The 121,896-nt window shown below is 38.2% G+C and overlaps 4 protein-coding genes across 14 annotated transcripts in view; 1 reads left to right on the top strand and 3 right to left on the bottom strand.

The window, feature by feature from the left end:
* Positions 1 to 274: 274 nt before the first annotated feature.
* On the bottom strand, positions 275 to 20,004 carry LOC139981144 (15-hydroxyprostaglandin dehydrogenase [NAD(+)]-like). 2 transcript variants are annotated; one of them, XM_071993336.1, is made up of 8 exons: positions 19,724 to 20,004; positions 10,328 to 10,432; positions 9,348 to 9,474; positions 7,928 to 8,028; positions 5,505 to 5,601; positions 4,195 to 4,268; positions 3,269 to 3,378; positions 275 to 2,653 (listed from the first exon to the last, which is right to left on the bottom strand). In XM_071993336.1, exons 2-8 carry the CDS (start codon positions 10,418 to 10,420, stop codon positions 2,500 to 2,502), a joined length of 756 nt encoding a protein of 251 aa, XP_071849437.1. In that variant the 5' UTR covers positions 10,421 to 10,432; positions 19,724 to 20,004; the 3' UTR covers positions 275 to 2,499. The 2 variants fall into 2 exon arrangements, with proteins under 2 accessions (XP_071849437.1, XP_071849436.1); XM_071993335.1 differs by having other exon boundaries at positions 10,328 to 10,437; positions 19,724 to 20,002.
* A 2,957-nt stretch (positions 20,005 to 22,961) lies between these two features.
* Positions 22,962 to 38,274, bottom strand: LOC139980479 (peroxisomal sarcosine oxidase-like). 2 transcript variants are annotated; one of them, XM_071992108.1, is made up of 9 exons: positions 37,890 to 38,274; positions 36,279 to 36,439; positions 35,736 to 35,884; positions 32,158 to 32,374; positions 31,200 to 31,382; positions 29,855 to 30,013; positions 28,941 to 29,093; positions 28,235 to 28,310; positions 22,962 to 25,519 (listed from the first exon to the last, which is right to left on the bottom strand). In XM_071992108.1, the coding sequence occupies exons 2-9, from the start codon at positions 36,372 to 36,374 to the stop codon at positions 25,383 to 25,385; spliced, it is 1,170 nt and encodes a 389-aa protein (XP_071848209.1). In that variant the 5' UTR covers positions 36,375 to 36,439; positions 37,890 to 38,274; the 3' UTR covers positions 22,962 to 25,382. The 2 variants fall into 2 exon arrangements, with proteins under 2 accessions (XP_071848209.1, XP_071848210.1); XM_071992109.1 differs by lacking the exon at positions 37,890 to 38,274 and having other exon boundaries at positions 36,279 to 36,459.
* Positions 38,275 to 44,281: 6,007 nt separating this feature from the next.
* LOC139980477 (uncharacterized) lies at positions 44,282 to 79,978 on the top strand. 4 transcript variants are annotated; one of them, XM_071992106.1, is made up of 31 exons: positions 44,282 to 44,526; positions 45,162 to 45,223; positions 45,896 to 46,080; positions 46,709 to 46,877; positions 47,565 to 47,577; positions 49,185 to 49,310; positions 50,800 to 50,965; positions 51,527 to 51,652; positions 52,786 to 52,878; positions 53,919 to 54,106; positions 55,258 to 55,372; positions 56,955 to 57,076; positions 57,622 to 57,847; positions 58,460 to 58,622; positions 59,722 to 59,911; positions 60,545 to 60,693; positions 61,727 to 61,833; positions 62,766 to 63,000; positions 63,499 to 63,570; positions 64,186 to 64,299; positions 64,845 to 64,916; positions 65,631 to 65,759; positions 66,507 to 66,575; positions 67,422 to 67,499; positions 68,188 to 68,300; positions 69,125 to 69,626; positions 70,172 to 70,234; positions 72,640 to 72,702; positions 73,762 to 74,519; positions 75,659 to 76,401; positions 77,062 to 79,978. In XM_071992106.1, the coding sequence occupies exons 2-31, from the start codon at positions 45,196 to 45,198 to the stop codon at positions 77,207 to 77,209; spliced, it is 5,325 nt and encodes a 1,774-aa protein (XP_071848207.1). In that variant the 5' UTR covers positions 44,282 to 44,526; positions 45,162 to 45,195; the 3' UTR covers positions 77,210 to 79,978. The 4 variants fall into 4 exon arrangements, with proteins under 4 accessions (XP_071848207.1, XP_071848205.1, XP_071848206.1 ...); XM_071992104.1 differs by lacking the exon at positions 47,565 to 47,577 and having other exon boundaries at positions 44,293 to 44,526; positions 46,709 to 46,890; XM_071992105.1 differs by lacking the exons at positions 44,282 to 44,526; positions 47,565 to 47,577 and adding an exon at positions 44,531 to 44,611 and having other exon boundaries at positions 46,709 to 46,890.
* A 4,418-nt stretch (positions 79,979 to 84,396) lies between these two features.
* The window catches only part of LOC139980476 (nitric oxide synthase-like protein), a 269,723-nt gene continuing 232,223 nt past the window's right edge, over positions 84,397 to 121,896 (bottom strand). For 2 of the 6 annotated variants that reach the window (XM_071992098.1, XM_071992099.1), the window contains 23 exons: positions 120,251 to 120,342; positions 117,368 to 117,509; positions 113,300 to 113,439; positions 112,724 to 112,898; positions 112,146 to 112,247; positions 110,561 to 110,755; positions 110,032 to 110,123; positions 109,002 to 109,146; positions 108,116 to 108,220; positions 107,298 to 107,353; positions 103,902 to 103,973; positions 100,571 to 100,684; positions 99,750 to 99,924; positions 98,690 to 98,913; positions 97,193 to 97,386; positions 96,414 to 96,583; positions 95,190 to 95,400; positions 94,422 to 94,509; positions 93,511 to 93,802; positions 92,341 to 92,532; positions 89,266 to 89,499; positions 87,316 to 87,464; positions 84,397 to 84,852 (listed from right to left, as the gene is read on the bottom strand). In XM_071992098.1, the coding sequence (XP_071848199.1) occupies positions 84,765 to 84,852; positions 87,316 to 87,464; positions 89,266 to 89,499; positions 92,341 to 92,532; positions 93,511 to 93,802; positions 94,422 to 94,509; positions 95,190 to 95,400; positions 96,414 to 96,583; positions 97,193 to 97,386; positions 98,690 to 98,913; positions 99,750 to 99,924; positions 100,571 to 100,684; positions 103,902 to 103,973; positions 107,298 to 107,353; positions 108,116 to 108,220; positions 109,002 to 109,146; positions 110,032 to 110,123; positions 110,561 to 110,755; positions 112,146 to 112,247; positions 112,724 to 112,898; positions 113,300 to 113,439; positions 117,368 to 117,509; positions 120,251 to 120,342 (3,447 nt within the window). In that variant the 3' untranslated portion in view covers positions 84,397 to 84,764. Of the gene's footprint in view, positions 84,853 to 87,315; positions 87,465 to 89,265; positions 89,500 to 92,340; positions 92,533 to 93,510; positions 93,803 to 94,421; positions 94,510 to 95,189; positions 95,401 to 96,413; positions 96,584 to 97,192; positions 97,387 to 98,689; positions 98,914 to 99,749; positions 99,925 to 100,570; positions 100,685 to 102,504; positions 102,541 to 103,901; positions 103,974 to 107,297; positions 107,354 to 108,115; positions 108,221 to 109,001; positions 109,147 to 110,031; positions 110,124 to 110,560; positions 110,756 to 112,145; positions 112,248 to 112,723; positions 112,899 to 113,299; positions 113,440 to 117,367; positions 117,510 to 120,250; positions 120,343 to 121,896 lie in introns of all 6 variants that reach the window. The other 4 variants (XM_071992100.1, XM_071992102.1, XM_071992101.1 and 1 more) reach the window with 4 other exon arrangements.

Here is a 121,896-nt window from a genome sequence, read left to right as displayed (position 1 = left end):
TCGCTGGGTTTATTTGGCGACGTTAGCGATTTCAGCATTACGTAGGCGGTCGGGCCTACCACAGTAAGAAATACACTCACTGCACGGTCCGTCCCTATACCATATACAAATTCGTCGATTTCACCAATGACTGTGGCCATCCTGTCACAGAATGTTCCTTATACTTTCGTGGAACTGTTTTTTTTTTCTAGATTAAAAGGAATTTAATCCGATCCTCGTCGCATAAAGATGTGACATCTTGGAGTCGAAATAAATAACAAGACAAGACGGTATCGAATATGCAAATGTTCCCACGTGTATATTTCCGGTGTCAGGTTACAGTGTACAAAGGTACATTTATTAAATTATACAAAACCATCACACAACGTTTAAGAAAAAGATAGTAATTACCGTATTAAATAAACTGTCCGTGGGAAAATAACTGGACAGTATATGTACGGTAAGTATACCGTACCACGTGAATTGCATTACTTGGGCAAAATGGGTTTTTTTCTGTTTGGTGAATAATAATAATTAGTTAACATAAATGGAGACAGAAACCCTATCATTATTATTGGTATATGTGATAGAGATTACTGCAATGAACAACTCCTCTAGATGATATATGTATCCTATATGTATGAGTATTTTAATAATCCGAACTGCCGATGCATGGTCTAAAGTAGCAATAACATGATTTGGTATAATATGTTTAACTTCACATTGCTGCTTAAATATTTCATGTTTTCCCGTTTATCACACGTACATATATGGAACAAAGTATATATTAATTAACATGTGATGCCACTCCCTGTATCAGTGGCGTAGGAAGGTACTTTTGAGTGGGGGGGCTGAAGACTGATGGCCGGCCTGGGGGAGGGGTCTAAGGGGAGGGGTCTAAGGGGAGGGGGTGTCCCCCTCCCCCTTTGGAATTTTTTGCATTTCCAGGTGGCCTCAGATGCAATTTGGTGCAATATAGCACACTTCAACACCCACTCCATTTTGTAAACTTAATTTTGTATTTTCACCTGGCCTTAGATGCAATTTGGTGCTCCAAATGAGATTTTTTTCTCATTTGGAAATGAAAAAGGGGTTTTCTGACTTGCGGAGCGGGGGGGGGGGGCGGAATGATACTTCCGCCCCTCCACATTTTTCACTGGGGGGGCTGGCGCCCCCCCAGCCCCCCCGGTTCCTACGCCCTTGCCCTATATGACACCGTTACATTAGTACATATGGACGAAAAATGCATGTACTATGCAAAGGAGAAGGCCTATAATGACACATGTGAAATACAAAGACTACATTTTCCGAGGTGTGCATACCCTCAGTAATCGAACGATGAAGAAGTTACTATATTATCACTGAGACCGTATGCAAGTCTTTATAGAACTGTCAATGGGGATCTCCCGCCACGTCAAAGTTCACTGGGTGCTGTAATACGGTATATGTCCTATCTAGTTCCACGAAACTTAACAAACTGCAGTCTTTGACTGCATATCATATCGTTAAACAGTGAGCATGATATATACTTTCGAATTTTCATGTCATCCCTCTTTTCGTTCGTCAAACTGGACATGTGGAACATTTATAACCATAGTCAAATGACCCAGCGCGTCTGTATGCAAGTTCATCGTGCGCGTTTTCGCATGTTTATGAGCGCTTTCACGCGATCATGTCACTATGTTTCAGAGATCTGTAAACAGTGCACGTGTAATATAATGAATGGTTATGAGTGCAATAGTGCAAATATTTCATGAGTTGAAAGATGGAATGTTCCATTCAACTCGGCTGCGCCTCGTTGAATGGAACAAATTACATCTTTCAACGAATGAAATATTTGCACTATTGCACGAATGGAAACCATTCATTATTTGTTTTATACAACACCTTCAAATTTGGATATAATTGGATGTAAAATGTACTCATGCAACAGATTGTTTTGACACAGACAGGTTTCTCTGCTCTCTTACCATTGAACAAAGTGCTATCAAAAAAGTATAACACATGGTTCTATTTCATAGAGTGCAATAGAGCGGATTTTGCACGCAATCGACGAGCAATTGACCAATCAAATGGCCGGAATATAATAAGGTGTTGTATAAAACCTATATGTCTATGATCACTACACGCATGAGCAATACTAACGCATGCTTAATACGTCTGCAAAACAAAAGAGCTTGACAGGTAGTACAAAGTTTAGTATTTCAAAACCATCAGTACAATAATAACTTGGATATTAAACAGTCAAATTGCAAAAAGAAAAGTAAAACACAAGTGCAATTATATATGTAATACAGTGTCAGTAATCTGAATATATTTTGTTACACATAAAAACAGCAACAACTACCAACACACATACACAAACAACGACTTGAGAAAGCGTTATTTACATGGAAGATTCTGGTCATGTTTAATATTCAATATATTTGTTCCTTTCCAAATGATGAGTAATCAACTCAATGTATAAAGTATATATGTCACTTCGACAACCATCTCTATGAAGTATATCCATGCATGGTTTTACTCTCCATATAATTTGAATTCTTGGATGAATTCGTCACGTTTCATAGCGGGATGGAGGTCGATACCTTTAGCAGGAGTGATGCGAACACAGCAGCTGTGTTTAGTCTCATCCTCTACCAGGAGGACAAATGCATCCACTACTTGGCTCATCCTTTATGAGAATATGAGAGAAGATGAGAGAAGAGAGAGAGACATTTGAGAAAGATGTATATAATTGAAAACGTAATGAGTTGGAAAATCCAGAACAGTGAAAAAAACTTCCAGCCTCCACCGGGATTCGAACCCGGGCCTCCCGCTTTATATGTGGAGACCCTAACCACTATGGCTATATGGACGCTGATTGTATGTCCAGAGGTTCGAAACCGGTAAGGAAGGTCGTAATTCCACTGTAGGCGTTTGTCACCTGTATCGAACAATACTAGTTCTGTTTTGGTGACATATTTGCCTGAATCTATAGATCAAACATGATTCTAACTAACTCGAAGATTCCTAAACCGGATCTCGAAAGAGATACTTTGAACAGACTTTTGTTGATAAAATGGAGGTAAACGATGAAGGCAAATGAATATATATAATTGAAATTATAAATATATATATATATATATATACATATATATATATACATATATATATATATATATATGTAATCCTACTTTACGCCACTAAGGGCATGCGGAAAAATATATGCCAATGACCAAAAAGGTGGAGGACACCACCTTTTCTAACGTGACAAGACTAAGAAACGTAGTACAATAAATACACTTACTGAATAAAGATTCGGTTTGCTTTCCCCTCTCTAGATAATTCAGTGGATAGAAAAGATGGACAGATAACACCTACCCTAATGTCATCTGTGGTAAACGAACGATCTTCAACCTGCAGAAAAATGAAACTCAGCTTATAAAAACACACATCCAAACTCCTATTCATATAAGCGATGAAAGTACAAATAGATTTCTTTCCTGTATACCGTGAAATCGTATACATTTTTATGCGATCTTTGACGCACTTATATGAGCAAGATAACCAGAGATTACTCTGTTACTCCTAATAATTACAACCGAGACGTCCTCACAAGAAAATCAAAGCAGGTTCTCTTTTCTAACCTATTCCATCTCCCTCATAACAAAAACTTGTTTCCGCAAAATTTTGTAAGATAAAGGAAAGTTAAAATAGTATCCATGCCCTTTCAAATAAACCAGCGCAGGTTATGTCCCGACCCTCTCCCCTTTTCCAAAGAAAAGATTGGGGTAGAACTGGTTTTTTATACAATCCACAAATATTTTATTTACAAGGAATCCAACATGTTAAACTGTCACCATGTGCGTAGCGAGGAATTTGCCAAGGGATGTGCGAGTTTGTAGGCAAATTATCAGAACCGTGGATTCGGCATTGGAAACTATCTAAGCGTAGCGCCACCATGAGTGGGCGCGAAGCGTTCAAGAAAATTTTGGCCGACAATGCACCCCGGTTCGCTGGAAATGGCACTTCCCAGGCCTTGCAAGTTGCATCTAAGCATTTTCTATTTGAAATTACCAGCGATATCATAAAAACGTACAAAAAAAAAGCTCAATGGGGGGGGGGGGGCGGTCGCCCCCTTCGCCCCCATCCCCCTTGGCTATGCGCCTGACTGTCACTCAACAATCTTCTTTGGTTATTACTTTCGTTAAAGTCAATGTCTAAGTAACTTACAGTTATTGACAATGAGAATCCAACCACACCAAACTTTGTAGCAGCATATCGAGCTTTTTCATAAGACAGAAGTCCTGCGAAAGAAGAAATGATTATATTAAAAGAGAATTATCAAACCAGGTGGAGGGTGGGTGGGGGGGGGGAGATAGGGCGTCGGTCTGAAGGGTGTCACACATCAGTGACAATCAAAGTAGATGCCACATCGGTCCAGAAATTTGAACCGATATTCAGTGAATGTAATAAAGAGTAATAAACTTTGCAAAGATGTAAAAAAAGAAAACAAAATCGTTCTCTTTGTTTCTCGCCTTAGGTCTACAATTCCCAGAGTTGGATTAAAATCTGAAAAATATCTGCAAACACTGCTGCTGGGGTCCCAGGATCCCCATAAGGTCTTCGAATGCATTCCAGAGCACTGGAATTCCTATTTCTGACAAGAGTTTTTTGTGCTTTAAAGTCGCTACAAGAGAACAAGAAACATCACCAAATGATAAAGATTCCGAGGGCTTTGGCCCCTGTACCCGCAAAAAAGGCTGGATATACATTCCTTCTAGAGAAATAGAATTGGTCTCTCTCTGTCTCTCTATCATATGTATATTTGTGCTTTGAACTCGCTACCAGAGAGCAAGAAATATCTTAAAACGCTTTTGCTACAGGAGGACCCCCAGTTTAGGACACTCCAAACGATTTTAGAGAAAGTACCATTTTCTGACTTATTTTTCTGTCTAAAATTGATGCATTTTTTGTGTTCCCCCCTCTCCCTCCCCCTGTACCCCTGCCAATAAAACTGTGAAATTGTGTAATTACTTAAACAACAAGCTACTTTTTTTTGTTGCACTGAATTTGGTCCCAATACAGCTTGTCGGTCACAGAATCGCTATTCACTCCCATCTAAAACGGTGAATGGAACACCCCTGTACCACTAAACTGGCCAAAAACTACTCGTTTTCTGATAATAACATTTAAGCTCAATAATAGGATGACTGGATTGGCCATAACGCTGTTGCTGGTTTCAGTTTCTAATCTGCTAAGTATAGAATTAACTAAGCTATTCAATTATAATATTTTGGTGGGTATGTCGATCGCACGAGGAAAAGCATACATGCTCATGCAAACCGTAACGCATCAGAGAATTTGTTAGAGTTATGAAAAATAAGATATTCTGTTCTCTTTTCGTCTGAGCTAACCATGGATACAAAAACTACCCCAAGATTTCAATGACATCTAAAGAAAACTTGTAAAAGACTACGTAACCATGTTAAAACGTTGTTGATCCCCATGTCGCTTCGAACGGTGTATGTGGCTTAGCTTACCTGCAATTGATCCAGTGTTTATGAGCACGCCACCATGGCCACCATTTTGTTTACTCATATATTGTTTGGCAAGATACGATCCAGTGATAACTGCACCCTGTAGGGTAGTAAAAAAAGCAGCAACAACAAAATAAGTTATTCTGATTTGGTAATTAAAACATGGGTGGATCAGTTATTTTATAAAGGAGAGTGAGTGACCCTGCATGGGATGGTTGACGATTAATCCCATGACAACGGTAGGGGGGGGGGGGGAGGGTGTTCGTCTATAGACGTCAAATGGCATATTTAGAATAAATTTTATAGATATCATATAATCAGATCTGAGCGCATGATTTTGCTGGTGGTAACAATACTTATGGATTTTGTATTTGGCTGAAAATGCGAGGTGTTGATCTGCGCGTGTAAAAGTATATAGAAGTTGGCTATTGTGCATGATATAGGATACGCTCAGTACACTATATAGTATAGGCTCACTACTTCCTCACCATTTTGGATCTTCAATAAAGGTCAGACAGATTGGATCATGTTATGTAGTTATATTTGTAGAGGAAAATGCAATACATGTGTACCTGGGAGTCATGAAATATTGTTTGCAAGGATTTCCGAGCATTGATTACTCAGCAAACATGGTTTTTTTTTGCTGACTTATTTTAGTCCGCGACTAATATGTCACAATTCTGAGTATAGCGTGTCGAAATGGATTGCTATACAGTAAGGTACAGTTAAATTGCGGTCAGTGTTTGGGTATGTTAACGAAAATGGAATTGTAAGTCCCACTTAAAAGTGTGCTTATCCATTGTATGATGAAATGACGCGCGCAAACGGTTCAGGCCGCATGCCATTTGCTGGCAAATGCAACATGTCAGTTTGCTTTATGAAACGTCATGATGAACAGACGTATAGTGAAAACTACTTATATCTATATAACAAGTATAAGCTACTTTATAAGAACTATATGGGAGTTCCAAGCCAGAGTCTGCTAATGGCTTTAGACGAAACCGTTATGTATACGTATGATAAGATGTACTTTGATTTTATCGTCATTATAGATTTGTTTACACCTTTAGATATTGCTTTGTCTACCGCTGTAGATTAATAATGCTGATAAGATAAGTAATCTAATGATGCTGGTACAACCGATTAGTACCGTTTATGAACGACGCTTGTTTTACGGTATTTAATCGAATCTGTATACAACACAACGTTGATATACAGTAGGCCTACGCGTATTAACACATACAAACCCTCCCACGTACAACACCCACTATAGGATGTTATATCAACTGTGAATCGAACAGCCGGTAGTGGCGTAGCAAGCGCAAACAGGGCACCGATGTTGTAAGAGACGGTCCCCCAAAGGAGAGTCCACATCCATCCAAGTCCAATCATGGTTTGGGGCTTGCAAGGGTGAGCCATTTTTGGTATTTGGCATGCCAGATATGGCACTCTCAGTGTTCTTCTGTTGAGGACAGTTTTTGGTTCCAATTCCCCTTTTTGGTGGAATTATGGAGAGGAATTTAAGAACTAGCTATACTGTACTTCACAGTATTTTAGATATACGAATAAAAACCATCTGAGTTTTACCCCCCCCCCCCCAATATCAAGGCGTTTGTCACTGTAATATGCAGTAAGGTTAGAACAATGAAACAATATAATGTGCGTGTACTTTGTGACCCGAAATATTTCAGGACCTGTAGAATCACGGTTTGTTATCCAGTGAAACAAATGAAATGGACTTTAAGTTAAATATATTTTATTTATTATATGTAACTAACGCTATGCATACTTAGCCAGATGGTGTGACAGGTAACATTCCTGCTAGATATGTAAATTATCAAATAATAACTTATTTTCAGTGGGTCCGACTACCGATTGAATGCCAAATTTGTTGGTTCCAATTTAGGGCCTTGAACAATACATGGGTCCATGTGAAGTACCGATAGGTTACTGGATTGGCCACCTTGATTAGATTTTTGAGAGCCCAAAGGCAGATTAAGAATGGCACCCATTTGGATATCTAGATGAATAAGCCATAGGTCCTAATGCCATATGCCACATATAAGAATTACTTTTTTAGTGTAAGAGCCTGTGCATGCACGAACGATACAACATGACCCCGCACCATTGCCGAAATTACCCATTTCCAGCCCCATGCAGTTTCCTTACCTCAAAACTGTGAGACAGTAATCACTTGGTAAATTGTATTATGTTTTTGTTTAAATATACACGAAATCGTTCATTGTGACGTAATTGTGACATTATGCGAACGGCGAATACTTTGTACTCTGCAAACAAAAACAACATTGCGATAACATTTCACCAAAGAAAAAAGAAAATAAAAACACTTAATTTTCTTTCTCTTGTATGGTTCAAATTTTCACTTGCTATAAGGCTATATTGGCAACAAAATGAAGGTGACTTACTAAATTAATTTGCAGAACATTTGGATGTTCGTCATCAACACCTGCGTTATTAATGACAACATCTAACCGATGATTGACATTAAAGGCTTCCTTAAAAGCATCTTGAAAAGAAATAGACAAAAAGAATATGCATTTTACTTAATGGTGCAGGCGACATCTTGTAATTGTAAGAAAATTATTATTATTATTATTATTATTATTTTTTTTTAATTGATAAAAGCTTGAATGATGTTATAAACACAACAAATTCGAGAATAAAACAGACGTTTCAGCCCCGGAGTTAGGGTGTGTGTTTAAACAACAGTACCGTAGTTTTTAGCACAACCTATCCTACAAACCATATTATACACCTAAATTTATATCCTAAAAAAATGTCTCATAATGCACCATTTAACGTCTAATTTTCTTCTGGGGGTACCCCCACACCCCAATACACAGGAGTCTGCCTCAACGATCCCAGGATCACACCTCCTCCTTTTAAAAATCCTGGATCCGGCCCCTTCGTAGTTAAACAAATATCCTTCCTCTTTTGGGTGATCTTAAAGGGTGTGAAGACTCGCGCACAAAGAAATGTCTCATGGCGGTAATCTGATCTACTTTCGAATGAGGTGTAACAAAAGTGTTAGACACCACCATCGATCCCAGAAAATACACACATAGCTTGCTACCGTCGGTTATGAGACAGTTGTTTACAGTCAATACATACAGCTACAGTCATTACCCACAACACAGTGTACATAGCAGCGATGGACATTATTTTCAGGTCTAGATAAAGATAACAAGGTACCACGTTTCATTACCGTAACTGTCTGCATTTTGTATAGCGACAAGAAGAAAACTTCACTTGCAAGCAACGGAAAGTTAACTTTTTTTCAGAGGGCGGCACGCGGTTTGGGGCGAGTCTTCAATGCCTTTAAAGATTTTTGACCAAGTCTTAATAATGTTGTTGTACAAGACTATCCCATATTGTGCAGTACCGTAATAAAAGGCTGTATGAATGTTTACATTTATAAGTATGATCGGATCTGGGTTTCCTCTTTGTTATGAGAAAAGACTCCCTGTTGAAATGCATTATTTACAACATTACTATAATGTAACATCTCAAATGTACACATTGATCAATACAGAGTGATTATGGTTCAATATCAATTGATTATGATGGGCATCAGAGGACCATAGATTGTTATATCTAAAGAGAGGAAAAACTAAATGTAATCAAATATGGCGAAACCACGACTAAATCCTTGTATAATAGAGTAACTAGAACTTGCGCAGTATGTTAACTTTCCTTATTTAGCATGGTAAATAGAATAAAATTATTTCGATAGCTGAGTGCAACGCAACCCAAAGACTGTTGACAAGTTAATCCTTTTTTTCTTTTTATTTACACATTGTGCATGGAACCCATTTGACATCTTACCACCAAGTTCATCATCTTTAGCCACATCACAGAGGAAAAATCTGACCCGATCTTTTCCAAACTGGTTGGCAAATTCTTGAACAGTTTCTTCTCCTTTAGCCTTGTTGTAATCAAGAATTGCGACAAACTGTAAACAAAAATAGTGTAAACTCAAGAAAGCACCGTGACAATACAGACGTTATTTATGATATACGGTACCTATTTTCCCAAACACGGATGTGCGAATTTTTGTAACCCGCAAAACTGCATTACGACGCTACTTAGCATACCAAGGACTGCGTTGAATTACACTTCACGTCAGGGGTACAAGGTTATATCGAAGAGTACCAATACTTGAGGGCTCTTCTGGAAAGCAGTGCTTCTGCACTGAGTAGGACTACCCTTATTAAAGGGTGTGAAGACACGTGCAAAAAGAAACGTCTAATGCCGGTAATCTGACCTAGTTTCGAATGAGGTGTAACAGAAGTGTTAGACACCACCATCGATCCCAGAAAAAGACGCACACAGCTTGCTACCTTCGGTAATTAGACACTTGTGTACAGTCAGTACATACAGCTGCGGTCAATACCCACAGCACAGTGTGCAAACGATACAGCGATGGACATCTCAGGTGCAGCTAAAGATAACAAGGTATCACGTTTCATTACTAAGATAACTAAGTTAAAATAACTTTTTCACGGGCGGCACGCGGTTTGGGGCGAGTCTTGCAAAGCCTTTAATAATAAAAAATAACTCATTTGGGGTTTGTTTTACTATTCCTGATTTCTCTTGGATGAAAATGCCCACTCTACGGTAGCCGGCCAGGGCCTGAACTCACGACCCCAGAGATGCTAGGCACATGCTGACACATATTTGACAAATGCATGTACTATGCAGAATACAGTTGTGGCTATAGCCTGACATGTTTCGACTACTTTTCAGTATCACATATTGCCTGTTGTGCATATAAAAGGACATAGAGATCTATGTGTGAATATTACCTTTGCGCCCCTCTCCAGAAATCGTTTGGTAACGGCTTTTCCTATCCCGTCAGCTGCTCCAGTAATAAGGGCGCAAATTCCTTCCAGCTTCATATCTGCCTTTACCTATACTACAGGAGACGACAGAAACAAAAAGAAATTAATCCTTCAAACATATAAATTTTACAATATTACCAACCACCTTCGATAAGAAAGGGAAAGAAAAATCGGTCCCCAAATTTGTATAAAGAGCAATCTAAATATCACAACTTTTCGATAAATGTTTTTTTGTGGTTGGTCCATCCGGAATCAGTTAAACCAATTTGCTGTTTCTCCACAGAAGATAAATAATCATAATTGAAAGCAAGTTTAGGATTGATATGCCTGGCAGGTTGTTATGTATCAACGAGAGTAATAAGGCACATTCAGTATGACGGGTGGATTGGCCTATTGGGTGACCGTCTCGCAACCGATGCGCCGTCGGGTGTAAGGACCCGACAGGTTGAAAACTTGTAGTCGCAAAGGAGCTAGTTTCGGCCCAGGTGCCAAAGCGCCGCTTGCCTCAAGTCATAGTAAGGCCGGCTTCGTTTCACTTGTAACATATTGTACTGCAACCTGTAGTTTAGACCAACCACTGCCAGTCATACCTGGAGGTTACATACTTACCCTGACCCCAGCCACCATCCTAGCCTATCTATGCCCATATATGGATTTAAGAGTAAATGAGCTTATATAACAGATTGTTCTACTATAGTACTATATACTCATTATGACTATTGAATACAGAGCCTCAACAACTGGAATAACCTGTCTTGTGTTATTATTACATTATAGTTATTTATTAATTATCTAACAAGTTAACATGGTGTCAGAAGTGAACACCATTGTGGACATTTCAAAATGGATCAGTTAAAGCAACCAAGTTCATTAAATCTGCAAGGAAATCTGGCTGAAAACTGGAGAAAATGGAAACAGATGTTGCTCCTATATCTGGAAGCTAGTGGACTAAGCGCTAAAACAGATAAAGTAAAAACTTCAGCACTACTTCATATTGCTGGGGAGGACGCTGTAGAAATCTATAACTCCTTCAAATGGGAGGAGGAAGGAGATTGCTGGAAACTTAACAAAGTTATGGATCAGTTTGAGGCATTTTGTAAGCCAAGAAAAAAACATTACCTGGGAGCGTCATATTTTTAATACACGCAACCAAAAGTCGAGTGAGCCTATCGACCAATACGTTACGGATTTGAGAAACAAATCTAAAGGATGCGAATTCGGGGAACTCACTGACGGTTTGATTCGCGATCGAATTGTATGCGGCATACACGATGACCAAGTACGCAGACGTCTTCTTAGGGAGGAGTCTTTAACACTTGGCAAAGCGATCGACATTTGCCGCGCCAGTGAAGCGACTTCGGCGCAAATGAAATCATTGGCAGGGGAGACAAACTTACCAATACACCAGGTAAGATCGTATAACTCTAACACACGAGGAAAGTCACAAAAATCGCAAACCAGTAGTGGTAATAGAAACTGTTACAAATGTGGACGATCTTGGGATAGGGAACATGACTGTCCGGCGATAGGTGCCAAATGCAATTCGTGTGGGAAACTAAATCATTTTGCCGTGGTATGCCGAAACAATAAAAAATTGGCGTACACGCAAAGCAACAGCAAGAAGCAGAGATCTCAAAGCCAAAAAGACATTCGAGTGATAAACCAAGCGACTGGATCGGACACTTACAGTGAAACTGAATTTTTTATCGGTATGACAAAAGTGGAAAAAGCAAAAGGCCCGAAAACAGACAAAAACTGGGAGGTTCAGCTGTCTCTAAATGAATGTTTAGTCAACTTCACAATTGACACGGGCGCAGAGTGTAATGTGATTAGTAAAAGTATCTACGAGCAGATAACGAATGAACCACCGAAGAAATCAAAAGCTAAACTAGTCGCGTACGGAGGACAAAAGCTCAAAACGATTGGCTGTGTTGACATAGCCTGTGAATATAAAGACCGGTTTTATGTGATAAATTTTCAGGTCGTAGATGGAGTAGTTCCTTGTCTATTATGACTACCGTCGTGTGAGCAGCTGTCATTGATCAAGAGAGTATTTAAGACTCAGGAGTTAGACAGTGAAGAATCAACAGCAGAGCTAGATCTGCTTGAGAAATACAAAGATGTATTTACTGGACTGGGATCAGTTACAGATGTAACACACCATATAACCGTCGACCCCACCATTGCCCCGGTCGTACATCCACCGCGTAAGGTCCCAGTAGCCCTCCGAGAGAGGATACGCAAAGAACTAAATCGGATGGAACGTATGAATGTTATTTCACGCGTTCGCGAGCCTACTGCATGGGTGAACAGTATGGTCACCGTAATCAAGCCTAATAAAATTAGGATTTGTATAGATCCGCGGGATTTGAACAAAGCCATCAAAAGGGAACACTTCCCAATGCGCACGATAGAAGAAGTGATTTCGCGGATGCCTGACGCCCAAGTATTTTCTGTGCTGGACGCCAGCTCTGGGTTCTGGCAGGTCAACCTTGATGAGGAAGGTACCAACCTGTGCACATTCAACACACCTTTTGGGAGATACAAGTTCCACCGCCTACCATTTGGAATCTGCTCTGCTCCAGAAGTCTTCCAAGATGTGATGAGTCAGGTGTTTGAAGATCTGGAAGGCATTGAAATCGTAGCCGACGATATTCTTGTGTGGGGAAAAGACGACATTGAGCATGACCAACGATTGGAACAATTGTTGCAACGGGCAAGAGACAGAAACGTTAAGTTAAACAAGGACAAATGTCAATTAAGAAAGCCTCAAATTTCATATTTGGGACATGTGTTAACTTCTAATGGTCTGAAGCCAGACCCAGAAAAGGTAAGGGCGATAAGTGAAATGGAGCCTCCACATGACAAGGAGAGCCTCCGGAGGTTCATGGGGATGGTTACCTATGTGGCAAAATTCATTCCAAATTTGTCGGTAGAAAGTGCGCCCCTTCGGGCACTACTAGGAAAAGGTGTCCAATGGGAATGGGATGAAACGAAACAAAAGAGTTTCCAAAAACTAAAAGAGAAAATCACAAAAACACCTGTGCTGAAATTGTTTGACGTAAACAAAGAGGTTACTATATCTGTAGACGCAAGTAGTCAGGGGCTTGGAGCTGTGCTACTTCAAGAGGGCGCCCCAATAGCCTATGCATCAAAATCAATGACCAAAAGCCAACAAAATTACGCACAAATCGAAAAAGAAATGTTAGGGATTGTATTCGGTTGTGAAAGGTTCCACGAATATTTGTATGGTCAAAAGTCAATCAATGTCGAAACCGATCACAAGCCCTTAGAGGCAATATTTACAAAACCGTTGTACCAAACTCCCCACAGGCTCCAACAGATGCTTTTGAAAGTTCAAAAGTACCCTCTGTCAGTTAATTACAAACCGGGTAAAGAATTGTACATAGCTGACACTTTGTCTAGGTGTAGCTTGGCTGAAATGGCTGATAATCTAGGAGAGAAAGCATTTGAAATAGCTCAGATTCAGATGCTTCCTATGTCAAATGAAAAGTTAATTAAACTAAGACAACTCACAGTAGAGGACATTAGTTTGCAAACTCTTGTGAAATATATCGGAGAGGGTTGGCCTGAGACACGGTCAGAACTTCCAGTCTGCGCAAGGCCTTATTGGAGCTACAAGCATGAAATTACTGTCAATGACGAGATACTATTCAGGGGTGATAAAGTTATCGTTCCACTAAAAATGAGGCCTGACATTCTGGCGCAAATTCATAGTGCTCATTTTGGCATTGAAAAATGCAAACGAAGGGCCAGGGATGTTCTGTTCTGGCCTCAGATGAATGCTGAGATTGAAGATCTTATATCTAAATGTGAGATTTGTAACAAATACAGAAATCAAAACACCAAAGAACCCCTGATGCCGCATGATGTTCCAACAAGGCCATGGGCAAAAATTGGTGCAGATTTGTTTGAATGGAATGGTAAAGATTATTTAATTTTGATTGATTACTATTCGGGATATTTTGAAATGGCACATCTCCCAAACACGAAAAGCGAAACTGTAATAACAAATTTGAAATCTCAATTTGCACGACATGGGATACCAGACACACTTGTAAGTGACAACGGGCCACAACTTAGCAGTAATTGTTTTTCTGAATTTTCACATTTGTTTCAATTTCACCATACAACTTCTAGTCCGTACCACCCTCAGTCGAATGGTATGGCCGAAAAGGCTGTACAGATAGCAAAGGGCTTGCTTACAAAGACAAAAGAGGATGGTCAAGACCCATATTTAGCATTGCTTGAGTATCGCAATACCCCCAGAGATGACATCCTCGGGTCACCCGCCCAACGACTATTTGGACGCAGAACTAAAACAAGACTACCCACTAGTGAACGGCTCCTGCAACCCCGTATATTGAAACCGGACACTGTAACCAAACGACTTGCTGAAAAACGACAAATGCAGAAAACCTACTTTGACAGGCAAGCAAGACCCCTAGCCCAACTTTATCCCGGTGAAAACATAAGAATGCAAACAGAAAAGGGGTGGGTCCCAGCAACAGTGACTTCTCGAACGGGTCAACCCCGCTCATACATTGTCGAAACACTTGATGGTACAAATTATCGTCGAAACCGTAAACACCTTCGTAAAACTAAGGAAAACTATGACTCATATCATTGAAAGAGCTTGACATGCAGCTTGTTGACCCAGAAAGTGAGGAGAGAGACATGCGAGAGAATACTGAGACTAATGAAGAGATACGTAGAAGCTCTAGACTAAAAACAAAACCTGTCTGGGCAAAGGACTACGTCATGTAAATAAGATATTCTTAATCTATGTATTTAACCACTATAATGTTTGTATTTAACCACTATGTTAAAATTTCATGTAGTCATTATATTTTATACACTAGTTGTTGTGACATCATCTAACTTACAAAGAAAGGGGACAAACTAAAACGAATGACAGCGAATGACCGAATGACAATTGACTTTGTACAGGGTAAATTATCATTTGCGAATGACAGCGAATGACAGCGAATGACAGCGAATGACAGCGAATGACAGCGAATGACAGCGAATGACAGCGAATGACAGCGAATGACAAACGAATGACAACGGTGGTGAGAAGAGATAGAATGAATAACGGAATGGAGTAAATGGGTTTATTGGTTTTCTGCGCAAAAATGATTTGAGGAAAATCGCATGTTACGTGGTTGTAGGGTTTTGGTGTAATTTACGGATAGAAACCACAGGAAAGATTTGTGTGAGAATGCGCTTGAGTGCTGTGCTTTTTACCTCTGTAGATTTATATAGAAAGATAGCTGAAGCCGTTTCAAGATTATAGTATTGTTAGTTTCTAACAATTAATATCGGGAAAATGACGTTAAATTTACTTTTTGGTTCCTTGCTTTAGCAAAAGGAACCTATGCAGTCAGGTTGGCGTATGTGTGTGTGTATGTATGTATGTGTGTATGTATGTATGTATGTATGTGTGTGTGTGCGTCTGTGACACTTGCTTGGGTACGCTCTATCTCAATAAGGGAATGTTGGATTGAGGCCAAACTTGGACTATAGATCCGCCATATGGAGAAGGTGTGCCCTATTGTTTTTGGTGCCCACAAAGGTCACCAAAGGTCAGTTATGGTCCAAAAACCGAAAATATTAAAACTGCAATAACTCCCAGTGCCAATGTGCGACAAGATCGATATTTTGGGACAAGTTGTGAACTGGTCAGGGGAGCATTTTCAAACTTAACCGTCATGTGATCCGAGGTCACCAAAGGTCAATTAATGATAAAAAATTAGTATTTTTGCAATAACTTGAGAACGAAATGTCCGTTAGGGTTGGGAGTTGCCTCAATGTAATCCAATTGTCGACCCACATCTGGGTGACCCTTGACCTCAATTTGACCTCTGGTGACCTTTTCGTGTTTTGGGGATTTTTACAGTTTCGATGCTATTTTCAGATGTCAAAGGTACCTTCTGATCATAAATGTCAATAGGTTGACCCCGTGTGACCTTTATGTGCGAAGTTATATGGGGTCAAAGTTTTTCGGTCGGAGTTAGGATGGTTGTACAGACTTTTTGTTTTGTTTTTTGGAATCCGGAGATTAAACTACATCTGAAAACAAGGTCAAAAGGTCAAAGGTCACATTAGAAAAAATGCGCTTATTTTGGGAGGAAACGAGCAAAAAAGAAAATGTTTGGTTTTGATGCTAGATTTGGATATCAAAGGTACCTTCCGATCAAAAATGTCAGTTGCTTGACACCCGTGTGACCTTCGTGTGCGAAGTTATACAAGGTCAAAGTTAATTTTCAGACATTTAATGCAACAACTCCCAGTTCCAAGATGTGACATGGTTGATATTTTTGGACAAGTTGCAAATGGTATAGGGGAATATTTTCAAACTTAACGGTCATGTGATCCGAGGTCACCAAAGGTCAATTAATGTCAAAAAAACTAGTATTTTGGGGTTAGAAAATGGGCAAAGAAAAAAATGTTTGAATTTTTATAGTTTGATGCTCTAATTTAGGTCTCATCAATCAAAAATGTCAATAAGTTGACCCAAGGTGACCTTTGTATGTTAAGTTATATGAGGTCAAAGTTAATTTTCAGACATTTAATGTAATAACTCCCAGTGCCAAGATGTGACATGGTTGATATTTTTGGACAAGTTGCAAATGGTATAGGGGAATATTTTCAAACTTAACGGTCATGTGATCCGAGGTCACCAAAGGTCAATTAATGTCAAAAAAACTAGTATTTTGGGGTTAGAAAATGGGCAAAGAAAAAAATGTTTGAATTTTTATAGTTTGATGCTCTAATTTAGGTCTCATCAATCAAAAATGTCAATAAGTTGACCCAAGGTGACCTTTGTATGTTAAGTTATATGAGGTCAAAGTTAATTTTCAGACATTTAGTGTAATAACTCCCAGTGCCGAGGTGTTACACAGTTGATATTTTGAGACAAGTTGCAAATGGTATAGGGGAATATGTTCAAACTTAACGGTCATGTGATCCGAGGTCACCAAAGGTCAATTAATGATAAAAAACTAGTATTTTTGCGATAACTTGAGAACAAATTGTCCGTTAGGGTTGGGAGTTGCTTCAATGTAATCCAATTGGCGACCCGCATCTGGGTGACCCTTGACCTCAATTTGACCTCTGGTGACCTTTTTAGTGTTTTGTGGATTTTTACAGTTTCAATGCTATTTTCAGATGTTAAAGGTAACTTCTGATCATAAATGTCAGTTGCTTGACCCCCGTGTGACCTTCGTGTGCGAAGTTATATGAGGTCAAAGTTAATTTTCGGACATTTAATGCAATAACTCCCAGTTCCAAGGTGTGACAAGGTTGATATTTTTGGAGTAGTTGCAAATGGTATAGGGGAATATTTTCAAACTTAACGGTTATGTGATACAAGGTCACCAAAGGTCAATTAATGATAAAAAACTAGTATTTTTGCGATAACTTGAGAACAAATTGTCCGTTAGAGTTGGGAGTTGCTTCAATGAAATCCAATTGTCGACCCGCATCTGGGTGACCCTTGACCTCAATTTGACCTCTGGTGACCTTTTCGTGTTTTGTGGATATTTTACAGTTTCGATGCTATTTTCAGATGTTAAAGGTACCTTCTGATCATAAATGTCAATGGGTTGACCCCCATTTGACCTTCGTGTGGGAAGTTATTTGAGGTCAAAGTTAATTTTCAGACATTTAGTGTAATAACTCCCAGTGCCAAGATGTGACATGGTTGATATTTTTGGACAAGTTGCAAATGGTATAGGGGAATATTTTCAAACTTAACGGTCATGTGATCCGAGGTCACCAAAGGTCAATTAATGTCAAAAAAACTAGTATTTTGGGGTTAGAAAATGGGCAAAGAAAAAAATGTTTGAATTTTTATAGTTTGATGCTCTAATTTAGGTCTCATCAATCAAAAATGTCAATAAGTTGACCCAAGGTGACCTTTGTATGTTAAGTTATATGAGGTCAAAGTTAATTTTCAGACATTTAGTGTAATAACTCCCAGTGCCAAGGTGTTACACAGTTGATATTTTGAGACAAGTTGCAAATGGTATAGGGGAATATTTTCAAGCTTAACGGTCATGCGATCCAAGGTCACCAAAGGTCAGCTAATGTTAAAAAAGTAGTATTATGGGGGGAGAAATTGGGCAAAGAAAAAATGTTTGAATTTTTACAGTCATGCTCTATTTAGGTCTCACCGATCAAAAATGTCAATTGGTTGACCTCTGGGTGACCTTTGTGTGTGAAGTTACATACAAATTCAAAGTTAAATTTTTGACATTTAATGCAATTAAATCTCAATGCCAAGGTGTGACATGGTTGATATTTTGGGACAAGTTGTGAATGGGGTGGTGGAACATTTTGAAACTTAAAGGTCATGTCATCTGAGGTCACCATTGTTATCATATCTGTTGACACGCTTGTAGGTCTCATATATTTCTTACATTTTCGACGCCATATTTAGATGTCAAAAGTGTCTTTTGATAAAAAATTCGATCACATTTTGTGATCACAAAAGTGTTGGCTATAGTGTTGGTTGCTTTATGGGAACATGTACAGTAGGACCACAATTACTTGGACTATTTCAGCCCAATCTTGCTTGATAATATTATGTGTATTGTCATATACCCCAAGCAAGGAACCACAGTGCCCTTGGGCTCTTGTTAAAATCACACTTACAATTTCGCTTGCTGTAAGGTGCGTTTTTATCTTGTCCGTACTATACTAGATCTAGATACCCACGGAGTCTGAACTGGGATATCCAGTTGAAGCAAATGTCTGTGCTGTCATTACTGTCATTCGTTTTAGTTAACGCAATTTTTTAGTGTGTACAACATATTGTCATTCGTTACGTGTAACGCAATTGTCATTCGTTTTAGTAACACCCAAAGAAAGGGAGATGTAACATATTGTACTGCAACCTGTAGTTTAGACCAACCACTGCCAGTCATACCTGGAGGTTACATACTTACCCTGACCCCAGCCACCATCCTAGCCTATCTATGCCCATATATGGATTTAAGAGTAAATGAGCTTATATAACAGATTGTTCTACTATAGTACTATATACTCATTATGACTATTGAATACAGAGCCTCAACAACTGGAATAACCTGTCTTGTGTTATTATTACATTATAGTTATTTATTAATTATCTAACAAGTTTACAACTGAAGCAGCCTAAACCTCAGTCCGCCCTTGCAAACCATAAAAATGCAAACTTGAGGCATAGTGACGTAGTATTTGATATACCACGCAATCTACTTATTGACATATTCAGCCGAATGTAGTTATTCTTGCAGTCCTGATATTATTCTATGATCATATATAGCCTAACTCGTATGGCCTATCACGAATTACCTGCTTAATGGAAATCTCTCCTTGAACAATCACGAGCAACGCTACCTCAAATTATCACCACTGACGGTAGAATGTCCGTTGCGATAGTGTTTTTCAGCAACTTGCATTCCGAAAGTTCACAGGTCTGTAGACTGAAATTTTTGTTTCTCAAGTGCATGGCAGAATAATCGACGTGTCAAGATTTATTATGTTGACTATTGGTTGATTTTATAGCTCCTGTCAAAGCAGGAGCGTTTCGAAACCTCTACGTTCTATGAAATCTGCGGTATAAACACCACGGTGGATTATGCATGTGTATTGCCAAACGGTAGAAAAGCAGGAACCTTTGACCGGCAAACGTGGACAGATATTATGATCTTTCCAATAAATCACAGATTGTGCGCTTATCATTTATGTTTATACCTTACTGATATGACAGATATGACGAACTTATCAGCCCCCCAAGTTAAATAAGTTAAATTTAGTAGCCACGATATGGCTTGACACTAGTTATCGTTATCTAACGGTTTTCATATTTACATAAAGTGTATCTATTACGGCCTGTAAATTGCTCTATGATATATCAATCGTCGCAATGTACTGATCCATACAATGTGAAGATTATTATGCAGCTATACATTTATGCATAAATATTATGGGTGATGATTGGAAACAATGATTTACCTTTATTTTTCGCAAAATAGAGTAGGGGTGGGTCAGGGTGTGGACATGTGGATTGGTGAATGGCTCAAATTGACTCTCTTTTCAATAGGGGATTTGTCATTTTTTACCTCTGCAATTTACAGTGAATGAACAAGTTAAAGATGGTACAACTTGTATGTTAGGTGCAATCTTGCCGTATATCTGTGTCACGTCACACACTGACACAGAGAAATGACTAAGAGAGTGACTAATAACCAGGTTGTTTTTGGATACGTATTTATTCACAGGTGGGAAATTCGGAATATGGAGAAATTTCCTAAACGAAAGGTACAAAATAATAGGCCTAATAATAATTTTAGAAACAATCAACTTCGGACGACAAACAATTGCAATAATGAAGCATAACTATCGTAAATAGCAATATCAGTAATGGTATATATCACTTAAAACAAAGATGAATGTATCACTTTAACTTCCAGTGTAAGATTCTAGCATGCACGTACAGACAGCAATAAGTAATACTGTAGGAAACCAATCAGAGCATTAAAGGAATACCATCTTGCCGTATATCTGCATGATCGACCGTGAGAGACACGACACCTCGCCAATTTGTCTCAAAACAGAAATGTTGAACGTTAACGAACACAACCTTCATGGATAACTTGGAAGCAAATTAATTTACCATTTTCCAGCTAGCATTTGGCAGTTGTTCAGTACAGGAAGGCGGTATATATGCATTGTTCACAACATATAATGCCTGTCTTTGTTGCCATTCGGACAACTGGATTCCCAAATAGAACTAATCCAACTAAAGTTCCTCCGTCAAGAAAATTATGTCGTTGCTCGAATTGTTTCTTATGGGGGTTTTTCGATGACAATTGTTACCTATTCAGTCATGCAGGCGGACGCGTGTATGTGTAAACACGATATCTCAAGAAGGGATTGGGCTTGTACCAATCTCATATTTGGTGAGTAGCAGTATACCACATAACTCTAAAAAGCCTTTTACATGATATCTAACGATGGAAATCGTGGATACTTCTCATACTTGGTGTGTGGATGCATCACATTGAGTACAAGACCCCTATTGTGTTTGGTGGAGGTGTGTATTCCCACGTACAGTAGACTGACCTGTGTTTACCATGACAGATATTTCTGGTTAACAAGCAGAAATCTAGTACAATGAAGTCATCGAAACGTCAATGCATTTTGCATTCTAGTTATAGTATAGATGCCCAACATGTGCAAGACTTTCGAAAGGTACAAAAACATAATAATTACGTCATTGATCTTCTCAGTGAACAATTATTTCACCGACCTCTACACACCTATGTTCATATAACCCATATTTTCAGCACTGCGTCGTTGGTAAATTCTTCTTCTCTTGGTCCTGTTTTTCAAAAGAAATACCCCCAAGGTCTCTCTATTTTTCATCGCAAAGCTGCAGTTGGTACCCTTTTTTGTTGTTGCAGGGTATACTGAATGCCAGAATCTACTGCGAATTCATTGTCTCGAATAGTACCTTAGTATCTTTTTCTACCAAATGATGCATTTGGGCATGTGTCTCACTACTCGCCCTGCATGCCAATAAGTGAGTTCCACGCTGCTATATGCCGATTTCTAATTTACAATGTACGGCTTGCTCTATGAGGCAGGAACTTAGGAAGTTGTTTATTTTTGGTCAGTTGGTTTTGTCAGCAAAGACTCCTATTCTTGAGGCTGAATCGAGGTTGTCTTCGGGTGCTGCAAATCCACTGTACATCAGGCCTAGGATCTCTATCCTTGTCTTTCGTTTTCACATGATAATTGCCAGTTGAAAGACCTCAGGACAATTCCTTCCGATTTCCCTCTTGTAGCTGTGGAAACCCTCTTCAAATGGTTTACCTTGCATGCAGGGCGAGTACTGCAGTTTCCACAGACCTAAATCCAAACTAACCAATGCTGTTTTCATCCCCTTACTATACTCAAGACTTTGTCTTTCCCTAAACTTTTCTGGGGGACTCCATGAATGGTAACTATGGCATTCACCATTGTTACTACTTCAAATGAAATACGTCTCTTGGACTCTCGTGATCCTTTGGGCTCTAGTATGGGGTTCGTTTGGTGAATTGCTTTCTCTTAAGTCTAATCAGGGAGTTGTTTCCATAGCAACTCCCTGGTCTAATTAACCTTTGAGAGAAATGAATTTTAAGGGGTCTTCATTAATCTATCGGTCCACCTTTTGCAAGTTTCCTCTCTTGCAATATTGTGTCCAAATCAGACCAACAGCGTTCATATTCTTAATATGGCGCATCGTCCTAAATATTAGATTCAATAAAAATCCCATTCTTGAGATATGGTGTTTTCAAGGTTATCACATTTCACCCCTGCTGACCTCAAATGACCGTTGACCTCTACCATAAACATGATACTTCTTTATCCTAATACAGGGCATCCACACACAAAGTTTAAGATCCATCCAAGCTGCCGATCTGGAGATATCCTGTTTACAAAGAAGCGTCTAACACACACGGACTCACGCATACAAATGCACACACACTATTATGATTGCAAAGTTACAGATTTATATCGAAAAACAACCATAGTCGTTATACTTATATATTCACGAAAGATTGATTGTATTTGGCACCTTGATCAGGGATGTTGTACTCAAGTTTTGAATAAACTTTATATTGCAAAAGAAAAAACATATAACAGAAAATATACCCCGAGAAAGTATTCTTAAATTCGGTTGTGTATCGAAATAAAATACCTTACATGATATATCCATTAGCTACGTTGTAACGAAATCCCAGCATGCAACAAAGCAACTGTAATTCACAGAGAGATTGTGAATTCTTGCCAACAGTGTACACAGGGGCGTATCCAGGGGGGGGCGCAACAGGCGCGCGCCCCCCCCTATTGGCCGTCACCAAAAAAAAAAAAAGTTTAGCAAAAAAAAAAAAAAATTGATGACGACCTTTATGTGAGATGTCGGTGATCGCTCAACCCCCCCCCCCCCCTCCCGTATGCTTTATTTTTTGTTTGCCAAAAAAAGGTTCTGGCGAAGTTCGGCGGCATAATAGTTTCAGAAACATAGATGGTAATTGTGTTTGTATTATCACTATAAACACTAAATGACATGCCAGCCATACTAAATTGTGCATTTTGTGTCCATATTTACTGGAAATGTTGCTTATTATTAAGGTCGAAGAATGGATCACATATGGCCATGGGCGGCGATCCTGGGTGGAGGGGGGATATATCCCCCCATGAAAATGGGTGGAGGGGATGTAATGCACCATATCCCCCCCCCCCCCACCAAATGCCAGGTATAAGAATATTTTCATGCCTACATTTATGCATCTTCGTTAATGTACGGCTCTTTTTTAGCTTCATTTCTCGCCTACCATAAACGCAGTGCGATCTTTTCAAATAAAGCGTCTTTATAAAGCAAAAATAGTTGACTGTAGGCTTCATTGGCCCTATAACAACAAAATGTATTATTGCGCCCACGGTATTGATACAGTACATATATGCACCCTCATAGTATTCATATAGGCCCTATAGTAGGCCTACACACGTACATGTTCCCTCGAACAGCTGAGAATCTCATGTAACCAGGGTAATGCTTAATACACGTTTCACCTGGATGCCCTAGCAATCGGTACCTAGGAATGTAACTATGTGTAATTGTGTATTGCATGTGTATAGGCCTATAATAGCCTGCATGAGGCCATTTTCTTCATCGAATAATATAACAGAGCTCTCGAACATTCTAACGTTGCGCCTGAAACAAGATTGACAGGGGCAATTTTCCCAAAATAACACTCGAAATTAAAAAAAAAGGTATTTTGGATCCTGTTTATGAGATATTTCGGACATGACATCCCTATTTTAAAGTTGGGTATATGCCGCTTGGAAACCTCGGGAAGTGCCGTTTCCGGCCATCTAGAGGGTTTGTTAATCCCAAAATTTTCTTGTACGCTTCGCGCCAACTCATAGTGGCGCTACGCTTAGATAGTCAACAAGGTCATATCCCCGCCCCCCAACTCGGAAGTACGGATCGCCGCCCATGCATATGACACCATTTTGCATTTCAGCCCTTCTTTGAAAGCAAAAATTGTACACCCCTCCCCTTAGACCCATCCCCCAGGACGGCGATCATTCATGCCTGGCGCCCCCCCTATTGGAAAATCCTGGATACGCCCCTGGTACAGGTCAGACCTCGTTCCTCCTGTTTGTTTTCTAGCCTACCGTGCAGTTATTTCACGTGCTTACTTTGCCTAACCATAAAAACTGTGTAACCACAATATAACCATGATAATATTCATATATTTCCAAGATGAGTTTAACATCTCTTAAAGATAATCGCCAATACAAATCGTGTCTCTTAATGCATTTAGAAAAATGCTAGCCTTCCTAAATTCTTCTTCGACAGAGGGTAGAGTCCAGAATGAAATTGCAACCATATCGCATTGCTTTTAGGGCAACTCGAGAGCAGTGACTTGCACAGGTTTTGAAAGGTTAGGCGAGGGGGGGGGGGTGTGTACAGGTTCCAAGTTTCCCCCAACTGATCTTGGTAGTGGTTTGAACCTTTATGGAAGGACTGGGTGTGGGTCAACAATTTTACGAAAAAAAGAGGGGTGTGGCTGTGGGGTCGGTGAATGCGACGACAAATGGTTCATTAAGATGCATTAGACAAATTATGTCTATCATTAGGTCTAAATGCAAGGTACTGCTAATAAATACTTTCAAATTTTGAAAAAAATATATCAAAACATTAAACAGACCATTTCTGTTTTCCGTGATAGCAGTATTTTCTGCAGATATGTTGCTTCCTCATCAGATATGAGTTATAGCTATATGGATTAACTATTCCATATACGTTAGCTCCTGATATGCTGTACATGCACATGCATTAAGACACCATACGAATTACCCTATTAACTGTCCAAGCTAATTTGATGCTATCCACCACATCTGTGTTTGACTAAATCACAAAATATCCCCGTCACTATCATTGATATCTATGATTTTAATATTTCGCTGAAGTTGAAGTAGTCCCAGGAAATCTTGACAGACGAAAGGAAGTAATGTCATAGGACAGGGTTTCATTAAAAACTAATTCTGTCAAAAGTCTTCCAGCCATCATACTAGCTCTGTAACCGGAACCTGTTCAAAGAAAAGATAGAGATAGAGAGATAGCGAAGCAGACACTCCATGATAACTTACCACAATATGTACAGTAAAGAAAACGAGTCATGTTGAAAAAATCGGATTATTTTTTTCTCAAAGAGATATAGTACCACCCTGTATGTACAAACTTTTCAGGAGGGCACTTTGCCTTTTGTTGAAATGAAAAATCCTTAAAGTTTGGGATTTTACACAAAATTTTGTGTGATGTTTTGTTTGATGTTCCGCATGTATTTGAGCCTGGGTATTGTACTTCAAGGTTATTCAATTCAATACTGTGCATATTTCATTGTTATATAAACAAATAATATTTGCAAAGTACTGTCTGCGTCTGGTTTTATTCACTTAATTAAAAGACTTTACTATAAATGAATCTCAATCAGTACATATCTGTACAGTGTGTACATGTGTACAGACTGTGTGCACATGTAAGTACAATGTGTATTAGGTATAAACATAGTCTTGTGGCACTAATTCAATAATTGTTCTTATCCAAATGGATCCCAACCGAACATGAAAGTAGCCCAGCCATTTTCACAATGTTACAGATAAAAACACATAAATTTACTGGTAGTATTTATGTATCCTCTAAGGGTAAAAGTGCATCCATCAAAGAGACAGCTAAAGATGATACTAGCGCTTGAGTTGTATGCAAGGCTAACAGTTTCTTTTCTAAGATGTATCTGGAGAGTTTTTGTTTTGCTGGTCCTTCCTGTTTTCCACCTACCTCAATTTATGAATGGGTTAAGAACAATTGCAAGGTTTAAACTGACTGACCTGTGTATATGGTGCTTTCATTAAAGTTTAACAATTTGAAATGTTGGTTAAAGTGAATACCTTTACATTTACATCTACTGTATTGGTTACTGTACCCATTAAATCCTTCCCAGCAAGCATAGCCAGTCTCTTTAAGAAAACATGGAGAATATTATTCACATTATATATCTTTTTTCAATGTTTGGTTGTACATTGTGTAGTTTATACACAACTTTGTGAAAATGTTTTTTTTTTGTGTTTACTGTACTTTGAAGTGTTTCACACATGTTCTGCACATTTGAATTAATAATGAACTTTGTACATGTATGTATTGATTGACATTAATTTTATAGTCAACTCTTTTAATTAAGTGAATTAAATCAGAAGCAGACGATACATATGACATCAAAATCTGCACAAATTGGATTGAATGACCTTGAAGTACAATTCCTATGTATAGACTATGTTCGGATTATGTTTACATCTAGCACTAATACACACTGTACATGTACACATGTTCTGCGCACATGTACACACTGTAAATGTATGTATTGAGTGACATTCATTTTATAGTAAAGTCTTTTTTATTTTTTTTATTATTGTCATCTTTAATGAGGGTTGTCCTGCTGGAAGCTGGTCACTTCGCCCAACAACCATTTCGCCCAACTGCCATTTCGCCCAAACTTACCATTTCGCCCAACCTTGTTGGTCAGTTCGCCCAACCAGCATGGTCATTTCGCACAACCTTGCTGGTCATTTCGACCAACATTGATTAAAAAATTATACTTCAATATTGGTCAATTTAATAAGGAAACGTTCGGGAATTGTTAACATTACGGGATACGAACCGAATATTAAGGAAACTTGAAGTCGTGGTTACAGTCGGTAGGATGGATCAGTGTTTTAGAGGTCAGGTTTGATAGGTTTTGTTTGTATAATAATATAACTTCCATTGTATGCGTAACCGCCTAAAGTAGTGTAATCCTCCCATTATACCCGAAATAACTCAGACTCCGATCGATATCGAACGGACATCACTTTATTTACCTACCACGAAGTAATATAACCCAAAATAAATCAAATTGAAATAGTGAAATAGAAAAGTGATATTATTCTGACTGAATATGAGTAAAAAAATGGTTGGGCGAAATGACCAACAAGGTTGGGCGAAATGACCATGCTGGTTGGGCGAAATGACCATGCTAGTTGGGCGAAATGGCAGTTGGGCGAAATGGTTGTTGGGCGAAGTGACCAGAAAGCGTCCTGCTCAGTGAAGAAGCACTGCTTTCCAGAGGAGCCCTCAATTAAGTGAATTAAACCAGAAGCATACAGTACATGGCAAATATTATGAATTTGTGAATTCCTTTGGGATATAATCTATAGTAATCTGTAATATAAAGGTAATAGAATGTTTGATTGCTGAGAAATGAGACCTCAAAAATCAAGAAAATGCCAAAATGTCACGTTGGTGACAAATTTAGGAATTTGAAAGTGTGAAAAATCGGCCAATTTTGGAGCAATTCAATTGAAACTTTCAGGATATTCTTAATTCATGGTGTTCCAAGCATACAATAACTTTGGTCATTTTTTTAAAAGAGGTCGAACCACAACATACTCCAAAATTTGGTGATTTGATATGGAATGACCCTATTACATCATCGGAACACATGAGCTTCATTTCATTTTATGTTCTCCTTATTTATGCCATTGTAATTGTATAATTGTATGGTGTACGGACAGAGGTATCAAGAGTGGAGTGAGTAAAGTATGATATAAAGAAGGTTTCTTTCCTTTGTCTGTCTTTCATTCAGAAGATGTTATCCAGTCTTCATTGGACACAACCTGCATTGTTAACATCTATAACAGTACTGTATAATTTGCATAATATTTTACCGAACAAAAACAGTTTTAATTGAATAGGTTAATCAGCTGACTAACCTGACAAACCACAACAGAACGCGATGTTAGATTGATGCGGTATGGTGTCGAGTATAATCCCATCATCTGGAGTATCCTGCAAGAAGTATATTAAAACAGTTGCAAGTTTCGGAATTACACAAAACTGTATGCATATACAAAGTACTTGACGTGAACACATTCGCCAAATTTAGTTTAAGAAGATATGCCAGGATTCAGTTCTCCTACATCACTTTTCAACTTGCACAAAAGTCATTATTAGCACAACCTTGTATATAGAACAATATATATAGAACTTTATATTTAGTTATATAGAACTATTTAGAACTAAAATATAGAACTAAAACGATAGAACTATATAGAACTACAACGACAGAACTATATAGAACTACAACGATAGAACTATATAGAAGTATAACGATAGAACTATAACGATATAGAACTATATAGAACCATAACGATAGAACTATAACTATAACGATATAGAACTATATAGAACTATAACGATAGACCTAACGTATAGTCTAAACATGCTTCAGAATACACCATATGATTTCTACAGTTTTTTAATTTTATTGTGGAGGACCCCCAGACTCCCTTCATCGGCCGCGGTTTCAATGACCCCGTGGCCACACCATACGCTTCTCCTTTAATCTTTCTAATCTCAATCATTCTCGATTATTGCGAACCCAGTTACATTACATTGTTGCACAGTGAAACTTCTTACTGAATAAATACAAGACTCCATGATGCTTGGTCTTTCTCCTGAGCCAGGAAATCTGGACTTAACATAGTCAGCGAGAATTTCTAGAAATTCTTTGTCGTCTGGACAAGCATCTCGCACATCAGGATTGGTTAGTGTCCCATAATGCACTCCGATCTGTCAACGACAATCATAACACATAGATCTACATTATTGATAAATGGTACAAAAATATTCAAGAGGGGGCACTTTGCCTTAAAGGTTTGTTTCCTTTCAAACACTGTCAGAACTTGACCATTACTTACATAATTTCATTGCAGTTCCGTAGGATGACAGCAAAGAATGTCTGGTACATAAAACAGTATTCTATTACGGGCTACTCTGATAAAGTAACAGGCTATGAAAACGTGAATAAAGACATTTACCCAACCATTACTTAGTCTTGATGTAATATCCAGATTTTAAATGTAAATGTAAAAAAGACTGACAAACTTCAAAATGGTTAGGTAGTATGACGAACCACAGGGAAGTACACATCACCTACACATCACCAGTCTCGGAATTCAGTTATAGAATATCCTTTAGGTTTATATTTAGCTTAGACACCATATCCCATCGGTTGTGGTAATGGACAGTGATTAGTCTCAATCTAAATCTATGTTCATCTATAAACATCTATATGTACATCTACGTACATCTATGTTTATCTATGTACAGCTATGTACATCTACGTATACCTACGTACATCTACATACATCTATGTACATCTACGTACATCGTACATCTACGTACATATCTACGTACATATACGTACATCTATGTACATCAATATATGTACATCTACGTACACTGCAACATATCCCTTTGGGATCAGTCAGGTCCAAGTTATTAAACCTTTTATTTTCTTGAAGTTGTGAAACAAAAGCAAAATCAATCACTTTTCTCAATCCCGGATATTCATCGCTTGGGAAAGCATAACCGAAGAAAACTTCCTTCAGTCCTTTCGGCCGATCTACTCCCCTGTCTAGTATAACCGGGTCGTCTTTAGTTAAGCCAGGAGTGGGTTCCTTCCAGTAGCAAACAGTAGCTCTGCTTATCTGTGTCAAAAAATAATTTACAGTTGCTTTAATTAAATACCTGGAATTTGTTTTTTTCCATTGACATTTCTCATAACGCTTACATGCAGAGTATATCTTTATTTTTATTTATATGTATGTGTATATTATCTTCAATATTACAAATATATATGTAGTCTAACATATGGTATAGACAACATGGTTTTCAAGTTTCTATTCCGATTTAAAAATCAAATAAGCTGAGACATGCCCTGTATCGGGATATACAAACTCCACCTAAGCTTCACTGTATTTGTTATCATTATAAACCTATCCAACTTTCCAATATTTAGAAGAAACAACAGATTTTGGTTTCTAAGCTGACAGTAATAGTTAGTGGAATAGGCAGTCTAAAAATGGCTCAAGTGAGACCAAACCCAAGATGATGGAAAGGAACAACGGCGGTTTATACACTGGCATGGTTTGCAAGTATCGCACCACACAGGAGCATGAACGCGGCTTTTGATAACTTTCTCAGTCCAATCATGATGAGGACAATTATATCATTCCTAAATATAGATCGCAACCTTATGTTGTATGGCTTTCTTGTAAACCACTGAAAAACGGATAGAGAGAGAGGAAAGGGCTTTACATTATATATCTTATATACAATGTCTTTAGTGTAATTTTCCAGCACGCACGTAGCGTGTGTCTAATGACCCAGCGTGCATTCAACCTATGTAAATTGGACATTTACTTTCAGCAAAGTATTACCAACTTAAAGATCTGCTATATATACCCCAACTATAGCACGCTAGCAAGGAAAAGTTTCTTGAGATTATGTAATCGACCTGCCTTGGTCGTAAAATGATCTCTTTTTACCAATTAGTCTGCAACGTCTGCCACATATTTTTTCTTGTGTGAGGGTCATTGTGTGAACGCTGTATGATTAACTACACTGTGGACATGAACATAATTCCACACAGTGTTAACACAAAGAGCCTGATGGCGTTAAGAAGCTATGCAGGCTAATTGTGGAGCCTGAGGTGGATTTACGACCGTGGCAGGTCGATTACGTAATCCAAAAACTTTCCTAGCTATAGCGTGCTATAATTGGAGCCAATAAAGCAGATCTTTAAGGTTTCACATCCACATCTTCCATGCTATTCTATATGAAAGCTACAGTTTTTTTTATGGCTGGCACAGAATATGTAAAATACAAACTCACACGAATGGGCGGATTCACGCCAAGGGGCTGCAGAAGTTGAGATGCCCAACTCCCTGGGGCTAATATTAGAGATCGACTGGTGTATGTCCCTTTGTTTGTTCGGATGGTTACAGTACTTCCTGGTATAACCGCTTCTACTTTCTCCTCATCGTGGAATGTACCCCCGTGTACCTTTATTTGTTCCTGTACAAAGGAAAAGTGAAAAATAGAGATGACACTAAATGAAAAGAAGGGGCTTGTCCAGTTTATTGGGTCATTGGGTGGCCTATGGGCGTACATGGACATATGAGTTTATATTTATTACGCTAGTCACTCCCCGCCCCATCCCCACCCCCATCCTTTGTAACTAATCGAACTAGGGCGACATGACAACATCAAGCCGAAATTCAATACTGTGAAAGCACACTAAGGGTGTAGTCTGAGGGTGAATCTCAAAATAGCGGGCATTCATCCTTTTTGGAAAAAAAGTTGATGTTTGTTTAAGGCCTTTATAGACTGGTAAAATAAACTTGGCAATTGTCCTTCCCTTAATTATCTACGGAAGATTAATTTGACACAACCCAAGTGATCGTTTAACTAAACCATTATCAACTACATGTGTTTCTAGCCTGAGTTTTCTTCTAAACTTAAGCAGCGATGACGATTTTGCTTCGTGCAGCAAACTGAAAAGAACATGTCTTCCAGCTGCCCTGGGAGCTGCATATCGGTAAAGCTTCCTCTATAGTTACTTTGAGTTAGATCAAGATCGCTCCATGAAGTTGGTTTCTGTTTTAAAGTTACTGCACTCCAGATGTAAAAATACTAAATCCACTTGATTTTTATAGTTACCCACTTTAGGGGACAAAAGTTGAGCGTGGAGACAAAAAGTGGTATATAAAGACAACAACTTTAATGTGGTCAGATGAGCGCTTATGATTCATTAGAGCATATTTGATAGCGATCTTAAACTTTTACTTACATGCAGGCAAGCCATAGCTTTATCTGCTTTCAGCGTTTGTGTATCCTTTTCATAGTATCCCCTTTGACCTTCTGGGATTTCAATTAATCCTGGGAAGATCTGTCTGACTTGAGAACTACTCAACATAGCATAATTCAATCCATTTCTAATAGCAGATTGTTCACGTGCTTCGATATCGCTGAATGGATACTTATCTATGTAAATAGTACCGGTTTTCCTAAAAAGATAGAAAACAATTCAAAAAAGATAGAAAACAATAATCAATGAGGTTCTTAAGAAAGACCGTAAGAAATCATCGTACCCATCTGTTTTCAAAGACGGCGATCACGAAACCAGCGACGATCAAGACATTGCAAACGGTTTTAACGATTTCTTCATTAACCTTGGACCCTCACTTGCCAGCAAAATCAGTCATACTGCAAAATCAAACAACCATATGTATAGCAATAATAGTACGAGAAACTCTATTTTCACCTACCCTGTCAGGGAGGAGGAACTCTTACGTGTTGCGAATCATTGCTTAAAGCCAAAGAAGGCAGCTGGGTATGATGATTTCAAGCCAGATATTGTTAAGCAGGTATTACCTTTCATTGTCACCCCTCTTACTCATATCTGTAACATATCGTTCACCACTGGGGTATTCCCAGACAAGCTGAAGATTGCTAAGGTCTTACCCATTTTTAAGAAAGGAGAATCCAATATCTACGAGAACTACCGACCAATCTCTATTCTATCATGCTTTTCCAAAATTCTCGAACGTCTCATGTCCAACAGAATAATAAATTTTCTAGATGCTAATGACATACTTTGCAAGGAACAATATGGATTCCGCCCTGGTCACTCAACTGAGCTTGCCCTGGCAGATGCCATTGATAAATTATACGATAGCCTTGATGAGAAGAAAACATGTATTGGAATATTCTTAGATCTATCAAAAGCATTTGATACCATTGACCATCGTATTCTGCTAAACAAGTTATCATTCTACGGTATTAGAGGACCAACCCTTAACTGTATGGACAGCTACTTATCAAAACGTTTACAGTATACTTCGTATAAGAAGACCATGTCTGACTATGCTGAAATCCGCTGTGGTGTTCCTCAAGGTTCAATATTAGGACCACTTCTTTTCATTATATATATCAATGACATCTGTCATATCTCTAATATTGCAAAAACTATTTTATTTGCAGATGACACTAGTATATTTTTCGAATCCAATAACTTGAATACTTTACATGACATAGTATCCATGGAGTTGAATCAATTTAACGACTGGTTTGCAACTAATAAGCTTTCACTTAATCTTGATAAAACCAGCTACATTGTGTTCAATAAAAGCAAATCTTTTTCTTGGAAAAAAGACATTTTAATGGATGGTAAGCCTATCAAGCATGTACATAGCATAAAGTTTCTCGGAGTTTATATTGATAGTAAACTTACTTGGTGTGAACATATATCAAATATTGCAAACACTGTGGCGAAAACTGTTGGTATCATTTCTAAGTTGAAACACTATTTTCCTCAGAATATTCTTAGAATGCTTTACCAAACATTAGTGTTCCCCCATTTTTCATATTGCTCTATAATCTGGTCTGGCACCCATAATGTTTATCTTCACCCTCTTGAAATCCTACAAAAGAAAGTCATTCGTCACATAACTCATTCTGAATATCGTGAACACACCAGCTCACTTTTCAAATTGCTCAACTTATTAAAATTTAACGATATTGTTAGGCTGAATGTAGCCACATTCTTTTACAAGGCTTGGAATGGCTTACTTCCTGCAGCCTTTTATGACTTATTTACTATTAACAGCGCCATACATAGTCACCGCACTAGAAGTGCCGGTCAAGCACACCACAACTTATGTAATACAACATTTGGTACGTTAAGTTTAAAGAATCGTGCTATGAGGACATGGAATGATCTAACTGCTAGTATAAAATCTAAACCATCTAAAGAAACATTTAGAAAAGCACTAAAAAAAGAAGTAATTTCTCAGTATTGATACATCGTTTATATTGTATGTTATTAATTATTCTTTATTAAGACACTAGTTACATTTTCATTTATGTATATATGTTTTTTTTTCTTTTTTTCCCCCCTTTCTTTCTTTCTTTCTTTCTGGGAGTCCTTTACCTTGTTAAGCCTGAATTGGCTTTTTAGAGGACTTCCCTCCACATGTATATATCCAGTGGAAAATCAAATAAATCAAATCAAAATCAAATCAAATCAATTCAACATAAAAGAAAACATTCACGATCAGTGTAATTCTAACGTGGTCCAATAATTGTAATATTTCACACGCCACTGAAGCCCTCATTTCCCCCATATATGTATAGCAACGGTCCATGACCCAGGATCTTCCATGAGGAATGAGCCACGACCCACCTGATTCCCACCTGATTCCCACCTGATACCCACCTGATACCCACCTGATTCCCACCTGATCCCCACCTGATCCCCACATCTCAGAAGCGATACTCAGAATGCATGAATTTTAGATTGGACTATGTAAAAATAACTTGAAACCTACCTCCGCCTGTAAGCTCCGAAAAATAGACTTACATATTTTTCGACGTATGGCAATAACTCGCGACCCACCGATAACTTCCCACAACCCCCTTTCGAGTCGCGCCCCACCGTTTTCGGACCGTCGCCCCATAGCTGCATACATCTTCCTCATGTATAGCTTAAATTCAAACAATAGGGTGTAGGGTAAGGTTTCAACGCGGCATGGTTTAGTTATAGTCTATATCATAACTAAGGGCCGAATTTATATACACAGTAAAGACACCGTCGGTTCACCATGTATGTCGAACCTCTTGCTACATCATCACTGCACTGCTTGTAAACACGTTCCATAATATACTTAAGAAGTGTTACAAAGTATACTGATTACAGATAGCTAATTAGGGTTATGAAGATGATGCCCTTTTTTCAAATTCAGATGTCAAATTTAGTTAGAAAGAAATGCTTAATTGTAACGGAGGTATAACGGAGGTTTAAAGGCGGAGTGTATAGCCTGGTTAACGCCGGCGTCTCCCAGTCATGAGATCCCCGGTTCGATTCCCCGCCGACAGCAATGTGTGTCGTCTGGCAAGGGTGTTGTTCAATAACAACTTCCTGACATGGACGTTAAATGGATGTGTGCCGAGAGATTGGCTTCGGTCAGCTTGCGAGTCTACAAGCCTCCATGGCTTCTTTCTCGAGTTCCTGCTTGCGGGAAGATCACATATACATACATACATACATAACCCTCTAAAGTAGGCCATCCTTCTGACCTGAATGGATAACCTTTCTTATACTTAATCATGTAGTATTTACACAATCAAAGGTTAGGATTAGATTGAGAGCTAGAGTATGAACACTCTGTTTGCACACGCGAAACAATTACAGTAGAAGAATAGATGTAAACAAACCAAACATCAAGGTGAGTTCAAAACACAATTGAAGTGGGCATATTTTGCGTCACTTACTTACAACAATCTTTAGCATTAGGTGTAAATCTAGTTTTGTGAACGACTATATAACGCATGGGTGCAGCAGATTCATGAAACCGCCTTTTCTGTTACCTTAGTAATTTCGTGTTTGATTCTTCTTCTAAATGCTTCCACATTGAGAAGGAGTCAAGCCCCATCCTTTCAAACGTTGGATTTCTGTGGGTAAGCGACAGTGTCCTGATAGGGCCATGTGAGCTACCACGAGAATGTGGAAGAGGAAACTTACACACACAAAAACAGAAGAAAAAAGTAAAAGATGAAAGAAATGAAATACATATATAGCGAAAGAAGTAAGCATGTGATTAATAATATTGGTAAACGTTTCTCTCATCAAGTAGGCCTATTAAATAAAGTGGGGTAAGGTGGGTGAGGGTGGGTGAGGGTGGGGTGAAAGTGGGGTGGGGCTTAGATAAAACTTCCATTGCATCTGCGCAGAAGGAAACATTGTTGGAAGATGGACAGGATAACCACCCCACCCCCCTCCAAGGTTGTTTTTTCTTGACCGCGGTATTTTTGGCCTAGGAAAGTTACTCATTTTAACTATATGATCCTTTCGAAAGTCTTTCCTTTTAACTCGAATCCTTGTAATATTCTTCGATTTGTTACGGAACTTACCTGATCGATCACAAGTATCTTTTTCCCTTTCTTGACCAGGTCATAAGCTGCGCATGCGCCTATGATACCAGCTCCTACAACAATACAGTCATACATAATGGAGTCTTCAAGTGTTGCAAGTGAATAGGCTAAAGCTTCTCGAATATAGAATATTTAATCAGCTGAAACGGAAAATAGAAGTCTTCGAGTAATTTAGTTAGGTATTCATTAGGCCTATTTACGAACGAACCTGTATCATCGCTATCTCATATTATAGTTTCATATAGGCCTAAGCCTAACTGATAAGTTAAAACGCCTGAGTCAGAGATAAATTACATTATCTCCCTAAAGTCTCTTTTCTATAACTTGTAGGTATATTGCAGGCGTAACCATTTCCTATTTTCTGACGTCTCACCCCTTGTATCCCTCTGTCCTTACCCCACCCAACACTGACCACCCCAGATTCCGACAGGAATATGTGGAACTGTGACTAATTTCGACTGAATTTCCTATTCGTAATAGTCCTACGGATTAGGCTACAGTTCCCAACTTAGTTCCCATGAGCACTATAGTCTCAGTATGTGACAGGACCAACAATATGATTTCATACTAAAATCATAATAATTGCTGGTTGGACCAGTTTGTGGATTCCAGGTGGATAACTTCCAAACGCAGATGTGTGCATATAAACGTGTAAAGGAAAACCGGCGGTGTTAACGCAGGCTATAGGAAATACATTGATACCAATACTAGGAAGCTACCACTGGCTTATGGTAGGACAAACCATGGAGGTAAAAACAGTTTTTTTTACCTCCATGGACAAACTAAAACGAATGACAGCGAATGACCGAATGACAATTGACTTTGTACAGGGTTAATTATCATTCGCGAATGACACCAAATGACAGCGAATGACAGCGAATGACAACGAAGGACGGTGGTGAGAAGAGATATAATGATTAACGGAGTGGAGTAAATGCGGTTATTGGTTTTCTGCGCAAAATGTCAACTCGGATTTTTGAGATTTTGACCCCAATTTTCCGATTTTTTGGGGAAAATTTCCGCCAGGGGCGCGCCCCCCTTGCCCCCTTCCCTACGCCACTGTTACAGAGTAGCTCCATAACTGACGCAAATTTTCTCCTTTTCCCAGTCCCTTTTGTACCCCCCCCCCACCTAAAAAAAAAATCACTTTTTTATAGAAATATAAGGACTCTTCCTGAAAATTTTAGCAGTTTCAAGATTATAGGATTGTTAGTGTCTAAATGACGTTAAATTTACTTTTTAAAATCAGACTTACAATTTCGCTTACTATAAGGTGTGTTTGTATCTTGTCCGTACTTAACTAGATCTGTAATCATCGCACTTCGCGTCCACTCGGTTTGCGTGGCTTTTATATACCCACGAAGTCTGAACTGTGATATCCGGTTGAAGCAAATGTCTGTGCTGTCATTCAATGTCATTCGTTTTAGTCAACGCAATTTTTTAGTGTGTACAACATATTGTCATTCGTTATGTGTAACGCAATTGTCATTCGTTTCTGTTTATAGCTCCATGGTTTTAGTAACACCCCTTATGGTTATACAATTAGGGAGTTGTAAACCGGTATAACAGTTCCCTCTCGATTATACTAACCTTAGTGTACCTTTCCGCCTTCAGCTACTGTAAAACACAATCAACGACAATCACACACGCAATTCTTCCAACAATGTAATTGCCACTGATGAGCACTTGTCCAATGGAACTATAACATAGAACAAAAACACTCTATACGGCCAATGTAGTCTCCCAACAGTGAATGAGTTTTAGTTAGACTCGTTGAACTGGATGACTTATATAAATGTATACACAGTGCTCACAGTGAATGTGATATCGAGGGAGCATCTATCTGTTAAAACAATCGTCCACGTTCACCTAATACCTAAACGTTGTGTGTGCAGGTAGGAGTCTACTCGTTGTTATCACTTGCAGGCCAGTAAATGTATAACACAATCACGGTGCAGCCTGGCAAACAAGCTAACTCAGAACCATTTGTTTATCAATCCAAGCAATTAAATACATATTTTATTGTCCCATTGACTTCGCGTAACATATATATCAGCAAATTTAATGCCTTTGACATTCCAATAAGCGACATACATACTCCATGTATAGTCTACATCAATCCACCTGAAAAGTGAAGATAAGCATCAGGGAACATCTGTTTTCATCTGATATCAGCCAGTGGCGGAGCTAGGGGTATTGGTCGGGGTAGGGGGGGGGCGAGAATTGTATGTAGGGGTGCTTTCGACACTATTTAAGCGGAGCGCCACTAAAGGTTGACCCTTTCCTGGCCTAATTGCTAATTTGCAGATAAACGAAGAATATATAGGTGTCATCGCGAACAAAATGTGACAAATGTCAATAGGCCGGTATAGATGAGAGCGCATTAAAAAAGTCAATAATCGCGAATAAGTAAAAAGTGGTAAAAAGCTGACTGTATGGACGCTCCGGCACCACTGATGTCAGTCAAACAAGATGTTTTGTTTTTGTGGCTTGGATGTCAGAGCATGGAGGTTTTTACCTCCATGGTCAGAGTATACACATGTACATTGATTTAATTTTAGACCACTTTAGGCCTCCCAGGAACAGCGTACGAAAATTGTTTACAATACTGTGAAGAGGTTTGTTTACCAGTGACGAAAACACCATAGCGAACAACATATTCATGGTCATGATATACGGAAAACTGATGGTGCTGCACGGATCGCCAATTTGTCACCTGTGCAATCATAGGTAGGGTTTAGCTAGTGAGAACATTCTACAAGGAGTTCGAGAACGCATTAGCCTACTTTGACGATTTAGTGTGTAAATCAATGGGGTAATAACATGGAGTATGCCTGTGTTAAATACCTTTACGCACAAAACTAAACTTGATATGTTGGAAATATAATTAAAGGATACACTGCTCTCAGTCCCGTGTTACGTTTCTATACCACTCTTAGTTTTGGAGAAATAAACCTTCAGGCATACACATCTCAAGTTCATCAATTAAAACTAGGTGGATAACTATAAGTCCCAATAAATAGTTCCGTTACATCAGTTCATCAGATGCAACACAATACTCAATAGGAAAAAATATAGGGGGGTCTAATACTTTTACGGCCTCCGATTACATGTTTACAAAACAATACAATTTGGTCAAGGACAAATGGTGTTTAATGGCACATAATGGTGCTCTGTTGCCTTCAGCTAAACGTTTCTGATGAGCTATTATTATTATTGATAAAACAATGGATTAACTATACAATATAAATCTGCTCTGTGGAGCTGACGTCAGCATCAATATATAGCTTTAAAGAACCGAGCTGAGTTGTAGGAATTAAATGTTATAGGTGGATATCTTTCAAATGTATTGAACTGTGATATACATAGGCGTAGGAGCCCAATATGATGGGGGGGGGGGGGGGGCTGTAACGACTTGCCCGAAAAATACAACCCAAATTTTTGGCGCACTCCGCGCGCGTTCAACATGTTAATGTTCATATCATAAAGGCATGCATCGGTTATTACATCGCATGCGAATAACATACAGCACTTTGCCGTGTTATTACCCTTCCATATTGGTTAGAATTTTTGGGAGGTCGTTACAATAATAATGATATTAATAATATAAGTTTAACCATTGGAAAACACATTGCAATTTATTTTTCTTCCAGTAGATGCCCGAAAAATTCTCAGCATATTGCCCGAATTTTCACAAAAATATTTGGTTGGGGGCTGTATAACCCCCCCCACCCGCACCCCCCGCCCCACCGCCTCCTACGGTGATATATCAAACCTAAAATTATACCTCAAATCGTCTTTTAATGACTGAGGACTTACTGCCGACTGACTCAAAGGTTGTAAGCAACGCCGCTGGATCGCCGGGTTCGCCTGTTTTCTATGTATTGAATATTGAATTAATTTGTACACACACACAAATTTATAGCCTATAGATCAGGGTTGTCCAACCTTTTGCAGAGGAGGGCCACATGGAATGATTATGATGAAGGAGGGGGCCGCATGAACCCTACGCTCGATTTTTTTGCCCGAAGCCCAAGGCAACAAAATGTGAGCACTGCGCGCGGAGCGCACTGATTTATTTTCCTTCCTGATAGAACAGATGAATAAAGTTCAACCGCCCCCCCCCCCCCTCCGCTAAGAGAGTGTCACACAAACTGACCTGTAAGCAGTTTTTTGGACCCAGAATTAGGTTCGAATGATTGATTAAATAGCTTCAAATTGTTATCAATAAATCTGCTCACTAAAATTTCGCACCGTAGAGCATCTCTGGCGGGCCGGACGCAACCCTGCGGCGGGCCGGACTGTGGCCCGCGGGCCGTGGGTTGGACAACCCTGCTATAGATCGTCATTTGGGATCAACGGCAGGTCCGAAGATGAACTTCTTTACAAAAGCTAATTCTTCTTCCATGGTTTTAATCCGATCTGGATGAAAGTTTGTGTCAGGGGTTGGTCGGTGAGGGGCAAAAAGTTGTACGGCACCTCGCCTATACTGCTTGCTCACATTGTCGGCAAGCTGTTTTTTTTTTAATTCCTTTTTTTCAAAGGACACAATAAAAAGTAAAAGTAAATAAGTCATATATGTAATCTTAATGAATGGACAATGTGAAAACATAAAGATATGGTAGTAGTACTATATGCCTATCGCTACTGTAGTTCTTTGTTCAATTAGTCGTTGTGCCCTATAATGGTTAAGCACTTAAGCAGATGACAAACATGTTTGATAAATGTGTTCCCTCAGAAGGGAATGTCTGAGTATTTTTATTCTACTTTTGCTTTTGTATTTCAGGGCCTCGGGGGAGATTAGCTTTACGCAAGCTGAGTTAACCCTTTATTGTTAAATAAATAAATAAATAATAAATCAGTATAGTTGCTTTCTTGTCGTTTATTTCAAAACAATGTTCAGAGTGTGATTTTTTGTCCAAGCAGAGCGCTAGAAAACAACATGTGACACTGGTCGTCCAATGAGAGCACGAGAAACCGACATATGTCAATTTAATTCGGTATATGTCGTTTTCAGGACTTCTGGCACACTAGGCGTCGATTTCTCCAACTAGAACACGGGAAATTTACATATGGCAATTTAATTCGCGATATGTCGATTTCAGGATTTACGGCACACTATAGACCTATATAGGCGCACCATAGAGTTGGAGTTTACCAGGGACGTAGCCAGGGGGGGAGCAGGGGGAGCGACCGCTCCCCCCCTTTCAGTGTCAATTTTTTTTTTTAAACTGTCGTTTTTTTAGCATGGTATTTTGTCAGTGCTCTTTTGATCTTGAATACTCGTCAGCTCCGTTAACTGGATTGTAATCGTAGTAATATTCACGCCTACTGATTCAACTACTTACTTAGTTTGGCACATGCAATTAGCTAAATTTAGCTTATATAGCCAATTACAAGCCTACAGTTGGCCACTGCGTAATAAAATACATATTGCCTACCTAATTCCGCACTCTATGGAATGTCACGAACTGTATGCACAACAACGTCGACAACGTTCGTTCAATGAGTCGTCCTAAGTTGTTGCACGAACAGCATGTTATGAAACTAAGCTAGCAATCGTACGTGATACGCACTTCCTATAAATAATTATTACACTGCTAATACACTGCGATAACGATATTTGTTTTTAGGCCACTGCATATCTGGCTGTATTACAAAATATGAAAGTTTATATTGTCCATCAGTTAAGTTCGTCAAATGTATCAAAGTCCAGACATTGGACAATAAACAAGAATCATCCTACTGGAAAACTTGTAAAAGAGCACTATGTTTGTCTTTCTGATATATTATGTAAAAGAATTTGTAAAAGAATTTAAACAGGAAACAAAATCTGCTGATAATGATATCATATGATCAGGGCGTAACCAGTATGTAGCACGACAGTTTCATTCAACACTCTACCCGCCGAAAAAGACTATAGGATCCGATCTTGTCAGTTTTTTAACATGTAGTTAAGAACCCGTTTACGCACATAATATTTTCAGTTGAGAACACACTTGAGAAATTTGCATCAGATGGCAATCGTCGGATAGCTCTCGCCTTCTCTTATTAGGCTAACTTAAACATTTACTAGCTATACAGTTGTATCAAAGACATTTCTGGACTATCTTTGTATCTACAAGTATCAGAAGTTGAAAAGTAAGACTACTCTGTACATGTACCTTCAAGGGCGGCGGAACCGGGGGGCACAGGGGGCAAGTGCCCCCACTTTTCCTCAGGTTAAAAATGTGCCCTTTTTCTACATAAAACTTGTACTCTTGATCACCTTATTAGGTCAGCGATATTTCAGTAAGAGATCTAATCCTAATTTAGAACTATCAGGGCGTAGCCAGTATGTAGCACTGTAGGCCCGGGCCTACACTTTTTTTGGCCAAGTTATCTTTTTTATTAAAACACCCATAATTCAAATCCATAAGCTTGCTGGACGAGTTTAAGAGCCTAAACAGGAAAAACTATTGAAATGAACGTAGCAAGATTATGGCTAAATTAGGTGACCTATTCTTCTGTCATCTAGGTTGTCATTCATTCGCGTGCCGTTTCATTCAATACTCTACCCGCCGAAAAAGACTAGGATACGATCTTGTCAGTTTTTTAACATCTACTTAAGAACCCGTTTACGCAGATAAAATTTCAGTTGAGAACATTCCACAGTCAAATAAGCCTATCGTTGATTAACAGACTTTATATGTATAGAGCTGCAGCACTTTGTTGCCTGTTTTTGTCACGATCGGCGTTCCAAGTTCCAAAACAGCCTTTTCGATAAACATTTACAGTACTAGCTACAGTTGTATCATAGACAATTACTGGCTATGGTTGTAGCAAAAACATTTCTGGCCTATCTTTGTATCTACAAGTATCAGAAGTTGAAAAGTAAGACTACTGAGACGGGGGGGGGGGGGGGGGCGTTGATGGAGTGATGTGTATACGCAAATAAGATAATACAATAAGATTTATAAAGGGTACTAAATATCAGGCTGCATCAGTCCAATCGAATTTCTGCAAAGTGCCCTTTGACGTCGGTGCCCCCCCCCCCCCAGATTAAAAGTGCTTCCGCCGCCCTTGTGTACCTTGCTAATTTTAATACATTATGTATTATTGAATTACGTACTATTTTAACTCGTTTGTTTTTGGGGTTTAAAAGTGATATTGAATGAGGTGTCTCAAGTTAGCAAGAGGCCAGGGAACCAGAATGAACATTCGGGAAGGGCCGTTTCCGGCCATCTGGGGGGTTTGTAAAACCAAAAATTTTCTTGTACGCTCCGCGCCAACCGATGGTGGCGCTCCGCTCAGATAGTCGTGCCTACAACTTTGAAAATCCATATCAATCGCAAAAAGTGCTCCCCCCCCCCCCCTTTCAAATTCCTGGCTACGTCGCTGGAGTTTACTACAAAGCAATCCTGTAGAGATGTTACTTAATTAGGGCCTACGACAATATCTTCCAATATGTTATATGTCTTTTAACTTTTAAGGCTAAAACGATTAGAATGTGAAACCGGGAACTGTGATCTGGCAATCTTAATTGTGGGTTAAGCTGCATATTTGTTAGCATTTTAGAAAGGGAATTTAAGTTTTGAAGTTTTCTTGATGTTATAACTTTTTATGATACAATTTTGGCCCACTCTCTGTTATCGAAAATTCTAAGTTTATAAAGAGCACATTTTGCTGACGTCCTTCTTGTGAATTATAGAGTCCTCCCCTTTGAGGAAATATTGTATCGTTGAAGGGGCTTAGATGCAAAATGGTGCGCTATATAATTTCAAACTTTTTCAATAACATTTTTGTTTACCGACCGACGTGCTTCAGGGTATCAAGAGTACGGTAGCTATGCAGTACTATAGGCACACATCAATTTTACTGCAGTTAGTGTATGGACCGATTTGCTTCATGGTACCCAAGTCGTAGAAAGTAGATTTGCCTATAATACAAATATTATAACAGAGAAATTTCATGACATGAGAGAGAAATGAGAGGGAGAGAAAGCGTTGGACAATGGAACATATAATTTGAGGGTTTTCGTTCGGACATTGCTCGACAACATACTGCATGCCTTCAAGTGTGTCGTTGTACACAATCCTTGTTCTCCGAAACGGTCACTTGTACGTGTAGTAATATGTTCGCTATCTTCAAGGTGGTTTCAGCGGGGATTTTAATTTTCAAATCATGACGTTTGGACTCAGAGACTCGGGCTGCAACACTTGTCAATTGGTTTGATGCCCTTTATACAGTAAGAAATGCTCAGTAGAGAGAGATGTGCATTTTGTCCATTCTTAAGTCGCGGAAATGAGCAATTCTCCGAGAAGCAGCGATTTGTAATTGTTAAAAGCCTCAACATTGAATAGGCCATGCATGGTTTTTTAGTTTCACTCACTTACACTTAGGCTAGGCCGTAGCCTAGGTTTTGTAGTATATACTTACTATCCGATTCCTACTGTAGCCTAAGCCTAATGTGACACTTTCTTCTATAAATGACTACTCAGGCGTCCAGTACGTTGGCTTATAAACGTATATTTACATTAAGGGCTCATATCAGCCTAACCAACGTAGATACGACATATAATTACCAATTTTTACACGTTTGCCTGCTCGATAACATATATTCTTCAAAAGTAGGACCTGGGCAAGTTAGGCTAGCCTAGGCCATGGTTTTTTTTTAGTCCTGGTTTTAAAGAACCATGATTCAGTTAGGATTAGTTCAACACAAAGCATTTCCTCAACTTCTTTGCCAATCTAATTAGGCTAGTCTATGTATATTTAAAAAAAAAATTCTGCCTCAAAATCATTCTTTACTGAAATCATAGAAATTCACCAACATGTTTTATATCTTTTCATGACATTAATTTTGTTTATGTTGGCCTACAGAGCTAAGATTCCCAAAAGAGTGAGATAAAAGAAGATGGATCAACACCATCAGCCGCTCAAGGGTAAGTCTTAAGAATGATACTTACTAAGTTCATTTGTTGCATAATAATTGAAGGAACTGTATTCCATTGAATATAATCCAGCAATGAAAAGGTATGTTCTAAGAATAGTTTACACACAGCACAAGTTTGTAGAGATTTCATAATTAAGCTTCAGAGGTGAATGGACTCTCGCTTAGTAAAATAACGTATTCCGTAAATAACTTTGTTAATTGGTTTGTGTAGTAAGTAACTGACATTAACTTACAAAGGGAATGTATAGTGAATGTGTTGATTGAGTTTGACCATGAGAGCCCTTTGAATGATTAGTGGGGTAAAGGGGGAGGGGAGGGGGAATGGAGTGGGAAGGATCAAACAATTAATGTTGTTTCATACACGATAAGTAACAATGAAGTTCAATGGCCCTTTCAATTGATATTCATCGTAGCATGAAGACGTACCGTAACTTACATGAAATAAAGTTCTCTGAAAACTGAAGGCTTTAAAGATATGTATAAATTGAGGAATGAGATTTTGCCATCAAAAATTTGGACTTTTTTATGGATCCTTGGTTGAGATACAGTTTGTTACAGATCATTTGGTGATGTGACTAACTTTTTATCCAAGTATAGATCTACTTTCTTTTCGTCATTTCACAATTTTACTTTACCTCGGCTTGACACATGATCTCTGCAGCTATAGAGAATGTCCAGCACATCGGTGATGTGTCGCCTGGAAAGTTACTGCATTACAACCGATTTATGAAGAAAGCCAGAGATGCAGCAGAAGCTGGCCGGCCTAAAGAATCACTTGAATATTTAGTCAAGGCAGCTGCGATCCAAAAGACAGATAAAGTCCTGAAGAGGATTGAAAAAGTCAAGGTTAGGAATATCATTTGAAGAGTAGAATGCCGTTTAATGCCCTCTCCCCCTTCCAACACAAGGAAATCCTTTTAATCATACTCAATGAATCATTCAGGCTCTGCTACTGTTTCTCAAACTTATTGATGATAAAAATCCGTGCCCGTTTATGCAAGTTGCCATAGTTGCTCTCATAACAAACTGGGTTATTAAACTTACATCATCAAAACTAAGGGCTTAGAAATTGTCCAAAACTTCAAGGATTATCTTTGCCAGAACAAAGAGCTATTAAGCAGCTGCAAGGAATGTGTATGAAAAGCAAACAGTATGATTATAATATGAACGATTGCATGAATCTCTCCAGATTGCTCTCATTTCTGGTTTTCCATTCTTGTTCCTCTCATGATGAAAAAGAAAAAAATACCTTGATGAAGAAGCAAAAAATACCTTGTTGCCCTGAGAAATTTTTTGAAAACTTTTCCTTCTGAAGTTAGCTGAAGAATGGATGTGGGTACCCTGCCATTTCAATGGAAATCCAAATGAATTTTTAATACATCTGCCCTGAGAAAGTTGCCTGAGCAGTGAGTACCCCTCTTGATCCTCAATTAGAGCCCCGGATTAACGATGATGGGTCATCTCGTCTTTTTAGGCTTTTCTAGCCGACAACTCCGACTCGGAGGAAGAAGACAACGGATTGGTACATGTGGGTAAAGGATTCCACCTCATGAGGGAGGTGCATGAGAAACTGTATCCCTACCAGAGGGAGTGTCTGCTGTGGTTCTGGCGACTCCACCGGAAGGGGAAAGGTGGCATCTTAGGTGACGACATGGGGTAAGTATTAAACTATCTAGGGGGACAATTGATGGTGTAATGGAAGGTGACACAGAGATGGTGTTGGGAAGATGGGTGGTTATTAGGATCAATATCATTTAGGAGACGACATGGGGTGAGTATTTAACTATCTAGGGGGACAATTGATAGTGTAATGGAAGGTGACACAGAGATTGTGTTGGGTGGTTATTAGGATCGATATCATGTAGGAGACGACATGCGGACATGGGGTGAGTATTAAACTATCTAGGGGACAATTGATGATGTAATGGAAGGTGACACAGAGATTGTGCTGGGGAAGATGGGTGGTTATTAGAATCAATATCATTTAGGAGACGACATGGGGTGAGTATGAAACTATCTAGAGGGACAGTTGATGGTGTAATGGAAGGTGACACAGAGATTGTGTTGGGTGGTTGTTAGGATCAATATCATTTAGGAGATGACATGGGGTGAGTATTTAACTACCTATGGGGACAATTGATGGTGTAATGGAAGGTGACATAGAGATTGTGCTGGGGGGAAGATGGGTGGTTATTAGGATCAATATAATTTAGGAGACGACATGGGGTGAGTATGAAACTATCTAGGGGAACAATTGATGGTGTAATGGAAGGTGACACAGAGATTGTGCTGGGGGAAGATGGGTGGTTATTAGGATCAATACTATTTAGGAGACGACATGGGGTGAGTATTAAACTACCTAGGGGGACAATTGATGGTGTAATGGAAGGTGACACAGAGATTGTGTTGGGTGGTTATTAGGATTGATATCATGTAGGAGACGACATGCGGACATGGGGTGAGTATTAAACTATCTATGGGGACAATTGATGATGTAATGGAAGGTGACACAGAGATTGTGCTGGGGAAGATGGGTGGTTATTAGAATCAATATCATTTAGGAGACGACATGGGGTGAGTATTAAACTATCTAGAGGGACAGTTGATGGTGTAATGGAAGGTGACACAGAGATTGTGTTGGGTGGTTGTTAGGATCAATATCATTTAGGAGATGACATGGGGTGAGTATTTAACTACCTATGGGGACAATTGATGGTGTAATGGAAGGTGACATAGAGATTGTGCTGGGGGGAAGATGGGTGGTAATTAGGATCAATATAATTTAGGAGACGACATGGGGTGAGTATGAAACTATCTAGGGAAACAATTGATGGTGTAATGGAAGGTGACACAGAGATTGTGCTGGGGGGAAGATGGGTGGTTATTAGGATCAATACTATTTAGGAGACGACATGGGGTGAGTATTAAACTACCTAGGGGGACAATTGATGGTGTAATGGAAGGTGACACAGAGATTGTATTGGGTGGTTGTTAGGATCATTATCATGTAGGAGATGACATGAGTTGGATCATGGATAGGGGCAAACTTGATGCTATCATTGGGGATAGATGAGAGGGGAGGGGATAAGTTCAGTATGGGAATCAGGTGGCATCTGAGCAGATGATGTACTGTTGGGGTTCATAGTGGCAATATCTTTTGAGATGGGGTTAATAAGCTTTAAGTAAGGTAAGGTAATGTTAGCATGAAATTACATATAAGTGTCAATAGTGGCATCTTGGGGTGATGAAATCAGACGAAGACAGGGCTTATTGGTCGATATTATGGGAGGTATAACCAGGGTGTCATTGTGGTGATAGGCTCATAAGGGTCAACATCTAAGGAGATGACAGGGTAATTATAAGGGCCGGGCAAGGTTGATGGCATTATTGGAGGCAACTAATGGATGAGAGTATTTGGGCAACCGGGTCGATAGTCAATACTATAGTCTGTGAGGGTGTCTTAGAAGATGATGGCATTGGGTGAGATCAGTAATTAGGTCCCTAAGGGAACTGGTGGCATCTGAGTGTGATAAGTTGATATCATAATTCAGTGTTTTAGTCTGCTGGAGATAGAATACAGCAGCATATGAGGAGAGGGACGAATGGTAGCAAATATATAATATGTCTTAGAAGATGATGGCGTTGGGTGAGAACATTAATTTGGTCCCTAAGGGAACTGGTGGCATCTGAGTGTGATAAGTTGATATGGTAACAGTGTTTTAGTCTGCTGGAGACAGAATACAGCAGCATATGAGGAGAGGAAAAAATGAAATATATGTCATATTTTTATAAAGAGCTTTCAAGACAGCAGTAGAGACTAGAAATTAATAATAAAAAAGGACTAAATATCTGAATCATTCTGAAAAATGATATATAACAATAGTACTGCATGATAACCAAACTTCCATATATAATGTTGACAATACCGTCATTTTTTTTTGAAATTTCAGATTGGGAAAGACGATCCAAGTGGTGGCATTTCTGACGGGGTTATTTGACATGCAGCAAGTCCGATCTGTTTTGATCGTGCTGCCAGTTGCTGTCATCATAAATTGGGAGAGGGAGTTTGAAAAATGGTACGAAGCAGTACTTACTACTTTACACCAGATAGCATGCTCGGTCAGAGCAGTTTCTGCTACTTTACACCAGATATTAGCATTTTGTAACTAGAACATCCCTGTTTCTATATTGGTTCACTTTGACAACATTTCATGAAACTTTCTTTGGAGTTATATTATCTAAATGCAAAATATGCCAGTTCAAATTTAATTCCTGTCAACAACAATTGCTGAAACTCTTTTTACAACTTTTAAAGGAATTTCGGATTTACCAAGGAACAACCAATAAACATGCTTACAAAACCAGCCTTGTGTTACGGTTTTGGTTATACCATGTTTATAATATATGATGTTCTGGTATGATGGTCACATTAGGTTTATTTATTCCAATTATTAACATTGCTTGTAGACTGTTAATGGTACAGATTGCCTTTTCAACATTTATTGTAATTGCTGAATGTGACTTTTAAGTATCACTACATGTTGGACAATGCTGGATTGCAATGTTTTGTTTGTATAAAACCTGTAACAGGGAATAATTTATTGTTCCAATTTTACGTAGCAGTTATGAAGGCTCAGAACTGTATCTCTATCATATAAAACGCTGGATGGTTTCTGTGTTAAAACACTGCTATGCAGCGTCTCAATTGTATAGTGACTTGCCCATTTTTTGCATTGCATTTGCTTTGCACTACCAGATAAATTATTCTCTGCAAAATAAGTGCTTAAAAGTTTAAGTTAATTATTGGTGTATGGGGACCAACAGCTATATAGGAGGTCTATGGTAGAAAATCAGTAACGATACTGAAGTTAATTTTTTTTTTTAAGTCGCATTTCAAGTTGATTTTTGGCTAATATTTAAATGCTATTTGATAATGTCAAAGCTTGAGAATACTGATCATTAGATTGATTAGTTAGGTGTCATCTCAAATGAATTAAAAGTTTTTTTTTGTTTTTTTGTACGTATGAATACTAATATGAAATGGATCCAAAATTCATAACTGTATGGAATCACATTTCTAGCTCCTTAACCTGAATTTGGTGAACATTGTAGAAACTGTATCTTAGTTTGAACAATAGCAGTCTTATTTGGAGTAATAATTCGTTATGCAGGTAAAATTTCAGACCAAAAGTTTCTTACAGTCTGGACCTGGTTTGTTTGCAAGTTAGAGCTTCTTACACTTATATTATGGGAAATTGCATCCTTCCAAAAATGATGGTCCCTGCCCTCAGTATCTCTACCTTAGGTCAGTGGCTGGGTATCAACATACTGTGTTAAAGTGCATTACATTGCCTGTACTCTTTACTTACCCTTCTTCTCATTCAGATTTGATTTCATATATACCCTGGAAATGAACTACATATGCTATAATTTATTTTTAAACCCATTCTGTTTTATTTCCCTTTGTTTTTATTCGATGAAGTAGACTAGAAAAATATCGCTATTTTGTTTTAAACTTTCATTTGAAATTAAAAGTAATTAATTAATTTTTTTTTTCCCCTTTAGGGCACCTGGCATCAATGTGCAATGTTTCCACGGTAGTAGCAAAAGAGAGAAAGAGAGAGCGCTCTGCAAGGTCCAGAGGCGAGGCGGTGTTCTTCTAACTAGCTACGGTCTGGTCTTGACGAGCTTCCAAAAGATTATGCAGTTGGATGGCAGAGAATTCATATGGGTAAAGAACGGACAGTTAGTGGATTGGTAGTTACCCTGAAGATGAATGCATTGATGCGGCACCTATTGAATTAAATACAGATGGTTGGCCAATTCTATTTATTGTACGATGGATAAGAGGAGTTTTGTTTTACTACATCTGCTGACAGCATGCCCATTTCAGTGACAAATTTAATGAATTTGTCCCTCTACTGTTTATCTCCACCTCTCCTCTTCCCCGGTTGGTTTCTTTCATTCTTCTCTCCATCCCTTGTCTACTAATCCCCTTACATCTATCTCTTTGTGTTCACCATGCTCATTAACCTGTCTGTATTCTGGGCGTGTTTTTGTCCCTTCTGTTACTGTATGTTATTTGTCATTTAGCCTCTGAAGAAGATCCTGCTAGGATCGAAACGTCAGGCCAACTTACTTTTACACAAATTTAATGAATGGAAGAAGAATTTTCAAAGGCATGTTTTCATGCTAGAGTTCACTTAGATATATGAAGGTAATGTCATTTATTGTAAATATGTTAGTTGCACAGTCAACACACATTTTCTCTGTTGTATTTTTTGTTGTCTAGGATTACATCATCCTCGATGAGGGTCACAAGATCAAGAACCCCGGCAAGACGACCAAGGCCATCCATTCCGTCCCAGCCAAACACCGATTCATTCTGACAGGGACGCCGATACAAAATAATCTCAAGGTGAGTACGGAGTCAATCTGACAGGGACACCCATACAAAATAATCTCAAGGTGAGTATGGATTAAATCTGAAAGGGACACAGATACAAAATAATCTCAGGGTGAGTATTGAGGGACACCGATACAAAATAATCTCAAGGTGAGTACTGATTCATTCTGACAGAACCATTGACACAAACAGCGAATAATTTAGTTTTCACATATTGTGTAACAGTTTTGGAATTTACTGAACTGTCTCATATAAATTACTATGGTTCCTGTGTACAAAAGATGCTATACATTTTTTAAACTTGTATAGCAGTTTACCCATGCTGTATAGCAGGGGTTCCCTAACTGGTGTGCATGAACCTCCAGGGGATAGATGGGTGAGTCCATCCCAGGGGGTTTGTGAGACGTTTCTGAAAGTCAAAACTAGAGTAGTTTTTGTTGAACTAATTTAAATATCGTATAATTTAGTAATGTACAAAAGTCGTACCAATCGTCAAACTCTTCCCGTTCCATATGCATATGTTGCCATAGTAGTACCGTACAGTGCATGTGATAAATAACTGAATTATGAAACAGACACAGGCCGCATGACTTTGACGAAGTTGGTGTACACATGACAGTGCGTCATGAAGATAAAGATCTGATCTTGGAAGTTTCCAAATAAATAGTTGTTCATCACTTGTTTTTTTATCATTACAGTAATACACTATGAACTTGATCGTTTACGAAGCACTGTTATGCGTATTATAGTATAATATTGACTCAGATCGTGTCTCGCAAAGTTGTGGGTTCGTGGACAACTCTGACATCCACAGGGGGTTCGTGGGGGGATAAACTTGGGTAAACCCTGCTGTATAGCATTTCGCGATGCGATACTGTATAAGTTATTCCCTGCAAAACATATCGTGACAAGAATGGATTCATCCTTAAAGGAGCACCCACAAAAAAAATTGATCTTAAGGTAACTCTCAGTTGATACTCACCTGAAAAACATTTTACAAAATAATATCAACTCATCCTCATTCATGAAAACCAGACAAATTTATTTGTTAAGACGAAGATGAGCCTGATTATTTTACGTCTTGCAGGTTATGATGCGAATATGTTGAAATCATTTGTGTTTAATTCTTTTTTTCTATCTCCCAGGAAATGTGGGCACTGTTTGATTTTGTCACTCACGGCAGCATCCTAGGAACCATAAAGACTTTCATGATGGAGTATGGGAATCCTATCACAAGGGTAAGACCTAACTGTCCTCTGAAAGTCTTTTTCATTCACTTTAAAAATCGTCTCCTACTTCTGAAAATTTGTGTCAAAAGTACTCGCTCATTTAAAAGTGTGTTCCTTTTCGAAAGGTTTCCATCAAGGTCTTGGACGATATATGTTACTCTTCTTTCTTGTTTTGAATTTTCAAAAATAAATCTTTGGTCATTTAAAAGGGATAAAATGTGATGTGTACATTTCTTGCGATACTCAGGAAAAAAACAATAATTATCTCTTAAGGCTTCATTTTTGTGTTAAATTTGCCACAAAGTGATATAATCTGTTAATTTTAGTCTACAAGAAAGAAAAAAAATGTGGAATTAGAGATCAACTTCAAAGAATTGCAAGTCAAACAAGACATTTCACAGTAAATGTGTGGGACACAAAATTTTCCATATTGGATTGAACAGGCAATGTCTTCTTTTCTAAAGAAGCAGCAAAATGATTGTAACAACAAAACAGCAGGTATCTTTACCTGATTGAAATGATTGAATATTATGTGGTTTGGTAAGAATGGTTGCAAAGGCAGGGACTGTAGTATCAATAAACCGGTGATGTGGCCGAGTGGATAAAGGCGGTGGCATTTGAAGCAATGAGGCTTTGTAATCTGGAGGTTCCGAGTTCGATTCCAGGCCGGGTCAAAGTAAGGTGGGTTCCCCATCCCAAGAGCAAGCTATGGTTTTCCCATCCAAAATGACTCTCTAATTTGAAAAGATTCCAAATTTGAATTTAAAAGTGTTGAATTGCAAGCCACCCGACGTGTCAGTCATAATCCATAAGCCCTCCTGGGTTTCTTCCACATTTGTGGTCGCTTAAGCGTCTGTAAAAAATAACCACTGATTATTATTATTATTATGATATTAATTATTGGATGTGTGAAATATCTTAGGTAAAAATACAGACTTTTAGCTTTACAAGTCCGGGATTGGAAAGAGTACTAAAGGATTAATGATATCACCAACAGTTTTAAGCTATTTATAGTATAAAATTGACTGCATTATCTGTGCTACTCTCAGGCGAGGGAAAGAGATGCTACCTCCAGCGAGAAACTGCTCGGCAACGAGATGGCAGAGAGTCTTCGAAACCTTATAGAGCCCTACTTCCTGAGAAGGACGAAAGCAGATGTCTTGGAGAACAACCAGAATTCCTCTACCGTTGTCGATAGTGGAAGTGAAGGATCAATATCTGAGGGAGGATGTCGATTGTAAGTGAAAAGTGTCCGGTGGGTAGAGTGTTTGACCCACATGCAGTGAAAACAGTGCTGTAGTGCATACAGTGATTGACCCATGTGCAATATAGAGGTGGTGTAGTGATTAGTGTTAAACCCACATGCAGTGAAGTCATGGTGTATTGTGTGAAGTGTTGAGTGATGTCCCATGAATAGAATAAGAGGGTTTAGGGGATAAACTGTGTGACCCACATGCAATGAAGAGGTGGTGTAGTGGGTAGGGCATATGACCCACATGCAGTGACACGATGGTGTGTGGGCAGAGTGTCTGACCCACATGTAGTGAAAACGGTGCTGTAGTGCATACAGTGTTTGACCCACGTGCAATGTAGAGGTAGTGTAGTGATTAGTGTTAAACCCACATGCAGTGATGTCAAGGTGTATTGTGTGAAGGGTTAAGGGTTGTCCCATGAATAGAATAAAAGGGTGTAGGGGATAGACTGACTGACCCACATGCAATGAAGAGGTGGTGTAGTGGGTAGAGCATTTGACCCACATGCAGTGACCCGATGGTGTGTGGGTGGAGTGTTGGACCCACATGTAGTGAAGCAGTGGTGTTACATGGTAGAGTGTTCGACCCGTACATAGAATAAGAAGGTGTAAGGGGCTAGACTGTCTGATCCACAGGCAAAGAAGAGGTGGTTTAGTTGGTACAGTGTTTGACCCACATGCAGTGAAGAGGTGGTGCAATGGATAGAGTGCTGACCCAAGTCTAGTATAGGAGGTTATAACGGGTAGTCTATCCGACCCGTGTGCAATGAAGAGTGGGTGTAGCGGATAGTGCTGACTGTATCCAGAAATGTGGTAAAGTGGGCAGAGTGTTTGACCCACATGCACTAAAAGTGTGATCCAGTATGTTACCCTCGTGCAACAGAGGTCTTGTGTAGTGTGAACTTCACTCTGTAAAACTATTAAACAGTTTTCACAAGCTAACACTGACTGGATACGTACATATCCTACAAGCTATCTTTCATGATATTATATTGGTATATATATACAGCTTAGTATACAAAATTCAAAGGACATGGGTAATTCTACCATCCTTTGCATTATAAAATTACCGCTGTTTTTGCATATATCTATAATACCATATTGTCACAACAAACTTTCTCTCTTCATGTTTTGAGGGTCAATGGTATTCCAAGACTAACGAGGAAGAATGATTTCATCATCTGGCTGTACCTCACAGAGACTCAGATACAAATCTACAAAGACTTCTCCCAGCTTGACCAAGTCAAAGAGGTTTGTCATTGATCAGTCTCACCAATACATTCACTGTATCTCATCAAAACATTAACTGCATCAGTGATCACACAATATGTTCACTGTATCTCACCAATACGTTCACTGTATCTCACAATACGGTCACTGTATCTCACAATACGTTCACTGTATCTCACAATATGTTCACTGTATCTCACGGTGCGTTCACTGTATCTCACCAATACGTTCACTGTATCTCACAATACGTTCAATGTATCTCTCAACAGTTCACTATATCTCACAATATGTTCACTGTATCTCACAGTACATTCACTGTATCTTACAATACGTTCACTGTATCTCACAATACGTTCACTGTACCTCACAATACATTCACTGCATCTCACAATACATTCACTGTATCTCACAATACGTTCACTGTATCTCACCAACACATTAACTGCATATCACCATTGCATTTGGTGGCTTATGTTACTGCAGGTATGGAAATCCTGCCATTATTTTGATTAATAACATTGTTACTCTGCGTAAAGGGATATTCTGGTGATAAACAAAGTGAAATGCTCTTTGGAAGCTTTACTTCGGCTATTATAATCTTCTTGTTGATTTACCCTTGAAACCTGGTACATTTTGGAATGGTTGCATAGCTGTCAAAATTCTCTGTACTTAGGATTTCATCAAAATGCATCTTTTTTGTAGAAATATCCTTTTTGTTTGTGAATAAATGATTGACAAATTATTAAGAAAAACAAAGACAATTTTCAGCCGAATTGCCACGATGACATAATCCAGTCTGCTGTTTGTTGTCAGATGCTTTTTACAAAATATTACTTAATTTTAAAACTTGCATATCTTCGAAATACAAAGCACTAAGAGGATGTGGTTTTCACAGTTAGATTCAGAAAATTTTCAGCAATTTTGATCAGTAATCAACTTTAGCCACCAGAAAATCCTTTTAAGATGTGTAATATGTTCTATGTGTCTACTAACCAAAACATAATGCAACTGCCTTTTTTGTCTACTGGCTATTGACAAACTCTTCTGGCATTTAGCCAGTAAATAACATGAATTTGTAGGTGTGATACTCTACTGTACTGTATTGTATGCACTGTACTAAACTGTACTGTACATTACCGTACAGTACTGCACTGTTTTGTACTGTAATGTACTCCAAGTGACTGTATTTTACTCCACTGTATTGTACTGTACTAAACTGTGCTGTGCTGTACTAAAATGTACTGTTCTGTACCAAAATGTACTGTACTAAACTGTACTGAACTAAACAGTACTGTACTATACGGTACTAAACTGTTCTGTACTAAACTGTACTGTACTAAACTGTACTGTACTAAACTGTACTGTGCTAAACTGCACTGTACAGTACTAAACTGTACTGAACTGTACAGTACTAAACTGTACTGTACTAAACTGTACTGTACTAAAATGAACTGTACTGAACTATATTGTACTGTACTAAACTGAATGACGGGCAAACACAATTTATCCAACTAGGGAATATATACTGTACGAAACAATCTCCTGTTTAAAATAACATCATTTTTTTTTTTAAATAATTGTTTCTTATCTTTTTCATGGGCAGTTGTTGATGTCAACAAGATCTCCTTTGGCAGAGTTGACAGTCTTGAAGAAACTCTGTGATCATCCCAGACTACTCAGCGCAAGAGCCTGTCATCGGCTCGGTCTCCAAACGACAGAGAACATGTGAGCAAGTGTATTCGCAAATATAGTAACAGTGGGCCCCTCACACTTGGAATTGGGTCAGGAATGGGTTGGTTTGCTGGAAAAAATACTTTTAGTATGGTTTGTTTTACTTCTTTAGTGTTGAAGAAAGGAAAAATAAGACGCTAGGAGTTGGTGATGTGGGGGGAGGGGCAGGGTTGTGCAGTGTGGGGAGTGCTACAGAACCTGTGTGTTTTGTTATATTTTATTAGTCAAAGAATCAGTGTTTCCAATGCATGCTTTAATATTTCATAATTTCATAAATTTTGGTTTTTAATATTGCCTCATATATAACCACACTTAAGTAGCTAAATATTCTTCAAAAGTAATTTCCTTCAAATTGTTTGGCGATTTAAACTGTACAAATATATTGAGAGAAGGGTGTTAAATTTAGCAACACATTAAAGTGATTAACCTTACAAAGAGACCACTGTGATATTTTCTAGCCTATTTGTATGTGTATGAACCACCTTGCAATGCAATGGGAGTCTGCTTTGGTTGATTATGGACTGTTTATTCTTTCTCAGCGAGGACGTTTCTGTCGACGATGAACATTCTCCAGATGTAGCAGACGCCAGAGCAGCGGCATGTAACATCAAAGACATCGACGACGACATACTGATGGCAGAATCCGGCAAAATTCAGTTCCTCCTGGAACTGCTACATAATCTTACGGCCCAGGGTCATCGCACCCTCGTCTTCAGCCAGTCCAGAAAGATGCTGGATATTGTCGAAAAGATTCTACGCAATCAGGTGAAGCAAAACTTTCTTGATACTGTATAAACCATTTGCAACCCATGCCAAATCAACAGTGGCCTCCACGTCGACCCTCTCAGAATCGCCTGAAATTGATATGGTGTCTTGCCATATGTCTCAAAGGATGAATTTGGGCAAAGAACTTGTTAAAACGTTTCGGTTGCTAGGATCCAGGTTGCATTTTAAGAGCCCTAAATTTCCCTTAAGTTGGAGGCAACTTTTGCATAAATGTAAAGTATTTTATGTCTGATATTACATATATTGTGGAAGAAATGTGACCAGTCTTCTAATTTACCTAATTTCAGGAAAGTAAGTAAAATGGCAGAAAATGAGGTAGGGTCCTTTTCTGGCCCTACTTTGAGTGTGCTCTATATTCACAAACAAAGGCATGTTTGAGATTTAATTTGCATAGGATCCTTGTCAAGTGGTAGTTGTACAGGAAAAGTGCCAACAAAAAGTCAAGCGGTTCGTACGTTTTAGGAACAGCGCCTTCAAACTTAAGAAATCTCACTTCTGGCCCTACTTGGGGGTCCAATTTGGGCCTGTGGGTAAATTTTCAATTTTTCTTTTTTTCAAATATTGATATCTATTTCTGATATTAAATCTCAGAACTTTAAGTACATGAGGCTAGACGGGACAGTATCAAAGTTGACGGACCGTGAACAGAGGATTAACTGTTTCCAAAGCAACGAATCGTACACGGTGTTTCTCTTGACGACTCAGGTCGGAGGCGTCGGCCTGACGCTGACTGGAGCTGACAGAGTCGTAATTAGTGAGTATTCCAGTCTCTTTTCACAGCTCAATTCCTTTCTTTTTTGAACAATTTTGCTTTTGAAAGGTTAGTATAATTCATATTCACAGACCTTGTCCGATGCCTCCCGAAGTTTGCATCGTTTTTTTATGCTCTAGCATATTTTACCTTTATATTATATTTATATATTATATATATAATAAATATTTATATATTATATTTTGAAAATGAAATAACATAACAGAACCATTGTAGTTACAGGGGTTTGAACCAAGCTTTCTAAGCTATGGGTAACAACCCAAACATTGATTGCCAAACTTCTTTTTTTTTTTTCTCTTAGGGGAGGGGGGAGATCACATGCAGGGTACCAAAGGGAAAAAAATGATCTGTGAACAATTTTTCCAACAGACTGATAATAATGTCCCTCTCTCTATTTTTTGGGTGATTTTTGGCTGTTTGCTTATTTTCAGTCAATTGCAATCAAATCAGTCCGTGTGAGGTTAATCAGTAATCAGATATATTTCATATATCGTATGATATTAGGGCACAATCTTTTGATCGTGAAAATGTTAGCAGAAACCAAAACCTGGGTCGTCAAGAAAAAAACTTTGGCAAGCACAGTTGTATATTAATATCGAGAAGAGAAGATGGCCATTATTTGAAGACAGTGTTGGTTACATTTGTCTGGCCAAAATTGGGCAAACTGTCTTTAAAAACTGACTTTTTGGGAAGGAAAATGATGGTTAATTCGTTTATTTTCAACCTGGCATCTGTCATACGGCAATCTTATTGTAAGATGTTAATTTGTGGGCAGTGTTAAAGTAACTTGGCCAAAATTCTAATAAGAGTACTCTTTGGGGTGGGGAGGGGGGGGTGGTTTTTGGGGAAGGAGACTGAAGGTTAACTTGTTTTTTTCAAACCTGGCCTCCATTATAAGGCAATCTCATCATAACATGTCATTTTGAAGGGCTGTGTTTAAAATTTGCCCGGCCAAAATTCGCTAACTACTCTTCGGGAGTTTATGGGAAAGAAGATGACTGTTAACTTGCTTATTTCAAACCCAGCATTCATTATCAGGCAATCTAATCAGTGAGATGTTATTGTGTCCCTTCACCCGCAGTCGATCCCAGCTGGAATCCAGCAACCGACAACCAGGCTGTGGATAGAGCGTATAGAATCGGCCAGACAAAATCAGTGGTGATCTATCGACTGATCACGTGTGGAACAGTGGAGGAGAAGATTTACCGCAGACAGATCTTTAAAGACTCTATCACCAAACAGGCTACGGGAGCCTCAAAGAACCCTTACAGGTAAAACAAACAAAGAACCCTTACAGGTATAACAAACAAAGAACCCTTACAGGTATAACAAACAAAGAACCCTTACAGGTATAACAAACAAAGGCTATTATTCTGATGGTTCTTTTAGGCAAAGCTGGAAACCTTCGAGGTAAAAAGAACGACACAAGAAAAAAAACATTCGTAGTATAACTATAGTGTACAGACCGAGAGAAGAAAAATGAAGAAAGTCAATTAAAGATTTGCCAGTGTTTGATGTGATGTTATTGTTACTTCTTTTGTATACTAAGAACTAATCCAAACTTTTTTTTAATAGAAAACAGTTGTCTTGTTGCAAAGATTGACACAAAAAAGGATGCGAACGATATTCTAAGAAGTGTAATTTATAGCATGCGAAGGAGAGAGAAAATTTATTGAGAAATACAAGAAAATACAAGAAAGACTTTCCTATGTACTGACAGCAAATAGATCCTCAATTTTCTTGCAGTTTGAAAAAGTAATGTTGTTTGTCAAACAAATGCTCTATAGTATTTTTTTTTTAAAGTCAAACTGAAAGGATTTCCAACTGTTTTGTTATTATAAAAGTTGAAAATTCAATCCCGAGTGCTCTTTGATCAAATTTTAGAATTTGTTTTTCGATGATAGGTACTTTAGTCGTCAAGACTTGAAGGAGCTGTTCCTCTTGGACGACCCAAAGAGATCCAAGACCCAGGAGCAGCTAGAGGAGATGCACTCAGCTAGCAGAAAGAGCGATACAAATCTGGACAGTCATATCGCATTCCTACATTCACTGGGTGAGCACAAACCGATCACACTTGACTTGTAAGCGTTGGTAGAGTTTGCTTTCTGAACAGGACTGAAAGTTCAGTATCAATGTAATAGAGTTTGAAATTATGAACATGAGGAGAGTAGAATTAAGTTGGAAATTTTGAACATGAGGAGAGTAAAATAGAGTTTTTAACTTTGAATATGAGGAGAGTAGAATAAAGTTTGAAATTTTGAACATGAGGAGAGTAGAATAGAGTTTGTAATTTTGAATATGAGGAGAGTAGAATTAAGTTGGAAATTTTGAACATGAGGAGAGTAGAATAAAGTTTGTAATTTTATACATGAGGAGAGTAGAATAAAGTTTGTAATTTTGAACATGAGGAGAGTAGAATAAAGTTTGTAATTTTAATCGTGAGGAGAGTAGAATAAAGTTTGAAATTTTATACATGAGGAGAGAAGAATAAAGTTTGAAATTTTGAACATGAGGAGATTAGAATAGAGTTTGAAATTTTGAACATGAGGAGAGTAGAATAAAGTTTGAAATTTTGAACATGAGGAGAGTAGAATAAAGTTTGAAATTTTGAACATGAGGAGAGTAGAATAAAGTTTGAAATACTGAACACGAGGAGAGTAGAATATAGTTTGACATTCTGAACATGAGGAGAGTAGAATAAAGTTTGAAATTTTGAACATGAGGAGAGTAGAATAAAGTTTGAAATTTTGAACATGAGGAGAGTAGAATAAAGTTTGAAATTTTGAACATGAGGAGAGTAGATTGAATTTTGAACATGAGGAGAGAAGAATAATGTTTGTAATTTTGAACATGTGGAGAGAAGAATAATGTTTGAAATTTTAACCATGAGGAGAGTAGAATAAAGTTTGAAATTTTGAACATGAGGAAAGTAGAATAAAGTTTGTAATTTTGAACATGAGGAGATTAGAATAGAGTTGGTAAGTTTGAACATGAAGAGAGTTCATTCGAGAGAATTCGGTAAGGGCAGGAGAAGTTTTTCAAGAGAAATATTACACTTTCCCTTTTATTCATTTTTTTTTAATTAGAGTCGATATACGGCATCTCCGACCATGACCTCATGTTCTCCCAGGAAGCCGTGAAGGAGGACCACGAAGGATTCGAATCTGTAACAGAAGACTACATCCAGAAGAGAGTGAGTCTCCATTTTTCATTTATTTTTTCGGGTTCCTGATTGTCATCTTTTGACTCTTGAACGTCCACAAGAATATTAACTTTTTGCAGAAAACTGAAATTGCACTTTGACCTGTGCATGGTTGTCAGCAGTGCTTGTCTTGGTTATATTAAAATTTGTAATTAAACTCACCAAACAACAGACAAGATCATTTCATACCTCCTTGATTTAATATTTTTCCTACTTTTTTTGTCTCTGTCATATATTTCCTTCAATTTTATCTAAATGCCCACATTTTTATTTTGCTCTAACATGCAATTTCGAAGTGCAGCGATTTGCTGTGAACGTTGGCAATGTGCATATCACCTGTGCGGTTGTTCAAAGTAGACAATAAATTTGGATCTCAAGTACCAACTGAGCACCCACATGCAAAAAACATAATAATAGCATATTGTCAATAATATTCATATTTTTGATTTCACATATTCGTTTGATCTAATACGAGCGTGAATATATTGAGACATATCTGTTTCTGTCTCACTTTTGCTGTATCTTTTCCATCTATTTTAAAATTTCCACTTTAACCCCGCTTTGTCCTACTTTCCTAAACTTTTCTCAAAAGTGTGCTGCTGGACAGCCAGTTTCTCCTCATTACTGGGGAATTCATAAAAGTATACATTAAAATAGTTTGATATAATAACAATACAGCTGGATTCCAACAAGGGTACATTAAAGTATATATTTAAAATAGTTTGATATAATAACAATACAGCTGAATTCCAACAAGGTTACATTTTAATACAAAACCCGTTCTGCTCAAGTGCAGTATTTTAATTAATTCTCTTAAAAATTTGAAATGATATTATATAATTTTATTCCCTTTTGGAAATGTAACATAATTTTCAGGTGTGGCGATAGCTTTATTCCTATCGTTGATCTTCTTCGTATCTCAGGTTCAAAGGGCACAAGAGCTAGTATCCGCGGAATCGGATCTAACGGTCCAGCTAAAGGAACAGCTGGAGTCTAATACCGAACCGGCTGGTCTTCACAGCCACCCATCAGAGGTAAACACGGACAGGGCCAGGCTGAAGAAACTCTGGGAGAAGGTTCACGGAGAACCAGACGATAAGAGAGTCCTGAAACCAGGAGCCGACTACGAGGAACGCTTCGTTTCCAAAAAGATACCAGGTAACTTTCACACAAGGATTTATTTGATTGCTTTTGCTGAGATTGATCTACTAAGCTCATAAAAAGAGACTGGGATATTGTATTAAGAAATGGGAACTACTTTATCTTTTTTGGTGATTTTTTTTTGTCTTTGAAATATTGTAGTGTAGGTCAACCATACTAAAGTATATGAGGGTAATAATATCAATTGGCTCTTCAGACTTGGGGACAGCTCCAAGGATGGGGCAGGGGGGGGGGGCTTAGGCCTCCAAAATATTTGTAACAAGTTATTTTTTTTTTAGAAAATAGGGTTGAGAAGTTCTCTGCCTCCCCCACTCCCCCTGCCCCCTGACAAAGGAGCCCAGCTACACCTCTGAGAGTGAATTCGTCTGCCAGAACCCTCAATAGTTTTCACAGTTTGAATGGACATGAGTGTAGGAGGAAGAAAGTTAATACAATTCAGGCTAGCAAACATGCTGATATCTGGAAAGATAATCTAGAAAATTTTTAATTTTTCAGAACCTGAAATTGAGTATGATTTGACCACCCTGTCAAGTGATGAAGATGAACGCTCATCTGAAGATGAGGCTGGTAAGATATCATCATAATTCTCTTTGAACTTCCTCTTCCCCCATTCCCCCCCCCCCCAGTGTCATCACTAAAATGTTCTTTCCCTTCTTGCTCAGTAAAAGAGCCCAACTTGCTTACTAAATAAATAATGAAAAATTCACACACTCATTGTTAAACACTTCATGGTACATAATTACTAAACTAGTATTTTTATTATATTTGGCCTCATATCCTGTTATGTATTCATTCAGTTAGTTCTCTCAGGAGCATCCACCATAACTTGAAATCCTATCTTGTAAATATTCATTAAACACTAAGTCTCTACCCATGATTGTTTCACATTTCTTTGTCTTTCAACGTGTTCTTGTTTAAAAAAAAGTTTCTTGATTTCTCCACTAACGTGATACACAACCTTTGTTTTTTTTTCTTGTGTCCATCTTAAGTAATTGTTTTCAATTTTTCTTTCTTTGTACCTGACACATGCATTGACTTTAGTGTACAAGTGAGAAAAATTAAATTTGAATTTGAACGTAAAACTCCCAAGTCTAGAAACAATAAAGTTGATTTATTCCTCTCTTTTTTTTCAAGTTTGATGAAAAATTTACATTTTTAAAAAAAAATCTGATCTCCTCCCAGATATGGATCCTCATCTCATATCTGCAATCAACGAGAGCATGGAAGATGGCGATAATATTGCTGCTCGTCAGGCATCTTTATCGGATGAGAACAAGAGTCTTAAAGATGAACAGGGTATGATGTCTATAGGTTTGCACCTGTTTTTTCTTCTTTTTCATCCATTTTCTTGAAGTTTTGCAAATAGTGTTTGGAATCAAATTTAAATTTTGTTCTCATTAATTGTATAACGAGAGAACACTTTTGTGAACTAGTTAAGATGTTAAATTCCAGGATACCAGATAAAACAGAATTCTGTTTTCTCAGTTTTATCAAATGTCTTAAAATCTTCCTTCTGGGGAAAAGTAGTAAACACTGGTTGGGGGGGGGGGGCAACATGATGTCACTTAATGATCTAAGATTGGAAAAAAATGGAAAATTCTGTAATTAGTTAAAAAAACGAGAATTAATTATTAATTCAAGTTGTGGGGGGGGAGGGGTATCTTTATATGAAGCCCATTCAGAAAGTGAAATAGTAAAAAATTGGAAACCAGATTATCCAGTTTCCTCTTTTCATAAGGTTTGGATAAAAATGTTGTTTTAGTCATCTCATTAAAACCCTATAGATGACAGTGGTTTCACTGATGGAAATATTTTTGGATTCTGATTTTTTTTTTTTTAAGATTCATCTCCAAAGATTAATATCAGCAGTATCCTGATTGAAGATTCCGATGATGAAATGATGAAATCTCCAGGTATTTATGACATGGGTATATCCAAGTACTCCCCCCCCTAAATATTAGCTTACAGACATAGATCATATTAACAAGGTACATAGTGGGCAAGCTGTTAGCATGCTTCACCACATGTGCACATTCCTTACTTTTTACCAATGTTTGCTTGTGCACTGTTTATTTTGATATAATCTCGATATCTACCAATACCTGCCTCTCCCAACCCCTCTCCCCCCACCCTGACCCCTTTGGCCTTTCAATAAATTCTTGATCTGTCGCTGTATAATCATATTTGCGTGGTAATAACTTTAAAGTTAGATGTATGCCAAACCAGCACGTTTAACATTTGAGCATAGACAAGTTTAAATTATTTTAAACTTTCATAAATATACAGGATACGGTCTTTTCAAACTTTGTAAGCCTGGAAATCGAAACCTTAAGTCAGCGAGATGCAATTTAGTTGAGAAGTGAACTATCTGTCAAGTATTGTGGTATGTAGTGGTATAATATATTTTAGTTTCCGTTACGTAATTCTCTCCTTGAGATATATCTTTGTGGTGAATGTATATGTATGGTTGTTTGGGATAGCTAGTTGTTTAAAAACTATCATGTTTTCTACAAAGACATAAGCAATACCAATTAAATGGCTTAGAACAAAAGCAGGTATGATTTTTTTCTTTTTTAATATAGCATTCTTTATTAAATACTTTGTAAAAGTGTGTCCTTGTTTTTTAGATATGAAGGATGATAAGGGGGCTGTTGGAAGGTCGGCAGATAACACCCCGGCCAGCACCTCATCACATTCTCTGTCAAGTTTAGAGAGATCTCCAGCAAGACCGGCACAGAACCAAAGCACAGACGATTGTAAGAAGCTGATCAATAAATTGTAAAAATTCTGAAAAACGGGATATAATTTAGGTGTCTCTAGGCTTATGAATTTCATGTCCCATTAAATGGTAGAAATGGTTTGGTTTTTGTTTTATACTATTTCTATCAGAGAAAAAGGGTAGGAACTATTTGTACTGTCAGTACAAGTGCTTTGAAGCAGATATAAGAGGACAGTGTAGAGCAGTATTTGACGTTTTTTGGTCTCATATTATCATAAAATATTGACAACGATTCATTGTGTCTATGAACGAAGAATGCTATACAGCTTTGAATTGTGCATAGATAGGATGTGGCAATCTTGTGTAGAAAACATGCAGTGCGGTACAGGATAAATTAAAAATTTAAATGATCCTCTACAAAATAATGTTTTCCGTGTCAGTATACAGCAACCAGGAGTAGATGTCCATTAGTGATAATGTATCATATTGTACAGCAGAGGAATAGGGATAGCAAAATATTTTATATTGGATCCCAAAAATGCTCTGTCAAAGTGCTACACAGACCTAAAGATGTGTCGTCATTTTGGTAAACATTACGGTAATCTGGTTAGCCACATGCAGTAAGTTTAAAAGACTCCTCAGCAAGACACACCCTCTATTTCTATGCCCTTGGTAAATTACATATTTACAGATGGTCAACTGAACATAGGTTTGGAAACATCGTGCTAAAAGAAACCGTTATCCACAGTATTAAGTTCTATTCCATCTTCTTACAATATCTCAGATCTTGATGCTGTTAACAAAACTGGCAGTATACTGATAGATGATTCAGAAGATGAAGTTGAAGTTGCAGGTAAGAACCAGTCTTGCTGAAATGGTACGGGTGTAGGGGAGGGGGGTGGGGCAGATATGAAATAGCTGAAAAAACAAGGTATTTTGATCATTTTGGGCCCTTTTCATGTTAGAAAATTACTGAATTAAGGATTTCAGAAACTTTGAAAACAATTCAACCCTGACAGTCTTCTCTCCACCCCTTCTCCAACCCTCCAAACAAGGAGGGAAAAGTCAAGCCTCGGGCTATTTGGAGTGTGTTGCTGTGATATTGCTCTTAACATTACTTCCAACATTACTGTATGGACAGTTTTACAATTTTTCTGATATGGTAAATTTTAGTTTAGTTATACACCCTACTGTAGTGTGACTCTTTGAAACTGTGTACGACATTCCAATTGCACCGAGTAAAATATTAATAAGCCATGGCTTGTATTTTCTGGGGTAATTGGAGTGTGTAGCTGTGATATTACTCTTAACATTACTTCCAACATCACTGTATGAAAAGTTTTACAATTCTTCTGATACAGTAAATTTAAGCTGAAGTGTTACACCGTAGTGTGACTCTTTGAAAATGTGAACGACATTCCAATTGCACCAAGTAAAATATTAATTAGCCATGGCTTGTATTTTCTTGGGTATCTGTAATAGATGTGTTTTTAATATTAGGAAACACACATTTTGGGCTATTTTAGGGACCATTGGATGTGGCAGGGAGGCTCACTGTTTGCAAGTTGTCATATTTAAAACTGTGCTGAATTGCTGATCACATGGAAAGTGCTTTAAATGTAAAGGTTATTTTTGGCCGGACAAGTTGTTGCAATTTTAATTAATTAATTAATTAATTTGTTGCTGTTGTCATTTATAGATATGGAAGTTCAGTGTGACACATTTGATAGCACATTTGAGGAACCAATTGAAGCAGAGAAGAGCACAAATTCAAGAGGTAGGATAATGAAATACTGCCCTCTATTTAATTCCCTATGGTTCGTTTCAAATAACATATCGCTGGTAGCCATTTATGTCACTTTTCTACTAGTTTCGAATAAAAAGTTTATCATAGGGGTCAAAGAAAATGTTCCACAGTTAATTAAAAATACTAGAGGGAAAAAAGTGCTTAAAAATTCTGCCTTATTTGAAATGTCCTATTGAAAATGTTTGCCATGGAAATTTGCAAAAATAGCAGTCTAAATTCTCAAACTTAATGGTGACTTTTTTGTGACTATATATTGATTTAATATGAATATTTTTGCTAAAAATAAATAATTTACTGCTCGAATTTATTCATATTCATATTACATATATTCATATTTATTCAATTATTAATTTCTTACAACAAAAATTTAAAGATATTTTTGTATCGATCGGCACCTGACGGTCACTCTTAATAACCCGCCGTTTACGAGCAGTTACATAGTTTTGACCGCATAGATCCCAGACATATGTATGTATCACAAGACTGCAAAAATGACTACCCCAAGGCCAAACTGCAGCTTTGGAGATAAATTTTCAGATTTGCTAAAATGCCTCCTGCAACAACTTCAACCAGTTTTTATTGGGTTATCATAACAGACAGACTCACTTATACTCTAATGGTTTGTTCTAAAAATTCTTTTTCTCAACTTCAACTAAAGAAATGGACACCGATGACGGTGAGAAATACGATCGAGACGGAGAAAACCCTCGAGAAATGTCGAGAGAAACAGATGTAACGGACAAGAGAAAATCAGAACGTGAAGGAATTAAGGTACTTTCTTTTTAGATTGACCTTATGGATGTTATCTTTCTTTCTTAAAACTTCCTTTAACTTTTGAAATTGTCTTCTAGATTTTTTTCAGTTTTTGAATCCTTTTTCTCGCACAGTGATGCAATAAACTTATAGCATATGAACTAAAACACCAAGGTTATCCCTTGATTATCTTGTATATTATGAAATAATATACAGGTACATATGAAATAAAAACAGGTACATATCGGTCGGTGGATTTTCGTTTTTAGCCAGGGTTTTCTCTTGTGATTGGTTAATCAGTTTTTTTCACTTTTAGAAACCTGGATTATCTAAGAAATCTGTCTCATTTGATAGGTCATCATTTCTCAAATGGTAAACCCGGTTCATCGCAGCTGTGAAGTCTTTTTGTTTTATAGCTAATCAGCCAATGTTTGTCCGTCATAATCCAGGTTTCATCGTTTGATGAGACCAAAAACACTGTTTGATAACTTATGGGCAACCACTGATCAACTACGGTGGCTTAATATGGACATACAAAAAAGAATTGATATAAAAAGTCAAAATTTTCATCGACTGATCAACTCAGTGGCTTAATAGGGACCTAGACATTTTGACTTTTAAAGTCAAAATTTGGAGATAAAAAGTCAAACTTTGGAGATTTGGGGACACTTTTTTTTCCCTGTGTCCCTAATAAGCCACCGTAATCAATTGTTAAACAGTCAAGATTAATCAGATTGTTACGCAGTTGGACTTATGATAACACTAATGTTAAATTTCACTGAGTGTGTGTGTGTATGCTGACTTTTAACGTTTCTGTTTTTTTTTAATTTACTTAACTTAAGACTGGCATGGAAAGCTTCGGTGAGAGTCCAGGAAGAGAGAGGAACCCAGAAGAGATCAGTAGAGGTGCATCAGAGAACCCAGAAGAGGTAGAAACCTCTGATTCCAACATCACTGGGGATCTCACAGATGACCACCAAAGCCGTAGGGCTGACTCTGGGAATATCACCGAAGACCTACAGAACGGCAGGAACGACGAAGAAGTCGATAGAAATGTCACAGAAGATGACACGGCGAAAGACGATAGTAGTGACAACCCTTGGGATGACCCAAGCGACCAAGACAATTACCCTAGACAATTACCCAATTTCCATGGGAATAACTCTAGCAACCATAGGAATGGACAAAGTAACCATAGCGACGATCTAGTCGATGCCAGCATGAGTGAGCAGGAGGAAGCTCCGTCGAGAGGAAACTCGTTCTTTACAAGTCTTGAGGAGGATGACCTCGCTGCCGGTGACAATTCAAACCAGATGAGGACTTCTGAGGATCAGGGTCAGGACGGTAAGTTGACTCGGACCAAAAGTTGCATTTTTAATTTGTTTCACTTGTCACTTCAGGTTTTATCTTGATGTGTCTTCCATTTTTCTAGAAATCAGCCCAATTATAATTTTGTATAGAATTTTCCCTATAATTTAGTCAATGAGGCCAGGGATGTGCTAAAAGGAACTTTTTTTAGGATTTTTGTTCTGAAGGTCCAAACTTTTTTTCAAACAATGTCCAAAAATAACAAGACTTGCTTTAAATTAAATAATTGAGCTTTTTTGAGAGTATTCTTTTTCTGGCAACCCAAATTGTTCAAAATTTTGGGCCAAATGACCGATGGCCAAATTTCACCATGTATAATTGAAAACTTAATTGAAAATTGAAAACTTAAAGTCAACTGAAAAAGTCTGACATTATTGTAAACAAGGAGGGGTGGGGAGGGGGGATAGGGGTGTGGGAGGGCTTGGGCTGGTGTTGGTTGGGGTGCTGGTTGGGTCTTCTTATATGAGTTGCAGCTTTTGCTAATCAGCCGTGACAATGTTGATCTGAATATTCTCCCCCAGATGGAGAGAATCGTGCAAGTAACGATGATGAAGTCTCTGAGGAAGAGTCAATAGAAGTAACAGGTTAGTGACTACATTTCCACCCACTGATGTTTTTCTGGACCTGAGGGGTACCGGAGCATTTATAAAAAAGGTAGAGATGGGGAGGTGGGGGGGGGGTTGGGAATGCAGTGTAGGGAGAGACACTCTAACACCAATGCTACAAACAGTTTGCATAGGGAGCATGTAAAGGTGGGGGGGGGGAGGGTATGGATGGGATTAGCAGGGTTGTGACTAGTCATTACTGGAATCTCTAAATGTCAAGTGGTGTGACTTAGAAAAATATTGTCAATCTCTTCCCTAACAGTGATAACACAGTGACACCAGTCCTATGACTCAAATCGAGGCAGGAAAACCATTGGCAATGACTAGAATGGAGCATAAAATTGTAGCCAACTTGTTACATCTCTGGGGGCGGGAGTAGAGTGGTCTAGTGGGTAAAGGGAGATCAATGGTGGAGGTGATCTTCACAAGCATCTGATCCTTTGCAAATATGACTTTTGAATATGACTTTTTCAGTTTTGGTTTGCAGAGAAAAGTTTACTTTGTAGTAATTAACTTTTGCTCTCTCAATTGTCAATTCACATATGTATATATTACGGTGGCTTAAAAGCAGGGGCGTATCCAGGATTATATAACCCGGGGGGCGGGAATGACTATCTAAGCGGAGCGCCACCATCGGTTGGCGCGCAGCGTACAAGAAAATTTCTGGTTTTGACACCCCCCCAGATTACCGGAAATGGCACATCTTGGGCTTGAAAATGACCAACTAGATGTTCACTTTTGCCTGAGTAAATCAAGTATTTTCCCAATATTTTTATTTCCATCCATAACCTTTTTGAAGATTGTCACCAGTCACACATCATGTTCGACCTCATCGCATCTCCTGTGGACCATTGCTTTTGTATGTGATTCTACGTCGCGGCCCACAATACCCGTCAGCCCCACTTTTCAAGGTTTTAAGCCCATTATTCGTTCAGAATTTGAAAATTCACACTTCTCGTGAAATAAATTCACTTCAAAACATACCCATAGTGTTGCACAAAATTTTATCTTTGGACAGCCAATACAGAAATACCTCCTTCAACCCCTAACAGACCGGTCAAATTGCACGAGCAGATGGACGATTGTTTAGGAATGTTGGTCAGGATAATTTCGAAAATTCAGACAAAGTAAATTTATTGGTGCATGGGGGCAGATCAGTCGTGACGCGACCATGTGTTCGCGCGTAGTGTACAAGAAATTTTTGGCAAATATAACTCCCAGATCACCGGAAATAACACTTCCCAGACCCAATGATGCTCTCAAACCTCCTTAAGTTGTAGATCTCATGGCTTCGAAATTTAGTTTGGGGAAATTCATGGGCATCTGCAGAAAAAAATCAGGGGACAAATAATCCAAGTAGACTTTTGTATACAATGGGTCTGATTTCGTAACTCATCGGGAAGCGATTAAAGAGCGCAGGGTTGTGGGGCGCGCGTTTTCATGCAGGTGGGAACAATCTCAAGTGATGTGTGCGTCCGCCCCCTCCCCCCCCCCCGACAATGATACACCTTTGGATCCACTACATGATATTAGCAGGAAATGTGCTCAAATCGCATGCAGAATTTTTTATTTTTAGATTCATTGTATGAGTTACGGTACTAGGGATGAAATAACAATTAGCATTCAGTTCGCGTTGTATAACATTTTATCTCTGGATGAGTGTTGCATCGAAGGACATATGTCTAGTGCAGTTCGCACATAGATCCTGGGTTAATACCGAAATGCGTCTTGTTCCCCGACGACTAGGTCGAGTTCAAGACCAGCCACAATTGGTTTCATAGCACAATTTTACAATTGTTTAAGGCGTCCATACACACACGCGCCATGATATACTATATATAGTATATATATATATAAAAATTAGTGAGAGAGGAAAATGGAAACATCAAAAATGGAGTTGTCGGTGTAAGCGTTAGGCTGTGGCGGACAACCCTTCTCGATCCGTCACTGGCTACCCTGTGTTTATGATAGGGATCAGTGCTGTAATTATGTCACTGTTCCTCTTTCTCTTTTCGGTGTCTTTGCGTTTTTCTTCTGTTCCCTCCTTTGTCTCTTTCTTCTTTTTCTTTTCCCTTCCTTCCTCTCCTCCTCTGTTTCCCCCTCTTTTTCCCTTTTTTTCATCTCTTTTTTACTCTCTTCTATTTCTTACCTGGGGGCGGCGCCCCCAACGCCCCCCCTGGATACATGCCTGAATAGGGACATAGGGAGACAGAAATAAGTGTCCGGAAATCTGAAAATGTTGACTTTTAATCTCAAAAGTTTGACTTTTTTTCTCAAAATTTTGACTTTTTATGTCAATTTTTATCTTGCCTATGTCCCTATCTAGCCACCATAACAGTTTTTTTCTTACATTTATTTATTTTTTTATTTTTTTTATCACACAGACTTTGAAATGCAGTGTTCTCTTGGTACCACAGTGTTTGAAGACACAGATGAGGAGAGTTCAGGTATTAACTAAAGTTTTACAAGAATTTACAGAATTTGTCCTGTAAAATGAAATATTTGCCAAGACAGTGTTTGCTTCTGTAGGTGCAGGCCACATGCAGATACTTGAGGAAACAACTTCCCACTCTTTTTTTTGTGTGCAAATTTCAAAATCATTCATCCAAAACAGAAGGTAAATTGCAAATCTTAAAACTGACGAAATGTTGGACGTACATTGCAAGTCTGTGTGTGTTTTGAAAATCTTTAAATAAACATTATAAAACAGTTAGCATTTGATAATCATTAATAAAATTCAACACCCCCCTCACTACTCCCTCTCCTTCACCGCATTATCATTTCTCACATATAAGAGTTGTTTTACACTGGAATCTGCCAGCATCAATCAAATATTTTTAATATAGTCGATGGCTGTTTCACAAAACATTTCGAGTAGCTGCTGATATTCCATGTATCGGACATCAGAAATTTGCTGGCATGGCAACTTTTACTTATCAATGGAGATTGCTAATGGTGTTTAAAAAAGACCAAGAATCTTATAAAGTTTAATTATTAGTAAAATAATTAAAAATCAATAAAATAAAAATAAAATAAAATATATAATAAAATAAGAATAAAATCAATATAAAATCAATAAAATAAAAGCAATAAATAAAAAATATATATAATCAATAAAATAATTATCAAAATAATTGAGTCTTCAGAATATTCCCAATATTTGGGTTTGGTCCACTGTGAATTGTTTCAAATTTGGAAAAGAGCCAAGATATTGTGAGATAACGATCGTCGTGGCCACACTAAAAAATGGCAAAATATTGGAATTGATAGAGCACAGGATTTGGTATTCTTGGATCACTTGAGCAATCTCATAATAAATATGTTCTCTTCAAACCTAGAACATGTCAACTTTCACCTGTCAGTGCGCCAGTCTTATGCTTGCTTATCCGTGTGATAAAACTGATAATGTACTGTGATTTGCAGTAATACTAAGGTAGTATGTAGTATGCCGTTAGAACTCCCGACCAATGACTGACCACATTTAAAACCCATTCCCCAATGTATAGGTAAAGAGGCGTTGGAAGCCGCCATATCTTGTAAGGATGAAGATGGAGCGGACTATGGCAGTACCAGAGTTTCAAGAGAAGTAGCTCCAGAGACAGAGGAGGGGCTTCATCTTAATAGGAGAGACAGTTTCCATAGCGAGCTGAAGGAGGGAGGAATCTCTCTCTCTCCCATTCAGGGTCCAGCTGCATATCATGATATATCTCCAGAAGTGAGTGGAAGGGAGGAGAGGTCACGGACGGGAACAGGTCGCGAAGAGAAGAGCGTAAGTTCGAAATGTCAGTCGACTGGAGAGGTCAAAGGTCAGGGAGATTTTGAGGGAGAAGAAGATGATCAGAAGGAAACCAGAGGAAAGGAGACAATCAGTGAATATCAAGGGAAGGATGGAGGTAGCAGATTGAATAGAAGCAGCGAAAGGAATGACAGCGGCAGGTTAGACCAAAGCGAGGAAAGGAACCAGAGTAATGACATGAACGAAAGTTTGGGAGTGCACAAAGTCTCGGAGAGGAGGAACGTCAAGAATTTTTCTGCTCGACAGCAAGATTCGAAAGATGGTGAATTGAACTGCAGTCTAGAGTCGGCAACGAACAGAGCAGAGGACAGTCCGTTAGTTACGAGCGGAAAAGGGAAACGACTGTTTGCTCCGATCGGTGACAGAGATTTAGATGTTCTGTTTGATGAGGCACCGACCTCTACCCCTAACAAAGGTGATGGCAAGGAGAGGGATGCAGAAGATGTTCCTTTTCTCTCCGCGAGACAGGTAAGTCCATAGATTTATTCTTGAGACAGACCAACTCATCATCTTTAAAGGTCTGCTCTCTGTCTTGCATCTCCCAAGCTGGGAGTTTTTGACAGTACTTCTCAGGAGGGTGTCGAGCCCGGCTGCATGCTGTCCCGACTGAATGTTAAGTTGTAGTTTTAGCTAGCCGTGATGAACCATAGCCGTACAGTAGTCTTACTCAGGCTGCAAAATGAACGACCCATGAGTACACAGAACGACAGTTTTTCCATTAATGACTGTAGCTCATTGAGGCCGCACCCAAAGTGACATCCCTGTGGTTCGTTGAAATCAGGGTAGTTGTCATTGTGAGCGGCCACCCACTTCTGACTGCCGGTTGAGAAAACACAATATGTTTTTCCCGACTGAAGCCGATCAGATTTAAAATTTTGGCAAAAACTGAAGGACACACACACCTACTAAAATATGTCTCACAAGTTCAACTGTGGTAACTAATTTTGGTGAGATCCTGCATGTGTGTTGCCAGGTGCATAATGGAGTTAAACCTTTTTGGTGATCATTTTGTTCCTTTCTGCATTATTTAAACCAAATCATGGCATTTCCTTTTAATGCTGACTGGTGACCATTTCACATTCAGCAAGGGTTACCAGAATTTGGCTATGTCCCAGTCACTGGTTTGATCGGATTCCACAGTGTGTAGTAAGTAAAAAGTATAAGTAGGTAAAATGTCGTCTGATGCTCGAGTAGTGGAAAAATCCCTTATAATTGTCTGACTTTTATGAATTGACATTATTTTTTACAAGTTCTCTAGGAGCAGTTTCAATTTAGCAGGTGTGGCTTAAAATTTGTACAGTAGGTGTGGTTTAAGACTAGAAGCTTGATTTTCTAAAACTAGCGCAAAATATTGACCAGACCTGAACATCAAACTGCCTCATAGGATGGCTTTTGGGCAAAGCAATCAAATATCGTCCAACAAAATGAAATGTATCCCCCTCCCCCCAAAAAATGGGATCTGTTGGAGATTTCTAGCCATTTTTCAATTATTTAAAAATGTCCCGCTTGAAACCAGTTTAGTTAGCTCTTATGTAGGCCAATTTGTTTACCATTGTCATTTTATCACATCTGCATACGACATCTTTACCTTCGTACTCCCCTCTCAGGGAGGCAGAGATTCACTGGTGAGACAGAAGAGGAAGCCAAGGAGGCTGGTCGTGAACAGTGATGATGAGGAGGAGGATGGGGAGACGGGTTCAGAATCCGTCCCGTCGTACCTGATAGAAGATTCGTTCGAAGAGGACTGGCACAGGGGATCGAAGCTGCAAAAGAGTCGGGCCTCGGTCGTGCAGGAGAGCGACGGAGACGTCAGCGCCATCGAGGAGTCCTTCCAGGACGTGATGAAGATAGACGAATCCGATTCTGACTATATATGCCGAGAGGCGGGAGGGTCTACTCCAGGAGCAGATGGCTCTGAAGGATCAGACGTGAAGGAGACAGATGAGCGTAGTTTGGAGGGGACAGAGGAAGGGATGAACAATTTATCAGTGGAAGGAGAAGGTGAAAAGTTCATCCCCCGGGATGAAGATAGTTTACCAGATGTCTCGATAAACAAGGAGGACGAGGGCGGTGATGCTGAGATGCAGGAAGATGTGGAGAATGAGGAATTCTTTGATGCCAGAGAAACAACCGCAACTCCTCACGTAAAGAAGAATCAGAGGCTGCATCGGAATGAGGACGATGACCGAGAAGAGGAAGAAACGGGTGATGGTTCATGGAGAGAGGAGGATGAGATGGAGGATGAGATGGAGGATGAGATAGAGGATGAGGAAGAGGAAGATTATGCTTGTAGTGGAGAGCTGGACGAAGAAGAGCAAGATAAATACTACCAGTACCTGGAGAAAGGAGAGTGAGTATTAAAGATAAATATCACATTCTGGGTGAAGGGGTAGCTGGACTCATAGATGGACAGAGAACTGGGAGGGTGAGAATAAAGGATGGGGGGGAGGAGGATAAAGGATGGTGGAGGCAGGATCCGGAAATAGTTGTATGGTGGTTAAAGTGGAACATCCATGTGGCAAGTCACCAATGATGAACCAGTACCCCAACGGGTACTACGTAGTACCCGTTGGGCAAGTACTGGTGCACAAGAATAAGGATTAAGGTATTAACATGCATGGCCTTACCTCATTTTAACTGGGTCCTCCGGGGTGCTTGAAGGAATGAAGCAAACTGAAGGACAATAGGTAGCTGTTTGCTAAAAGATACATTAGGCTCACAGGCCAGACCAGATGTTCTAAGTTTAGACTGTGTTTTCTGCAATCCTTCAAAAGGGTTTCCCAAGGTAACCACACATAATCTTACAAAACCACAGCTGGAGCAGGAAGGTTTAATCAACCTCTAAATATGGTTTAAAAATGTTGTATATGTATAACTAAGATGAAGTCCATGTAGTCAGACAGAATGCCAGGATGGAGTTCCTTCAGAATCAGCCTTGATGTTTTACTTTCTGACTATTATAATCACACCTTCTGTATATGTTTTTATTTTCTTTCTCAACTTTTAACAGAGAGTACTTAGAAAACGGGAGAAAATCAAAGGCCCTGAAGTGTTTCTTGATGGCCCTGGATGTAGACAGTACCAGCCAAGCACTCCAGCTGCGGACATACAGCCTGGTGAGGGAGAGAGAACAGATGAAATCTCAGAGCCAGAATTGAGGACTATTTATATACAACTCTGACAGGCTGGAACACTATATGCAAGTAGGGAGTGAAAATATCCAGAGTTTATATCCTTACAAAGTGGTTGGTTGAGAGGGGAGGTGGTAATGGTGAATGGCTCATTCATGGATTTGTTAAGACACTCTTTGAAGAGTGTACTGCGATAGTGCGCTATGTGTCCGTGGGGCATGACAGTAGGGGTGGGTGAAAGTTGGGGATTGGAGGAGGGGAAGAGAGACAGTTTGATATGAGCTTTAATAATTAGTGTAAACTAATATTTCAAACTTTGTTGAATCTCCTACATTGCACAAAGTGACACTAAAAGGGATTAATGTTAGCTGTGTTAAAGTACCCATTTTGTGCCTTTCAGATTGGCTCAAAGTTCTCACTGACTTGAAATTTTGCCTCATTTTGAGGGAAGTTTTTCTTTGATTATATCCAAAGGCATTGAGATGTTTGGGCTAAAATGTCCAATGCATTGGACATGGCTTTGGACATTGCCTTATGTCCAATGCATTATGTCCAATGCATTTGGCTTATGTTCATGCATTGAACAACCTGCAGAGCTTAAATTGTTATCTGCACTCGATTCCAATTTTTTTTTAAATTTTTTTATTAAACCAGTCACTTGTACTTGTCTGTTTGAGATATCAGACCAAGTATCTCTTGTTAAGGAAGATACTTTGAGAATGGCAGTTAAGTGTATCTTGAAAGTGTGTGCATAAGTGGCCATTATTCGACCGTCTAGCATATTTTGTTAACATGGGAGTAGAGAGTTTGCTGGGACTAATTTGGTTAGATCTACCCACTGACGTCTGGCTACTGGCAGCTGGATAACTGTTAGCTGGGAATTAAAATTCTGGAGTGTATGAGTACTTCTTGGATATAACAGATTCTAAGAGAATGTTTTAAATTTAACACTAGGACTCCTTCTTTCAACTCCATTTTGGGCATATTTTCTTCACATTTCATCTTCAACAGACCTTTTTTTTCCCTTTTTTTTGTGTGTTCAGGGAATTGTTTATCACGCTCAAACTGAAAGAAAAATGGTATCAAAATTTGAGTAGCATGGAATTATTCCGACACCTTAATATTTTGTGGATTTTTTTTATCATGCAGCCTTGTAATTAGAACTAGTATATGAATAGTTTATACTTTTTTGGCATGAAAAGAAATAATTAAATACTTAAAATATTTAAAACCAATCTTGTTAATAACGCTATCAAAAGATGGAAACCAAAAATCAAGCAAGTTTCCTGTGGTTATTATTTTCTTGTTCATTCTTGACATTACAGACGGCAACTACATCTTACACTGTGATAAAGAGTTAAACACTGCCTCGATAAAACTCTTGCTTAAACATAAGAAATAATACATAACAGAGTCGTTAAAACAACTTAATGGTTAATAGTATCCTGCCCTCTACATACCTTTGTACGAGTCTGTTTTGCTCTTCGCTTATCATGTGATGCAGATCTCGAATCATGTGATGCAGATCTCGAATCGTGATCGTTTTCATCATTTTCCATTTTTCATATCTAATAAGCACACATTACAATGCCATTATTATCCTCCCCAGTTCGTATCGATTTTACAGGTTTGTAATTCCTGCAAAGAATTTCGTAACAATATTTCTCTCTTCTCATTTTTACATCAGTAAAAATGTTCCAATTTAGTTGCAAGCAGCTTATTTATATGTCCCAGGCTTTCTTCTGAAAACATATTTAATTTTCGTTGAATAGAAAATAAATGTGACCATAGATTATTAAAACCACTAACCCAAGATTATCCCTGCATGAGAGAAATTAAGTCATAGTTGAAAGTTACAATAGACTGCTTAGTAACTATGTCCAAGATGCAATGAGGTCAAAACATAATCGGTTCAGCTTGCATTGCAAAGGGCGAAGCTATGGTATTTGGGGGGGGGGGGGGGAGAAAAATACTCCTTCCCAAATTATGGGAGGTTGGTTGAAGCGGGGAGTAATGATGTACGGTAGGAACCATTAAATTGAAATATTCCATCATATTTTGACACATTTGCACCTTGTTACATACTGAAATGAGCATTTTAAATTACCAATGTCCGGTGGTATTTATAAGGATATGGATATTGTGATGACATTCAAAAGCTTAAGAATTACGTTTACGTTCATCAGAGAGTATAATCCGATCATCTACAGGAAAAACCATTTCCCTATAAAAAAAAAAATTGAGAGTTTATAATTTTTGCAAACATGCACATATTTTCAAATCTACAAGATGAACTGGTATCTTAATTTTTAAACTGGATACACACCAACGAATACACAAGGAATACACACCACGGAATACACAGTAAAGATATGTAGAAATTATTTTTTCGTTCTTTCTTTTTGGTTTTAAGAAAGTGTCGATTGGATTAAATGTGACAAGAAGTAATTTAGAAACAGGTGAATATTATTTTTTAATAAAACAGCAAACAAAGTTTAATGGATTGTTTTGAAAAACATGAAGGAAACAAAAGTTTTGAAAGGCATTTAATTAGTTATAGTTGAAAACTTGACCTCTCACAGAAAGTGTTATTTATTAAATCTACCATTAGCGAAAGACTAAAATCTAAGGATAATATGAAACCAGGCATTAGCCAACCAAATATATATTATGTTAAATATGAAAACAGATTTAACATGAGTTAACATCGTCATGGAAACCAGCTCCAGAATTCTGGGCTGCCATTACCACTCTTTTATTCAATTTTTGATGGATAACCCATTACCAGAAAATATTATTTAAAAAAAAAAATTTGAAAAACACCGAAAAGTTTATACTTGAAGCAAATGGGAAAGAAACGTCATTGATTTTAAATGACTAAAAAATAAATGTGTGAAACATTGTGTTGACAACTGTTGCTATCCTAATAGGGCACACAGCATTATTATGTCTCCTGTATGGTAATTTGGTCAAACGAGACGCGTATGACCGTTACAATACCTCCGAAAGTGGACTTGTAGCTATTATTTTGATATATGTTTATTTTCACAACTATTCATATTTATTAGCCTAAACTTTAATGATATGGGTTGTATTAGCGATTCAACATTACACACTAAAATTACCAAGAAAGATGGCTGTAATTTCAGAGACTGTGACATAGTCTCAGGTAAAGCTACTCATATTTATCTTAATTTTGAGAACGACCACAATCGATATTTTCATGGAGATAAAAAACTAACATGACATGACTGGTGCATTGAAAAAGTGCTTGCAGAATTTAAAATTTGTTCAAACTATTTGAATGCAGAGTTTTGGGACCTTAAACAGAGGATGAAGGTCTCAAACCTCAGTTTACTTGGGGAGCAGGCTTAAAGGGACCCTCTAGAAGAGAGCAGGGTATAATTCTATGCAATTGCATATTCGTACCAATTTCCTCTTTCATAATTTTATTACAAAGAGTAAAAAAAAAACCAATACATAGCGTGCAAACTAGGTCTGCAAATCAAATCATCTGCAAATCAAATTTTCCTGCTTTCAAAAAAAGGATTCTTGTGTTACTTTTTTGAGAGAGCAGGGGGCTAATTAGTTGATGCCTTTGTACACATTGAGACCAATTAGGTCAAATGGAGCTTGCACACCCCAAATAAGAAGCATATTTGGGGCCAGTATTTTGTTGAGAATATAAACGAAAAAGAAGACGGGAAATAAAACAAACCGAAGAGCTAGAAGAGAAACGGAATGTTACAGCTGGAAAAAATATTAATCAAGAACGAATGGAATGATTGGACATAAAAAGGTAATTAAAGAAGTGATATCTATGAAAGTGTCTTCTGATATGACTTGTGGGGGGGGGGGGTCTGGAAGGGAGAGAAGAGATCCTTCCGATCTGATAACAATTAGGTCTTTGTTCTCAGTCTGAATCAATCTGATTAATGTGATAATTGTATCACAGGAAAAAAAAAATAATAATTCACCCGCATCAGGTATAAGTCAAATCTTCAATATTTTTACAGCATCACTTCACTATTATGAGTATCGATGATGTTGATTCAATCATGGATTTTTTCTTCTAGATGCAAAACTATCATCCATTACATGTCTATCATTTTTATAGCAAAAGATGGTATTTTTTTTTAACATTTTGCAGAAATACCTTTCCAGGGTGATGTCATCTGCTCCTGTCTCTAAAATGTTACATTTGTTAACTCTAGCAGCACAGAGAATCTTCAAGGACCACAATTAGGGACTTCCCTCCCTCCTGCCCCCCTCCCCCCCCACGACCCCATTAACAAAACAGCCCTCTGACAAATGTCTGTTGCGGGTAATAACAGTCAAATGACCAGCATGGTAGTCTGCAGCTGGGATAGGATGGTATTAATTAAACATGTCTCCAGAATGAGTTTTAATTAGAAAAATGAGTTGATGGGCATTTCTATGGCAATTTTACCAGTATATACTGCTAGAATCCATGTATATGCAAATCATCAATTAAGACAAGAAAATAGAGCTGCTAAAACAGAGAGCAAAAGGTTCATTAACAATTGAAAGAGTTAATTCCTAATTGATGAGAAATGTTCTTTCATCTTGCATTGAATCTCTTAAAGAATGTCGGTTGATGGTCCCCAATGGGGTCGGTTAAAATAACTGTCGTACAAGATGAAAATGTGAACCCAGAGGTATCCAAGCAAACCACTGGTACATTAAAATAGCCTTCTGTACCCTGCAAAACCCTCTCCATCCATATTCAAGCTTTTCAAATATTTTAAGGAAAAAAAAACAGAATTTGTAGGTCATTTTACATTTTCTGCTTTCGCACTGGGACAATCCAGATGAAATGCACAAAAAACCCTAAAACAAAACAAATGAAAAAAAAAAAAAAAGACTTCATGGTTTTTTTAAGTGACAGGATGTCTTTCCTTTGAGCTAAAATGAACTTCTAGCAGATGGATATAAATAAACACGCTATTCTTCTTTTCTATCTCGAAATTTTTGAAACGAGAAATGTATGAACGAAATAATTTATGAATCTGACAATGTTTGCCTATTGCATTTAACTTGCTGTTCTTTGACAAAACACATTTACCTACACTTTATGGAGTCGGCTAGCAAATGTCGACTTCATCCACCTGTTGAACCTCATGAGGTTAGCTAACATAGGTCGACTCCATCCACCCCCTGAACCTCATGGAGTCGGCTAACATATGTCGACTCCATCCACCTGCTGAGAGTTTGTGCTTTTCTCTCTATGTTAAGTTCCCTTCAGTTCCTTGCGATCACATCTCAACTCTTATCCTCTGTCTCTCTCATATCAAACATTCTTTCTAAACATTTACATTCTCATAAATAAATCTGGCTTTTTATATACCGTTATTTACAATTTCCAAAAACAGAAGAGAAAAAAAGAAAAAAAGGTAACCAACAAAATTAAAATAAGAACACATCAGAACTGGCTGTTTAAAAGGGCACTACCCGATCTTAAACACCTTTTGACACGCTCGTTTTTTTGCTTCGGCTGTGATAAAGTTTTAAATAACATCAATATTTGATACAGTTATCTTACATCTATGAAAAAGTAATTTGAACTTTTCGACCAAAAACAATCTCCCCAAGAGAATTGGCTTTTCTAAAAGCTTGTTGTTTCTGACAACCACCAAACAACGGAGTGACACTGTACTAGACATATAGGCAAGCGAATCTTTCTCCTTTTTACAAGCAAAGGTCAAACATTAGTTAAACAAATTACAAATATTCTGTGTGATGTCGATGTTAAAGAATCACCTTTTTTAATACTGATTATGTCTGTATTTTAAATACATCGTTAAACAGCGACTTTTGTTTCAAAGTTTTAACGGCAATTAAGAAAACTCCCCATCGGCCGAGAGCGGTGAAACATTTTTTTTTACATTCTGATGGTCTCATAATAACGGTCGGTGTTAATTCAAACTTTTTGTAACATCAAGATGAAAAACAAGAAAAGAAATATCCTCACAGCAAAAAAAAGAAACTTCCTACAAATAAACATTAAATCCTCACATTTAGTACAATTTCCACATCTTTTCCATATTTGCAATGTCTCATTCATCCGGGTCAAATTTGACATGGTTTAATCATTTTTTACAACCTTAATACATCTACAGAGAAAATAATTAAAAAGTGTTTGTATACAAGTAGAAGAGAAGAAAAGATTACAAGTCAAACATGTGATAAATTTGAACGAACCAAACCTGCCTGAAAGTAGGAATGCTTGCGATTGCCACCATGCCCATCTTAATTTGACTATTAAAAACATTTTCCGGTTGTTTTTTTTTCGTTTTTTTTTCTTGTTTTTTATTGGCAACCCAATTTTTTTTGTCTTTTTGGCTAGATGAAAGAAAACCATTATTTATTTACCTTCACTGTGGATATGAATTCACCACCAACTAAATTTAAAATTCAATCAACCAATCAAATCCATAATAATTTACTACAGAGCTTGTTAACTTCATTTAGATGATATATTTATACTATATATATGTATATGAATATTTTTGAATAGTTTTGATAAACACCACTGGTAGAAACGAATGACATATTGCTCAACACACGACTTAGAAATTGATTTTCTCAACATTTCTCTCCTTTTTTTAAACGTCATGAAAAGTAACTCCACATCTTCTTGATACAATTCAAAAGGCATTATACAACCTACCCCCCCATCCCACCCCCCATCCCTACCCCCAATCATTCAACAGCTACATGAGAATTTGGCTATAATATGCATTAATGACTACTTGACAACTGAACTTGTATTGTGTGTTGACAGCCTTAAAGTCCTTGTATGAAACACGGAAGCTACACTTTTAATTTTCACTGCACGTTACTTATGTTTTAATTGAATATGTACAAAAGAGGTTATAAAAGGAAATATTCCAAACATTTTTCGAAAGCCATATGATTTTTTTTTTTCTCTTTTCTTTTCTTTCTCGAATTGTTTTTTGTAATACTTGAAGCAAAAAAAACCACACAATATTTGGCTCGATTGAGCTTAAGACAAAGATTCATACAGTCATATATAATTATGGTAAAAAAAAATACCAAAGCTGAAGAAGAGTAAATATTCACAAATATGTAAATTTGTAACAGATAATATAATGTTGCCATGAGTTTCTGTACAGTAAAATCTGCAACTTGTCGACAATTCCTTCTTTTTTTTATTCCATGTCTAAATGGGGTTTTTGGCCTTTTCATGTCATGTTTTTCCTTATACTTTTTTTTGTGCTCAGAGGTTTCAAACATTTAAAATCTGTGAAAAAGTGGAGATTACGAAGCAATATTTAAAAACAAACATCTTCTTCATGTTGCAAATTTTTTACAGCTTCCCAAGACACACACACCCAGTCATTCCTCTCAGCTAATTCCTTTCGCCCCTCGCTTCGTTAATTCATCGACCCCGACAGGTCAGAGGTCACTATAGTGTTGGTCTATATTCTCAATCTATCAGAGGAGACCGGCTGGAGAAGATGAAGATGATGAACCGTAGATCTCAAACTGATCTCAAAGACCATCCCATCGACAAAAGCATCCAGTTTGTTTCTACGTACTAAACCTTTTTCACGTTCACCTTGGGAATGTCGCCGTTGGGTGTTTTGATTGGTTCCTTTTTCTTCATCTCCAATTTATGGGCTTTCCTATTTGGGGAAACAAGATATTTGAAAAATGCTGATTAAAGATTCGTTATTGTTAACTGATGGGTGTTAATCGATTTTGGTATGTTCTTTGCTTTGTTGCAAAGTCAATAGGCGTGCTAATATTGTCAAGCAATGTCTACCAACTTCTACTGTTGTATTAAGAATGATTCTGCACCAACAGATATATTTGTCACTGCCAGCTCTCATGGGAAGCTAACACTTGAAAGGAAATAATTATATATTAATTCTGGTAAGTTACTACACTTCTCTTCACTATTCAAGCCATATCTAACACAACTGCTTGAAATGCACCAAGCTGTGTTAGTTTAGCGTGCAGGTGCATTGCATCTATTCACTTCCTGCGTTTATCTCACTGGGAATACCAGTCGATCTTTTGAACTGGTGACAGAAGTGGCATGCGGTGTCTCATTATTAACTGTATTGCTTTAACAAATTAACAATGTGAAAGAGTTCATGGGAAGTTGTGATATAAAGTTTTTTAACACAACATGGTGGCAGCAGTGGGATCCAGGTGGCAGCAGTGGGATCCCGGTGTCAGTAGTGGGATAACGGTGGCAGCAGTGGGATGTTAATAACGATAGTCTTGTATTTCATATAGCATGCACAATTGGATCGAGTTGGAGGAGATGCCCAAACGGCATTATTGATCTATGCGAATAGATATCACAGCGTTAATGTTCGTCATCAAACAAGGCTGAAGACTTGATCAAGTTTCAATATGACATCATCAGGCCACATATTTGTCTTTTTTTTGTCTTTTCTTGACGGGGTGGGGGTGGGTACTTTATTAATTAAAATCTTTATTATCTTCTGTATTAATGGAAATTAATTAACTTTGTAACCTAACATAAAGATGGCAGTGGTTTTCAGTGTCAACACTGTTAACATCATTGCTACATTACAAATTGGAAAAGATCACCAAAGAGCTATTAAATGATTTCAGACTCTAACAGCACTATGACATCACTGATTGATAATTAGTGACAGGTCCTAGCCTTGACTTTGAGCTTGGATATCTCCCAAAACAGCCTTTTCTTAATACTAGTTGTTTGGCCAGCCAATTGGTACATCACAAACATCTCTGTCAATATAAACCAGAGATGATGGTTGGGTTTGTGTCGCCCTCTACATGGGACTGGTCGGCTGACATTACAACTTGGCGCCTAGAGTGGAGGCACGTGTCTCCACCAGCCAGATTCATTGTCAAATGTTAAGCCATCTTGTCAGTAAGAGTTTATGAACTGGAATGGTACTGTAATCATCATTTACAAGATCTTAAAAAAAATTGATGTAATGAGAACCGCATTTTCTGTTAACTTTCAACTTCACAAACTTGACAAGCAAAAGACAGTGGTAAAGTGGAAAAGCAAATGTAGTAAGAAGGATTGAGAAAAAACAAATACATATTGCACTCAAATGCCTCAAGTTGGGAAGGAAACATTTGGGGAAAGGAAGCACTTGGGTAAAAGAAACGGGAGAAACTTTAATACAACAAGTGACTTAAGCGAGAAAAGTCACAAGAAAGCATGACGAATATTTGACATTTGATTGACCAAAGGTTATGTTTATTTTGCGAATATTTGACATTTGATTGACCGAAGGTTATGTTTATCACTTGAGCTTATCGAGTAACTTTGATCACCGAGCTTTGTCCACGGAAAAATTACACAAACTCATTCGTGTCTTGGAGATTCGATAACATCAGCCGCTGATTCTTCATAACACTTGGGGTACACAACCACTGAATAAACCATCATTACTGAACCTATGCAGCATGGTTGATAGTTGAATGGGTGTTTGATGGTACCAATTGAGAGAGTGTAAGAGGGGTATAAGAAGGGAGCATGCATGGGAAGGGGCAGTGCGAGGAAACAAATACAGAGTACAAATTAAAGCTCTTATTTTGCGTCAGTTGGACAGTACCATATAGTCGCACATACCTGGGTAACAGGTATACCACCTGCAACTGAGATGGTTAGGTTGTCATCACACTATGTGTGCTCCTTAATTATTAGCAATTGTTGGTTTTGCTCACTTTTGTGACAATTTAATGTTATCTTTTGATTTTGGCCAACCAATGAAGTGTAATGGTTATCTCAGGTGCAATTTTAATGTGATTCAAAGGTACAGATTCATTGTTTTCAAGTTCCTATATGCTAAAGTCCTGCAATGGTCAAGTATTAAAACTATCACCTGACTATAGCAAAGACAATGCAAAATACAGCTTTAGACACATAGATCTTTGAAGCTAACTGGAAATATAATGACAATTTCAGCAAAGCTCGACCAGTTATAAACATACTTTCTAACTCTGTAGGAACACACATGAATACTCTGTGCAGTTGTGTGGTTACGTTGATACGAAGAACACTTATTTACAGCACTGCGACGAACACAAAGCAGGGAAGCAGGGAGGGAGGGAAACACGTCAAACGTGATTACTCTTTTTGCGAGGCCTCGTGAGATTTACGGAGCTCCTCTAGCTCCTCCTCCGATAACAAGACGGTCGCCGTGATGGAACGCCGCGTGGGCCTTCGTGGCTTGTTCTTGGATTCCATGTTTGGGTTTAGTAAATCTACCTCCAAGCTAGTCTAAAAGGTGAAATATGGAATAGTAGTGGCTGAATGTTAAAAACCTACTGATGGAACAAACAATGATATACGTGAGCTAATAGAGCTATATATACCGACAGCCTGTCTGAGCTGGTCTGATCATGAAATGAAAGCTGCCTGTATTATTTATATATTAAACGCAGGATTTTAACAGTTTGTGAATGCATGACTACTAACTAGATGCGGTAATGTGTTGCCATGGCAGCACTGCTACTGTAGCAAGCAATTTGAAGAAATATGAAAATTTCAATTTTTTTTTATGCTCATACTTTTTGGCAAGGGGGAGAGGTTAATCACTCAAATTAAACTTTTCAAAGCAGTTCAAACTGTTTTCTATCCTAACAACCAAACTTCGATCATAATAATTGAATTGCTTTATAGTTTGTCCGAGACTTTTCTTTGACCTCTTTTTTGAAGTAATCATGAATCATAAGCCTGAGAGTTTCTAGCCATCAGGTGCATAGGTCATTCAAACAAGTAAAGCAGTAAATGTACTTCATATATAATTCTGCACTATAGCAAATTTTTGCTGAGAGGATAATTGAACATTAGTACTGTCTACAGGGCATGATTTATCTGTTATCGCATCCCAAACTCCAGTGCAAATTGCTATACAAGTGCAAAAATGTAGAACAGTTTATGCCCACAGAATTTGTAAGAAACAAAACTTCAGGGCCTTCAAAGAGTGCTATACAAGATTGCAAAAATAAATTCAAAAACATGTTAACTAATGGTACATACACCAACATACTGGTGGTATGACCTGAAAATGACGTGCTTTACATGACAGAGGGACGAATGACGGGGCAGGGGCACAAATGTGTGTGTGTGGGGGGCAGGGGGGTGGGGGTGCAGAGGGAATCTTCTGATGAAACAATTTTCAACAGAATAAAACAATATGGTGTGTGGTCCCCAATCATACAAGTTATGCAGTTCTCTCCTCCTTAATATCTGGATGGTTCTAACGCTGTCAACTTTACTCCAAAATTAGTTAGGTTAGCACTAAAGAAAATTAATTTCTAACCGACCTACTACCCTGCAAAAACTAGGTCAAATATAATGGGGACAAAAAAACACTGACATCTCATCTTGCGATGTGTCAAATCAAATAGGATACAATCGGATAATTATATGAAGGAAAGATAAGTAAGAAAATGTCACTTAGGAGAGGAAGATACATATAATATATGCATATAGAGAGAGAAAGAGAGATCTGAGAGCTGAATGTGACCCTAAAACCTACTCTCATCATTACTTCCTATTGCAAAATATGAAGTTAAACTTTGAATAGACAGCAAGTTCACAAATGATATTATAATATTCTTATATTCTCTGAATAACTACCATATACACCTCAGTCCCATACAAAATCAGTGAATCCATACCCTTGCCATCTCTCCTAAAATACTAATACTAATATGCATACTAATACACATATTAATAGGCATACCTATACGCATACTAATACGCATACTAATACGCATACTAATAAACATACTATTACGCATACTAATACGCATACTAATACCCATACTAATGCTAATTTGCATACTTATACGCATACTTATATGCATACTAATACCCATACTAATACGCATACTGATAACATACTGATACACATACTAATACATATACTATTATGCATACTATTATGCATACTAATATGCATACTAATACGCTTACTAATACACATACTGATACGCATACTAATACACATTTTAATACGCATACTAATAATCATACTAATACACATATCATCACATGTAGGTGGATCACTCACTCTTTTCTCTTTATCTCCAAGTGATTTCACAGAGTTGGATCTTTCCAGTTCCTTGTTTGGTCCGTCTTGGCCATTTTCGTTCTGATCGGCCTGGAGGGCCTCTCCCGCAGGGGTGAGTTTGCTGCCACCAGCGCTGATCAATACGTGGGCCCGGACGGCCGTGCGGAGCTTGGACCTCACCTCTGCTGTCTTCAGCGTGACCCCAAAGATGTCCTCGTGGTAACGGGTGTGGTCCTTCGGGAGGAACGAGAGCGTTTGATTAAATGACAAACTTGTCAAGCTTGCATGAAATCTAAAATGCAAAAAATGATGGTTGTTGGATGCATCATGAAATCTTAGTTTATTAAACTATATGATTTTCTAGAAACAAAAATTTGACTTCAAAAGTTTTCAGTCAGTGGCAAAAAAGAAAAGGACATTACAGTGACAGTTATGTGGGGCCTTATAAAACTCCATGACACTTTGAGGAACATTTCACTCTGGGATAAAAAGTTGACACAAATGATCTTTTATCTCCAGCGACTATCAAACATCCTTTCACATGAATTCACAATGTCATAATTCATGTGAGAAGACCAGGAAAGTAAACGAAGAGAAAAGAGAATTAAACAACCGGCCAGCAAACAAGGAAGAGATGAAACCATACAGATATATAAACAAGAATAAAATTAAACAACTACAACGAAGCACAAACAGTCAACAAGCAAGAGAGACGAGTCACAACGAGTGTAAGAAGAAAAGAGAATGAAACAAAGAACCAATTAAGAAAAACCCAATCAAAAAAGAAAGGCAAGTTAATACAAAAGTCTATCAACATGAGAGATAAAACAAATGTAAGAGCAAACAAGAAAGAAAGAAAGAAATATGAACACAACCAATAGTGGAAGAAACTTCAAAATTCTAAGCAAGAGAGATCAAACGAAACAAGTCTAAGAGCCAAAAAGATAGAAAAAAGAAAGAATTAAGAACACAACCAAAGAAGGAAGAAACTTCAAAAGTCTATAAGCAAGAGAGATAAAACAAGTGTAAGAGCAAACAAGAAAGAAAGAAAGAATTATGAACACAACCAAAGAAGGAAGAAACTTCAATGTATATTACAAGAGAGATAAAACAAAGCAAGTGCAAGAGCAAATAAGTGAGAGAGAAACAAAGTAACAGATAAGATCACAATCAAGGAAGGATAAAAACAAAAGTAAACAAGCAAAATGGTGAGAGGACTAAATGAGAGATAAAATCAATAGACAGATAGAAGAACATACAGAGAAATTAGGATAGAATGAATGGAAACTGTACAATTAAATTAAATTCATAAAACCATGTAAATAAGAACTAACCTTCCATAAGAGAGAAAGGATAAAAAGTTTTATCATAGGTGAAAGAGAGACAGGACGAGATAAGAAGACAATTTAAACAGAAAACTAAGGAGGAACGAGTAAAACCAATCAGAAGAGAAGGAACAGAGAAATTACACATAAATTACAGAGAGCAGTGAAGAAGTTAATACTCAGGAGCGGATTAAACCAATATTAAGGTAACACTTGAAATAGAGGAAAAATACATGTACCCAATCAAGAGAATAACCCCCCCCCCCAAAAAAAAAAAAGAGCAAAGAACAAACGAATATAAAATACAAACAAGAGAGAGTAACCATCAGGTATGCAATCAAAAGAGATAAAATCGCACAAAGTCTACAACCGACTAGTATAGAAATACCGAAGTACAACATCAAGCGAAAAGAGAAGCAGAGTCTTCCAATAAAAAACAAACAAAAATAGCAAAAGAGAAATAACCAAAATACGAACTCACATCCAAAACAGAATTATCAGACCAAAATACGATTCAACAGGGAACAAACCAAGGATAGATTGCATAATCGTCTAGAAAGAAACGATACTAAATCGAAGGGTGATCAAACTCGAAGACGTCTTCCTCTCAAAAGAAACACCGTGTGATGTATTAAGAAAGCAATCAAGATGTACAGAATTAAAGACAACAGAATCAACAGAATCAAACAGCACAAATTCAAAGCGAGGATAAAGCAGCACATCATCAAATAATTAGAGAGAAACTACTAGACTAACATAACCATTAGAGAGACCGCTAGCACTGAATTCAGAAATAACCACAGAGAGAGATATGACACTACATTCATAGAGCTGTTTATAGCAGAACAAATATCTGCATTCAAGAGAGAAAAAATTCTATTCCAATGTGTTTAAACAAGCAATTCATTTCAAGTGTATGAAGAAAGAACAGCCCACTTTTTCAAGAAGCATTGCATGAAACAGAATAACTCCCTCCGCACTATCGACGGTGAGATTCGAAGAAGTACAAAATGGAAATCACCGTATTGACGAGCGATGCAGAGAAGGATATTTCGGCAGACACCAAAAACCCAAGACCAGTATTAACGAGCATCTCCTGGAGACAATGCACATCTCAGAAACACCACAATTTTGCAATCGTTCTCAAAATGAAAGACAGATTGCTGCATCCAGCCTTTGCTTTTTCACAATTAGTGCTCTTAACACTACAGGGTTGAAGACCATGAACGAGTCTGCTCCAATTTCTCCTCCTCTCGACTTTTCATTTGGAATCTCTGACCCACATCTGACAGAAAGTGAGACGATGAGCATACGACCGACTTCTCAAATACCGAGACACGAAGATATCTCATTCAGAAACAAATTTAAAGTCGTACGACTTTGGTCCGAAAACAAGATAGCACTTTACAAACCACTGCAGAGAGAATCAGAGAGAGACAGTGTACGTCTTCCAATTTGCAAACTAGCTAGGGACTGACATATCCACGGGACAGAGATTCCATTCATCACCGGCGCATGACAATATTAATAAAATGTTTCTTATTAGGTTAAAGCTTTGTCTGTGGGTTAAAGCTTTGTCTGTGGCATGATGGATTCTCAACAGTTGGGAACCTGACACAACGTTGTCTCTACTCTCCTTAACCGGTTTGCTTGCTCTAGCAAGAGCCAAAAGAAAAGAAAAAAAAAGAGAAAGAAAAGAAAAGAAAAGAAAAGAAAAGGGGATTAGATTGATATAAATAACTGGTCTTACCCTCAATTTGCTGACGTATTCTTTAGCTTGATCTATACTCATTTTGCCTTGGTCGCTGATGATCTCCTCCAGGGCCTTCTGAACGTCCCCTGCCATGGAGACGTCCCCGCAGACGAAGAAATGTCCATTGTCCTGATCTAGAGTCCTGAAGACTTCACGAGCCTGGTCTTTCAGGACGTGTTGGACATATTTCTGTGGAGGACAGAGGGATAAATAATTTCCATGTATGTAGCTGCAAATCTTGATGGACAAACGTAACATGTGAAAAGTTTTATAACACACATGTGTCGATCTTTGCACGTCACATCATTAGCATGTCCCCCCCCCCCCCTGACTCCAGCTCACAAAATTGACAGTGATGTTTAGAGTGTGTGATTGGAGGATGTCGGAGAACAGCTGGAGAGAAAAGAGCCACTCTCATTTGCCAATCATCACAGTTTACCCTTGGAGGCCATCTGAGCTTTGATATACATCCGTATTGATGCAAAGTTATAAAGATGCCTAACAGCACATACTACTGTAATTAGACTTAAGGGAATTTTTGCGAAAAATTACTGTTATATAAACCTGAAGTATGAAATCTTTTTGTGAGGGTCATATTAGTTACAGACTGCTGATGGTACTTAAAGTGACCATCCTATCAGTGCCCATACACTATGGTTGAGTTGAATCTAATATTTGAGGCAGGAATAATTGCTATATTTTACCTGAGATACTATTTACAAACTACTGAAGCATAGGGGGGGTGGGGGTGGAGGGGTGGGGTGGGATGGGTATAATGAGGTAAAACTCTCCACATCTTGACCTATGTCTAAAATGTCAATCACAACCACTGTACATGAACGGTGATCTTGAAAGATGGCCCCCCCCCACCTCCCCCCGAGCAAATCTAATGAAGAAAGTTACTAAAGGATGCTAATAACCGTTACCAAGGTCAGCCACTGAACTGCACAGAGCTATGCTGACATGTTACTTGACAGAAAAAAATTGAATTAAACCACAGACTGTAGCTATAACGTGACGCTGATACCTCAGGCCTGGAAGCGATTGACAGATTCCTTTCAACGATAAAAGAAAAGATCAATAAAGATATGCCCTGACTGAGTCAGTTCGTAGCTTATGACCCGGACCGAGTCGGTCCGTACCAGCCGTGCCCAAATCGTGACCCACCTTTGGCTGTTCGGGCTCTCTGGAGTACGCAATGTGCACTTCCCTCAGAGCGCCGTCCGTGATGGCCTTCTGTTTCTCCTCGGCGTAGATGTTATCTAAGTCGGGATGCCTGCACCCGAAGAACATGGAGATGTCTCCCAGGACCTTCTCTCCTTTCTCGTTGACGGCGCTGGTGAACTGCAGGTCGATCTGCCGCTGCTGCCAGAAGGACCTGAAGGGAGCGATTCCTGTTCCGGGACCCACCAGGATGCATGGCAGGTTCCTCTTCTCTGGGAGGCGGAACAGGGGTGCTCTAGATTTGGTAGGATGGGGGAGAGACAAATGAATGATAGGGGATCAACGACCAAGATGGGAAGCCGAGTGGAAGGATGTAGGGAACTTATGGTGCTCTATTCACAATGTCAAATTGCAAAAAGTTGTGAAACAATTTTGACGAACTGGGGGGGGGGGGCTATCTTGGTCAAAAGAAGCTGGGATATGAAGGGAAATATTAAGCTATATTAATAATTCAAATAACAGAATATGTTGAACAATCTCAGCTTTGGCTGCAAGACATTGTTTGTATAATGTATGAAACTATAACATATATATTTCATGCACCCCTCCCTCACACCCCACACCACCAGTCCTCCAATGTTCATGATAAATCTAAGCTATGACTAAAAGATAAGGATAGTATAACATATTAAACAGTGACATTTAAATGCAACAAAAATCAAGAAAAGTTTGGGCTTGAACTCTGGCATTCACTCAAAGTGGTCGCGAATGGAGAAATTCGGAAAGGAAATTTGGGAATGATTTTACCCAATAAATATTTGTCACAGTATTAGGTTTTTGTTTAAACCTTTCCCATCTTAATTATGCGAGAGAGAGAAACTAGAAATATTTAAACGTCTGTTTAAAATCCTTACTGTCTGATGAAAGCTGGGATAACTTCTCCTGGTTTCAGTCGATTCAACCAGGAAGAGCAGACACCGTTGTGTAGGGGGCCTTTACCACCTGTGAATACCAAAACAATACACACATGCAACATTAATGTTAAATCAAAACTTCATAGGTTAACATGTTCAAAAAAAAGTAAAAAGGAAACAGCTTAAAAAAAAAAAACGGAAAAAATTAAACAGCTGTTCCTTTTAGGGGGCCATCATGATTTACTGTATCCTTCATGAGAATCGGATGGATTATCGCTGGACACCTGATTTAACTATACAGTAGTTGCTGTCCCTTTAACAGCAATTATCAAAGGGGTGTGGCATGTGGCACAGCTGTACAAATATCTAATTAACATCCACAAGAAAGGTCTATACCTGACAATATCCAACAAGGATCAAAAGGTGGTCAGCTATGGTCAGACGTCGACAAGTGTGTAGTCGCCAATGTCAAAAAACACCGAGACACACTCCACCCCCATCCCCTCCCTCCCCCACCCCCCCCACCCCCTAATTCCAACTAACCTCATCTTCACATCTAGGATTAATTTGGAAAGTTCACAGCATTTAGGAAAGTATTTTGGTTAAATTTCATGCTGATCAACATTTTCAGGCTCCAAAATTCATTTTTTTTTTTTTGGTACCATGCATCAAACGATGTAAACGTAAATTTTTTTAGGGCTCAAACAAGGACCGACGCACACAATTACACACTTAACAAAAAACAAGACTCCTCAGCAACATACTGACCTTTAGTCCGCCAACAGACAACAGCCACGGTGGCGTGAATCTCTCCGGGGTACATCCTCGGGCTGGAGCTGATGGAGTAGTAACGTGGCTTGAGCAGGGGAGCCTCCTGCAGCAGAAACTCGATCGACAGATTGATCGAGGAAAACTCGTTCAAGACCTCTATCAGGTTCGGGCTGTTCTCGTACTTCCAGTCTTCGTAAGCACTGCTACCCTGTGATCGGAGACGAAGAAACAAGAACCCCAACGTGTTTTAGCAATGGACTGCGATGGAAGGGCTTCCAAGACAAGGGATTAGACAAAGTAATATTTGCGCAGGTAGCAGGGAAAAGGTGGATGAGAATTTGAAGAAAAGAAAAGATATTCTTCTGGCATGTAGTGAATAGAGAACTAAATCAGAAAAGAAAAAATTTAAAATAATATTTAATTTACTAAATACTGCCTCATAACTTTGTCTCTGAAATGATTTTTAGGCTACCAAAATGAGCAAATTATTGTAAAAAATTCCCTGTATTACCCAGAGGCAAAATATTAAAAGAATCCGTCCAGCAGCAGAAGCGGGAATAAAAAAACATGTTGCCGTCAAAAGCATTACAATAAGTTATTGAGATAATAAAATATAATCATGCTAATAAAGCAATTTTGGGATTACACATTAATCTGAATTGATTGACTACTTGGCAAAATGTCATGACTTAAGTGAAATTCTAACCATGGAGAAATACAACGAGCCTGAAATTGAAAAAAAATCAAAAAGTTTGCTAGGTTTAGCATATTAACTTAAACAGGATGACTTTAGGCACAAAATGCATTTATAAAACAATCTATTAACATTAACAGTTAGGCCTGCACTGAGGAGCCACCACTACCACAACCACCACCATCACCACCACCATCATTATCATCATCACCATCACCATCATCACCATCACTATCATCATTATCACCACAATCATCATCATCATCATCATCATCATCATCATCATCATCATCATCATCATCATCATTTCTTAAGCCTTAAAGGAGCAATCCAGAGTTATTATAAGCATATTTATAAGCATATTTATAAGCATATTTCAAATATTGCCAGCAGTCAATCTGTTTTCTTTTCTCTTGAACCGTAACATACCAAGACTGAAATTGCAGAAAATCAGGACACTCCAAAACCATTTAATACTGTTATATATGTTGTAAAAATTACGAAGAAAGAACAAAACTGCTATTTACTTTTCCGAGCAGCGTCAGCTTTTCTTGTTCCTTCGGGTCTGTGGCCTGTAAACTGAGTAGGCGCAGGAAGTCCGGTGAAGGGGGCGTGGTGATGTCCACGTAATACTCCAAGGCTTGCCTCATGCTACAAGGAGGAAGCCTCTCTGTGGGGTTCCAGGCTTTGACCACACCTGTAAAGAGTTAGGGGGGGCGGAAAAAAATCGTTTCAAGTATGACAAGGGTCAAACTGCACCCTGGAGGGGAGTATAGTTAATGGATGCTGAACGGTACAGATAATGCACAAAACAATAAAACAACAATTGATTAACCGATCGACTTAACTCAGTGGTATGACATATGGTCAGGTCCACTATCGTGGCAATTTGCTAATTTAAAAAAAATGAAGGAATTAATTACCAATTAATAACACAAAATGCCAAACTTTTGTTTTTCTTCTTCTTACCTAATATTTTACTTTTTCTATAGCGCTTTATACCAGCGATAGGTCTCAAGGTGCTTTACAGATGTTATATTACCCCTGGTCAATGATAACCTGTCCCAGAGACAATCCCTCCAGTCGGCAGCAGTTATATACTGTGCCCAATGACAAGTTACCTAACAGGTACCCATTTAACCCCTGGGTGGAGAGAGGCAAGTGAGATAAAGCATCTTGCCCAAGGACACAACGTAATGAACTAGGCAGGAATCGAACCAGCAATCCTTGGATCACGAGTCAGACGCCTAAGCCAAGTGGCCACCGCGCTCTCAAATAAAAAATATTAAAATATTCTTCTTCTTACCTAACGGTGTCGATCTCTGCTGAAGCACCTGTACTACCACCACTTCATCCGGTGTCCGTTCGTTCTTGACTCTGGCCAGGATGGCATCCACCAGGGCCTTCTCGTTGGCAGGGCAGATGGCGACATGATCACCGGGTTCGAATAGCAGTTCCGAAGCACCCTGGGTATCCATCGTGACTTGTATAGTTGAGCGACTGATTCAAAATGGAGAAAAAAAATGGTACAGACTCTTGTTTGGTGTTTTTAACAATAGCTCGACAAATGTTCGTTTTATACCCCATACTCCAAACCCCGGATCTTGAAGGAGGTCCGGAATTTGAGATCTAAAGTGAATGACCCCTTCAAAATCTGTCTCTGATACAAGAAATTTAATCACTTTGTACTCTTGCACCTTCTAAAGAGTATTCGTATGATTTAAGATTGACAGTAATTATGTCTGCAAACGGTGGCAGATAAATTTATATTAGGAATTATTCAGGGGAGCCTACATACTAACTGCAAGAATAAAAATCTGTAGTTTATATGTCACTCAATCTGCACGAGCTGACGGATTTGGTTTGTAGTAAAATTATTCAAGTGCATGTACTAACTGCAAGAATAAAAATCAGTAGTTTATATATCACTCGATCTGCAAAAGCTGACACATTGGTTTGTAGTAAAATTATTCAGATACATACTAACTGCAAGAATAAAAATCAGTAGTTTATATATCACTCGATCTGCAAAAGCTGACACATTGGTTTGTAGTAAAATTATTCAGATACATACTAACTGCAAGAATAAAAATCAGTAGTTTATATATCACTCGATCTGCAAAAGCTGACACATTGGTTTGTAGTAAAATTATTCAGATACATACTAACTGCAAGAATAAAAATCTGTAGTTAAAATGTCACTCCATCTGCAAAAGCTGATGGATTGGTTTGTAGTACTAGTACATCAGGTACATACTAACTGCAAGAATAAAATATCTGTAGTTTTTATGTCACTAGATCTGCAAATGCTGATGGACTGGTTTGTAGTACTAGTATATCAGGTATCTACTAACTGTCTAATAATTATTCAGGCAACTGATAGTTGATAGTTTATTTGTCGGCACAAGGGAATAAAGTTCAAGTCGTACAAGTTTGTTGAACATGGATGGTTCTTTCTGTCTGCAAGAGGTGGTAACTTAGTACCGTATTGATATAAATTAATCACCTCATCCAATCTGACACCTATAGTCAATGTGTCTGCAAAAGGTTTCCTAATGTTAGTCAGTTCAAATCAAGTCTGTCTTACGTGGAATTGTCTGACAGGATATCTACAGACCTTTATGTCTGCAAATCACGTCAAACATTAGTATGTATTAACATTGATTAGTTTGTATGAAGTAAGTCTGTCTTACGTGGATTCGTCTGACAGGATATTTACAGACCTTTATGTCTGCAAATCACGTCAAACATTACTATGTATAATTAACATTGATTAGTTTGTATGAAAACAAGTCTGTCTTACGTGGATTCGTCTGATTGGAGATCGTTGCTCGACATAAGCAGACACGGCAACACTCTCTTGGTGTGCAGCTTAGTGAGGGCTTCGCATAATTCCATGGCGGTTCCGCTCTCTTCCGGGACCAACCTGAACTTGTCCGGAGCCCAGCTGAGTTCGTTGGTCTGCAGGGAGGCGTTGGCCTCTTGCATGTTCACATCCTTACCGACACAGAATGTCTCGCAGGCGGCCTGCAAATACAAACAGAGAAAGAGAGTTGGAAGTAAACGTTGAAACCGATAGAAGGAATCAGTTTGCCAGCCGTAATGGGGAAGAGAGAGGAGACAAGAAAAGAGGGAATTCCGAGGAGGAAAGGTTTGATCTTTGGGACAGATGGATGGGGTGAAGGATGGGGTATGGGTGGGGGGCATGGGGTGATAGGTTTGGGAATATGGTAGAAAGATTGGCTAAAAAGAATGGTACAAAGCTGAAAGAACTAGGCAACTTTGCATATATGTTTTTGTTGTAAAACTTTATTTAGTCTCCCCATATCATTGATATGTTTTAAAAGTCTGATGGGATTCTCCCCATGCTGATAATACCCTGTATTACCCCCTTCCATCATCCTTCCACCAAATCCCATTTCTTGATCCTCTCTTTAAGAATTGTGTCCCGTTTGTTTGTCTTTTACACAAACATGGGGGGCATAGCCTTTTCCTCACAATATCTTTCCACCTATCCTACACATCAAGTTTCTTTGTTGAGAAATCCTTACTATATAATAAAGTCCATGGGTTAATATGGGCTATATAGTAAAATACAGTAACTTAAATACAGCCTTGGCCCATGTCCTGAAGAACTGTTCTTATCATAAAGTCCATGGGTTAATATGGGCTATATAGGTAGTAAAATACCTTAAATACAGCCTTGGCCCAGGTCCTAAAGGACTGTTCTTATCATAAAGTCCATGGGTTAATATGGGATATAGAGGTAGTAAAATACCTTAAATACAGCCTTGGCCCAGGTCCTAAAGGACTCTTCTTATAATAAAGTCCATGGGTTAATACGGGGCTACATAGTAAAATACCTTAAATACAGCCTTGGCCCAGGTCCTGAAGGACTCTTCCTGGCCACTGAGTTCGTCTCCCTCGCCGAGGGCCTGAATCCTCTCGCCGTCCATGTCCGCAATCAGAGAATCCACGGCTTTGGCGAACGCGCAAAAGTTAGGATACGCGCTGGATCCGAGGCCAAAGATGGAGTACCTGTCGGAGGGAATTTATTATTTAGAAATAAAATATTTCATTATGAAGTCACATCTTATAGGCGATTTCAAAGAAATTCATATTTCTAGCTGGGTTTGTGCATAAATTAATTAGTAGAGTGTGTATTAACTTTTCCACAAAACATTCAATCAATTTTTTCTTCCCGTGTGACCTGGTACTTACAACAGAAAAGAGATTTGGATTCAATATGGCAAATATATGGAATGTATAATTCACCAATATTTATACATGTTATTCATATATTTTATATATATATAATATTATTAATGTATTATTCATATTATTCATATATATATTATTCATTTATATATATATAATATTCATATATTATTCAATATTTTATACATATATTTATATACATATATTATTCACCAATATATATACATATCGTGATCTCTCATACTTGTGCAAATATTTAGTACGTGTTTGCTGGTTTCATGCATAAAATTGATTAATTAATTAATTAATTAAAAATCTCTTTGCTCCTTTTCGCTTTTGTTATTAAACAGTGTCCCGACGGTTCTGCTGTTCATTTACGTAGTCGAGTGTGTGAACTTTTCCCTTCCCCTCCGATCTGAACCCGGTTATACACACAAATAAGCATGCATTTGCAGACCGCATTTACCTCACATTAGCCAATGGCCCGGAACTGGAATCGAGGTTTGCCGAGGCTCGCTTGGATACGGCCTTCTCTTCTCTATCCTCAGAAGCAAACTTGTCAAACCGCAGAGCTTTGGAGCTGTTAGATAGAAATACATAAATATGACAGATTTTATTTGATTTGTTTTACAAAAAGCAAATTTTTAGTACTACTTGCCTCTTAATGTTCTTCTTGATTTTTTTTTATCTTACTGGGATAATCTCAGCTAAAGCTTCGTGAGATTCATATAATTAATTTATGCAAGTTAGGCATCTGCTTGTCCAATGGAATATATGACTGATTTATAGTCATCCAAATACTTTGTTTTTAATGTTTTTTTTTTTTACCGTTTGTTGAGGTTTTTGATGATGAAAGAAAGCTTTCTGTAAAGGTATCGTTCGGAAATGGAATACGAGCGCTTGACTATAATTTGGCATGAGGGTCAACCGGCGATGCAATAAGGCATAATTTATACCGTATCCCATCACAAAAATGGCCAGCTTGCTTTATGAGTGCAATGTTATTACGTAGCAGCATTTGCGCACCATATAAACCAAAGTATTCATGATATGTGAGACAATTCAGCTTAGAGCCTTCAAAACTATAAACAAAATATCCAATTATGTAAAATTTTAAATTATTCCCTGAAATGGGGGGGGGGAGGGAGGAAGGGGAATTGAAGGAAATTTGAAACAAAATGGGAATGTTTGCCAATTGTTTTAGCAGCCCATAAAGTATCTGAACTTGTTAATTTCCAAGCAGTTATTTTCTGTGACAATTTTAAATCTTACCATTTTCAAATCAACTTTTACATAAATGTATATGTATAATGTATATATAACACACTCCTCATGCAACTAATAAAATGATGACATTAAATGCTTGCACTTTTAGCGCTCTACAATTCCACAAAATTGACTCATCTATGTTTAAAGTCCCTCCCTTGTGGTTCTTTCTTTTCCCCTATGGTGGTGATTGACACGGAAAAATAATCTCTTTTGAAATTTTCGGCGTGAAAACACTTACCTTTACCCATGTGGCTAGTTTCAAGATGGCTATCAATTTCCAACTTTAATACTTAAATCACAGTGACTAATAAACTGAACATGTATCCATTCAAGTTAGCCAAGTCTAAGGGATCAAAGGTCAAACTTAATCCCTCCCCCGACCCCCCCCCCCAACTATTTACAGTCGGAAGGCTTGTACTGTACGTACAATCTCCCTTTCATGGGGGAACGGTACTCTCGATTCATAGGGTCTGCCGAGCGACGACGATCGAAATCCAACCAAAACATATACTTTTTTTTTAGTTTTAGCATAAAAAGATGTAGTATGAATGACTATATACCATAACAGGCATCGACTAAAACAGAGAAATGCTTTTGCTCAGTGCTAACGCATAATACCAGCGAGCAAGATTTCTGAGTATCGAATGATTATTAAAAACCATCATGCCGACAAGGTGCAAGAATAAAACATATATATCAAAAAATGAATTGTAAGTTTCGCACAACTCCAATGGAATGTACCAAGAAGCGGCTTCCATACTGAGCAATGACACCTGACTGGCATTGAGAAGGTTATGAAGGCACATGTAGTAGAGATCATAGAACACATAATATGTTAATATAATATTTGCATAACATTTGCATAACAAGGAAGCAAACGAACGAGTACATAGGCAAGCTAGATAGAGAAGTTGGAAGAGAAGACGGAACGAGGTAAAAGACGAGCAAAATGGACGAGTTTCAAAAAGATGATTGCGGCAAGAAACGGATTAAAATATAACATTTACAATTATCATTTACATCAGAATGCAGGCAGAGTTATGATACAGAAAACAAGTGCATAAATGTGCAGAAAGAAGAAGACACAGCTGCCGTGATGGTATCGTTTAAATTCAATATTATTTTTTTTACCCTTCAAAAATGCTTTGTTTGCGCTTAGAGATATCTCTGTTGGGATGAGAAAGGGAAAACATGCATGAAGAAACATGTCTGTCGTACAAATGTAATTTACATTCATTCGATCGTTGCCATTCTCCAGCTCAATATGCTTCCATAATTGCTGCCACCATCGCTTCGTTAAACCAAAACATCAACCGCAAGCTATTCGGTGTTATCAAACCGATTTTAACTCCCCCACCCGTACGAGAGAAGCGGTATCAAAATTTTCAAAAGCCACAAAAAATGACGTGAATGGAATAATTGAGTTTTAGTTTTTGCAAAAGTTTTGTTCGAAAACACTTTCGGAAGGTTTGCTTTCTCTGGACTTGCATACTCACGAAGCACACAAACAAATTAAACAAGGTTCTATGGTGTTGGTAAAACCAAGACAAACAGAGTTTAACAGGACGACTGGTGGCAGCAGTGGGATTAAAATAGCAGAAAACTGTTACGTAGGTTGGTAGAGAGGTATGCAAAGCCAGAGGTATACGGTAAAGCTTTGGAAGAATTTTAGTGTTAACTTTGGGTTAATAGAGAAATTCACACCTGTGCATTTCACAGTATGAAAGTGTCTCACAGCTGAGCAAACGACAGGCTTTCAAACTGTGTGAGGATTAGTTATCAAGTTTCCAGTGCAAGAAGAGGATAATTTTCAAAAGAAAAACATGTCAAATGAACCCATACACTGTGAATCATCTCTCAATGCGAAGACTCCATTAGTCCAACATTACAGTCAGAGTTTTACCCGGCTATTCAAATGATCACAGTTACGAGACGACAATTGTCGATTACAAATCACAGTAACAAACAGATAATGCATATCGTAACTATTTAGCGATTGTTGAAAAAAAAATGAAAAAAGAGTGGATAGCAATGACTGAACTATTTGAGGGGACATGATAGGGATCCTTTTTCACAGCATTTGAGGTCAATTTACATATAACACATTTCTTCCACCCAAAAAAAAAAATTAGTCTTATATCCATTCACCTCACCAAATCAAGCAAAGGGAAAAAATAAAAGGCAGCAACTTCATGACTATATAATCTCCAATGGTTACACCATCAAATGTGAAATGTTTGACTTCACAAGCATCAAAAAAAAAAAAAGCAATGACGTTCTAAAAAGATGAAAAAACGTATTTTTTGACAATTTATTGAAAATGAAAAACGCATTCCTTTCTCACCAACTGCTAAGAAGATCATAGCCTTCCCACCTATTTAAAGCAAAGAATTAATATGCATTTCAAGCTGAGAGAAGTTTCTATATATTTTTTATTATATATATTTATATTTTTTTTGTGCCCCAAAGCAGTTTCCAAAATGTTTCAAGCTATAAAATTTGCAAATTTCTTTGTAGGCACAACTGACTCTTTTGGGAACCTCCGTTTTTTCACTAAGTTCCAAATGTATTCTCTCCTGGTCAGCATGTCTGTAAAAACTCTGTCAAGACAGAAAAATACGGTGAGACTTTCGGGGAAACCCTTCTCGAAATGTCACATTTTTACCGTTACCGTTAAGTTTATCGATAAACGATCCTGCAGAGATGTGAAAATTAGAAACAATTTTCTTAAAAACTGTACAACACTCCAGACATGAAGTTATTCTTCTCAAGAGTGATTTTCGGTAGTTACTGGGAACACTTTTAGTGATTAAACATTAAAGTTAGTTAGTAGTTTAGTTTTAACGACCGACCGTAACGTGAACTTAATCAGTGCACTCTGATGACTGTATTAATCAATCAAGTACTGCAAACCGGCATAAATAAACATTTCAAACTTCAAAAAAACACTTTGAAATGTCAATATTAGCGTCTACTCTCTCCGACCCCCTCCCCGTCCCTTGAAGTGGATAAAAGGATATAAATAAGTGGATAACGGATATATATAAGGACTGATATGGTAGTTACAGATCATTTGCTGGGGTGACTGCATGGGTAAGATATGTAAAAATGTGTCTTTCATCAGAGCGAATAAAAGGACTGATACATGTCAAATGTTTATCAAATGATTTGATGAGTTGGAATTAGCTACAAGTTCTGTATGCTACACAAACAAACAAACTAAAGCCAAAGTTATTCTTTATAGTCATTCTTTTCTCTCTATTTTTTTGGTTATGGGGCAAAAATTAATTCTCACTGTACTGTCGTACGTAACAAAATATAAACAAGGCCTACAGACACTCCTTTAAGTTTTTTCCTAATGGCGTCTGGGAGTTCTGTGTCTAGGAACACTAACTATAAAATATTAATTGGTACTGCTCCTGCTAGGTTTTGAACCGTTCGACGTCCGGTGTAACGTCTGCTTGACGTGTCCAAAAATTTCAAAATGTCACAGAAAGACTTTTAATTTTCGTCTAAACAGCGATAAAGTATCATGCCAGTGTAAACCTCAGCTAGGGGGTGGATCCGGGATCGGTGGTGACCTTTGACTTCTATTGTTGATAACGCGCGTAATTTGACACCAAAATAAAATAAAGCTGTTAGCAAACTGCTTATCCACTAGAGAGCCTGTGTAAGAGAATGTGTAAAAGTAAGTTGGCCTGACGTTTCGATCCTAGCAGGATCTTCTTCAAAGGCTAAAAGCTTCTTGAAAGCCTTTGAAGAAGATCCTGCTAGGATCGAAACGTCAGGCCAACTAACTTTTACACGTAATTTGACACGATAGAAGCATATGAAATGGCTCTCCCCCTTTTCTCTAGTGATCAGTAAACCTAAGCTTCCAGTTTATATGGTGATTGCGAGCTTGAGGTCTGAGGTTCAAGATCAATATATCTTGTTGCAATGCTGAAACGCCAAGCCGGGTCTGATTCATTATGTAAATGTGGCCGAATCATCCAACAGCCTTTATGTTCATTGAGTTTTCTTTTGAAGATGAAATGTTGAAAGCTTTTGGGTGTTGTAACATAATGGGAGTAAAACTGTTAAAGAAAATATAGTAATTTTCTAACAGCTTTTTTGTTGTGTTCAAACAACCATTTGTTTTCTAACATGCGTTGTGGCAACACTGTTAAAGGTAAAACACATAATATATCTAAAAGCTGTTGTGTTCAAGTAGTTTTCTATTGAAGATAATACATCTAAAAGCCTTTGTGTTGTAACATGTGTATAAAACTGATAAAACATATCTAAAAGCCTTTGTGTTGTAACATGTCTATGAAACTGTTACTGAAAAACACTTAATATATCTAAAAACCTTTTTGTTGTAACATGTGTATAAAACTGTTACTGATAAAACACTTAATATATCTAAAAGCCTTTGTGTTGTAGCATGTGTATAAAACTGTTACTGATAAAACACTTAATATATATATGAAAGCCCTTGTGTTGTAACATGTGTATAAAACTGTTACTGATAAAACACTTAATATATCTAAAAGCTCTTGTGTTGTAACATGTGTATAAAACTGTTACTGATAAAACACTTAATATATCTAAAAGCCTTTGTGTTGTAACATGTGTATAAAACTGTTAAGTATCTAACTTTGTGTGATAACATCAGAACATCACTGTTATGGAACAAAACAGAACATCACTGTAATATCAGACTAGAATAACACCATCAGATAAAATGGCAACGTATGAAAATGTTTCTTTTGTAACAAAAGAATATAATTGAATTGTTTAAGGTACAATCTTGACAGCAGTTACATAAATGAAAGGTTTAATTAGTTGAAGCCTCGATTAAAAGTGTCAATTCTTTCCCGATGGCAGACAAATAAACATTACAAAAAGCTGATTATAAATGTGACCAGAATCCAAGTGACTTCGTCTCACAAATGATCTCACCGGTCTCTCTTTTTCCTTTGAGAAGGTAACAAAAAGTAAACCAGGATCAATAATTATGAATTATAATATTATGAATTATGATATCATTGAAGGTTATCGCTTTCATATCCTGTCCCTCTTTCTTGATTGTTTGCTCCCACCCCTCTTACTGGTACAAACAAAATCTGTTACCAGTGATTAGAAGTGATAAAACACTTATATAATGTCACCTTTGGACTGAATTCTAAGTTAAAAATCAATAACAGTTCAATGTGTTTGGCCCTTTTTTCTTTTTTTGGGGGCTTTTACAGCCTAAAAAAATTTAAACTCGTAGTAGTCACAGCTTCAGAAATCGCGGCAGATAAAGAAACAGTAAAAATCATATTTTTACAAAATTAGGAGGCTTGAGAGTTGTATCCAAAAGAAGGAAAAAATTCTCCGTCTACGAAAAAAATACCTAAAATAAAATGAACCCAGTCTTCACACGCAGTCTTGGATGGGGAGGACAGGTGTGTACCATCAAAATTGGTGTGCTACAACTATGGTATATGGTGTAATAACTGAAACGTATGGAGTTTTAGCCTACAAACTTTTCAATTTCACAGGAATTATTGATGCAAGTTCATGTCAAAGTCGAGATATAGGTACCAGGATGGGGGTTTTTTGGGGGGGTAGGGGAGGTGTGGGGGACGGGTGCATTCACAAGCTTGGGGAAGCACATAACATATATGGTGAAAGGAATTGCTTTTATTTTTCGTCATAAAATTGGCACAACACTGTACAGCTCTCCAGGGGTAACAGGACAATATACAAAAAGAAGAAGAAAAAATTGGAAAAAAAACACTGCATCTTTGTGTTGGACACATTGCTAGGGGTTTTGCAAACGGAACACTTAACTTTTGTTGCAAGTGAAGTGCCATTCATAAAACTAACAATAGAAGTCAACTTTTGGGTTCTGTGAAGAAAAAGAAACAAAAAAACAAAACCCAGCTTAGTCATACCTGTCCTCGGACCCTGTGTGGTCCCTTCGAAGTTCCATCAGAAACCGACCAAACTCCTGCAGGGGGAAAACAGAAAGAGAAACGTTTTATACCCTTGTATAATTTATTTCAATAATTAAAATGCATTGTGCTCATATCCAAAGAGGGGGGTAATATAGAAGATGCTCATCAAAGCTTGTAACAACATGATATGACTTCATCGTAATAATATATCTTCAGCAGCAAACCCCTGCGACCTCCCACTCCCCATCCGGCCCACTTCCCACCCCCCTCCCACATTTCCCTCCCCCTTCCTTGTCTCCTTCCCTTAAATCCTGCAAGTCGGATCAGTTAAATTATTATTGACAGGGTTAATTCAAAATCTCTTCTAATCCTTTTACCACATTTTTTTTTTAAATTTATCTAGCAAGGAGTGGAGTTCCGAACAGATTTTTCTGTATGTATGCATATGTATGTATGTATATTTGATCCTCCTGCAAGCAAGAACTCGCGAAGAAGCCTCATTGGCTTATCAAAGCCGCAAGCTGACCGAAGTCAGTCTCTTACATTCATATTTAACGTCCATGATTATAAATTGTTAACTGTCAACAACTCTGTAACTGGACGACATACATTAATCTGGGAGTGACTCGAACCGGGGACCTTATGATTGAAAGGCACCGGCGTTAACCACTGAGCTAACACTCCAGATTTTGCTGTCAATCTGAAACTTTTAAGGGCGTTAACACTAATAGTGTTATTAAGTTGCTAAAAGAATAATGCAATCACTTAGCGATATGATATCAAATCCGGGTGTTTGTGGAATGTGATCCTCTCACCTCTCCATTCTCTGGCGGATCGCCGTTTCCAAAGGTACTCGTAACGACTAGCAGGAGCGTCTCGTGTTCCAGGTGGACTGGGTCGTAGTCTTCCATGCACAAGACCTGTAAAATATTCAGCGGGTAATATGATTTTTTTCTCTTTAGAAGCAAACCTGGATGCATTTGTTACTGTTTGTGTGTTTATGGCACACAAGGCCAGTAGTGGTAGTCTGCATTGTGGAGGGGGGGGGGGGGGGGGCAGTCTATGCTAATACCCCAGGGACCCCAAACACAAAGTTTGAAATTGGGGGAGGGGTCAGATCAACATTTAATTGGCGTTGGAAATAACCATGCTGGTGTGAAAATCATTGCTGTCTGGGAGTTTATCTGGGGGTCAATGGTAGTACCAGCTGACGGGACCAATTTGGGGATGAAGAAATGGCTGATAAAAACTTATATGAAATGAAGAAGGAACACTACTAAGATTTCGTGGCATGAACACCAATAAGGTTGTGAACAATTGCTGACATGAATCACAACTAGTTGCCTTAACTATATTTCACGGTATGCAGGCAATATTATATTTCTACTAAAATATATTTCTAAATAAAATAAAACTGTTAGCAAACTGCTTATCCACTAGAGAGCCTGTGTAGGAGAATGTGTTAAAGTAAGTTGGCCTGACGTTTCGATCCTAGCAGGATCTTCTTCAAAGGCTAAAAGACAAGTAGAAATATATTTCTATCGGGAATACTTTCACTACGTGGATGGAAACAAATGTGTCAAAACTCTCCATCGCTACAAAGGTATTGCAAGTTTTATTATTTCTCTCATCCCCTCCCATGGCCCCTCTTTCACCTCCCCCTCCTCCCTGGGGTAAAGAAAATGTTCAGCAGATACGAACCTTGGCATCGAATGCATGCTTGAATATCTCGCAGAGCACCTTGGCGTACTTCTCTGATCTCCCGGTCTCTGAGGCATACAGGATGGTAGCCTTGATTCGTTTGGCCAAAGCTTTTCCCATTAACTTTGCCGAGAACTTTACGGCCCTGAAAGGTAACACAAAGTATTTCAAAACTCATGCATGTGATGACACAGGAAAATGGGACCACATATATTTGAGGTGAGTACATGCAGTCTTTCCCCCTCTGCCTTTACCCCCTTCCCCCAACCCACCCCCTACTGTTCCTTCTGTGCTAAATCATTGTACTTTATGTTGGTTGCCTATGATTTTAACTTAACTCAAAACTGTCTTTTGGAAGAAATGGTCGGGGAATTACAAACCTTTCCAAAATTATGTCATTGATTATACTTGAACTAGTATCAGGAACATTAAATGTGTTGGCAGGGAGGAGAAGGTGGGTTGGGGGGGGGTGGGGGTGGAGCTAGGAAGAGGAATTTGTAAACTTGCAATTATCAACATCTACAGTTTTTTTTCATCTCCTGCTTCAGTGACGATGTGATCATTCTTGCCGGAGAACATTTGGAAATGTTCTGACAATACAATTAATAAACTAACATATGAGGAGCTTCATATAAGATGGTTCAAGTCCAGACAGGAAAATAATCATCTTTTCTTCATTTTTTTCTCTCTAATTTTGGAGAAAGAAAACTGAATGTGCTGAAAGTAAAACTGCTGAAACAGTTTAGCAGGAAATAGATAATTGGCCCCATTGGCTTAATTCAAGCCCAAAGTCATATTGAGCTTTTCATCTATTACTGTGTGCTTTTAAGTTCAATCTGGAGAGAGAAAAAATTGCTCCTCCTTTTCTATTTGAGTTTCAAAAGAAGACTAAACAGTGCTACCTGTGCTCATTCCTCGTTCTGTTCGGTCCTAACAATTAGTCAAAGTGACACCAAACTTTTTTTTTCCATCCCCCTCTTTTTAACTTTTTTTTTCCATCCCCCTCTTTTTAACTTTTTTTTCCACTTACTTTGCAACTTCTTTGAAAGTCAGTAGTTTCCTCCTCTTCTTCTTTTGACCCTCCTCGGCAGTCTTGAACACGTGAGTCCTCCATGGTTCTTCCTGAGAAAAAAAAAATTAAAACAAAATAAAGTATTAATAAACATATTATTGACTTACCCAGTCAAACAAGTGGCTTACCCATTTAATACTCCAAATTACTACAGGTCCAACTTATATGGAAACTTTTCCCCAACCAGGTGACTGGATGGAAGCTAATAGGGATCAAGTGGCTTTAGTACAGAATGGGGAGGGAGAGGGGTAAACGGACACAGATAAGATGTTGGAATAGGGACGGAAAACAAAGCTTTCACTGCTACTGAAAGCTCACTTAAATAATCTTTTGCCATGTAGGATATTGAGAGCGTTGTTGCATTTTTTTAATTTTTTTATTTCAAAGATGTAGCAGGAGAGCAAAAATATTTAGAATATTTGCAGAATCTCAAAAAATTTAAATTTATTGACAACTTTTTTTATTGGCAGGGATATAATTCACATACCTGGTATTCGTAGGATGGTTTGAGGTTGTACGAAAGCATCTCTTGGTGAAATACAGGAGTGATGCTTCCAGAGATTGGCGGTACGATCCACACCCAATCGGCAGGACAGCCTCCTCGCAACCTCTGCTCGTTCTCCATGTGTTTCAGGAATGATTCCGATGCGGAGTGATGATCCGTGATTGTGACATTTGCTTTCTGCGGGGGGAAGGAGGGGGGCAAGAATGACAACACTGGAACATCAACAATGCAAAACGTATTATGAGTAAACCATAGTGAACTCTATGTGTAAAACGACTTGTATGAGTATTGCGTGTCATATGACGTATATGTGCAAATATATGACTTGGTGAGTGATAACTTGTAGTTTTGAAAACATATGACATGTATCAGTAAATGACTTGTACTTGTAAACATATGACTTGTATGTGTAAACATATATGACTTGTGAATGTAAACACATGACTTGTATTTGAAAACATGATTTGTATTTTGCAAAGACATGATTTGTATTGGTAATCATACGACTTGTGCGTGTTAACATGTGACTTGTATGCATAAACATGTGCAAGTAAGACTTATGTGTGCAAGTAAGACTTATGTGTGCAAGTAAGACTTGTATGTGTAACCATGTGACTTGTGTGCACAAACATATCATTGGTGTGTGTAAACATATGACTTTGACAGTAAATTTACCCCCCTCATGCTTCCTTTCGAGTAACATAAACGAAAAAATCTTGGGAAGTTTGGTAAAAATTTGACAATATAGTATCTTCATCTGCAGGTAAAGTAGGGAAATGAAACCGAAATAATTTACAACCTTTTGGTCGGGCCTACAAAATTTGCAACAGAAAAGCAAAATGATATCAAAATGAGTTGACTAAGCCAACTTTGTTCTTCATAACCTGAAGACCCAACTGTCGGTTGACCCACGATGATTTTATCATCATTCGATCGTAAATCTCCTTCTTAGTTTCCATGCAAACTTTGGAATATCTTTTAGGTGTGAATGTTTTAAACAAGTCCAACGTCATTCTCTTACAGTTCATTCCGTGAGTTAAATTCATACACGACTGTCCGGTTTCATGACTGTCCGGTTTCACGACTGTCCGGTTTCAAGAAACAACTTCAAAGTTCTCCATCTTCTTTATTTTCATACAAGTTCTGAATGCCTCCCTAGAGATTGATTTTTCATGACGAGAATTAGTCCATTAACCATTAGTTGCATTTTTCAGCTCTCTTGACCTCAACTTACTGAAACTTTATCTCTCATGCAAACAGACTGGTCAGTTTGAAAGAGTTGGTTTGTTCACACCTTGCCATGTCTGCCTTGATCTGGTAGTGATTTGGCTACTAGCTGTGTGATGAGTTGCATAATAGACGAATAGGCAGCTCAACTAAGGTGCGAAAAGATGGGACTGATCACTCAGCTAACCAACTGGAAAAAAACCTGCTGTTCAGTACAAACGGCAGGTTTTTGGATGCAACCTATAGCTAATAGACACTTTCGTGGCATGTTCTCTTAAACCATGAGCAAAATATCGTACTTTATGAATAAGCAATGAATCAACGACAAAGAAACACCAACCTGAAAGCTGTGCATGACCGCTACGTTGGCTTCTACCACTGCCTTATCCTTCCACAGGGTTGCATTCGTGCTGACATCAAGGCCCATCTTCCTTGCAATGGTCTGCAAAATGAACATAAAAATTAAGATGGAAGTGAGCGAATGAATGAACGACAGGGCACCTAAAGGAAGAAAAATCCGACGTCAATTTCCGTGGCCAAAAAATTATTACAAATGTATGTATGCATTCGTATGTACTTTAGATCCTAACGCACAAACTCGCGTAGAAGCCTTATTGGCCTATCAAAGCCCCAAGCATACCGAAGTCAGTCTCTTAGATTCATGTTTAACGTCCATGATTACGAATTGTCAATTGTCAACAACTCTGTAAGGGGACGACATACATTAATCTTGGAGTGACTCAAACTGGGGACCTTATGAGTGGAAGGCACCAGCGTTAACCAATACCATCACCAATACCAAAACCATCACCAACAAATACCACCTTTTCCTTCACATCAAATATGCAACAACAACAACAACAACAAATTTTTTTATCGTCTCCCTAAATTGTTCAAAATGGCGGTCTCTCTGCTCACCTCGCACATATTCAGCCTGTTTTCATCGCAGAAGTCTCTAGCTCCTATTTCAGTCTCCATGTACCATCCGTTGAACGGAATACCGGTGAACTGCAGCCCTCCGAGATCGAGCATGATGCAAGAGACTGCTGGAAGAGCGTACCACCTCAAACCTAGGTCGGCAAACCAGTCATAACTATACAGGAAAGCAAAAGTTAGAAATTGCACAAGAGAGTTGTTTTTTTAAATAATCATTATTGGTTATTGTAAAGAGAAGTTAAAAAAACATTCAAAGCAAAAGTCTTAGAAATGACAGAGAAACTCTATCATATTCACATGTTATTAACAAAATTATGCAATTAAGGCAATTTTTATATGCTATGCATTTTTTTGATAAATCAAAATTTTGTAATATATGGGGTGGAAGAACTTAGGTAGGGCCCTCTGCAGGGCAGGTGGGTTCCAAAGCACACTACAGGTTCGGAAACCTTGCTGAATTTTAAGCTGGTATCGAAAATTTCCCACACCCGTCATTTGCGAAGGTGTACAACAACAGGGCACACAAATACACAAATGGGTAAGACAAATGGCACTCACTTTGGATGTGACATGTGCACCTCCAGGATCAATTCTTGAGGTATATCATAGACCTCTGGATCTTGGCCGTTAGCTTGTAGAACGAGAGGTAATATATCCCAAGCTCCCCCACTCCCCTTCCATCCAAGTTTTTGGCAAACCTGGGAAAGAGAAAAAACATTTAACAATGAAAAGACCAACATATGACCAGCCAAACATTTTCAAACTTGACACTGCAGAATACACAGGTAAAATTTATACATGATCTTTGTAATATTTCACACATTCCAACCATGGCCTGTTTAATTTCTGTAGGTAAAACGTTGACATTACCTAAAAATTAGTTACATTCAGTTGTGTTTTTTAAGTGTGCAGTCCCCTCATGCATACCACAGTAGAAAACTGTAAATAAAAGATTGCTGCATCATACTTTCGACAAACCTGGAGTCACTGCCGCTACACTGTAACACTTCCATCTGATTCCTTTTATATCTGGCAATCAAAAGGGGTATGATCTAAGTGAGATTGAAACTTGGTGTCAGAGGTAGCATCAAGATATGGTGTCAGAAGTGGTATCAAGATATGGTGTCAGAAGTGGTATCTAGATATGGTGTCAGCAGTGGTATCAAGATATGGTGTCAGAAGTGGTATCAAGATATGGTGTCAGAAGTGGTATCAAGATATGGTGTCAGAAGTGGTATCAAGATATGGTGTCAGAGTGGTATCAAGATATGGTGTCAGAAGTGGTATCAAGATATGGTGTCAGAAGTGGTATCAAGATATGGTGTCAGAAGTGGACTGGAAGCAGATGCCATCAATGAGGACCTGTTTTATCTACTTTAAATGTCAGCCGGTACTTAACACTGGTGAAAAAAATATGAGCAGGTTCTCAACTTCTTTAAAGATTCAATATAAATTTGATATTTTTGTTGTCATCTTGTTATCTTCGCCATCGATATGTGTGACAAGAGATCTTTCTCATCCTGGTTTCCTTCTGTATCTGAACAAAAAAAAGGGTACTATCAGCTGCTTCCCCAAGCCCAGCTGGATTCCGTTAGGCATTCACCTTCCTCAATAATATCCAATACACCTCCTCCTATCTTAATACATACACTATTTAAAGTAAATTCTGTTCTAACCATTCAATATATATGGTATAGACAAGTATGGGAACCAGAATGGGAACCAGATCGCTGGTAGGTACTTTCCCTGTCAGATCTATGTTTCAGAGTCCTAACAGGTGTCAAAAGTTGGATTGATTTGAAATATAAACACAGCTTGTTTGAATGAAAGGCTTAAACCAGCCTCCTATTGCATGTGTGCACCCCATTATTGGGTTAAATATGTTTTCATTTGGGCATAGTTACTCTAAAAACATGATCCATTATTAGTGTCATGTTGGTGCCATGGGAGGTTGCTTATCTGCTTTCGAATGGCACTTTCTGTCCATTTCAATTAAGGAGAGGAGAATACAGACATGGGGCAGATGTGGTTGCAGACAGGGCAAGGCTCTATCTCTTTTGAGGGTTATTGGGGTTAGAGCAAGCAATGAAGATAGGGGATTGAAGGGGATATATAGGTAGACCCTTTTGACAGGAATTATGCAAGAGGGACAATTGCAAGTCATCTATCAGCCATATGTACTTCACTTCAACTCTCATTTTTTTTACTTTTTTTTTACTTTTTTATTTACTTTTTTTTTTATACTTTTTTTATATTTTTATTTGGACACTAAACAATCTACTTTGAATCTGATCAAAACTCTCAAGGGCAGGATGGAAGGTTTTGGGGGAATAATTTTGGGGATCATAATCCATAGAAAGTACTGCAGAACAAAGTTTTATTCAATTACAGGGGTGTAAATAGGGTCTGGGGAGGGGATGGGTAATACTTAGCTTTGTATTCCTCACCTAGATAGATATCTAGTGCTTGTAAAGTTACGATGTGAAACGTCTTTAACACCGACGGTAATAACATTCTGAATACTGTCTCAATTGATAAATTATGTCCTACGTACTGTGTAACTACATGCTGGGCAAAAAGGATCAAACTGCTACACGTTGTTATGAAATACATGCACCAGTGTGGTGTGTAGACCAAAACTTAAAAGTCTGTTCCATAGTTTTATGAAGAGACAACAAATTTCGGAACCACTTTTTGAAATTGTTCTGGAAAACTTCTGGAACATAAGTATTCCCTACAGCTAGCTAGCTAAAGCTTATAGATACAATATCACTATAATTTCAGCTGGCTAAAGCTAGCTACAACTAGCTACAGGAGAGTAGCTAGAGTACGGTTTCTTCATTCCAGTATTGGTATCCCAACTAACAATTTGTTTTAAACAACAGTTTCCGCCAAGTTCATATGTTGTCCATTTTTAGCTTATATCCATGTCTAGAATAATTCACATAATTACATGTTGTCAATATTTTTACCAATGCAATTTACAAAACTCCATCATATTAATTTCCAAGCTCTAGATTTTGCTGACCCTCTCTCATCCCTCACTCCCCCTCCCCACCCCAATCCCTGCCCCCACAATTACTTAAGGAACTCTATAAATTCCAAACATAAGCCATACTTGTGATTCCTACCATGTGTTTCTAAAAGACATGTACTGTTTCAAGAATCCTACTGTAACTTTGAACTTTTTTTATTACCTGTTCTGTTCTCATTTGATATTTAATATACTGTGAAATGATCTCAGTCAAGAGTTAAATTCCCTCTAGGGAAATAAGGTGGTTACCCCTGACATCAATCATTCAGGCTGTGACATTGCAAGGAAATTGTCACATTGTAAACAGTTTACTGTGTGGGCTTGATCAATAAGAAACTGCTGTTGAAAATTTTTTATGGAAATTATCAATTATTGTTTGCAAGGTTAAAAGGGACCTGGATAGGTGATGCATGGCTACCTTCCTCTTGATTCTAGTAAGAATAATTTACCAAGTTTCGGTCAAAATTCAAAGCTTTTTACAAATGGTACAAACTTTACAGAGGTTACAGCATGCGAAAAAAAAACCCACTTCCACACACTTCACAATATATGTTTTGTGCATTTCTGCAACTGTCACAAAGGGGAGGGGGGGGTTCTTTAGAAAAGCAAAATGCATTTTAATAGAATGAAGATAGTTCCCTTGTAAACTTGTTTGGATACACAAAACTGTAGACAATTCAAATATGAAAAAAATTGTCAGTGTTTCATATTGTTTAGAAGTCTGAGAATTTAATATTATGACAAACCATTTCGTTGCGATCAGTGATGTGCAACTTTGCAGATTTTCATTGGAAGCAAATCGCAGAATAAGTCCGTTCAATAGGAACAGTCCAGAGTGAAATTTAGTTTTGACTTATGCCGGAAAGACGAATACATTCTAAGCATACTGGTGAAATTTTGGTATCCAACTCTGACATGGCGTTCTTGAGACATGGTCATACGGATAATTGAAATTTTTCACAGTATATGTACCCAAAAGTGAACTTGAAGCACACAGGTGTGATGTCATAGTTTTAATACATGCTGACAGCAAAATAATTTGTTTTTTTCATTTAATTTTCATTTAATTTTATTGACCTTGGTTTTGGATAATGGTTACAACAGAAGTTGATAGAAGTGTAATATTCATACTGATGTGCATCCCAGGCCAATTTTGAGGTAGAAAAAACTTGTTTATATTATGAAAATTCTAAAGCAAAACAAACATAAAACAAATTTGTTGGTGTGTTTCACTTCTGCTGCAAGACAAGTCAACTTCAAATGTCATCTACATAGAAAACGGTACATAGGAATTTGATGCAAATATCACCAGGATGCTTAGAATATGATCCTCTTTTGTCTGTCAAATGTTAAGAATTGCTATTCTAGTTAGAGATCTACCACTGGGGATTCCTATCCTGTATTGTCAAGTAAAGATGTCAACTAACAACCACTTTTACGTTCCGGCGGGAAAAACTGCTATCGATGATGGGGTCAATGAACCGGTTCCATCCAATTCTTACTACATGGCATTTTCGAGAGAAATGGTTTCCTATCCGAGGGGTCATTGAACCGGTTACCAATTTGGCGAGGAGATTGCACTCGAGTCTTACCTCCGTGAACTCGAGATTAGCGGGATCACCTATAAGTTTGCCATCTGGTTGCTTGTAGCAAGCGTAACGTATCAGCTGTGGATTCCATACTCGAAAATCGTGTTCACCGTCTGTTCTCGGCGGGAAAATTGTGATCGCCGATCTGAAATGAAGAAGAGAAAGAATATGGAAAATATTCGACGACTTAGAAACGTAGATCTGAAGATACAAATTGTGAAATAGCAGGTTGACAATCAATAGAGTTGCTGAAAAAGGATTAAGATGGGTAAGCCCAGCTATATCCCTATAATCCTAGTAAAAATATCAGCAGGTGTAATCCCTGAACTGTCAAATTATATCATACTCACTGTTCTCCTGTATACAGTTCACAAATCATGTTTAATAACTAACAAAGCAAGAGTTCATAGTCAGACATGCTGACATTTTTCTATGGCTGGCTTTCATCAGAAAAGATGACTCCAAAGATCTTTCTAACTCAGTGTCATGCAAAATGATGTCTAATTATTTTAGGCAGATTTGGTCCACAGACGACTGTCTTTTTTCTTTTCTTAAAGAACCTGGCAATTCTAGTTAATGGCAAAATTTTTGATGGTAGTCCGTTCATCTGTTCGGAGAACCAAAATTAGCGGTTTGAGGTTGTCAGAGGTTGTCCTGTGGACGACAGATTGCATTGTGACTAAATACCCCCCACCCCCCCCCCCTCCCATAGGTAAGTAAAATGATAAATCAGTATCCTACCCAAGGTTGCCCTTCTATTCATCAACCTACACGTAGATCTCTCCTACAGTGTACATATTGGTGTTTTATTCATCAATCCACACGTATCTCGCCTACAGTGTTCATATTGGTCATTGATATTTTGCTACATTTTTTCTTTGGATTGTAGCTTCTATTCAACTTACATGAAGCATGCAATTAACTTCGGGTATTTCAATTTCAAAAACAATACACTTTATGCCAGTATACAGCACAGTAACTACATGATGACATATACTGTGACATTCTCAAAACACTGGGTTGACAAATAGCCTAGTGGTATCTGTCCTCTTATATACTTTCTTGTACACCCCCCTCCCACCACTCAACCCACCCCCCCCCCCCCCGCCCACAAGAAATTGCACAAATTGTTCTTTATCAACATAGCAACACACTTGTTTCACCACTTGGGTATTAGAGTGGAATGTACAACTTTTTGCCCTTTATCATGATTGATTATGTTTTTATGCGGTCACACTTATGTCCCAGGCATCTTCCTCTCACCTGCCTGTGACCTTATGTTTGGAATACATGCATGTTCAAGTGAAATCATGCAAGACTGTTGAACTTTTGAATCGATTTTCTTTGAATTTTGAAATCAAAGTTATACTGTACATGTGGAGTCGTCTGTTGACTGTTTTTACTATTTATATGCACATTACCTGCGTATGTGGATTCCTCTGTTAACCTTTTGAACATTGATCATACTAGGGTTACCAATTTAAAGAACAATTTAAAATATTACAGGACTGAAAGTGCCTCCCTAAATTTCGAAGCAGTTTTGGCATTTTTGTCCACATTTGACCAGTTTTTTTTATCAATTTGGAGATGACAAAGTTGCGATTAGTATGTTGGAATTCGTCATTCAAGATATTCACTAGGATATTTAAAGTAAAGTAAATATTCATGTTAGGCCTGTACACATTAAGTACACCGTTTTCCAGGACCTAACGTTGGACTAACCATCTGTACGCAGCGTTGGCCTGTAACTGTGTCTTAATTAATGCCTACAAAATCCCTAGCACAGTAATAGAACGCTTCACAAGTAAATTGCCACTGGTAAGATATGATGCAAAACGTGCCTGGAACTATACCGTTAAACATGCATCAAAGGTAAAGGTCTCCATCGTCTCTGTACTGACGGAGAAACCTCCCATAATTAAATCGTTGCTGACTAACCCGGGATAAGCTTACTCGGCTGCTTGGTTCATGATCTGTACTATACGTAACTACTGAGGTGATGTGAAGACGAGCAGTCACGGCTTTGAATAACTGCCTGGGCGATCGGTCGCGTGTGAAGAATAGTATTTACTGAAGTGAGCCCTCTAAATTATAAAGTGACTTGCTCTCAAGTTGCTATCACATAAACATGCACACGCATAAGCTTTACACATTACAATGATGGAAAGCCACGTTATAGGAACATCACACAGACAGATCAGGCAAGTGCCTAGGGTCCCCCGAGATCAAAGGGGCCCACGGTCCAGAGGCCTCTATGAACACTTCCAGGCAAAACATAAACAACTTTCTATTTTCGCGGGTTGAGCCAGTAAAACTTAATAACGGGGAAGGGGATGGGGGCAGGGGGTGGTTAAATTGAATAAGGGTCAACGGGGCCCGATGATTCAAGCGGCCTCTGTGAACTCTGTCAGACAATACATGATAACTTTATATATCCAGTTGAACCAGTAAATCTTAATAAAGAGGGGCGGGAGGGGGTAACATTTATTATGGGGAGGGGAGGGGGAAACATGTGGTGTCTCTGTCCACAGAGGGTTTTGATCTGTGACTGTGTAAAGGGAGAGTGAAAATGGCAAGGCGGGATCAGATACCTTACATGTTCCTATGTATGACATAATGAGAAGTGTCAAACTGCATTGTCCAACCTCCTCCATGCATATATTTCTTGAAATTCCCACTGGTAATTGTTACGTATGTGGTCAATAGTCACAAAGAAAGTGGCTCAACAAAACTCTGTGGTGCTACCCGAAGGTGACCAGAAGTTGACCTACGGCCTAACTCGAGGCCTGACCGGTACCTGTTTCTTTCCGACCTTACTAGGTAACATGTCTGAGCTTATAATTCTGCCAAATAAAACTTTGCATACGGTAGTCCTCACTGTCTTACCTCAAGTTGCCCTTATTTGTTGCATAGCCCATGTGGTTACATATTGCGTGGTACATATCATGAGCGGTCGTCGCATTTCTAGCATCAAAAACCTGAAGGAAAAATAAATACATAAAATTATGTTGTAAAATATGATTTGTCGACTGATTATTTTGTGGTACTTTTTTATGAAACGTCACCCAAGACATAGGTCCTATCCATGAAAACCAAAATTTCGTAGTTGTCACGATTTTCAAATAAACCTGTTTGATGTTTTAATGTTGAATGTTCTGTCACGTTCTGTCCATATCAAGAATGGTTTGATCGGGCAGACAAATAGAATAAAACACCGTCCGCAACTCTCACAAGCACTAGAGGAGAAGAAGAAGGGGGAAATCGTGTCAATACCTGGCATAATCAATGATCTATGTCAGGGTTACCCCCCCCCCTACGAACCCCTGTGGATGTCAGAGTTGTCTACGAACCCCCAACTTTTCGAGACACGATCTGGGTCATTATTATACTATAATACGCATAACAGTGCTTCGTAAAAGATCAAGTTCATAGTATAATATTGTAATGAAATAAAAACGTGTTTCATAATTCAGTCATTAATCACATGCACGGTACGTACGGTATTATGGCAACATATGCGTATGGAACGCGAAAAGAGTTTGTCGATAGGTACGACTTTTGTACATTACTAAATTATATGAAATATTAGATTATAGTTGAACAAAAAGTACTCTAGTTTAACTTTCAGAAACGTCTCACGAACCCCTTGGGATGGACTCACGCACCCCCTGGGGGTTCATGCACCCCAGTTAGGGTACCCTCTATGTGATATAATTACTCGCCTGCATGAAAAGGTCAATGTCATTCATATTCATGACCTCATATGCATATTCGAAGCTATTCCTTCATAGTACGACCCAGCTGGGACAATATGAGCTGTATGAATAAACTTACTTTTATTCAATAAAGGTTTGTAACTGTTTGTAATGTCAATGAGAGTTTTTAAACTATTTTTTTTTTCTATCTTTATTCAAAAAACATCTTTGTGTATCTTTTGTACATCTAACACAAAATTGCAAGAAGGAAAAGGAAAAAAAATGACATAACTTAGATAACAAGCAAGATCTCGAAAGAAAGTATTGTAATTGAATCAGCATAAGCAAGAACTTCATGCTGTTTTTGATTGATCATATACTTATATATAAAGACTTATGTATATTAGAGGAAACTGAATTTTCCACTTCCACTAAAAGACTTATGTATATTAGAGGAAACTGAATTTTCCACTTCCACTAAAAGAGTTTTGACAGTTGATATGCAAGGATATTATAGAGCCGTTATACAAGCGTTTGAAAATTGCCAAAATATGGCTGCATGCATGCATAGTATCGTTTCTATAATACAAGCAATGCACTGCAAAGTATAGCCAGCATTCTCGTACAATCCTATCACACGCTTCACTGTATATAACACATGTGTAGGCCTATATATACATCTCCTGTCAACTTAAACGAAGCATGCAGCCTATAATAATTTCCCACTCGATGGCATATATGACGTTTATCTCTTTCGTCACTAAGGATGAAATATAACTCACTATACCCTATTAATATCTGGTCCAAGAATACATCACATGTAGCCTCTCCATTGGT

This window comes from Apostichopus japonicus, chromosome 15 (genome assembly GCF_037975245.1).
Source record: "Apostichopus japonicus isolate 1M-3 chromosome 15, ASM3797524v1, whole genome shotgun sequence".
Lineage (NCBI taxonomy): Eukaryota > Metazoa > Echinodermata > Holothuroidea > Aspidochirotida > Stichopodidae > Apostichopus > Apostichopus japonicus.
Note: the sequence above shows the minus strand (reverse complement) of the source record. Positions and strands in the feature narration are given on the sequence as shown.

Coding starts and splice junctions, on each gene's coding strand:
- LOC139981144 (XM_071993336.1), bottom strand. CDS start 10,420: ATGAAGCTGGAAGGAATTTGCGCCCTTATTACTGGAGCAGCTGACGGG. Junction 3,379..4,194: donor GATTCTCATTGTCAATAACT/GTAAGTTACTTA, acceptor ATTTTTCTGCAG/GTTGAAGATCGTTCGTTTAC. Junction 2,654..3,268: donor GCAAACCGAATCTTTATTCA/GTAAGTGTATTT, acceptor ATTCTCATAAAG/GATGAGCCAAGTAGTGGATG.
- LOC139980479 (XM_071992108.1), bottom strand. CDS start 36,374: ATGTATGACTGTATTGTTGTAGGAGCTGGTATCATAGGCGCATGCGCA. Junction 28,311..28,940: donor TGGAGTCTTGTATTTATTCA/GTAAGAAGTTTC, acceptor TACTTCTTGCAG/GATACTCCAGATGATGGGAT. Junction 25,520..28,234: donor GTTCTGTTGTGGTTTGTCAG/GTTAGTCAGCTG, acceptor TTCTTTGAACAG/GTTCCGGTTACAGAGCTAGT.
- LOC139980477 (XM_071992106.1), top strand. CDS start 45,196: ATGGATCAACACCATCAGCCGCTCAAGG. Junction 64,917..65,630: donor TGAAATGATGAAATCTCCAG/GTATTTATGACA, acceptor CTTGTTTTTTAG/ATATGAAGGATGATAAGGGG. Junction 74,520..75,658: donor CTTTTCTCTCCGCGAGACAG/GTAAGTCCATAG, acceptor CTCCCCTCTCAG/GGAGGCAGAGATTCACTGGT.